This window comes from Pristis pectinata, chromosome 15 (assembly GCF_009764475.1).
Source record: "Pristis pectinata isolate sPriPec2 chromosome 15, sPriPec2.1.pri, whole genome shotgun sequence".
NCBI lineage: Eukaryota > Metazoa > Chordata > Chondrichthyes > Rhinopristiformes > Pristidae > Pristis > Pristis pectinata.
The window spans coordinates 40,669,409-40,813,587 of record NC_067419.1 but is presented as its reverse complement, the minus strand read 5'-3'; the positions used below and the strand labels follow the sequence as shown (position 1 = coordinate 40,813,587).

The following is a 144,179-nucleotide window of genomic DNA, read 5'->3' as shown; positions in this document are numbered from 1 at the left end:
TCTGACTTCCAGTGCTGTCTGTGTGTAGTTTGCATATTCTTTCTGTGACTCTGGATACTCTGGATTCCTTCCCTATCCCAAGGACATGCATGTCATTAGGTTAATTGGCCATTGTAAATTGTTACTGGTGCATAAGTGAGTTGTTGAATCTAGGGAATGTGGGGAGAATAAAATAGGATTAGTGTAGAAGTAATGTAAATGGCTGCATGTCCCAAGTGTACAGGTGAGTGGGAGAGTTGATCTGGGGAATGAGGGGAGAATACATTGTATACAGACGTATTTTCTAACTTGAAAGGCTAGGCTGTAATTTTTAAGGTCATTGCCCTGGACCAAGACTCCTCATTGTCGTAAGTCATTGTATCCTATAAGTGCCCCTTAATACATGAAAACATCTATTATATCAATCCTTAACCTTTTCAATTCCATGAAATCCAATCTTTGAGTAATCCCACCTCATTATTTAACCCTAACATTTAAGTTACTTTGTCACTTTTTCCACTGCTGACCCCTCAGTGAAGACTGGTGTGTGTTCTCCCAACTTCCCCTTCCTGAAGTCCATAATCATTTCCTGGTTTTGCTGCCGTTGAGTGTGAGGTTGTTGTTGCGACAGCACTCAACCAACCGATCTATCTCACTCCTGTACGCCTCCTCATTGCCACCTGAGACTCTGCCAACAATAGTGGTGTCATCGGCAAATTTATAGATGGCGTTTGAACTGTGCCTAGCCGCACAGTCAGGAGTGTAGAGAGATTAGAGCAGTGGGCTAAACACGCATCCTTGAGGTGCACCTGTGTTGATTGTCAGCGAAGAGGAGATGTTACTACTGATCCGCACTGACTGTGGTCTCCCAATAAGGAAGTTGAGGATCCAGTTGCAGAGGTAGGTACAGAGGCCCAGGTTTTGTACTGAGGGGATGATGCAGTTGAACATTGAGCTGTAACTGATAAACAGCAGCCTGATGTATGTTTTGCTGTTGTCTAGGTGCTCCAAAGCTGAGTGACGAAACAGAGAGCCAGTGAGATTGCGTCTGCTGTGGACCTGTTGTGGCAGTAGGCAAATTGCAGCAGCAAATTCAATCCATCTTTGGTAGATTTTGGTAGACTTGGATGCATGGTTTTCTAAAAACTACAGTAAATATTTATGGCCCCATCACAGAACCTCATGGGTCCCTATCGGTCACATTCTGCCAATTTGAATATCTGCCTATTATCTTCACTCTCCTTTCTGTTGCTCAACCAATTTCAGTGCCAGGTGAATGAATTGCCTTCAATTCCGTGAGCTTCAACTTTGGCTAAGTATCTGTGGGGGTCTTTCTCAAATGCTTTCTGAAAGTCCTTATAAATAACATTCATGGGCATTCTCCTGCCCAGTAGCAACTTTGTAAAAAAAAATTTTAAACAATTTCTTGTTTACTTAATAGATTATAGAGGACATTCAGAATCAGAATCAGGTTTATTATCACTGACATATGTCGTGAAATTTTTTGTTTTGCAGCAGCAGTACAGTTACAAAAATAGATAAGTAGTGCAAAAAAAAAGTAGTGTTCATGGACCGTTCAGAAATCTGATGGCGGAGGGGAAGAAGCTGTTCCTGAATCATTGAGTGTGGGTCTTCAGGCTCCTGTACCTCCTCCCCAATGGTACTAATGTGAAGAGGGCATGTTCCGGATGGTGAGGGTCCTTAATGATGGATGCTGCCTTCTTGAGGCACCGCCTCTTGAAGATGTCCTGGATGGCAGGAAGGGTTGTGCTCGTGATGGAGCTGGCTGAGTCTATCATGTTCATGCTGGCTCCTATCTGAGCAATCCCATCAATCATAATCCCCTCTCTTTATTTCCCCTGTAGCCTTGCTATGTATTTTCTCACATGCCCATCAACAGCCCTTTGATCCCTCTTGTCACTTAGCTACACAAAGCAGTAATTTACAATAGCCAATTAAACTGCCAGCACGTCTTTGAGAGACTGGAGGAAATGGGAATGCCCAGCAGAAACCTACACAGTCACTGGGAGAACACTTAAGCTCCACACAGGTCAGGATCAAACATGGAGTTGTGAGGCAGCAACACAAATTGCTGAGCTATCATGCCAACCGCTTCCTCTGGATGACCAACCCTTTAGCAATCCAATATAAGAACTATAAAAAAGTTTGACCCCGAGGCTAAGATGCCTTAAAACGTGTCCCTCATGAGGTCTGCACCCTTTTGTGCAAAATAACATGGTTTGGCTGATTTTCTTCCATTCCCTGTGCAGTGTAGAAATGTTATTCCTTTACTTGCAATTGAAATCAAGTGAGAAAGAATGTTACGTTCTTATGTTATTTTAAAATCCACTTTTCCATAACATTTTAATCTGTTGCTCTACTTATTCTAAATGCTGGCAGCTTTCAACACAACAATTGTAGGGCATGGGATTACCTATGCTGGTGCTACTCAGCAGCCAAAATACATCAGAAGAGTTACTTGTCAAAGGGAATGGGAAGGGTTTGGTTCTCCAGAGGTTAGCCATTACAACTAGGCTGACTGGATGTATAGTCATCTTTATCAGTTCCTTAGGATTCATTTACTTTCTTCTAGTACAACTGCTTAAGGATATTCCTGGAACCTACATCCATCAAATTTAAGCTGTGGCAAAAAAGCCTAACCAACGAAGTAAACTTTTCCACCAACTGCAAACAGTGAAGTGGCACAATTAACATTTCCTCTTTTATGCCCTACAGATAAATGGATGAACATAAAGAGCAATTATCCAAAACTGAATGATGTAGATACAGGTTTGCACTTAAAATCCATGAGAATGATGAGAGCTGCTTTAGTGCTGGTTGAATTTGATGGATTTGATGAAAGGCCTACTCCTGCACCTATTTTCTATGTTAATGTTCAGTGGACGAATAGACTGCCTGGTGTGGAATCAAACCATACAAGCTATGAAAATTCAAGTTCTCTTCCCGGCCTGTGCTGAGTTAGACAACCTTACCTGAGCTGACATTAGGGCTGCTTTGATTTGCTTTGGTGGCTCTGGATTAGGGAATGGAAAATTAGCAGGTAATCCTATTTATGATCATAGAACAAACTGCTGAAGGAACTCAGTGGGTCAAGCAGCATCTGTGGAGGCAAAAGGATGGTTGACATATCATTACATTGACCATCCTTTTGCCTCCACAGATGCTGCTCAACCTGCTGAGTTCCTCCAGCAGTTTGTTTTTTGCTCCATTTTATGCTTGTATCTCTATTTCTGATAATTATTCACTGATTCTGAAGAAAAGCATATGGATATAACATCATGAAGGAAGAGTCAGACATGGGCATAATGTCCTTCATGATTAAACGCTCCAGCTGATGTTAACTGTTTGTCCCTATGAAGACGCTTTAACCCTGGTGTGAGTTCTGTGGAACTGTAGTCAGTGTATTTAAATCTTAAGGGTGAACAGCTATTAAAATCTACTTACTTTATTTCCATTCTTAACTTGAATTTTCATACAGGCATTCATTTCTTGTCTGGAGAATACTGTAGGTGAGAACTGTGTAATATATTGTTAAAATAACTGTATTTTTAGTTCCTAAATTAAAATGTATCTTTTGCCCAATTAAATCTTCAACAGTCTCTCTTAAACTTGATTTCTTCTTCATCTTAACCAGTCCCTGAGGATAGAGGATAACTTGCTTCAATTCTGGTTTTGTGGATCCTGTAGTGGCTAATGAGGCCAATGTGGGAACTGCAGACTCTTCCACAGATGGGGCCAGAGGTGGTTGATGGTCAGGTGGGTGGGTAGTTAGTGAGGTGGTGTGCTCCCTCCACAGCTTGCATTGGGCTTCTGTGTGCTATGGATGCATGGCCTTGTGATTCATAGAGTTCCTCACAGCTGGATAGGGTAGTTGCCTCACAGGTGGATAGGGTAGTTAAGAAAGCTTATGGGATGTTAGCATTCATAAGTCGTGGGATCGAGTTTAAGAGCCGCGAGGTAATGATGCAGCTCTACAAAACTCTGGTTAGACTACACTTAGAGTACTATGTCCAGTTCTGGTTGCCTCATTATAGGAAGGATGTGGAAGCATTGGAAAGGGTGCAGAGGAGATTTACCAGGATGCCGCCTGGCTTTAGAGAGTATGCATTATGAGGAGAGACTAAGGGAGCTAGGGCTTTACTCTTTGGAGAGAAGGAGGATGAGAGGAGACATGATAGAGGTGTACAAAATATTAAGAGGAATAGATAGAGTAGACAGCCAGCGCCTCTTTCCCAAGGCACCAATGCTCAATACAGGAGGGCATGGCTTTAAGGTAATGTGTGAGAAGTTCAAGGGAGATATCAGAGGAAGGTTTTTTACCCAGAGGGTGGTTGGGGCGTGGATTGCGCTGCCTGGGACGGTGGTGGAGGCAGGTACATTGGTCAAATTCAAGACATTATACTAGATAAGCATATGGAGGAACTTAAAATAGAGGGATATGTGGGAGGAAGGGGTTAGATGGTCTTAGGCAAGATTTAAAGGTCAGCACAACATTGTGGGCCGAAAGGCCTGTATTGTGCTGTACTGTTCTATGATTCTACAGCACAGAAACGGACCCTTTGACGCACTGCATCCATGCCAACATCTTTACCCATCTATAATAATCCCACTTGCCCGCACTAGGTGTGTATCCTTCCATGCCTTGCCTATTTAATTGCCTGTCTAAATATCTCTTAAATATAGTGATTGTAACTGACTTCACCACCTCCTGGCAGTGAGTTCCAGATAGCAACCATTCTTTGTTTAAAAAAAACTTTCCCCTCAAATCCCCTTTAAAACTCCTTCCTCTCACCTTAATCCTATGCTTTTTTGTTTTTGAAACTCCTACCATGGGAAAAAGATTCTATCTACCCTATCTATGCCCCTTATAATTTTATATACCTCTGCCTCCTTCACTCCAGGGAAAACAAGCCCAGCCTATCCATTCTGTCTCCACAACTAAAGTCCCCAATCCAGGCAACATCCTAGTGAATCTCCTCTGCATGATCTCCAATGCAACCATATCCTTCCTAGAGTGTGGCGACCAGAATTGCACACAATACTGCAAGTGCGGTCTAGCCAGTGTTTTGTAAAGTTGCAACATAACGTCCCAACTTTTATATTCTGTGCCCTGACCTATGGAGGTAAGCATGCTAAATACCTTCTTCGTCACCCCATCTATCTATATTGCCACTTCCAGGGAACAATGGACTTGGACTCCAAGGTCGCTCTGTTCAGCAAAACAATCCTGAATACTCCTTCTCCACCTTAATCGATTTAGGGCCAGAGGTTCCCAGGAGTTAATGGGGATGTTGCACATTTTCAAGGAAGTTTTGAGCACAACCTTGAATCTTTTTCTTTGTCCACCTGGTAGTCTCCTCCCACAATAGAGCTCAGATTAGAGGGTTCCCTTTTTAGGAGTTGATGCCACAATGCATGGCTTTCTTCATCTTCACTAAAACCTTTGACTGCATCAATCAGGTATGATTCAAATTTGGTTGCCAACAGTAATTCATCTCCATTTTATGCTTGTTCTATGATGATATGCAAGCCATGATACTAACCAATAAGTCTCCAAACAGAACCAATTTCAGTGGAGACTACTGTCTGACAAGGCTATGTCATTGCCCCAACACTTCTCCCAATATTTCTCCCAGCAATGTTGCACCTCACCACTAACAAACTTCCCGTGTAACTGGAATAACCTTCAGAACTAATGGAAAACTCTTCAATTTACAATGACTATACTTCAGAACCAAGATCACCTGAATCTCAGTAGTTGAACTGCAGTATGAAGATGATGCTTGCGTTTGTCCAAGCTCAGAGACTGAGGTACAAGACTGAAGCATGCAAAAGCTTACAATCAACATCTGTAAGACCAAGGTCTTGATTTGTACTAATTTGGTAATGCACAAGACACAAAACAAGCATAATTTAGCACAGAAGTCTACTGTAACAACTACCATGGAGTATGAGAACAAGCCCAGCTTTAATAAGTCACTGGGGTTTTCAAAGATTATACAAGAGCATGACTTGAGAACTTGCATGTTCTACATAGTCAAGATCAGTATTTTTAAAAAATCTGCAGACATCATCAACTTGTTGAGATAGGAAGACATTAAATTGTTTTCTGGCAGCCTAGTTCAAGTGCAAGGCTTCCTTTCTATTTGAAATCCAGCACACAATGCTGGATAGTTATAATACTGTGAACACCATTTGATTTCCTGCTCCTCACCAAGGACTGTGGCACCAAGGCCAAGATCGGGTAATTCAACACAGATGAGATTCAAACTTGGAAGTTTATTTCTGTAATATAGAGTGACTAAATGTACATCTGACATTTGTTGTGATTTTAGATTGTTTCAGTGCCACAATACAAGTAAAAATATTTTTAAGTATTAAGAACTGGCCCAGCATACCTATGTTTTCTAGGCAGACTGATCTCATATCAAGGTGCAGTTCAAAACAATTATACATTACAGTGGCATAGGAAGGACTGAGAGCTGCCAAAATAAAGATTTTCATAATAAATCTGGCATAAAACTAACAAGTTTAAGCAAGGATGTAAATTTACTTCACATTTTTTAAACTAGAGCATTGTCCATGTGGAATAGACCAGAGGTTTTCAGTTACGTAGAAACACAGAAATTAGGAGCAGGAATAGGCCAATAAGCCCTTCGAGTCTATTCCACCATTCTATATATGATCATAGCTAACCAATTAGCTTTCTCTCTATATATCCCTTGATCTCTTTAGTTATTAGAACTATATGTAACTCCTTGAATGTGCTTAACTTTGCCTCAACTGCCTTTAGTGGTGGAGAATTCCACAGGTTCACCACTGGGTGAAGGAATTTTTATTCATTCTAAACAGCCTACTCCTTATCCCTAGGCTGTGGCACCTGGTGTTTTGGACTTCCCCATCATCAGGAACATCTTTCGAGGATCTAGTCTGTTGAGTTCATTAGGATTTTATAGGTTTCAGTGAGTTCCCCTTTCATTCTTCTCAGGTCCAGTAAAGACAAACCCAATCTTTCCAAACTCTCTTAATATATCAGTCATGTCATTCCGTTGAACTTCTGGCATCATTCTGGTGAACTTTTGCTGCACCTTCTTGATTACAAGAACATCCTTCCTCAAATAAGGTGACCAAAACTGCTCATAACATTGAAGGTGTGGTTTCATCAAGGCCCTGTAGGAAGACATCCCTGCTCCAATACTTAATTCCTCTCACTGTGAAGGCCAATATATCATTTGCCTTCTTAGCCATCTGCTACACCTGCATGCTTACTTTGATCGACTGGTGCACAGGACCCCAGAGTTTCACTGCACATACCCCTTCTCTAATTTTTCACCAATCAGATCATAATCTGCCTTTCTATTTTTGACACCAAGCTGCATAACTTCTCATGTATCCACATTATGATGCATCCACCTATATATGCCCACTCATTCAACCAGTCCAAATCACTCTTGAGCCTCTCTGCATCCTCCTCACAGCTCACATTCCCACCCACCTTTGAGTCATCTGAAAACTTGCCAATATTACGTTTAATTCTCTCAGCTAAATCATTAATATATTTTGTGAATAGCTGGTGTCCAAGTACTGGACCTTATGGTAACCTCCTAGTCATTGCTCGCCACTTTATTTCTACTCTTTGTTTCATGTCTGCCAACCATCCCTCTATCCATATCAGTACATTACCCCTAATCCCATGTGCTCTATCTTGCATGCTAATTTCTTATGTGGAGCTTTGTCGAAAGCCTGCTGGAAGTCCAAGTATACCACATCCTCTGGTTCTTCCCATGCACTCAACAAGTTAAACCCTCAAAAATTTACAGTAAGTCTGTCAAGCATGATTTCCCTTTCATAAATCCATGTTGACCTTGACCAACCTTCTCACTACTTTCCAAATGCTCTGATAATACATCTTTAAAAATGGACTATTTCCTCCACTACCAATGTCAGGCTAAAGGGTTTATCATTCTGTTTTCTAACTCTCACCTTTTTTAAGTAGTGGGGTTACATTAGAACTGATCCAGAGTATAAAGAATTTTGGAAAACCAACGCATCCACTATTTCTAGGGTCCTTGAGTACTCTGGAATGAAGACAAATAGGCTCTGGGAATTTATTGTTCATTTCCCTACTACAGTCATGGAGCCACAGAGTTATACAGCATGGAAACAGGTCCTTCAGCCCAACTTGTACATGTGACCAAGTTGTCTATATGACCTAGTCCCATTTGCCTGCATTTGGCTCAAATCCCTCTAAGCCTTTTCTATCCATGTACCTACCCAAATGTCTTTCGAATGCTGTAATTGTACTCGCCTCTACCACTTCTTCTGGCAGCTCATTTCATATATCCATCACCCTCTGTGTGGAAAAAGTTGCCCCTCAGGTCCTCCATAAATCTTACCCATTTCATCTTAAATCCATGCCCTCTAGTTTTAGATTCCCCAACCCTGGGGGAAAAAGACTGTGACCATTCACCTTATCTGTGCCCCTCATGATTTGATATACCTCTAGAAGGTCACTCCTCAACCTCCTACATTCCAGGGCAAAAAACCCCATCCTATCCAGTATCTCCTTATAACTTAACCCCTGTTGTCCTGGTATCATCCTTGCAGATATTTTCTGCATCTTTTCCAGCTTAATGACATCCTTCCTATAGCTCGGTGACCAGAACTACACACAATACTCCAGGGGTGGTCTGACCAATGTCTTGTACAGCTGTAACATGAGGTCCCATTCTTGTACTCAGTGCCCTGACCGATGAAGGCAAGCATACCAAACATGTTCTTCACCACCCTGTCTACCTGTGTTGCCACTTTCTGGGAACTAAGTGCTTGTACCCCTAGGTCTTTTTGCCCTACAACACTCTCCAGGACCCTACCATTTACTTTGTAAGTCCTGCCCCAGTTTAACTTCACAAAATGCAACACTTTGCACTTGGTCTGAGATAAATTCCATCTGCCAATAAGTTCCTGAAAGTGTGCTAATATTTACACATTTGCGACACAAAGGTTTGAAAATTCAAATAAAGCATTTATTATGGTGTAAATTAAAATCACTATAAGGAGACATAAATAGATTATTAGAACAGGAGAAGGGCTTTATGACTAAGAATAGAACTCAAGACAATCAAACCTGTTTTGATGTAATGAATTATGAAAGGGAGAGGCCATTCAATGTCATGTCAAACAAGGTAGCCTATCTAGCTTACAAAGTGTAGGTTTGTAAGACTGCAATTTTACTGGAGCAGGTAGAAACTTTGCAAAAGTTTTCCTCAGATGAAATAAATGTGATTGGGTTGAGTCCATGATTGTTTTATTACTCCATGTTATATTCTTAAAAACATGTTAAAAGGTTATTTCACTTCTGTGCTGACCAAACTGCAATTATCATCCATGGGGAGTGAATTGGAGGAACATCATTGACCAGTGAGTCCAGAATTTGAAATTCTCAGCCAGAATTCAGTCTCTAGAGCTTCAAATATTACCGACGTTTTCTTCAGTTTTTTTTGAAAGATAGTTGGTGTGCTATGATAGTTCAATCAATTGATTGCTTTCTTCTTCTCATGTATTCATTTACTTTTGCATCTTGGGATACTGGTTGTTTTCTTTCTGCTGCAGAGATTATGTTTGATACTGGGAGAAATGTAACATACTAGATTTGTGATAATTTATGCTGTCTGAAAAGAAATTGATGTTTCTAATTTTGCCATTCCTTAAAGAGCATGCACTATAAATCAGGATGTTAGTGTTGTCCTTAAATACCTTTCTTAATAAATACCATTTGTATAATCTGTTAAAATTATAATATGATAGAAGACCAGCTAAAAACTCAAGATATACTTAACATAATGCAGTATTTTAATTTTATATATAAAATATTCATCTTCCAGCTGACAAAATTGATATATCTAACCTACTGAACATTAAATAAGTATACTGTAATTTAGCACAGATTTGTCAGTGTTATATCTCAAAAAGTAAAGCACTGTGAAAAGATGCTCAGAGGGTACATGATGTGGTGCTGTTACTAATTTTCTTGTTAATAACTATCAGTCTACTTCAGGTGATTTGATGTGATTAAAAAATGTCTGTTAATTTTGCATATTTCATGCATAGATCAAGGCTTGACAGTGTAATGCTGGCCTATAAGATCAGGGGTGTATCAGAGACCCATCTGGCATGAGTCCCAGGGGATAGAAACTGCTTTTTTTATTCCTCATTGCTGCACCTGATGCCAAGACTGGAGTGTCAAGCTGGCTTTCCATTTGAAAGATGTAGACTATTAAAGTATTTTACTGGGACAATAGGTGGTTTCCTCAAGTAATGTTCTTAGCTTCTGACAATGGATCTTTACTGAAATCATCACTGATTAAAATGGGGGTTACCCAGAGAAATTTCAGAACCAAATCCACCATAGAATTTTGTGGAAATGTGTGGTTTCTGAAAGATCAATGGTCCCAAGTTTGTGATGCTGTTTCTTGCTCCTGCAAGCCAGAACATATCTTACTTATGGGATATTTAAACCATTTAAATTATCATTTAAACTATTTCAGAGAATACTGACAAGATTCATACAAAGGGACACTGGGATTGAGCAGAAAGTGCAGATGAGACTCAGTGACCAGCAGAAAATAGTTTCCTTCCTTTCATACAAAATTATTCTGCTGGTTTGGTTGGTATCAGATCAAAGATGTTAGGAAATTCAAAATTCCTCAAAGTAAAAATAAAATTACAAGATACAAAACCCACCACAACAGATATCCCACAATAGCAGACAGGTTGTGAGAAAAGCTTTTTATGTAATACAGCAGATTGCAATATGGCTACTCTGCAGGGAAGCAGGAACACGTGGCTCATGCAGAAAAAGGCATCTTAAAGGGATGTTCCAGTTAACTTGGCTCCTTGATGTGTTGTATACAGTGGATCAGCAGCATTAATATTTTAGTACATTGTTACCATGGACGTTTCCTGGAGTTTGACCAGTTTTGAAGTGACATTCGTTTCATTGTCATTGTGGATGAGCATTTGGACCTTATTACCCTTATGACGCGTATGACCATAACATTATTGTAGTAATGTATATAGTTGATGTGGTAACATATATAATTGAATGTATGTAGTTGATAGTTGTTCTCCTTCAAGCCAGCAGGGCTCATGGTAATTTTTGTACCACTTCTTGTGGCACTGTTTTGATCAGTGGCACATACATTTTGGCTGATCTCTACAATTACTGTGTTAGCAGATACGCATACCCACCAGGCTTGAATACAATAAAAAAACTTCCTAAAAGAAGGAACTTGGCTTCCACCTTTTTTCGTCTGCTATGATATAACATGTTGGCGATAAGGAGAATTGTTCCCAAAGTCAGGAAGGACCTAATAGAAACAGGGAGAGTGAAAGGAAGTTTAACAACTGTCTTCTGTAAAATACTGTAATAAGGTAAGGGAAATGGCCAGAACAATAGACTCAATTGCAGCTTTTGACTCTCAAGCCCAGACATGGGAGGAGTATCTTGGGCATATGAGAGACAATAAATCACAGAGAAAAGGGTAGGAGAATGGATCTGATGACATAGATGATTAGAATAAACAGAGCTCTATTCCAATTATTATGGTGGGAGCACATGCATATAGTTCAGTGAGAAACCTGCTGAGCCTAGGGAAACCTAGTAATTAAACATTTAAACAGTGGGTTTGTTGAAGAATTACTTTAACCCAAAGCCGAGTGAGATCACAGGGGTTTGAGTTTGATTCATGATTAAGAAACCCTAAACAAAACAGCGGCTGAACTGGTATCAAAGTGAGGAAGTTACCTCAAGATCGTGCTTATGACAACATATCCTCTCAGATACAATGGGATAGGTCATTGTGCGGAATCGATGATGAACTGGATTCAGAGGTGGTGGTTGTTATCAGAAGTGAATCTGACCTTCAAGAATGTACTGAAAAGTGCCCAAACTGAGAAACTGGCAAGTAAAACCATTCAGGACTTGTAGGTGAGTTGGCTATTCTGTGTAAAAGCGTGTGCAGGGGATACTAGAAAAACTCTGTTCCAAAGCAAACCAAACATCATTTTAAAAAGGTAAACAAAGGCTATTACTGCAGTGGAAGGAAACATATGCCATTTGAATGCTAATTCAGGCAAGAAAAGTACTATGTATGTGATTTAAAAGGCCACAACACCAGAGCTTGTAGGAATAAGCATAAAAAATCAAGCAAATTAAAGTGAAGGAAGGTACTCAAATTCTTCTGAAGTTTCCACCATAAAGGAAGCAAGACTATAACACAAGAGGCAGTATTCACAACGTTTAATTTAAAAAAAGGCCGATTTAACATTGGGATCATGAAATTGAATGATAGAGGTGACGTTTGGGCATGACACTGGGTGCACTGACGAACCTGGCTGAATATGTAGCTGGGTGGCCAGAAAGTACTGCACTTAAACTTAGAAGCACAGCCAATGCCGAAAGCCTACACAGATAAAAGTATTGAAGTTGTTGATGAGATACCAAAGACAGGTTAAAACAAACCAACTAATGGTTGTTGCTGGCTTTAGACCATACCTGCTGGAAAGAGGCTTGGTGAAAGAAATCCCCCTGGCTTGGATTGACATTCATCACATTAAGATGGAACATAGAATAGTGCAGTGAAGGAACAGGCCCTTCAGCCCACGATGTTCTGCCGAACTAACTAAGCTAATGACGCCTAATTAAACGAATCCCTCTGCCTGCACGTGGACCATATCTCTCCAGTTTCTGCATATTCATGTGCCTATCTAAGAACCTCTTAAATGCCCCTGTCATATCTGCCACCACCCCTAGCAGCCCATTACAGGCACCCACCGCTCAGTGTAAAAAAAACTTGCCCCACACATCTCCTTTGAACTTTTCCCCAGTTAGAAAAAGAAGTTGGACATCTCGGATGTCCTGGAGTGGAAAACCTCATCATGGTAGCAGATGCGGCGGAGGCGGCGAAATTGAGAAAAATGGATAGTGTCCTTGCAAGATACAGCGTGGGAGGTGCTGTAATTGAGGTTCTTTTCTAATCTGGGCTTCCCCCCGACTGCGGTCGAGAGAGCTCGCACCCGTATCTGTGCCATTTCCTGCACCTCTGCTCTCACCCCCACCCCTCCCAGACCCGACAGAGACAGGGTCCCCCTTGTCCTCACATTTCATCCCTCCGGCCTACGTACCCAACACATTATTCTCTGCCATCGCCAGCGGGACCCCACCACCAAGCATATCTTCCCCTCCCCATCCCTTTCTTCCTTTCGCAGGGACCGGTCTCTCTGTGACTCCCTAGTTCACTCCTTCCTCCCAACCCATCCTGCTCTCACCCTAGGAACTTTCCACTGCCCCCGCCATAGGTGCAGCACCTGCCCCTACACCACCTCCATCACCTCCATCCAGGGACCCAAACAGTCCTTTCAGGTGAGACAGAGATTCACCTGCACCTCCCTTAATATCATCTACTGCATTCGGTGCTCCAAGTGTGGCTTCCTCTACATCGGCAAAACCAAACGCAGACTAGGTGACCGTTTCGCAGAACACCTGCGCTCTGTCCATAACCACGATCTGCATCTCCCCGTTGCCAGTCACTTCAACTACCCCTCCCACACTTTCACTAATATGTCAGTCCTCGGCCTCCTCCACTGCTGGGAGAATTCCAAGCGCAAGCTGGAGGAACAGCACCTCATTTTCCGTCTTGGAACCTTGCAGCCTAACGGCATAAACATTGAATTCTCTCACTTTAAGTGATCCTCACACCCCTTCCCCACATCACCCCCCCCCCCACCCACCATGCTCCTTCCCTTTCCCAGCCTCTCTCTCTTTTTCTACTTCCTTCTCTCCTTACCTTTGACCCATCCCCCGGTGGATCTGCTCTCCCCTCCTCCCCTGCACCTGCCTGTCACTATCTCTTACCTGCATCTACCTATCACCACCCTGTGCCCACCCCGCCTCCCCTCTTTAGTCCACCTATCACTGCTCTGCTTTTCCCTCCTATATATTGGGCTTCCCCTTTTTCTATCTTCAGTCCTGAAGAAAGATCCTGACCCGAAACATTGACCGCCTGCTTTTCTCCACAGCTGCTGCCTGGCCTGCTGATTTCCTCCAGCATCATAGTGTTTTTCATCAAGCATGCCATACACCTTCTTTACCACCCTATCAACTTGTGCAGCCACTTTCAGCCTCTTGGACCTCAAGTACATCAATGCTGTTAAGGGTCCTGCCATTAACTGTGTACTTTCCCTTTAAGATAAGATATCTTTATTAGTCACATGTACATCAAAACACACAGTGAAATGCATCTTTTGCGTAGAGTGTTCTGGGGGCGGCCCGCAAGTGTCGCCACGCTTCTGGTGCCAACATAGCACGCCCACAACTTCCTAACCCGTACGTCTTTGGAATGTGGGAGGAAACCGGAGCACCCGGAGGAAACCCACGCAGACACGGGGAGAACGTACTACCTCCTTACAGACAGTGGCCGGAATTGAACCCTGGTCACTAGCGCTGTAATAGCGTTACACTAAAGTGCAACACCTCACACTTGCCCAGATTAAACTCCATCTGCCATTTCTTCACCTGCATCTGAAACTGACCTCTATCCCAGTCTATCCCCTGGCAAACTGCTACACTATCCACAGTGCCACCAATCTTTGCGTCATCTGCAAACTTACTAACCCACGTTTTCAACCAATTCATTTATATATCCATCACAAACAGCAGAGGTCCCAGAACAGATCCCTGCTGAACACCACTAGTCACTGATCTCCAGCCACATAAGACCCATCAACCACAGCCCTCTGTCTTCTATGGGCAATTCAGCCAATTCTGAATTTAAATGGCCAAGTCACCATGGATCCCATGCATCTTAATCAAGATAAGGCTGGAATAGTACAGGAGGTGCCCGGGGGACATGAAGAGGCTTTCAAAGACAAGCTGGAAATTTTGAAAGGGACCCCAAGCCAAAATTCACATTGAGTCTGAAGCTCCACCAGGATTCTTCAAGCCAAGTTTAATTCCTTATGCAACAATACCAAAACTGATGGCAGAATTTGACAGACTTCTCAGAGAGAAAGTAATTGAACTAGTTTAGTCCTCTGAATGGGCAGCATTTATTGTGTCAATGTTGAAGCATGATTGATCTGTCAGGGTTTGTGGAGATTACAAGATAGCTGTTGATTGAGTCAAGTTCCGGAACAGTATTCCATTCCTAGGATAGAGGGCTTATTTAAGACACCTTTATTAGTCACATGTACATCTTTTGCGTAGAGTGTTCTAGGGGGCAGCCCACAAGTGTCGCCACGCTTCCGATGCCAACATAGCATGCCCACAACTTCCTAACCCATACGTCTTTGGAATGTGGGAGGAAACCGGAGCACCTGGAGGAAACCCACGCAGCAACGGGGAGAACGTACAAACTCCTTACAGATGGTGGCCGGAATTGAACCCGGGTCAGACAGTTCACTAAGTTGGATATGATGTTAACAGATGGTGTTAAAGGAGCAGTCTAAGAAGTTTTTCAACTCAAAACACACAAGGGCTTGTTCGTGTATAAACAAGTACTCTTCAGCGTTTTACCTGCACCCACTATCTTTCTGGTAATCATGGAGGGTTTGCTGTATCTGTATTGCTGAGGCACCTCCATCTACCCGCCATCCTCTGAATGAAAAAATTTCCCCTCAGGTCCCTTTTAAATCTTTCCCCTCTTACCTTAAATCTATGCCCCCTAGTTTTAGGCTCCCCCATTGATGGGCAGAATGGCCTCCTTTTATGACATAAGGAAGTATAATACAATATGTACATATAAACAGAAGGTAAATCCATTACTAATGCTTCTGCTCCATCTAATGTAACTGAGCACCAAATACAATATCTGCTGACATGTTTAGCAATCTGACATCCTTGCATACCCTGAAATCTAACTATACACTCTTCTGGACTGTAAAAATATTGTATACTGGTTTGAAATGAGGACTATGCATTTATTCATAGGTTTTATTTTGAACCAGAAATAGGAATTCAAGTTTTAAAAATAGTTATAATGAGTTACTCCAACAGTAATAATTTTGATCTAATTGTGGGGATCAAGCTTACCCCATTCCCCTCACTTAACTTTCAACCTTAATAAAAGAAGGGTTGACAACCATTCTTTTGTTGCTTTGAGGAATTTTATTCAATTGGGTCGAAATAATAAGCTGTGACGTACCATTGAAATTATATTTTAGTGCATATTTTCCTGCAAACTTTATTATTTTGTAAATATTATTATTTAAGCTGTTCAGGGAAAATTATTCAGTCACACAACATTTCCAGTTTGACTACTGTTACTTGCTAGGATTACTTTTTTTGGAAAATAAAGAGTTAAATAGGGCACATGCCTTAATCAAGATCCTGGCTGGAGCATTGTACACCCTCCTCTGATTCCACAGTCTTGCACAATCATCACTTTTCATTTCCAGCTTTGCTGAATCCTTTCACTAGCTGGACGCATATCAATTATCTAGTTCTTTTAGTCTGCATGTAATCTCCGGTTCATATGATGCAAGTCCAGAAAATATTTTGAATATATAGGTGCACTTATTTATAATATCTAAAATAGCTTAAAGCACATATTATACAAATTACTTAAACAAATGTTCCAGTTTTATATGACATCTTACTTTTTTAATTTGGTTATTATTATGGTTTTAATTTGGTTCTATTAATACTGCACTGATTGTCATTTAGCAGTTACATTGTTTTTAAGACCACTTGTATAGTGAAATAGTTCCAGGCACTAGATTAAGTCAAAAAGGTAACTATTAAACCAGCACAGAAACCTTTTCTACTCTCACCGGATAATTCTTACAATGTGCAGTACACACCCACTACATAACTTACCTTCTGATCTGGTCGTGGAATGAAAACTGCAGCGCAAAAAGACCAGAGACAAAACGTATATTGCCATGGAAATGTAATCCACAAGAGGGTACTGAATCTAAATCTCAACTGTAGTGAGCCCACAAATTAAACCAACACCAGCTTGCAAGGAGTCAGGTTTCTCGCAGTAGTTAACACTTCGCTATCTGAACAGAAAGAGGTAACAATGTACATAGAAAGTACAGCACACTACAGGCCCTTCGGCCCACAATGTTGTGCTGACCTTTAAACTTTGCCTAAAACTATCTAATCCCTTCCTCCCACATATCCCCTATTTTAAATTCCTCCATATGCCTATCTAGTAATCTCTTGAATTTGACCAATGTACCTTCCTCCACCACCGCCCTAGGCAGTGCATTCCATGCCCCAACCACTCTCTGGGTAAAAAACCTTCCTCTGATATCTCCCTTGAACTTCCCACCCATTACTTTAAAGCCATGCCCTCTTGTATTGAGTATTGGTGTCCTGGGAAAGAGGTGCTGGCTGTCAACTCTATCTATTCCTCTTAATATTTTGTACACCTCTATCATGTCTCCTCTCATCCTCCTCCTCTCCAAAGAGTAAAGCCCTCGCTCCCTTAGTCTCTCCTCATAATGCATACTCTCTAAACCAGGCAGCATCCTGGTAAATCTCTTCTGCACCCTTTCCAACGCTTCCACATCCTTCCCATAATGAGGCGACCAGAACTGGACACAGTACTCCAAGTGTGGATGAAAATAGTGCAAATAAATCTAATGTTTCTGATTTTGTGGAGCAGTGATAACTGTCAACATTTGTCCTTATTCCACTGCATAGCTGACAGAATGATAGCATTTCCAAGTATGCTTTATCACATGCAAATGCGATGTTGATGTTCACCATTCATGGCAGGGGAGCAGGCTGCAACTGAGCATTCGACCCCTCGTGTTCAATGTGACAGAGGGAACTCGAGCTAAATAGGTACACTTACATTTCGCATTCAGCCAAAAGTTCTACGTCAGGTCGATGACAGTGAAGAGGTATTCTTCCCTTCATTTGAATGGGAGAGAACAGCTGCCACAGACTTAGGTAAGAATTCTGAGCTTGAAACAGACCTTTAAAATAGTTTATTTGTTTAAAAATACACATTTTCCAAGATTAAAGACCTTCAATGGCATGTTAATTTAGACTTTTTTTTAAAGTGTTTAATGGTATTTAAGTGTTTAAGTAACTTTAGTACTTTAAATATTTCTAAAGTTATTTTTATTTATTACTGACTTTTACTTACTGGTTTTTAAATATATCAAACATGCGGAATCTTTGTGAACAATTTAGGAGTTTGCGAGTTGTGACTGGGTCAGGGACATGACTAAACCAGGTGTCAAATTTTTTTCTCTGTCTCAGTCCTGGCGTGCAGAACCTTCCAAGCAATTTCTGCAAGTTCTTGTTGGGAAGATCATGAAAAATAATTTTCTTTTCCAGCTACCCGATGTGACTGCAGTACCTGCGTTAAAGTACTGAAAGGTTTAATCTATAAATCCTCTAATGGTGGTTACTTTGTATTATTATCGTTTTGTACAATGGAGAGATCAAACATTTGTTCAAGGCAAGAGAGATATGAACAAAACATCAGAATCTATCCTTGAACTTCTTTTTGTGAATAAGATTTATGTAAATGCACGGTAAGTAATATTGGTGAACTATGGACACAAGTCACCAGTTGATACTGTGGTACAGTAACAATAATGGAGATCTGGGTCAAAGGACGAGGGTAAGATTGTGAGCTTAATGTTCGAAGCTACAAGGATAGGAAATATAAAAATATGAGAAAGGGGGTATTATGGAAACTCTTCTACCATGAGGGAATGATGGTGAAGTTGAAGACAAATTCTATTTTAGAACTAAGTAATGCTAGAAGATCTATTATGCTATTGGTTATGTTCTGGGGGTTCTTATCCACAGATCACTGAAAGTTGCCTCACAGGTGGATAGGGTAGTTAAGAAAGCTTATGGGATGTTAGCTTTCATAAATTGTGGGATTGAGTTTAAGAGCCACGAGGTAATGATGCAGCTCTACAAAACTCTGGTTAGACCACACTTGGAGTACCGTGTCCAGTTCTGGTCGCCTCATTATAGGAAGGATGTGGAAGCGTTGGAAAGGGTGCAGAGGAGATTTACCAGGATGCTGCCTGGTTTGGAGAGTATGGATTATGAGGAGAGCTAAGGGAGCTAGGGCTTTACTGTTTGGAGAGAAGGAGGATGAGGGGAGACATGATAGAGGTGTACAAAATATTAAGAGGAATAGATAGTGGACAGCCAGCACCTCTTTCCCAGGGCACCAATGCTCAATACAAGAGGGCATGGCCTTAAAGTAATGAGTGGGAAATTCAAGTGAGATATCAGAGGGAGGTTTTTCACGCAGAGAGTGGTTGGTGCATGGAATGCGCTGCCTGGGGTAGTGGTGGAGGCAGATACATTGGTCAAGTTCAATAGATTGTTAGATAAGCATATGGAGGAATTTAATATAGGGAATATGTGGGAGGAAGGGGTTATTTAGTCTTAGGCATGGTTTAAAGGTCAGCACAACTTTGTGGGCTGAAGGGCCTGTATTGTGCTGTACTGTTCTATGGTTCTATGGTTATTTACTTTAGGCCATCACCATTAGAACAGCAAATTCCCAAGAAAGTTCTAAAACTATTGAGCGGTGATAATAGGGGAATCTGAATTATTCAAACATAGACTGTGATTGCAATTATGTAAATGGTAAAGAAACGGAAACGTTCCTTAAACGTGTACAAGATAACTTTTTCTGACACGTGTTTCCAGCTCAGCAAGAAGGAAGCACTGCTGAAACTGCTTTTGTGGGGAATGATGTACAGCATGTTACTGGGGAGAAGAGTTTGGGCACTGTGGTCATAACATGAAATGTAGAGACGAGTTATGAAAAATATACAGTCATGTTTGAAATATTTACCTTGAGGAAGGTTAACTTCAATGAGTTGAAAAGAGATCTTGCACAGGATGAATAATATCAAGAACTGCTGATTGAACAATGCAAGGTCTTCAAAGAGGATCAATAAAAAAAAGCATTGCCAAAAGGGAAAATGACATTCAAGCCTGGCCGAGGTTAAATTAGACAAAATAAAGAGACAACGCAAATTTAAGAATGTGGACATCACTCACAAGGCCAGCATTTTTTAACCATCCCTAATTGTCTCTGAAGATGGGCCGTCTTCTTGAACTGCTGCAGTGGGAAGGAAACTCATTACTCTTTTCCTGGGTAGGAACTTTTCCTTTTTAGGTGCCAGAATGATGAAAGATTATGTGTGATTTGGAGGATATCACTAACAAAATTAAAACCCTTGAAATCGAAGGGATTTTGAGCATGGATACAAGCTTTCTTGGGGTTGGCAGACAAGGGAGTTGTGCTGAACAGTTGATAAGCTTTCCAAGCTCCTGACTGAAGGATAAAATTTCTGAACAGAGACTTCAGGGATTAACAGAGCAGGGAGGGAAGAGAAGGACCACATGTACAGTTTGACCTACAGGTCAGGCAAAGGACAGGATAAAGGCGAATAAACATACTCACTCGTAAAACCGTTCATAAAGCAGTGAGAAGCAATTGACCAGCTGGACAATATCAACCTCTCAGGAGGCAGTAAGTGTGAATGACTAGTGTTAAATGTATGAAAGGCCAGTTGTCCACACATATGGGGTGCACAGCTGTATTTTCTATACAAGAACCATGACCACTTGTAACTCTGTGGATAAACCTGTGAGCTCTTCTCCCACATGCACATGAATAAACGGCTTGCACCTTGAGACCGGACCACGAAGCATTGGCACTGTTATTTAACATTGTCCGTTTCGTTCGACACTGATATTCTTATACTTCTAGCACAAGAGTGCAAAGGATCTTCAAAATACTGTTGAAGAGGCTATAGTTCAAAACCTAGCAGAGAAACAAAGTGAATACAGAAAATATAAAGGGAAATAGGTGGGGTAAAGAGTTAGCATGAGGATAGATAAGTGAACAAAATAAAATCAGTATGGAGTCCCCAGAATACTGAGTCTGTGGCACGCAAAACTTGGAGTTTTGGTGACTGTGTGATTTTAAGTGTTTGGGGTTGTAATTCTAAAGGCTGTGGCGGCTAGCTACACACCACGAAATGAAGACACAGAGTCGCTGGTTTTGAAATCAGAGGTCGAATGCAGACCCGGGGCGCAGTGCACCTCTAATAGCCGAAAACTTCCCGCACTACAGTTCCCGCGCTGACGTCACGCGCAGGTCACCTGACATTCCCGCGTGCGGGCTTTCCCAGCCCAACGCTGGGGAAGAAGGAGGGCCCCACGCCATCTTGGATCGGGGCCTCCGACGACGTCGCGATGTCGGGAGCTGGTTCGATGCCAGTGCGGTGAGTCGCTAACAAGGCTAGTTAAATCTCATAGTTAGCATTTAGCATTTATCAGAAACAGCAATAAAATTTTAAAAGTACTTGAATAGGTACTTAAAGAATCATTATCTGCAGGGCTATTGATCAAGTGCAGGAAGGTGGACATTGTATAGTAAATTTTCTATGATTTTTTGATTCTACTGAAAGGTGAAATAGGGTCAGATAGAAATGATGTACTTAAGAGTTAGGACCTACCTCAAAGTAGAAAAAGTTACCTGGTACAACTAGAATGGCTGGCAAGTTACTGACAAAAGCAGTAACTTTGGTCAGTAACCTGCTCTGGTCAAAGTTATCTAATCTTCCTTAAATATGGGAGTGATGCTTGAGGACGGAGAATTAATGTTTAAAAAAGGATACACCAACTATGGACCAGTCATTCAAAATGGCATGGTGGGGAAACTTTTAAAGACAACAATCTAAATAAAATTAATTAGTGACTGGAAAAGTTTGAGCTCATAAATAAATGTTAGCATTAATTTGTTAAAGCTTAATTGAGCAGCTTGATTGAGTTATTTGATGAAGTAAAGGAGCAGATTGATATTTTGTATATATACTGAAAATTATACAACAAAGTCTTACATAATGGATGTTGGTACGGGATTAAAGGAAGAGTGTCAACATGGATATAGAACTGGCTGATGACAAAGACAAGAGAGTAGTGGTGAACAGTTCTTTGTTAGTCTACAAGTAGACATCTTGCTCAATGGTTGGCATTTTTGAATGACCTGAGGATGCAGGAGTTAACTTGGAAAATGTCACAGAAGCAGGAAGTACAGTAGACTACCCGGCACTCTTAATTAAAACAGCTAAGGTGATCTCTTATCTGTTCCTCCCAGCGTGCAATGCCCCACAGCCAAGCTTCATTTTCCATGACAACTTATTATTTCTTCATGTATCTCTTACACTATGTTCCCTCCTGGCTTTACTCATCTCATTACATGGGTTGAAAATATTTTTTCAGTGTGGTTATGTCTTGACATATTAAGGAATTAATTTACGCGGCATTAAAAAGCAAGAACAGATAAAAGAGAAAGGACTGTAGATGCTGGAATCTAGATGAAAAACACGATGATGCTGGAGGAACTCAGCAGGCCGGGCAGCAGCTGTGGAGAAAGGGTCCTGACCGGAAATGCTGACCGCCTGCTTTTCTCCACGGATGCTGCCTGCCGTGCTGAGTTCCTCCAGCATTATCGTGTTTTTCATCAAGAACAAATAATAAATAGGAAATACATTGCTGGGTGAATATGGTTCATAACTATAGCTTATACACCCCACAACTTCACTGTGAAGGTGCATGGAGAATGGTGTTGAATATGGAGCCCAGAGTAAATGAAAATTAAGAAATTTAATATCCTATGCCACCACAAAACATTTCTCAGTCAGGTTTTTAAATATTTCAGTAAACAGAGCTATCAACATGCACACACAGTCCTGCAAATAGTAAATCAATGACTAATTAGTCTGATTTTGATGTTCATTGAGACACATACTTTGGCCTCCTGCCTGGTCTCAGAAAGCCCAAAGGCATCTTTTATCATCAGCCTGATCAGACAGAAGCTGCATTTGCTTAATGTCTCAACCATTGTTAATCCAAGCACTCCATCAATATTGGACTGAGGTGTTAGTCCAGAATGTTTCAAATTTTATAGTGGGTTTGAACTCAGACCCTTCTTACTCAAAAGGCAAGAACATTATAAAATGAACAGGGCTGGCAATAACTGCGGCATGTACAATTTTAACTGCATACAAATAACAGGGTAAAGACTAGGGATCATTGCCACTCAAGGTTATGGGAAACTAGTGGATTCAGAACCGAGAATCAAGGCATTTGCAGTGGCAGACTTAAAATAGGCTTCCTGCTTCTGTTTTGACCATTTCAATCAAATTGTAATTGTCAAGTACGCAAGTACAGAAAACCTGCCTACAGCTGCTGTAACTGGAAAGAGAACATTTATAACTAAACAAGATGCAAGCGAAAGTAACCAGGATCAAGACAAATCAGTGTTATCTTGGGGACCTTTACTGGGGAAAAGGAAGGAGAGGATTATTTTATTGCTACTTGGGAGTTTTTTTTTGAAAAGGTGAGTGTATTAAGGTACACAGAACTAGATGGAGTTAAAATACAAATTGGCCATGATCTAACTAACATTAACCTGTGGAGCTGAATAAGCTATTGTTCCTAGTTGATCCATCAAATACAGTGCATGGTGAAATTACATTCCAGGAAGTCAGATGGGGAGAAAACATCAGGAAATGTCAGAAGATTATGAAATCATAAAACCCAAGATTTACTCTAGTGTTTTAATCACTTTGCTAGTTGGTCAAAGCGCTGAGACATTTGGCAAATGTGACATTTTTTGAACAAATCCACAACTGATGTTCTCATTTACAAATTGTCAGATTTATCTTGAAAGACTTTTCCCAGAACTGACGTTATTTTAAATGGACCAAAATGTGGTTTATGCTCCTTCCTTCAACAAAAGTGTTTTTTTTCCAGATTGGTGGCATAACAGTTGAGAGTTGAAATACAGACAGAAAATGTCAGAAATGCTCCACAGTTCAGGCTGCAGCCGTGGGAAGGGGAACAGAGTTAACGTTTCAGGCTGCATTTTCTGTTTTTATTTTAGATTTCCAGCATTGCAGCTTTTTTGACTTTCACTGACTAGTTGAGGATTGAAAGCTGGCAACATGGGCTTAATCTTCTCGGTTTTCATCAACTTAGAGAGCACGTCACTAGGGCCCTGTGTTTTAACCATCGAGTTCTGTTGTTTTACATAACCAATTCCTTTTCTGCAGTATTCTTAACTACTGTACCATGTCTTCTTTCAATACATCCAAATTTTCTCTTCCAGCGTCACTTGTAAAATACTTAATTCTACCAAATATTCATCCCCGACAATGATTCCCCTCTTAACATTATCTGCTTATTCTTCTCATATTTCTTTTAAGCCCTTCCAATTTTTGAATTCAGTTCACCACTGTATTTTCTACTTTCCTGATTACCTTAAATAATAAGCATAATTTCAGCTGTATTAAGTTTCAGTTTAGTTTTGATCTGTCCAATGGATCCACAGAATTCTGTTGCAGAACTGGTACAAGTAACCACATGGACTACCTCTGCTTCTATTTCTTATGTTTTATTCAACTGAAGCTCTTCTGGTCGTGATTCAACTTTTGAGGCCCTGACACGAGTTCTAAGTCAGTTGCCCTTGGTGTTGTATCATTCTCCATTTATTACTCCTTTTGGAGCATAGCAGGGGAAATTAGATGCTGCTATCTGGGGGAGCAACCCTTGATTGAAATTCCCAGGATACATAGATCATCACAGTTTGGTGTTGGATTGCATCGAAGTCCCCGCTCCCATCCCCTCCCCACCCCACCCCCCCACCACCCCAATGGACCTCAAACTTTCAGTATCCCTGCCTCTGGTTCATTAACTTCCACTTCAAGTCCCTCAATGGAGGCACCATCTTCCACTCTATCCCCCTTGATCTATCCATGGATATTAATTCTTCTGACTTTCCAGTTTTGGTTTGGAATCCTTGTGCATTTACACACATTTCACTTAATCCTCACCCTTACTCTCTTTCCTTGCTTTCTTACTGATATTTTTTGTTATCCCCTGGCCTTTCTACAGTAGCAGTTTCTGCTCTCATTGTCTTAATTTGGTCTTCTCTTGGTATTTTCACTCCAATTATTTCAGCTACGCCTTCTCCTATTTGAGTAGTTTTATTGATTTTGCTGCTTCTCACTCTAAAGTCAAGATCTCCATCCCGTCAACTAATTTAACTACTGCACCTTTGCATCATTTAAGTCCACCCTCCCTACCCTCCAGTTTACGTTCATTAATGTCCTTCATTACATTATCTCTTCCCCAGAAGTCACTCCAGTGAACTGAATCCTTCACTCCGCTGTATGTATTCTTGTGCCCAATCTTTATCAAGTTAACCCGCTGCATTCATCTAACAGAAGCAATTTGGAGATTACTATCGCTGAGGAAAATCAACTAAAACTGTAGAAGCTGGAAATCCAAACCAAAGCATAACATGTTAGAAACACTCAGCAGGTCAGGCAGCACCTGTGGAAAGAGAAACAGAGTCAATGTTTCAAATACAAATAGTACAAGTTTCTGTGGATGTACAAATGGGAAGGGGGCAACTAAGGGAAACGTGGGGCCTCTAGAGAATGAGGCCAGTGAATTAATAACAGGAAACAAAGAAATGGCAAGGGCAGAGGTTCAGTGGGGAGGGGAGGGGAGAGGAGAAATCTTTTGCATCAGTCTTCACTGTGGAGGACATTTCTAATATCCCTAAGATATCAGACTGGCTAATTTCAAATAACATGGTAGAACTTACAAGAATCCCAAATACAAGGAGTTGGAATAAATGGGTCCCTTTCAGATTGGCATGAGGTAACTCGTGGAGTACCACAGGGATCAGTTCTTGGTTCACGATTGTTCACTACTTTAATGACAGAAACAGTAGTGTGTAAGGTTTCCAAATTTGCTGATGATATGAAAATAGGCAGAAAGGCATATTATGATAAGAATATTGTGGGTGTAAATGGGCAGCGTGGGCTCATTGGTCTGGAAGGGCCTGTTACTGTCCTGTATAAATAAAGTGTTTTTTTTTAAAAAGTTTTTTTTAATACTGTGACTCAAAAAATGAGTGGGCAAAAGACTAACAAGTGGAGTTTAATGTGTGAGGTCATGAACTTCAGTAAGAGAAATCAAGAGGCAATTATCTAAATGGAGAGAGACTACAAATGAGTGAAGTTCAGAGGGATCTAGGTGTCCTTGTGCATGAATCACAAAACGCTAGCAGGCAGCTGAAATAAGTTATTATTGTAGCAAACACCATTTTGGCCTTCACTGAGAAGAGGTTGGAGTTTAAAAATGAGGAGGTTTTGTTACAATGTACAGAGTGCTGGTGAGGCCTCACCTGGAATACTGTGTCCAATTTTGGTCTCTTTACCTTAAAAGATATAGTAACGTTGGAGGCAGTCCAAAGGAGATTCCCCAGGCTAATTCCTGGGATAAGAGGGTTGGCCTACCAAGAGAGACCAGATAGCTTGGACCTGCATTCCTTGACGAATAGGGACTTATTCAATCATACAAGATCTTAAATGGTTTTTTTTTACAGGGTAGATGCTGGGATACTTTCACCAGTTGAAGAGTCTCAAACCAGTGGACGTAAAACAAGGGACCAGTCACTTAAAACGGAGATAATTCTTCTCACAGATGGTGGTGAATCTCTGGAATTCTCTGGCCTGGCTGCTGGTGGAAGCTGGATCATTGAAGTATTTAAAGTGGAAGATCAAGGAATAGAGGAGAATGGAGAAATGGCACAGGAGTTGAGGTTAGCATAGATCAACCATGATCATACTTAATGGTGGGAGAGGCTTGAAGACCTACTCCTGCTCCTATTTTCTTGTGTTCTCATGATTGACGACCCTTTGTCAAAGGGTTTTCGACCTGAAATGTTCACTCTGTTTATCTTTCCACTGATGCCGCCTGACCTGCTAAGTGTTACCACCGCCAAGGCCTCTTCACCAATCTATTGCCTAACCTTCTAAATTCCTTAGATGTGCCTTAGTGCACACTTAAACCATTTTTGGCTACTCTTTCCTTTTCCAGAAGCTTTTCATCTGTTCTGTAGTATTCTTCACAGCAACATCAGGGATCTTTCTAATCCATGTGCCCCTCATCTCCTTGACCAGTTCTTCTACCTTCTGTCCAAAAATGTTCAAGGATCACCACCCTCTTGGTCACTCTCCATAAACATTATGTATATTGACAACCATTCCGGGAACTCAAGGATTACACGTTGGGGTTGGACAGAACACCAGAAAGCACTGGTGTAGACCTATTCAAAAAAAACTTGAGAGAAGATAGTTTAAAACAAAATCAGGCCATGTTTCCACAAAAGAGTTAACCTCTCCCATTTACGTGAATCCATTGCCCTTTTCCTCCAGTTTAAAAATTTGCAATGCATTTTCACTACTTCTTGTTTTTATTTTACAGAACTTTGGGTGGCTGGCCACAGTGTAATGGTTGCAGTGACATGGGGGACTTCTGTCTTATTTTCTGCTGACATAGAATGGATGGTTCATTGAGTATTGAGCAAGTCAATGGTTTTAACAGTCAGTGACAGGAACAGCTTTCTGCAATCAAACTGTATTATTAAACTAACTGATGCAGCATAAAGATTTTGCAGAAACAAATTGAATTCATGACTACAGATCTAAAAAGACTATTTTCATTTGCATTAATTACTATAGCACAGCAGATGTGGCTGATAGGTGATAAGGTATTAAATGGAAGAAGACACTTGGTCCTTGACTTGAAGTGCTCAGAGTTGTACAAATCCTCTGATCATAGGACCACATAGTTCCACTTAGAACATTAAATATATCAGCACTATTCAATACAAATAAGCACTGTAAAAGGGATATAAAGATTGTACAATTTATCCAGGATATGGAATTTGAATCTAATTAGTTAATAGTAATCAAGTTGAACAGCACATTCAATTGTAAAAATGTTTCTTTTATATTACTTCACACAAAAATAGATTTAAAACTACAGTACTGTACAAAAGCACCTTTTTTTAAAAAATTACTAGTATATTGTGTAAAAGCTTGGCAGTCAAATGTCAGTGGAAAAAAAATGTGAGCAGCTGACAAGAACTGGAAAAGCATTGCAGATGGTATCAAATCATTTACAGCATCTTAGCTTGTGTCTGTTAGAAGATTAAACTTAGAAAGTAGGGTTGCTAAACCACTCCCTTCAGATATTAGTTTTATTTCAGGGCACCAAAACAGTTTGTAATGTACAGCTGTAATGGGAAAGAACTGTATTCCAGCAGGCAAATCACAATGCGAGCACAATAGTGTCAAGTACCAAATATTTTCCAATAAACACTTAAAAAAAATTGTCAGATCAAAAATAATTTACATAATATTAATACTGACATGGATGGAAGGTGAATGACGACAGAAACCACGTAAAGAACTCATTATTTAGTACTGCAGTGTGCTGACACACAACACCCTTCAAGCTATCACAGAAAAAGGTCACACTCTGTAACAGAAGTGGACAATTTATTTTACACACAAGTACATAATTTCCCTTTACTCAGAAAGGCTGGTCACACATGACATGGAATGTTATGGTACTCACTTGCATATAGGTCTGTGCACAACTTTAGTACCTTTTTAAAAAGTGCACAAAATGCCAGCCTATTTCTCAAATATATGATGTTGAATATATATATTTTTTTAATTACATCAGCAACATTTTTAAACACAATCTGTACACACACCCTCCCTTCCCTCAAACACTTTTCATATCACTGCACCAGATTTAGGCTGATTAACTAAAAACAAACCCACTGGTCAGCTTCACTAAAAAAAAAGTGGTGGGGCAGCTACACAACTTTTTTTTCTCTACGCATATCTAATAACCCCAACGGTCAGCAAGATTTGTTTCCAAACAAGGCCCCTGATTGTTATTTAGTCCAGTCTGCACATGTAGATCTTTACATTCAATTATGCTCCAGACCTTTACCGATTGTGCTCTGGTAAGTAAACTGTCCAAATCGACATTTAATAGTCCTGCAGACGATGTGGCAATTTCATATTTGTCAAGACTCTCCGTTTTGCACTTTCACTACTGGTGGCTGAAGAAAATCTTTAAATGGAACTAATGCCTCTTTCAAAGCTGAGCAAACTTCAGAAGAAGTGCAAGTAATACATTCAACTAGTGTTGGATACAGAGCAATTACTTGCGACCAGGTGTTGGTATCAACTGTAATAAAAAAAACCAAAGTAAAACTCTGAACATGTATTGAAAATGAAGCACAAGAACTAAGAACCTTTGGGCTCAAATATAACAGAAAACCAACGAAACATTTCTCCAGACAAAACGTTTAGAACATATTCTTGTCATAAACAATATCCTCTTTCATCAGAGAGACAAGTAGACGTCACGGCGGCACCACCACCCCAGGCACTTCACTTGTTAGATCAGTCATACAGTATAAAAACAGTCCCATTATGTCTATGGCAACCATCAAGGACCCATTTCTACTAATCCCATTTACCAGTACTTGGTCCTTAGCCTTCTATGCTTTGGATGATTCAAGTACCCATACCTATACCTTGTATCTATACTTCTTAAATGTTGAGAGACTCTCTGCCTCCACCAACACGTCAGGCAGCGTGTTCCAGATTCCAACCAACTACCTGGCAGCAGTGTAGCCCACTCTCCTGTATGCTTTGAGATGCAGACTATCTGCAGCAGGCACCTCAAAGCACTGGATGATACCACCAATGCTACCTTTGCAAAATCCTACAAATCCACGGGCAGAAGAGGTAAACCAAAGTCAGTTTGCTCTCCCAGGCATTGTGACTCTGTTCACACTAAGGAGGAGGCTCCAGTGGGCTAGCTGCATCCTTCTCATGTCCTAACCCAGATTCCTGAAACAGGCACTTTATGCTAAACTCGATCAGAATAGGAAGTTGCCAGGTGAACAGAGGAAACATGCCAAAGACGTTGCCAAAGTCTCCTTGTAAATTCCCCACCAATTTATGGGATCCCCTAATCCATGCCCACTCAAATGCAGAAAGAACATTCAGGATGGCATGGAGAACCTCAAATCCTGTGGTTCGGGAGCATCCAAAGCCCAACATAAATGGTGCATCACCTCCCAAGCTACCCACATGGCTGCCCCACCCGTGCAGAATCTGCAGGTCCCAGACTGAAGCAGAAGCAAGTCATCCTTGACCCCCAGGAGGGAAGAATTCCATGGCAATACTGTGAGATGGCAGCTGTACAAATCTGGTTCCCATCACACCTTTGAAAGATCTATATGAAGTGTCACCTTGGAAGGGCATTGTTTGCAACGAAACTCCCAGCTACACCTAAAGAGTTTTTAAAGACACATGCTTCATAACATTTCATGGAATTTAGCTCTGGTCAAATAATCCCTGCAAAACTATATTAAAATGAACAATTTGATATAACATATTTGTTCATTTTTTTCCTTCTAATTTCAAGAGTATGGCCATTTCTATGAATCCAAATGATCAGTATTTTCCTTATACTGTCTCAAAGTTGTGTTATTTTTCAACTATAAATTGCACAGCATGCCAGATTGTATCCCAGCATGCTAAAACTATAATTAGGATGAATTAATGGTAAAATTCCTTACCAAATTCAAGCTTGTATGCAAGAAAAAAAAACAAGTTTTGGAAAAAAAAATTTCATCTTTTCAGACCAGTTAAAAAAATCTTTGACTTTTTAAAAAAAAAATTCACCTCAATGCTGAGGTTAGGAGCTATAGGCACTGCCGGAAAGGTTGGTAGCAGTAGATTCAATAGTAACTTTAAAAGGAAATGGGATATGTTCTTGAAAAAGAAACTGGTTTCAAAGCCAAGGGGAATAAGTAGGATTGGGACTCACTGGACAGTTCATACAGAGTGCAGGTATTGAATGGCCTCCTATTCTGCTTGATTCTGGGCAGCTACAAAATTTAATGAGCATATGATCTGAATAACTTTTATATGAATGCGTAGTGCTTAATAATCGTCCAGAATCTACTGGGAAATGCTGGTGGTTCCATGCCAAATTGCCACAATTCCCTCTATCAAGGCTAACCTCCATGAGCATCTGGAAGTTTGGGATTCCTATGCAAATGTGGAAGGTGTCCATTTGCTAGCTGAACTTCATTGATGATTTCCTGCTCTGTTCTGATGTCGGACTTTGCTTCAGGTCTAGTGAGAGCACAAGTGGAGCAGACACACTGCAGAATCTGCCCATTAAACCTGTGACAGGTTAGTACTGGTACAGGAACAACACACATTTATTTGAATAAAAGGCAAGATATCCTACATATTAAAACTCTTCTGCTCATTTCTCTTAGGAAAGGTCTCTCAGGGGTGTCAAATGCTAGTCACTCAGAAGAGTCTTTAAATCTCACCTTGGCTAATTTATGAACAGATTTCAATAAATCAACTATAAGTTATGATGTGACAGATTGCAAAAAAACCCTGCTGATTCATGAATAGGCTTCTGGGAATGAAACCAGATACTTGAGCCATGACTCAGAATACATTGCATGGCACTCTTAATGCCTGCGAAAGTACTCTCGCAGCAGGGATTGGCAATAAATATAGATCTTCTCCGCACTGTCTATAATTCTGAGAAAATACTTTAAATGATTACCATTTTCAGGCTTTGTTTTCTTAAGTGAATCCATAAGAGTACTGATTGCTTTCAAAACAAAAACTATTTCTGTCACTCGTTGCCTGCGTTTAAAAGAGAAAAACAGAAATTAGATACCCATTACAGGAGTACACTCTTGAATTATTTGAATAAATGTACTGTACAAATTTCAATACAAAAATATTCTTTTTCTGCTTTTCTGAACAGTAGCCACATGATGGCAGCATTTCTTCACTCTCTACAATAAAAGACTTAAAGGGCTTCAACAGATGTTATGCATACAATTCAGCTCAAACCATGAAATAATACTTGTACATATTAAAAGGTTCATCCTAGCTGAAATGACATCCTCAAGGACTGGAACAGACAAGGAAACTGCCCTTTCATCGTTCCACATTACAGGCAACCCCCAAGTTACAGCAGTTTAGATAATGGAAATTCATCCTTACAGAATTCACAAATCCCTGCCAAAGAAATCTGGGATATGGAATAAAAATTTGCTCTTTTGAAATTGATGTGAAGTAAATAAATAAATAAAATGTATTAGTTTCAACTCTCATTTCTCGACATGTGCAGATGAAACAGCTTTGTGCTACGGAAAATTGCAATACAGACTGTTTTCTGGGAACACAAACCCTCGTAACGTGAAGTGTCACCAATAATGTTTTTTTTAAAACCGAGGACATACAGAAATGGGTACACACTCTCAGTCTTGATGCAGAGTTTCAACCAGAAACATTGACGGGTCCTTTCCTCCCACAGATGCTGCTCGACCCACTGAACTCCTGCAGCAGATTGTTTGTTGATACAGAAATGGGTCACTTGGTTTAACCAGTTCACACCAGCATTTATTCTCCACCTTTGCCTCTTCCTACCCTTCCTCATCTAAATCATTAAGTGTGACCTTCTCTATTCTGTGCTTGCTTAGCCTCCCCTTACAAACTACATTTTCACTCTTAGGGTAAAGGACGTGCCTCTGAATTCCCTTTTGGATAGCTTGGTGACCCTCTGGTACTGACAACCTCCAGTTAGTCTTCCCCCACAAGTGGAAACATTCTCTCTGGATCTACTCGATCAAGAACTTTAGAATATCTTAAAGATCTGTATTAGGTTACCCCTACACCTTCTTTTCTCAAGAGAAGCTGTTCTTTCTTTCCTGATAATGCACACCCTTGCATTTCTGTGGTCATTCTTGCACATTTTCCCCATTGTCTTAATATAATGTTTATAATACGAGAACTAGAACTGCCTTTCTCCAGTGAGGTGTGACCAAGGTTTGATGACAGGTCCAACATTACTGCACTGTCATCAATGCCTTAGTGTTCCAATCTCCTTAGATTTGGCCTTACATATATAGTTGGCCAGGATGGATCTGCATCTACCCCTTTCAAAAATAATCCAATCCCACTGAAGAAATTTTTCACAGAAAGATTGGTGTCAGAATGCAAATGAACTAGGAAAATCCATTTTAACCTGTGTGAAGCCTAGTTCCCTCCACATTATTCCCCCAGGGATTCAGTGAAATGATTGGTATTTAGACATCAATCTGAGTACATTCTCATTTCATCTCTAATGTCACTTTCCTGACTCCGTATCCTGAGATTACCAAACATTTGCACTTTAAATTGAATTAATTTTGAAGAACACAGAAACATTGACTTTTCAGGGAAAGCAGAATCAGGCTTGGTTCATTATGTAACACATTTTACAGAAGAGGGAAAAACCATTTTCACCCTAAGTAACGTTGAACCATAGAACCATACAGCACAAAACAGGCCCTTCGGCCCACCATGTTGTGCCGTCCATCAGACCACCCTCACACTACCTAACCCCTTCCTCCTGCATATCCCTCCATCTCACATTCCTCCATATGCCTATCCAACAAGCTCTTGAACCTGTCCAAGGTATCTGCCTCCACCACCACCCCAGGCAGTGCATTCCATGCACCAACCACTCTCTGGGTGAAAAACCTCCCTCTGACATCTCCCCTGAACCTCCCACCCATAACCTTAAAGCCATGACCTCTCGTCTTGAGCAGTGGTGCCCTGGGAAGGAAGCGCTGACTGTCTACTCTATCTATTCCTCTCAATATTTTATATACCTCTATCATGTCTCCTCTCGTCCTCCTCCTTTCCAGTGAATAAAGCCCTAGCACCTTAAGCCTCTCCTCATATTCAATACTCTCCAATCCAGGTAGCATCCTGGTAAATCTCCTCTGCACCCTCTCCAATGCCTCCACATCCTTCCTATAATGAGGCAACCAGAACTGAACACAGTACTCTAAGTGTGGCCTAACTAGAGTTTTGTAAAGCTGCATCATCACCTCGCGGCTCTTAAACTCAATCCCGCGACTTATGAAAGCCAACATCCCATTGGCCTTCTTAACTGCTCTTTCCACCTGTGAGGCAACTTTCAATGAACTGTGAATATGAACCCCCAGATCCCTCTGCTCCTCCACACTGCCAAGTACCTTGCCATTCACCCAGTACTCTGCCCTGGAGTTTGTCCTTCCAAAGTGTACCACCTCACACTTCTCCAGATTGAACTCCATCTGCCACTTGTCAGCCCAGCTCTGCATCCTATCAATATCCCTCTGTAAGCTCCGACAGCCCTCCACACTATCCACAACACCGCCTATCTTAGTGCCATCCGCAAACTTACTAACCCAGCCCTCCACCCCCTCATCTAAGCCATCTATAAATATCACAAAAAGTAGAGGTCCCAGAACCAATCCCTGCGGGACACCACTAGTCACTGCCTTCCAATCCGAGGGCACTCCTTCCACCACAACCCTCTGCTTTCTACATGCAAGCCAATTCCTAATCCACACAGCCAAGCTTCCTTGGATCCCTTGGCCTCTGACCTTCTGAAGAAGCCTACCATGAGGAACCTTATCAAATGCCTTACTAAAATCCATGTAAACCACATCCACCGCACTGCCCTCATCAATCTTCCTGGTCACCTCCTCAAAGAACTCTATCAGGCTTGTGAGGCAAGATCTTCCCTTCACAAAGCCATGCTGGCTGTCCCTAATCAGTCCATGATTCTCAAGGTGTTCATAAATCCTATCCCTTAGAATCCTTTCTAACAGCTTACCCACCACAGACGTGAGACTCACCGGTCTATAATTCCCTGGCCTATCCCTATTACCTTTTTTGAACAAGGGGACAACATTCGCAACCCTCCAATCCTCCGGCACCACCCCCGTAGACAACGAGGACTCAAAGATCCTTACCAGCGGTTCAGCAATCTCCTCCCTAGCCTCTCGAAGCAGCCTGGGGAAAATCCCGTCAGGCCCCGGAGATTTATCTGTCTTAATATTATTTAACAACTTCAACACATCCTCTCTCTTGATATCAACAACCTCGAGAACATTACCCCTACCAGCACTCCCCTCCGCATCATCAAGACCCCTCTCCCTGGTGAATATCGAAGAGAAATACTCATTGAGAACTTCTCCCACTTCCCCCGCCTCCAGGCAAATTCTCCCACCTTTGTCCTTAATCGGACCTACCTTCACCCTAGCCATCCTCCTACCCTTCACGTACTCGAAAAAGGCCTTGGGATTTTCCTTAACCCTACTAGCCAAAGCCTTTTCATGTCCCCTTCTAGCTCTCCTCAGCCCTTTCTTAAGTTCCTTCCTCGCTACCCTATATTCCTCATGGGCCCTGTCTGAACCTTGCTGCTTATACCTCAGGTACGTTACCTTCTTCTCCCTAACAAGTCGTTCCACCTCTCTCGTCACCCACGGTTCCTTCACCCTGCCATTCCTTCTCTGCCTCACCAAAACATATTTATCCCTAACATCCTGCATAAGATCCCTGAACATCGACCACATCTCCATGGTACATTTTCCTTCAAAAAGGACATCCCAATTTACGCTCCCAAGTTCTCTCCTTATAGCCTCGTAGTTAGCCCTTCCCCAAATGAAAAACCTCTTGTCCTCTCTGCACCTGTCCCTGTCCATGACAATTTTAAAGGTTATGGAGCAATGGTCACTGTCCCCCAAATGCTCACCCACCAATAGATCCTTCACCTGTCCCGGTTCACTTCCTAAAACTAGATCTAACATGGCATTCCCTCTAGTCGGCCTGTCAACATACTGCGTCAGGAATCCCTCCTGGACACACTTAACAAATTCCGTCCCATCTAAACCTTTGGCACTAAGCAGGTTCCAGTCTATATTTGGGAAGTTGAAGTCTCCCACTATAACAACCCTGTTATTTCTGCTTCTCTCCAAACACTGCCTGCCAATCTGCTCCTCTATATCTCTACTGCTACTGGGGGGCCTATAGGATACTCCTAGTAGAGTAACTGCTCCTTTCTTGTTCCTTAATTCCACCCATACAGACTCTAGAGATGATCCTTCTACAACATCCATCTTTTCCACAGCCGTAACAGTGTCCCTGACCAGTATCGCCACCCCTCCACCTCTTCTCCCCCCTTCCCTATCCCTCTTAAAACACCGAAAACCAGGAATATTCAATATCCACTCCTCTCCTGACGTCAGCCACGTCTCAGTAATAGCCACGATATCATTGACAATTCCTCCACGTCCACAGACGCTGCTCGACCCACTGAGTTCCTCCAGCAGGAGGTTTGTTGCTCCAGATTCCAGCATCTGCAGTCTCTTGTGTCTGAGTTCAGCAAACTCTTGGTTACAAAGGCTGATCTTCTCTTGCACCTCTGCCTGAACTTTCTTCTTTTTAAACACGTTTGTTAAAAGATGTCCTGAATAGTAGTAAATACAATGTGAAGTTTCAGCGGTGTTCACTATGAGGAGAGGTCCACTGAATGCAGAGTGGGCCAGCTGCATAGATAAGCCTCCTATCATGTATTAGAGTCATACAGCACAGAAACAGGCCCTTCTGCCCAACTTGTCCATGCTGACCAAGTTGTCCCACTTACCTGCATTTGGTTGATTTCCCTCTAAACCTTTCCTATCCATTAACATGCATCTTTCTTCAAGTTTTACCAAGAAGGTTGATCCATTACAATAATGCAGTGCAGTACCATTCTCCTTTCAACAAAACAATATAGTTTTTCTACGAGATTGAAATAATTTCAATAATTCAAAATACGATTCTAACCTTGGGAGAGGACATCTACCACTCAACCTCTCATCTTCAATGTACCGATGTAACACATCTTGCGACCTCTTTAAGAGCACAGATAACGCCATTCGAGAAATGTAACCTTCCTGGGGAGTTGTCACCTTATTGCTGAAGGAAAACTGAAGCAATGTTTCAAAGCAGACTTTGGAAAACTCCTCTCTCATTCGAATGTCAATTTCGGCCTCTGGAAGTGAAGCAGTTACTCCTTTAGTATATGGTCACTTTACTTAAACCAAGCTCAAAGTCACTGCTCACTCGAGAATTCTGTTTATTGCTGTGCAAGTTATTTCTACTTCAATACGTCAGGAGCCCCACCAAACAAGGAGGTAACACCTTGTGAATATGATTTGCTTCTTTATCACAGACTCTTGCAGCAAAAGCTACAGCTATCTTATAACGATCTTCCTTTAATTTAGACTTTGGGAGTTAATGCTCAATGGGTACACTATCCTCACAACAAACAGTTTTCTGAGCTTTCATGAAATATTGAGTCCTATCATATCTGGCCAGCTACTTGCTTGTATTATTGCCAAGGGACCCAATGTCACAGAACACACACGGCTTATTGCAGCAGTCCGAGGAGTTACTAAACTGGCATTCCCCCGAATGATGGACGTGCCAGGCCATGGGGCTACTGATTGTGGTGGTGTACATTTCTGTTGCTGCTGGTCAGCAGTGCCTTGGAGATGCCCAGTTTTGAATTGGTGGATCGGCGAGTCTCTTCCATTCAGCTCGAGGGTGGTGCCACACAACAGCGAGCCTGAAACTTGCTGTTTCTGCCTCTGGGGCAGACCCCTCCATGTTATAATCATCTGCTGTTGCATTCTGATGTTTATTCACAAAACAGTGAGCCTCAGTTCGGGCCCATTCACTGCACACTAAGTGGGAGAATGCACTAATACACACTCTCATATATCCTCTGTAAGCCCAGCTCCCTTGCAGTGGTTACCAGTCCTCTGCCAGCAGCTCTGCTGTATCTTTCTGTTCATTAGAATTGGAAAAATTGCTGAATAGACTTGGTGACAATAAAGTTGGGGCTTTCTCTCCACAAAGACGACTTGCTTCACGACATCCAAAATGTCAACCTTTACTGATCCCTTTGACTTTCCCTGACCAACTTGCTGGTGTAAAGGTCAGGGAGCAGATGCTCCTATAAGGAAACATGCCCCCTACAGACACTCAACCAGGATTCAGCTGGCTGCTTATTTGAATGCTTCACAATCACATTCAAACTGGCCTCTGGCACCAGACTGTGTGCCAATAAAGCCTTGCAAACAAATATATTCTGCATCATTTCATTACGGCTACGAATGGTGACTTACAATTTTTAGATCTGGATGTCTGTTGTAACATGTCTAGAATGGAACTGGTTTACCACTTCATTAAGTACAAGGAGCTAACTCTTGTATGCAAACTTTAATTAAAACCTTCTGTAGGAATGTAGGATCTTTCTGAATGGATGAATTAAAACAAACCAACTGTTTTTCTTATTTCTATCTTGAGGAATATGGGAACCTACAGACAGGTTTTACACGTAGTCCAAACACTAGCTGCCTCACTGTCCAATGATTTCGGAGAGACATACATTTGGAGACACCAGAATTTTTCAAACATATTGCACCCATTTTAAGAAATAACTTTTATTTGATTAAAAAGAAAGGTCCAAAGTTAGTTTGCAAAGCAAAGCAAGATCAAAGGATAAGCAGAGACAGGTACTAGGGGAGGGGTGACCAACATATTAATACGCAGCAACAAACAATCTGCTGGAGGAACTCAGCGGGTTGAGCAGCATCTGCGGTGGGAAAGGAATTGTCAATGTTTCGGGCCAAGACCCTGACCTGCTGAGTTCCTCCAACAGATTGTTTGTTGATCCAGTATCTGCAGTCTCTTGCATCTCTGTTTGTCAATATTGTGGGTGCTGAGGATCTTACAGGTGAAGTTTTGGGAGGATTTTCACAGCTTAGACCCTTGATTGTCAAATACACGGTAGCCAACAGTGGAACGTGGAAGTGGGGCTATACATGACAATGCAGAGTTACTCAAACAAAGTGGGGCTAGAGGATATTACCAAATAAGTTAGCGATAATGTCTCAGAAGATGCAAGTTTTAAATTCTGAGGTACAGGAATCCTGAAAGAACTAAAGATCAAGGACAAGTGCAGCAGAGGTTTGGAAGAGTTGATGCCAGGGAGAAAGAAATAGTTTGTGAATCAAGCAGCAGTATGGACTAGCAGCAGCAGATAGTCTGAGACAGCTTCCGAGGCAAGTTGTTTGTCCTTGTAGTGGAGAATCTATTTGGTTCTTGAACCAAGTGGCACAACCTTAATCACTACAGCAACACTATATGACCACTCTGATCACTTTGCACTAAAATGGACTTTGTTTTTCTTTTATTCTAATTATGTTTTTCTTGTAAAAATTGTGTACAATTTATATTTATGTTTTTAATGTGAATGCTGCTTATCTGATGCTATGTGCCTGTGATGCTGCTGCAAGTAAGTTTTTCATTGCACCTGCGCGTACATGTACTCGTGCATATGACAATAAACTCGACTCTGACTTTTGAGTGTGGTGTTATTTCAGAGTGAAATGCTGCACACCTAAACTTGGTGTCTGAAATGTCAATAATGGGTATTTTCAGCTGCAAACTTTGAATGATTGTAAAATTATGGATCAAGGTTGTGGAATCTGAATCTCTTCCCCACAAATCCTTCAGTGAAAATATCTGCAGGTAAAACAGTCTTTTCATCAAGTCCTGTCTACACACCCATGGAGATTTTGTTGTTAAAATAACAAAACCCTTCCAGTACAATATACAAAAATGAAATGTTCATATAGAACAGCCTGTTATGTTGAGCAAAATTGAATAATTTAAAAAGGATAAGTTGGTCTCATAGGTTGGATTTTGCCCCTTCCTGGCTATTCATCAAGGAGCTAACTGATGATCTGAATATTAAAATAAAGATTTTTCTGTCATCACTTTCCCTAATTTTAAGATACTTGAGTCCTTTATTTACCAGAGATCATTTCCGTTTTCACAAATTATAATTTACTGTTTTAGTGTATTTTCCTGCAAGTGTTCCTCCAGCTTCTACACCGTTCCTTCCCAACTCATGAATACACTAACACTGCGGCATACCTGTAAATGAAGTTGACTGAGAATGGATTGAACCTTTGTTTAGCATCGTCATTATCTGGCCAACAAATTCCTTTGGAATGAAGTTTGCATATGGCAATATATCGGTGCTAATAAGCTGCACAACCTAAAAGGAATAAAAACAATAATAGGGGTATTATTGTACTGAAGTAACCGTCAATGTAATAGATGGTAATTGGACAGAAATGCTTTGTTCAGTTTAAGTACATGCATTGGAATCCACACCGATCATTTTTGATACATTATTTACTGAACATATAAAAAAACAATTAAACTCACCTCAACATCTACATTCTCATTTTTCTCAAATTCTTGAATAGAGAGATTATCCGGGGGTGAGCTATGAATGAAAATTACAGTTAGTGTGACAATCCAACGGTCATTTGGCAACTTCTGATTTAATGAGTTGTACTTCAGTGCAAATTGAACAAGTTGGAAACATCTGGGTGGACAAACTCTGAATTCTGGAAGTTATGTAGTGCGGAAACAAATGTAATACAACTGAATTATGTATGTACAATGTCAAATTTGCACTTTGCTATCATGTAATCTTGGCTACTGAAAATGCTTTACAACCAACTTATTTCTTATCCTGTAGTTACTGTCAGGAAGGCAAATGCATTAAATATTTAGAGTCATTGAGTTATACAGCACAGAAGACAGGCCCTTCGGCTCAAGTCACCCATGCTGACCAAGGTGCCTTCCTGAGCTTGCAGACTGCAAGGTCCTAGAGAAAATAAATGAAAAGGAGTGGAAAATTTATCTTTGTGCTGTTGGTTGACTATCAAAGAGCAAAAGACTTTCTTTTTTGATACACAACACAGACTCTTACTTCCAACTAAGCATGTTGACAAAAGATCAGATTAATGTTTCATCCAGAAGATGACACTTTATATAGAGCAGGACTCCCTGCGAGAAGCACCCGCACATTTAACAGGACCATGGCAGGACTTAAAACATGCAACATTCTGAGTAGGCAAGAGCCCAAACAAATGAGCCAGGCGGACATCGAACAACCCCAAGATCCAGCAAGTTCAGACAAGTGCTGTAATCACTGTTCAATATTTACTCTACTATGTTTAGAATAATCTCAAGGACACGAAAAGCACAATATTTGTGAAACAGAGCACAGCTTCAGTTAAAATTTTCTCCACACACCTTTTTGTAAACAAGAAGTCTTCAAATGTATTAGATAATTCTGGCCACATGGTATCAAATTTTCTTGAGGAAGCATGCTGCCTAGCAACTGGAAGTCCAATAGAAAGCACTTTAAGAAGAGAGGAAACAGCCATTTTCCATGTGGTTTCTGATGGGCAGGCATACTTCAGGCTGAGCGGTATTCTTAAGGTCTAGAGAAAGAAGAGCAGAGAGGGGTAAGTTCTGTGAGGAAATTTAATATAAACCCAACATATTCTTGCTTTACTACAATTTTAAGTTCATCAAAAATGCCTACAATAGGAAACAAAATATTTTTTCCAGATTGACAAGGCACTATTAGCAGGAATCATAAATTATGATGCAGGAGGAAGCAATTCAGTCCATTGTGTGTTGGCCTAAAGCAGTGTAATCCCACTTTCCAGAAGCAGGTTCATAGCCCTGAAGGCCACAGCTTTTTAGGTACACGTCCAAGGTTTCTGCCTCCATCATCCCTTCTGGCAGCGAGTTCCTGACCCCTACCACCTTCCCGTTGAAATTCTTTTTCCTTCATTTGCCTTCTAATCCTTCCAATTAACCCGTTAAAGGGAGATACGTGTGTCCTATTTATTCTATCCAGGTCCCTCATCATTTCTTGCACCACAATTAAGTCTTCCTTTAGCCTGCTTTGCTCCTAAAACAACCCTAGTTTATCCAATCTTTCCCCCCAGTTGCAATCCTTGGGTCTTGGCAGAAACTTTGTCAATCTTCTCTGCAACCTCTCTTGCCTGTAATGTAGTGACCAGAACGGGACACGTTACTAGTGTTACCCAACTAGTGGTAGCAATCTCTCTACTCTTATATGCTATGCCTTGCCTAATAAAGGAAAGCATCCCATACATCTTTGTACACATCTTATTGACCTGCCCTAATACCTTTAATGATCAGTGAACATCATCCCTCTGTTCCTCCACACCACTCAATGTCCTCCCATTGATTGTACATTCCCTTGTTGCCCGTCCCCAAAAGCAGTCTCCCACATTTCTCTGGATTAAATTCCATTTGCCACTTTCCTACCCAAATAACCAGACTTTGTACATCTTCCTGCAATTTGATGCTTTTCTCATGGTCAACATGACTAACCTTTGTACCATCTGCAAACTTCTTTATCATGATTACACCATGCCACTGTCTTATTACAATGGAAGAAAGTCTTCAGAATTCATTTCTAGATTCAGAGTTTTCATTACAATTTGAACCTACAGTTTTTGAGATCTAGAAAATTTCACAAAAGCCAAGAATCAAACCAGTTTACAGGAATTTAAATACACAAAGAAATGAAAACTGAAAGCTGATTACCTTGCCCATTTAAAAGGTTACCTAAAGTCTACGTCGACCAGTTAAAGTTAACCAGAAAATTTCCATTATAGAACATCCAAAGTTAATCCACAAAGCAATTATAAACTATCTTAATGTATTTCAACATAAATTACCTTAATGATCTTCTGAAGGACTTTTTCATTTACCACAGCTTTGTGACATGCTGTTTTCTGATATAAATCCACAACAACTTCTAGTGACTTTTCAGCAAAAGGTACGTAATTCAAAGCTACCCACTCTGCCTGCAAGAAAACAGAGTTTACCGTACTTAAAACTAAAAGTTGGCAAAAATACTAACAATCCTGCAATTCGGAGGGTGCTTTGCAGTGAAGAGAAATGGTTATCAGTTTAATTTTGCTGATTCGCATGCAGAAATCACTGAGGAGGTGGAGAGGTAAAGAACTAAGGAGAAAGAACCTCAAAAGCTTAAAGTTGCAGTATCGCTGTTCTTCAGACGTTTATACCTTCAAGTTTATACTACTTTAGTCTATGCCAAAATGCAAGTTCAACTCCAATGTGTTCCTGTGTTAATTTTTTTTTATATGCAGTATAAGATTTCTTTATTAGTCACATGTACATCGAAACATACAGTGAAATGAATCTTTTGCGTCAAGTGTTCTGGGGGCAGCCCGCAAGTGTCGCCACGCTTCCAGCGCCAACCATAGCAACTTCCTAACCTGTACGTCTTTTGGAACGTGGGAGGAAACCGGGGCACCCAGAGGAAACCCACGCAGTCACAGGGAGAACATACAAACTCCTTACAGATTGCGGCCGGAATTGAACCTGGATTGCTTGCGCTGTAATAGCGTTACACTAACTGCTACACTACCTTGCCTGCCCTCTTTTTAACTGTCACATTTATTAAAACTACTACACTGTAAGTTACTTGCGTACAATAAACCACTTGTATAACACTATTTCCTCTTGTGCTAGTGACTGAAGCACTGTATTGTTAATGATTCTTGGCATTCAGTCCAATGAACTGATAACTGTTCAAGTTGTCTGAAGCTCAGGGCTTAAAATCATTGATAAAAGCACTCATCTCCTGACAACCTTTGATGGCTTGACAGCATGCAGAGAACACATTTCTCTGTTGCTTTGAGACATGATAATCAATGACCATGATGAAAACAGCCAATTACAAGGGAGATTGCACACATTCCCAACAGTGAACACTACACTGGCAGCACAAATTTAACATATTGAAGCCTCTCAGCACAGCACCAATGATAAGCCTGCAGGGTATAAACTGGATAGCTGGCCCTTGACACACTCACTCCCTTTTGTTCTGATGTATGCCAGGTAGTGGCTGACATCTGGACCACACTTACACTATAACTGAAATGCCGGTACTAAGCAAAGGAGCATCACAAGAGTTAGTGTAGCGGTTAGCGTAACGCTGTTACAGCGCCAGTGACCTGGGTTCAATTCTGGCTGCTGTCTGTAAGGAGTTTGTACGTTCTCTCTGTGTCTACGTGGCTTTCCTCCGGGTGCTCTGGTTTCCTCCCACATTCCAAAGACGTACGGGTTAAGAAGTTGTGGGCGTGCTATGGTTGGCGCTGGAAGCATGGCGACACTTGCGGGCTGCCCCCAGAACACTCAATGCAAAAGATGTATTTCACTGTGTGTTTCGATGTACATGTGACTAATAAAGGCATCTTATCTTAAAGTCTATCCACAACAAAGGCATGTAGTCAATTGATTAGCACCACAAATATATAAAGGGGTTTTGATAGTGTTTAAGTCAGGATTCTCTGCTGTGACCTGCCTTTTGAAAGCTAAAGTTAAAAACAATCATTTCCATTTAGTGATGGATAATCAAATTAAATTATTAGTACGCAGTAATCATCAGGATAGCTTTTATGCAGGATTTAATATTTGTTTTGCCATCTGATTAAAAACAAAAGCTGACTCAACCATTGCTGTTGATCAGTTGTAGAAGATTCCCTCAGGAATGCGTGAGTGAACTCATTAACACCTGGAAGACTGCTGTGGTCTCGAGTTGCTGCCTAGCAGCCCGTTTTGAGCACGTCACCACGTTAAACTCAGTTTAAGACCCTGTTGCTTGAAGCCAGCCTCAACTACATGCAACCACGTCAACAGTGGTCTGTTGCCCATTCAGCTTTGTGGTACACAGGGAAGATCAGATGAGATGACTACAGCGAGGGATGGGCAGTCATTGTGCAACATACAGCTGCCAGCTTCATACAGACACCTTCTGGCAGTCCCACATTCATGAGACCAAGTGATCAGCAGTAGAGTTGGTCTAGAACGGATGACAGCACTCCTAATTGGATGCGTCAACACATTCAGCAACATATTCCTTTGCTCCAAGGGCGAAGCAGCAAGTTGCTGGCTTGAAGGAATCCAACCTTTGTCCTCAGGTACCTACACTACACTCTCCTGGCAAGAGACAGGACCAGGAAGCTAAATGCCAAGCACTCATGATGAAACACGATTACACTGGAGAGTTTTTTTTTGAAAGGTTCGCCTAACTCCAGTAACCTTTTTGTTTGCTTTTGATGACCAATATTCCCCCCAGTTGCCCTTTTCACCCAACTTGCCATTCTTCAGGTGTGTTCTTCTTCACCAATGAACCAGACAGCAAATACAATGCAACAGAAAGGCATCTTTCCCATTAGGGGGGGTTTCCCCACAGATCAACATCAGAAACATAATTCTATACAGGTGAAAAATAAATCAGGGGGACTAGAGGACAAGAATAAGAGTGCAGATGTAACGATACCTGAAAGCAAGTTAAAAGGCAAAGATCAAAGTTAATAATAATAACTGGTTTATCTAGAAATTCCAGAGTGATTAAATAGAGTCAGAATTGTTTGCAGAACCAAGAGTAAACATTTATATTGTCATTCAATCCCTTGTTTAAGTAACATTAACTGAATCCCCGTCTAAAGCCTGTTGACATTAGTTTAACCGTTTGGAGTATTGTGTGTAGTTCTGGTCTCTGCATTACAGGAAGGATGTGGAGGCTTTGGAGAGGGTGCAGAAGAGGTTCACCAGGATGTTGCCTGGATTAGAGAGTACTATGAGGAGAGAGGTTGGACAAACTTGGATTATTTTCTCTAGAGCATTAGAGGCTGAGGGGAGACCTGCCTGGAACGTGCTGCCGGGGGAAGTGGTGGAAACAGATACAACAGCAACATTTAAGAGGTATTTAGACAGACACATGAACAGGCAGGTAATGGAAGGAAACGGACCACGTGCAGGCAGATGTCCCTTTTTAACTTGGCATCATGGTCGGCAGGGGCACCCTGGGCCAAACGGCCTTCCTGTGCTGTACTGCTCCATGTTCTGTATTTACTCCCCTGTGAAGGGCTCCTTTCTCTAATCCTTATGGAATTCCTGCAGCTTCTCAGCCATCCAGCCTATTAACAGCAATTGAAGCTGAAAGAGTTAACGTTTAAAGGGAGACTAGTGGATTACCCAACCACTAATTTTCAGACATACTACAGCAAGGCCAGGTGCAACTAAAAAACTCCTTACTGTAAAACGATAAGTTTCAACCTGTGCATTTCAACATGCAGACACTTTATTCCATTCCAGTTATTAAGCTTAGGTCATCAAAGTCATAGAATTAACAGCATGACCTGATTTTAGACTAATGAAATGAATTTTAATTAGATCATCAGAAAAAGGACACTGCAGCTTTAAAAGTCAGAAAAACTAGGAAGCAACAATCTGTGTTAATGGTATACTGAAGTGCAGCTTGCCATGCGATTTTAGGGTAGTCTAACGCCAGTCTGAACAGGGTCAAGTCAAAAATAACCTACTGGAGGCTTGAAACTTACCGGAGCAAATAGCTGAATCTATTACATATCCGTCAGGTACAGACGCAGCATCAACAGAATAAAAGAAGATCATAATCAGTATCAACACTTAGAAAGGTAAACTTGTCATTTTGTCACATACTTGGTGACAAAAATGCAGGCTGTGCAAAAGTATTTTAGTTAACTTAATTTGGTAAGTTTATTTGAAATGAAATGGATGAGTTTAAGTTCTACTTTAACTATTTTCCAAAAAAACGTGAATAAATGGCCTTTCTGCATTTGAGGCTCTCTCAGCTTTCAAGGTGTAATGTGAACATTCAGATAATAAATTACCTCAATAAATAATTGTGACTAGGATTGAAAGTGAAAGAAAGACTAGAGGAAAGTGCTCTAAAGTTACAAGTCAAGCAAGAATACTTAATATCAGTAATCTTCCTTTAGTTCTGTCAGCACATGGGAAATAATCATCTTTGCACTTTGGCTTGAACATTTTAATTAGTGTTAAAAATGATTTTTTTTTATATTTAAACAGCAATAATTGTTCATTAAATGTTAAGTGACCAAGAGTGCAAAGAATGCTGCCTTTATTTTGTACAATTTAGATGAGGGTGCCCAATCTGTATTCTTGTCAAAACAATGTCATGAAGTTCTGAAAATCTGCTCACCAGGAAAATTAGCAAAAGTATTTTTCTAATGCTGTCAGATTTTGATGGTAACTTTTGAAGACTAGTGACGATTTAGAAAACTAAAATCATCTTACTTAGGCTAGAGCTCCCAAGTTTGGTAAAATTTTGACATTACTTCCCAAAATCAGACTGCAGTGTACAGAACCTTTTGTCGGACCTTCTGTCCAAAACTTGCATGCCCAAAAATGGACAGTCAGAGACTTTTGCCCAGGGCAAAAATGGCTAACACGAGGGGGCATAATCTTAAGGTGATTGGAGGAAGGTATAGGGGGATGTCAGAGGTAAAAATTTTTTTTTTTTTTTTTTTTTTTACACACACACGGAGCGGTGGGTTCGTGGAACGCAGAGGTTGTGGGGGCAGATACATTAGGGACATTTAAGAGACATGAATGATAGAAAAAATGGAGGACTATGTGGGAGGGAAGGGTTAGATAGATCTTAGAGCAGGATAAAATGTTGGCACAACATCATGGGCCAAAGGGCCTGTACTGTGCTGTAGTGTTCTATGTCCTATGTTCTAAAATATGACCAACAGATCCCCATTCTTCCTGTCCTCAAACCTGTTTCACTTTCACCTACTGCAGGGTATCAGCTGAAGTTTTACAGCTTGTCTGATAGTTCGGGGCTGATCTGCAATCACGGTCATTGCTTAATTACACACACTGGAAATGGTTTAATAACCTCACATAGAAACAAAATATGCTCTATTATTTATAGCTAAGAGTATTGCAGAAAGACTGGCTCAAATTCTACCCAAACTATACCAAATTGCAGTTTCAAATGCACAAGATGAAAACATTGTAGGAGGAAAGGAGGTCTAGGGATGTTGAATCCAAGTGCAACCCTAGCCAAATTTTCCTCATTTTAACATTAATTTTAATTTAATATTAAAATTAAGGTTAATTTTATTCATTAGCTTCCTCTAAGTTGAAATAAGCCAAAACAGCACAGACTAGCAGTCAACAGTGGGTAATTCCTGCAATGCACAACTTTATATGTGGCTAGACACTGCATATACTTAATTCACCAGAAGTTTAAAATTAAGCTGTTGGGTAAATGAGCTGTCTGAATTTTCTCTTTCCCTCTACCCATGTTATCCTTTAGAATTCCACTGTTCAGCTTCGAGCTAAAACACGTCAGGTTAAAAAAAAACAAACATAAAGAACTCTGTTGAAGTCCAAATGTTGCCAAGATCAATGCTTCACGTGAATAAATAAAACTAAACCTCAGGTTTACTCTGTTATAATTGCAACCGTATACTTGAGTACTGCGTCATTAGATTGTATTATAAAAAACAAGCATACCTGATTAAACTTTGCATTTGCTATATTTTTTGTTTCTAATTTTCCATATGTTGGTGCCTTGCAGGAGAATTCGACAAATGAGAGCAATTGGTCAAAGATTGCTGGGTACATGATCTGCATGTCTTCTGGTCCTATGCAAATAGCCTAAACAGAGGAAGGAACAAGTTGGGAAAATGTTAAAAATAAACCCATTATCTTGTATTTAATTTGTCATCTTCAAATTGTCTTTTCTTTTCATTTAATCCTTGAGCATCACCGTGAAGCTGGAAGTATTGTCCATACCTACTTGTTCCTGAGCAGATGGTGAAACACTTTGAATCAGTACCATTCACCTAGTATTCTCTTGCAGTGTTTTGCTACAACTGCCATGAAACTGTCTACTCCTGAACCAAGACATCAGTTAAGAGTCAACTTCACTTGTGTGTCTTGTGTCAAGCATAGGTCAGAATGGTGTTAGCCAGGGTATTAGGGAACCACATAGAGGGACACAAGAGGCTGCAGATGCTGCAATCTGGTTAAGAAGCCAGCTCCTGCTCCACCCCTTTCCTCCACCTTCTTATACTGGCCATCTCCCCTCTATCTTTCAAACCAAATGAAGGGTCTCAACCCGAAACGACAACTGTCCATTTCCCTCCATAGATGCTGCCTGACCTGCTGAGTTCCTGTAGCGTTTTGGGTGTTATAGTAACCCAGATAGTTATTTTTACAACAATGCAAACATTTCATGGTTATTTAAATAACTGATAATAAATTTTCTTTTAATAACTTATTTAATGTGGGACAGTGGGATTTGAACGCGTCATCGAGGACATCTTCAAGAGGCGGTACCTCAAGAAGGAATCATCCATCAATAAGTACCCTCATCACCCGGGACAGGCCCTCTTCACGTTACTACCATCAGGGAGGAAGTACAGGAGCCTGAAGACCCACACTCAGTGTTTCAGGAACAGTTTCTTCCCCTCCACCATGAGATTTCTGAATGGTTCATGAACACTACCTCGTTGTTCCTCTTCTGCACTATTTTTTTTATTTTTGTAACTTAGTCATTTCTGTCTTGCACTGTACTGCTGCTACAAAACAACAAATTTCATGACCTATGTCAGTAGTAATAAACCTGATTCTGATTGTCTCTGAAAAGTCCAGGCCTCTGTACGTTAGTTTAGTAAGTTAATATTATGCAATCATCCTCCAACAATATGGTGACAATGGATAGTTTATCATGCGTTGTTACCTTTTGAAGGACATCGAGAGCTACCAGTACTGCTTCTTGTAGACTAGTGAGTACCGCTTCAGTGTAGGATGGAAGAATGAAAGGCGAGGCGTCAGAACTGATAGGAACTGATACAGCGCCGTGCAGTATAACACCCAGTTTCTTTAGGTCCTCCATGCTGAAGCCCGACTTGATGTGCTGGTACAGAGCTGGGAAAATCTGCACCAGTGCTGTGAGGAAGGGCTGACTTGGAATGAAGAACAGCTTATCACAGGTGGCTGGAGGCTTGGTGCTCTCTGAACCTATTCTGTACCAGGTGTTCCATGCAGCCCACCAAAGGGCAGAGTCCTCAATCTCATCTCCGGCAGCATTCAGTTCACTTGCATTGTGTCGTCCCAGCCTTTCCCCCACTGAATCGCTTCGGTTCAAGACTCTGGGTGGCCCCGTTGGAATCAGAGGCCCCACAAAAGGCAGCATGTTAACTCCGGCAAGTCCTTCCGGCTTATCGCATTCCTTTACAGGGGTCACAATCTGTAAAATTTCCTGGCAACTCTTTAGTGCAGCCAAAGAAACTTCGCTGTTCTTGCTCAGAGCAGCAGACTGGATGTGATCCAACAATACATCCCACGCTTTGGAAAAGTCTCCTGTAGTAAATTAAAAGAATAAAGATCCATAATAGAGATTCCAAGACCTTCAACAGCCATCAACACTAGAAGCATCATATTTTAATAGCATGACTTTGAAGTGGTGAATGAGATTACCTAAAGACTGTAGTAAGTATCGCCTGGTGTTAAAGATTCTAGCCACCCCTGCCAATGTTAAAACCCAAGTCTCTGCCCACTGCTTCTCAGCGGTGTCTCTTGAGTGATGAATGAGGATATTTCCACCGCCAGATTCGATCTTCTCTTTGTCTGCTGTAGTGGATGATTCTCTTACCCGATCCAGCAGGGGAAATAAAACCTAGTTCAAGCCCAAAGTAAACATGATTTAGTACAAATGTCAATCAAATGTAATTAATGCAAAGACTTCAGTGCAATCCATACCTATAAACCTATGCACATATAAAAGGGTTATATTATTCATTAGAATCATAGAGTTAGCAGCACAGAAACAGGCCCTTCAGCCCAACTCGTTCATACCGACCAAGATGCTCATCGAAGCTAGTCCCATTTGCCTGCATTTGGCCCATATCCCTCTAAACCTTTCCCGTCCAAGTGCCTTTTAAACCTCTGACCATCTAAACTTTCAACCAGATGAGCTCATTTAAATGCACCTGATTTTCCTCGAACTGAAGAAAAATTTTCTTCAAAGCCATTTCCAACCGCACATTAATTGATTTATATTAGGGGCACATCTTACTGCATAGCTTGTAAGCCAAGTGATTTTTTTCAGTTCTTCTTTTTGAACCAACCAACCGTCACAGCGTGCCACGGCGAGGGGTATGGAGAGAGATCGGGCTGAGTTTGAAGAGAAGCAGGCACGTTGCTGCTGTTTGCAGGCGAGACAGAAATTGTGGCTGGATTTTTGGTTCGAAGTAATTTAAAGAATTGAAAAGCTTAGGGAGCAGAGTCATATTGTCGGGGCCATTGGGAAGTCTGACTCCCTAGACAGGCAATGATATCTGGGCAGAAGGAACAATGCCCCAGAGAAATCTAATAAAAAAAAACTTGGAATTTGACAGTCAATGAAATTTGGAAGCAGAATTTTTTAACTTTTGAGCTACACAATGAATATTTTATATTTTGCCTCAGATGACATTACAGTCCAAAATTTAGTATATGAAGATGCCACTGATTTGGAAATCAGTCTAAATTTTCATGTTGAACATTCATAAGAGCTTTTTATGGAATATTCATATAACACCAACTTAAAATCTGAGGGAATGGCATTAGCCTGAAATTCTGGAAACAGTGAGCAGATTGAGCTTGGAGACGGCAGAGACAGTGTGAGAGGCAACAAGAGGGGACTGAGCTGTGAGGTAGCGATGCCTTGCCAGAACTCTCTGCAAGAGCTCCAAGTATGCACCATCATAAGCACAAGAGTGCAGAGCCAGGGAGGGAAGCATTAGATCAGCAAGGAAGGAGGGAATATATGGAGTACTCCAAACTGAAGTAAAGTTGAAAGGGCGAACAGTCAAGTAGAAATCAAATTATGGGCGAGAGCAAAGGGAAAGCAATGATTAGATTAGTTTATTATCATGTACACCAAGGTACAATGAAGTTCCTTGTTCGCATGAAGCTCAGAGTGAACAGTATACATGGTAATAATAAATATGAGTGGTTGGAACATGGAATGTGCTGCCTGGGGTGGTGGTGGAGGCAGGTACATTGGTCAAATTCAAGAGATTGCTAGATAAGCATATGGAGGAATTTAAATTAGAGGGATATGTGGGAGGAAGGGGTTAGATAGTCTTAGGCAAGGTTTAAAGGTCGGCACAACATTGTGGGCCGAAGGGCCTGTATTGTGCTGTACTGTTCTCTGGTTCTATAACAATAAATACAAGGGTCAACGCAAAACAACAGAATGGTGCAATGATTGTAGTGCACTCTGAAGTAGTGCAAAAAGAAATGCTGAAGTGACAATAACAGAATAACAGAGAGGAAGAGTTAAGAGTCTGAGAATGTGGCAGCACCACCGGGAAGGGGGTGTGAAAGAGGTGATTGGTTCAGAAGTCTGGTAGCGGTAGGGAAGAAGCTGTTCTTAAGTCTGGACTTTCAAGTTCCTGTATCTTCTCCCAGAAGGTAGAAGAGATAAAAGGGAATGGCCAGGGTGGCAGGGCATCCTTGACGATATTGTTATCCTTCCTGACACAATGTACCGTGAAGGTGGACTAGATGGAAGGAAGTAACGAGCCTGTGACGGACTGGGTTCTGTTTTCCACCAATGAAACCCACAATGGAGAACTGCAATCTTGGGGCTGAGACCTGCAAAGAGTGAGGTTCAGATCTGAGATTGCTGCTCAGTTGGACACTTGCATAAAGGTGTCAGCTGGTTGTCTTGGATTGTGAAGTTATGCAGTATACGTAATGACTTTATTTTCCAGTACCTTCCACAACACGGTATGCCACGTCGCATGTTGGAGCAACGTTCCATGTGCACCCACTGTGGAAAACAAGGTCTGTCCTCCGCTCTTTCGGACAGCCGGCCGCGGATCCACACACAGCTCTCCCAGCTTGGAGTAAAGGCACAGCCAGAGGCAGTCAAACGGTGGAGCGGGATGGAACGGCCGATGTAAAGGAACCCCCTTTTCCTCAGCCTGTTTCTGCAGCATAGCTTCTTCCTTCTCGAGCTCTTTCTCAATCGTTTCACCTCGTTGGAAAAAGTAGTCTGAAATGTTCCACTGAAAGGAAAACATAAATATTAGAAAAATAAAAGGTCCTGCTTGATGGAGATTTTCCTAACCCTTACTTCCAAAACTTGAAGGAAATACTCCAGGCATGAAGAAGATTAAATAAATTATTAAGTAAGGATCAGTGCTCTTAGTAAATTAGTAATGTTCCCTCTTTAGGATGTTTAAGTATAGATTGCAACATGGAAATAAATAGCTTGAATTGATTGCTTGCTGTTAGTTTTTACAGAAGAACAATGCTGTGATTAAAAGTTAAGCTGAATTAGCAATATCCTTCAACAAAAAATACAGAAGAGAGCAGAATATAGAAAATGACATCAATGGAGCTGGAAGCTATCCAGTGCAGGTCAGTAGCAAGTATGAAATCTGACCAGATTAACAGCTACATGAAGTGAAAATAACTACTAAATTTGAAAACCTCAGCCAGTTTCAACATAAATTACTAAATATTAAACAGTACTCATTAAACTAGACATTTACCAGAGACCTCAATATTCTAAAGTACTTGAAAAGAATGAAAACAGTTCTGCATAAAAAGAAGTGGCAACTCTAAGGCTGTTACGAACCAGCAACAAACGAAACACACCGAGTCATGATTCGGTGTTAAAAACTATTTTATTAATCACTACTTATGATAATACGAAAAATAGAAGTAAAAATGTTAGTATGTTAGAAATTCAAAAATGTTAAACCTTGAACATTAACCCCAAAAACTAAACTCTTCGTGTGTGTGTATGTGGCAAAGTCCCAAACTCCAAGTCCAACGAATGGTTCTTAAAGTTCAGTTCCGCAAGCCATAAGGTGAAACATGAGCAAAGGCTTCTTCAACAATCACCGTTGTCTGAAGATAAGACGTAGATGTAGAGAACATAGAGAGAGTAATTATGAAGTCCAAATGTTCCACGATGGAACCCAAACGACACTTCAGTGTTTACTCGGTAGTGACTTCCTCACCCTGAAAAGTATCCGAATCGTGGTCGTCGACACAAATACCTGTTTCCTTCTACAGGTCAGCAACAAGGTGAACTCCACTGGATTACTTCCAATTTCCATACATGGATTTCAGTGGCAGACACAGTTATTGTTTCTCATCCATCGATAGAGAAAACTAGCAGGCTGGTGTCTCTCTCCCTTCTCTCTTTCTTCTGACCTCTTCAACAAACGTCATTACGTCCTTTATCTTCTGTTGACGTAAGCACGCCACACACACACACAATCTTAAAGGGACTTTCACCGAGTCCGTAACAAGGTTTACTAGCATCAGTAACAAGTTCTCATTTCTATGACTCCTGCTTTAAAGCTTAATTGCTTTAGAATTCATGGATGTGATGAGATTCGCTGCTGGGGATTGGAATAATTTATCACCTTCAGTCAAAATCAGGTAAAATTGATCCCAACCTTCCACCTAACCATAACAGATCCTCTCTCAGCACAAAAATGTTGATCTTTCCACAACACCAACCATTTTAACAAAGCCTGTGTGAACATTCAGCAGTGGTTTTACACTGTGGAAGTGTGCTGTGCATCCATTTAAAGGCGTAGATACCACACCTTGGCTGCAATAAACTATATTCAATACATTCGACCTTCAAAAACAAACATAGCCACAAAAATGTTCAATGATGCCACAAGGAATGAAGTATTAAGGTTCTTACCAACAGACCTATTGACGTCAAACTAATATTCAGCTCTTGATTCTGAAGCCCAAAACTGCCAGCTACATCCACGACAATCTGAAGGCAGGTGCTGGGCATTGTGGGAAGAAAGTCAGTCACCACTAACTGTAAACACTGAAATGCTGTGCGAATTAGAGATTCCCTGCAAAAAGAAAGAAAACTGTTCATTATTAAAAGGGTAATTTTATTCTGTCACTGGCAGGGAGAAAGAATTCTTTAGAAAATATTACATGGCGATAAAAGTAGAGATTACAACCTGCCGTTATTAAATTGGTAGCATAATTATGTCTCTCTAGAGACAGTGCACATGCTGTGGATTATAAAGCAATGCATCAGTCTCACACACTGCTACGGTTAGGCTTCAGAAGTAAAACATAAGTAATTGCAAAATCAACCAGTTTTTCAACAATATGTAGTTACACAGTGCTTTTAACTTAGTAAAACATTCCAAGGTGCTTCACAGAATAATAGGACAGGTGACCAAACTCTGGCTTCCTTTCAAAAATTAAAATTGTGTAACAGGATACCCGAAAAGAATATTAACAATGTGCTAAACTTGCATGGATATTTTTGGGGTTAGAATGGCAATCACATTATTTAGATTAGTAGATCTGCAGATTTTATCTGATGTATTCATAAAATTAAAAATTGCTAACAAGAACAAAAAAATGCGTTAGTTTCTACTGCACATGTAGTTTATAAGATAAGTCGTAAATAATAGCAACAGAAAAGGCCTGTGAACTGCCAGAGATAAAAATTACATTATCCCCGAGTGATGTACATACTTTAGTTGTACAACTTTGCTGAAAAGACAGTGATTCAAATACAGATTTGCAGTCTGGGAATAGCATGCAGGCCTCAGTCATGACATATGGAAGCAAAGTAACAATGGAAAAGGTTTTCTCACCCTTGGTCATTTCGGATTGCTCCTATGACGCCCAGCACCAGAGGCCAGCCAGGTCCCAGGCTGTCACCTTCATTTTGCAGGATTTGGAGTACGCATTCCAATTGCTTCTGTCGGATGTCAGACTGGGCAATATTGGACAACTCCTTCAGTGGATTCAGCAGCAGCAACTGCAGCCTCTGTCCAATTGAGAGGAAACAAAGTCAAATTGCCGTCAACAAATTGGACTTTGTCAAGGAACCCAGTTTCTCAAGCAAACTGGAGACAGAATCTATGGGCGCAGCCATCAAGTAACAAGCAGCCTGCAGTTAAGCTAATCTTCAATCACAAAACAAAGGCCAATTACCTGTGGTCCTCATACCCATCCCTTCTGCCAGTGAGAGTTTGTTCAGAGGGCATAGATGTCGCTGGTGCTGCCTTATACTGTCTGTCCCCGATTGCCCCTGAACTGACTCACTCACTCGGACATTTCAGAAGACAATTAAGAGTTAACCACATCTGTAGATCTGTGGTCATGGAGTCCAGATCAGGTAAAGGCAGTGGATTTACCTTCCTTGAAGGGCACTGGTAAAGCAGATGGATTTTTTTTTACAACAATATGGTCATTTCATAGGGACCATAATTTCTTTCCCCCAGATTTGTTTAAATTTAAATTCCCAACTGCTCTGGTGTGATTGAAACCTATGTCACTTAATTTTTAGTCCAAAATTCTGGTAACTTAATCACCGAGTGTCAAATAAAAGGAGAAAATGCTGGAAACACTCAGGAGGTTAAAGTTCCAATGATAGGTCTTTGACAGGAAACATTAACTGTTTCTCTTCCCATAGATGTTGCCTGACCTGCTGAGGCAATGTAACAAGACCATAAAAGTTGCAGTCTTGTAGCCACTGAGACAATGCAGCTATTAGGGTTGCACACAGCAATGACCCTCTGCAATCTACCCAGGGCATCTTGATCTCTAAGCCAGTAGCATGTTTCCCTAATGCATCCAGCACCAATTCAGTTGGTTGGAATGACACATCGGCGATGGGAATGGATTAGTTTCAAGGTTCATTTAAGGATCTGATTGGTACTCTTCCCTCTAAGAACAGGAACACAGCAAAGGCACCACAAGCATATGCTAGGTCCCCTTAAGGCTTGGGCAAAATGCATGCCTGATTGAATGGGTTGTAATAATCTCTTTTCTTTTGCACACTGAACCAACCTGATTCTCTGATAGTGGTGGATCATGTTTAAAAGACAGTCCAGCTTTAATTAATGCAGTGACGGCTTCCGCTCCCCACTCCCGCATCCTGGCATTTGGGTGCTGGCAGACCTGGGAAATATTAAGTTCAGATAATAAAGCAAAAAAGATTTTAGGAAATTATGTAGAAGCTTAAACACAAACTTATGTTGGTACAAGTTCTTCAGAGGAGCATCTCAATGGATCATCACAATTCGATTTCTTAAGTGCACCATCAGGAGGATTGGGCCATTCAATCCTTTATGCCTAGTATGCCATTCAACACCACTAACTCCGTATCCCTCAATTCCCTCACCACTAAAAATCTATTAATATCTGATTATCAAATTTCTCTTTGCATCACACATTATTCCCAATCCCAGCAGACTACTGCACCACAGACCTCTTCCACCACAGTTTAAAATATTAGTCACTAGCAAACTTCAAAATCCAAAAATCAAGTGGAGAAAGAATTTATTTTGAAATCTCCGTGTACTACAAGGATTCTCTAATACTAATTTAAACAATAACTATTGACAACTTAGCACCCTTATACCTTTGACATTTAAAAGATGATTGCTTTATAGTCACTAGTTCAATATTTCAAGCAAAGGCGCAAACAGAAATAATTTCACTCGTGGAACGATGCAGAATTCATTCGATGCATTCTCATACTAAGCTGTTTGAAGGCATTGTGTTTTAGGAGTACTTATGGAGGACCCTACATGTTCTTTAAAGAAATCATCCATGTGATCTGCTTAAATGACATTCTGACACAAGGCTATGATGTTTACTAATCAAAAGATTATTCAAAAATGTCTCCAATTAGACTGGATTTTAATATCAGCAGTCAGATATATACATTCAGTCTTTCCCTAGTAAGTGTCAAGATGTTTTCTGTGCAAAACAAAAATAAAGCAAAGCAAATAAAAAAAAGATATTTAGTGCATCAAATATTTTGAATCATAAAATTATTCAAATTAAGGAATTCAAATTGATCTTATTACCTGCTGTAGTACTTATTAATTTTGCAGTTTTTCACAACAATAACACACACTTGATGTTTTATTCAAGTTGAGTTAGGCAAGGGGAACATCACTTATGGATTAGTTGGGCCCTCTGGACTATGTTTACCCAGTATGTTCAATGTAATTCTGTACAGCTCAGCCACACAAGGTTCCCAGGTCTGTATACATTTGGTATTGAGTGGTGTGGCAGCAATTACATGAATTCCCAAACGCTGGGTAAAGGTGAAGAAAAATTGCAGCCAATCCCTGTCCCAAAAAACTATCGAGTGAAGCTTCAAAGATGAGCTGATCTGTGGAGATCAGTTCAGGAGAAGAAAGACTGATGATATCTGGCAGAGAACAGGAGAATTATCTTAAAGAGAAAGCCCAGGACCAAATTTTCACACAGCACACTTCTGGTTGCAAAGTGGTTCAAATTTTGCAGCCTCCGTACTCAACCAGAAATTTTCATAAATCAGCAGGATTTTTATTATCTTATTACTCCTCTTTAGGAAAGCAACTTGATGGTAATTTATTTCTATCAGGTTTAGAGCCAAGTTAGCTCATCTGTAGCACTCTCACTCCTGAGATCATAAGACTGTGGGTGTGCACGCCAATCCAGAATATAAGCATATAATCTAGGAAGGCATAATTGAAAGCTGTTTGGCATTGTTAAGGGGGATCATGCTGAAGAGAAGCTAAACACAACTGCTTCTTTCTGGTCGACATGAAAGATTACAAGGCGCTATATCTCTTGGTGTGATGACTAACATTTACTGCTCAACCATTACTACTTAAAGAGATTACCAGACAATGTACATACCTACTATTTATTAAATTTTATATGCATCCACTGGCGGTGGCAATTTCCTTAAGACAATCAAAAACAAATTCACTTCAAAAACAGTGGACCCTCACCATCCGGGACATGCCCTCTTCTCATTACTACTGTCAGGGAGGTGGCACAGGAGCCTGAAGACCCACATTCAACTATTCAGGAACAGCTTCTTCCTCTCCGTCATCAGATTTCTGAACGGTCCATGAACTCATGAACACTACCTCATTTTTTTTTTTACACACTATTTTGTAATTTATAGTAATTTTGCCTTTGCACTGTACTACTGCCGCAAAACAACACATTTCACGTCATATAAGACAGTGATAATAAACCTGATTCTGAAGCTGTGATGGCTTACTGAGGAAAAATGCATTATTTAAATGAAAGGTTCTAAGTTGACAATAACAAAAGTATTAAATCATGGTTCACTGTATATTTTGTTAACCTTGAGACTGGTACAACTTTGAATGCTCACTTTCATTGTAGTTACATTGAAGTATCAGAAAGATTCAGTCTTGAACAAATACAGAATTAAATCTTCCCCACAACAATATCACTGTAGGCTAAAGGGCTCCCTCAATCCTTGGCAAATTCAACAGCAGAACTTAACAGAGTAAATTGTCCAACAGCAGAAATTTGTACCACTTGAATGTAGGTAACATTTAAAAGACTGAATTGGAGACATCTGTTAGTTGACCAAAAAGGAACAAATGTCAGTGACAACAATAAGTGAAGTGTCTGGCATAGGACAAAACTGTCTCAAGGGTATGTAAATAGGGAAGGACTTACCTTCTGTAAAAGACAACAAGACGAAGCAACAGGAAGGAAAACAGAAAGGAAGGTGACGCAGGTTACAAAGAACACAGCAAGATCAACAATTCAGAAGCAACAAATCAGAGTATTTCACCTGGCAACGATGAGAAGGAAACTTACGTGGATCACTTTTTAATGAATGCCCCAATTTATAATTTGTCTGAACCACTTCCTTAACAAATACATTATCATTTTCTTTGAACTTCTGGATAGTAAAATTTCAACTATTTCAGAATAAAAATGAAAAACTAAAGAACTTCTCACATGCCTTTACACATTACATCTATCATCAACATTTGTGACCCAGACTTTTACTGGGTTTGGCTAACAGCTTAAGTAAAGCTGTTGGCATTTACCCACATAGGTGCCAGCAATTGTGTGACTCCTGCACAGATATTTAAGCCCTGGTATAACCGGACAAGCTCCACCAGTGATTTCCCCCCCTCTACTCGGAGTCCAAAGGTGGAACAGGAGTTTTCTGGGGGAAACGGACTCGGGTTTTGTGTCACGTTAGATCCAACACAGGATGCACAAACTTATTTATCTGAACAGAATTTGAACGGTTGTGAGGAGGTAAAAATATAGTTAGTCACTTCCTTTAAAACTGTGTTTGCTTTAATGCTTTTAATTATTGTGTGTGTTTTGGATGATTATGGATTCTCATTAACAAATTTTAAAAATGATGAAAAAAACTTTGATTGTTCTTCAATATTTCTGAATATCAGGGGCATTCAGAATCGTCAAGGTAGATAGCTGGGAGCCAGGGCTCTGCTATCTGTCCCTGTGACCAGTTCTGGCCAATGAGACCCATGTACACACAGGGCCTCACTGCTCACCTTTAGGACTCTCAGGTAGCAGGATTAGCTAGAGAGATCTAGAGCAAGTTCAGAATACTGGGGAATGGACCCATTCAATAAAGACTTTGCTCCTTAATAGAAACTAGTGTCACATTCATCTTTATCAAATTAAATTTTATGCTCACAATGATAATGTATCCAATAAAGAATATTTTCATTTTCCAATGATAACAACAGGAATTCCCATCTCAGATACACAGAAGCTGTTTGCAACACAATGCTCCCTCTCAATAATTCAAAAGGTAAATCTCAACTGGTGCCTCAGAAGGTCAAATCAAAGTATTGGATGGGACGGAATTTGCTTCCGCATCTCCCTTGCTGCCTTCCTGACAAGTTAGAGCTGAGTTGCAGGATAATCAGCCAAAGAACCACGTCTATTAGATTAGAAATACAAGATTTCAAATTCTCTTTAGTTGGTAGCCTTCATTTTATTACTCCGTTAAAAAATAATGCTGCTCAAATTCATTCCACCATATAATCCATATAGGTAAAGATTTGAAAATGGGTTAATTATTACATTGTAAATGAAGTGAATTACTTTTGATAAGTTTTCAGTAGGTTACAAGAAATATAGCTCACTTGACATGTGTTCCTCCCCACCTCCTGAAATAAGCTGGACCGGATACTCAAGAAACATGCTGCCATGCATCGTTAATATTAAAAAGTAAATATGTACAAAAGCAGAAGAAATCGTTGGTCAGAAAACAATTATTCACACACACAGCAACAACAGGGTCAGGAATAAATTCATACACACAGCAACAACTGAGTCAGGAATAAATACGCAAAGAAATGGAAGATTTACCTCCAGAAGATGCCCTGTTAGTGGTCTCCAGAGAATCTCAATTCGATGCATGTTCACCAGTCCTGTTTCTAACAACTTCGCCACCGCAAATAAGGAAGGCTCCTAATTCAAGAATAGAACAGTTATTAGCTCCATCAATAAAGCAACTCACCAGAATGATACAAGAGCTAAAACTGTGAATTACAAGGACAAGTTGCATCGACCTGACTCGTATCACCTGAATTTGGAAGATTATGAGGTAGATTAATGAAGCAGTTGAAAACTATCTAATGAGCTAATGGAGAGAAGTTGCTGGGCTGGATTGCTCATTGTTGTTTCATAAGGAATCGCTGGCTTCTGATGACTTCAACTTCTGCTTCTACACACTCCAACTCGGAAGCTGGAGATGCCTGCACATCTGACCTCCTGCTCCACTTGTGGGTTCGTCACCAAGGCAACTCTGAAACATCGTGAACTGAGGGGCAGGATGTGTCCTTCACATCTGTCCGATCACTTTTATGCCGGCAATCCCATGCACTTGTATGGGGCCACTTGACCTTTAAGATATATTTAGCTGCCTTTTGTCTGTCTTTATTTCACTAAATATATTTCACTAAATATTAAATGTGTTTTAAGTAAATTTGTTTTTATTTTTAATCATTTCAGTCCTTTTCAATCATCTTAAAAAGTCTCTCAAATTGAGACATTTACACCAATGAAAGATGGTTCTATTAAGAGAACTGTTTCTATTAAGAGACTTTTGGATAGGTACATGGAGCTTAGAAAAATAGAGGGCTATGGGTAAGCCTAGTAATTTCTAAGGTAGGGACATGTTCGGCACAACTGTGTGGGCCGAAGGGCCTGTATATGCTGTAGGTTTTCCGTGTTTCTAAGTGTCTGGCAGCAGCAAGCTGACTGCACGAGGGTCTCAGGTTCTATCACTGGAGGCCCGTAGTCACTTGAGGCTGCCATAGAATGAAAGCCTTCAGCGCAACCCATCTCTCTGCAAGACCTGTGTGGGAGGTGGTACAATCAGCGGGTGAGCGTGCACAATCTGGCCCATCTTTTCCTCTGAGGTCATTCAGTGCTGATGGCAGGAAGGACTTTTTCCACACAAAAAGAGAAATTTAGAATCCTGTCCCATGGGAAAGCAGTCAAGTCTGAACGGGGAGAGTAATTTAAAATTGCTATGCCTGTTGTCAAATAAAGCTTCAGAATCCAAATCAGATTTAGAATTCAGAATCAGATTTATTATCACTGACATATGTCGTGAAATTTGTTGTTTTGCAGCAGCAGTACAGTACAAAGACAAAATTACTGTAAGTTACAAAAATAAATAGTGCAAAAAAAGGAATAATGAGGTAGTGTTTATGGATTAACGGACCGTTCAGAAATCTGATGGCAGAGGAGAAGAAGCTGTTGCTTATAATTCAAGAATTTAAAAAAAAAATACCGAAGAAAATTTGATCACTATATTTGCATGAAGAATACAGACCAAATATGGGCACATATGGGATTGCTGTAGATGGGCGTAAAGGTCAGTATGGACATGGTAGGCCGAAGGGCCTGTTCCAACTCTGACTTTATGATTTTAATTTGATTGAAACAAATAACACATTAAAGTGGAATTTTTTTGATGGTTAAAAGAAAATTCTAAGTCGTTAAATCTAAAACTGCATTCTTTTGAAGTATAATTTTTCAGTCTCTAAAATTTTCTAGCATCACTTTCTGCCAGATAACAAAGCTATTACACTACTGAAAGTGATGCAATTCTCCTTCAGATTCACGTAACTACCTGGTAATGGAGGCAGGGAAGGAGAGACAAGTCGAAGTGTAAATACAATCAGTGAAACTTAGCAAAGTATAAAAATAATTTACATCAGTGTTTCAGAGCAAATTGAAAATAGATTCATGAGTCCAGAAAAAAAGTTCAATGTCTAGAAGTACAATTGTTCTTGTGTACGATTCCTTTTTGTGTTCACCATTCCTAATTTTTTGTAAACATAAACACTCCTTGCAAAAGATGTCTGAACGTGTTATGAAAACTCAACAATGGACTCATTTGATTGTTTTTACAGCAGCTGTCATGGTGTCTATATACCACAACGCCAAGTAATTTTTTTCATTTCTACCTTGTTGTTCCAAAATGCCATATCCATAGCTTCGGCTGATAAGGAGCACAAAGCATTTATCAAGTGATGAAGTGATACATCATCAAGGTACCTACAAAACAAGAATTAAAACATGTTATTAAACTGTCTTGAATGCTCTGTAAGAAAATAACTGGTTTTGATTATTAAAAGAAAATTCTCACTGAGAGCTCTCGAAAAGCCTTGAAAGTACGTTTGAAATCACAGGCAAATCAGTCATGACAGCGGTGGTCAAAACCTAAAGAATGTTACAACCATAAATTAGTTAGCTGGACAACAATACAATGTACGGGCATATGACAGGTCAACAGTTTTATAAAATGGTATGAAAGCCCAGCAGCAGAGTGCGACTCTGAAGATAGATATTTTCAAAATATCCTTTGAGAACATTAAATTCCAAATGGTACACAAGATTTCATTTGAAAATTAACAATTTCCTAAATTTATATATTTTACAAAATAGTTGAAAAATAGCTTTTGTTTACATCTGAAACCCACACAAGAGTTCTACTGCTACAGTGGGTTCTGAGAGAGATGAGGTGACCATGAATTTTAAAGCAAGTGGAACATGGTTACTTACAGTGCTGGGTCCTTCAACTGCTCTACCTGGTTTCAGAGCACCCCCACTTGCAGGTTTCAAGCCTAGAATCCATACAAGATGCTGGGAAAAAAAAACTTAATTTAGTTTGGCATTAGTTAAAATGTAAATCATTTAATACTAAATGCAAAGACAAAAGTGCATTCAAAAACTATAGACTCACACCAATGTTGATGGATATTTTGTGTTGTAGATCAGAACATTTTGACCAAAGCAATACTTCATATATTCCACAAATTTTACAGAAATATTTGGAAAAAAAATGTTAAGTTGAAATTCAAATTAATCATCAGCAGTTTGAAATGTAGGTAATATACCTGAAAGTGCTCAGTTCATTCTTTCCCATAATATGCACTAGATGCAACTGCACTTTTTAAACTGGGGAAGTGATAGTAGGGGAAGTGATGGACCTTAGTTCTCCACTTCCTCCTAAACTAACAACGCTTTGTTGAGCTGCATCTCTATTTCACTTTACCTTTCTTATCCTTCAATCTTCCCTTTTTAGCTTCTTTGCAATTGACACCTCTGGAATGAAGCCTCTATATCAGTCACCTCAAGCCTATTCTACCACATCAGTGAGGAAGATCACTGCCCCCATCTTCCAAGTCCTTCTAAATCACATCCATCACATGTATGGAACTGCTGAACTGTATATAAAAAAATCAACCTTAAGTTGCACATTTCCTTTCCCCTGTGAACAATGAATCTCAACATGTGGAACATTGGATACTTATTGATTATGAACTGCAATTCTAAGACCTAACAAAGTCTTACAGATAAATTAATGAATGTATATTTAATGACAGCAGACTAGTTTGTCCAAATCCAGTTTCCTGCTCTTGGACAGAACAGAGAGAAGATATCCATTTATTTACTGAATTTACTCTATGAATAGTCACTTTGAAGCACAGTGATTATGTTTATGTAGGCAAACATAGCAGCCAAATTTAGCTGTAGCACAATTCAACAAACAATGACCAGTTCATGCAACTGGTGTTAGTGGGGCGGAGCAAGGGAAGTCAATACTTAATCTTACCTAAAAGCACCAGTTTTTCCACTGGGAGGTGTGCCTCACACCCAGATCCATTTAACAAGCTTCCCGGCCACATTTAGTCTTGTGAACTTTATGCAAAATATTACAATATTATGGAAGCAAAGGTGGAATAATTCCTATGCATACTGGAATACCACCCCATTTATTATGGAACAAAAAAAAGTGCAGAGGATGTTTACTACACCTGTAGAGTAGCCAGAACGAGCTGCCATGAAGTTCCAAGTACTGATCCATGACAATGAGCTAAATTTAACAAAGTTCGCATGCACTGAATATTCTTCGCGGTCAACTTGGGAAGAAAAAGAAAAAAAGGTTTAACTTATGAATGACTAAAATACACCAAGTCAACGTAACTATATCTTCCAGTGGAGAAAAAGGAACCTCACCATAACTGTTCCTTGGGGTTGAGAAGTGAGTGGCTGACCAACAGCAACCACTTGCTGGTGTGATTCACTAGATGGGCTGATCATCTGCACACTTTGACCTTGAATGGAGTACGCTGGAAAGGCAAATACATAAAGAAAATGAGGCCCTGATGCATCTTCAAATGTCAAAGAATATTGCCGATCTAAAATTAGCCTAAATCGAAACTGGTCAAATAATCTGAGACACAAGCGACTGCAGATACTGGAATCTGGAAGAAAAATTAAACCGGTTAGCTATTTCAGGTAACCCGCTCTGTGTTCCCTTCCCAATCCCGCCACTCCACCCTGGGTCTCCCTCCTGTTGTTCACCTTTTCCATCCTCACCCTCCTGCATCTGGTTCCATCTGCCTATTACCCTTCCTTTATCTGGTTCCACTATCACCAACCAGCCTCTCTCACCCCTCCCACTCACTTCCATATATGGGCCATCTTCCCTTTACACACACAGTCCTGATGGAGGACCTCAACCCAAAACACTGACCATTCCTTTGCCTTCACAGATGCTGCTTGACTTGAGTTCTTTCAGCAGTTTATTTTTTTGCTTTAGTCAAATAATCTGACTTGTTGAGTATTTCAAATTACTGTTAACTTGGGACTTCTCTTAAAAAAAAACTTGGATTCTTAAAATTTTGACAATTGTCTCTTAACTTCTCCTAAGGATACAACTTCACACACAGGGATTGTTGTCTGCAATTGCACTGATGTGATCTGAACCTCAAGTTTGTGTCAGTTATTTAACAGCAAGAAACTAATTCAGTTCAGTCCCTGTTTGGCATTCCTCAAATGCACAGCTTCAACAAAGGTCCCTGGTAGAACACCAGATAATTTTTCTCATCCTAGCCCAGGTACAATGAGGTTACTGTGGCTTCTGTAATTCTTTCCCAATTAAAATGGTCACTTTGATATTCAGAAGACAAGCATAGGAGCCTCCCAGTTTGTAAGATATTGTGGTTCACAACCTAAACCAACTGACCCATCAGTGGAATCATTCCCAGCTATCTGAAGGAAGCTTATATTGTCTGGAACAGCAATTGATTTTTGTTTAAACAAGAGCAATATGCCAGTTTGATTTGACTTTTTGTTATAGCATTGCAGTTTTAATACCACTGAATCTAAAGTTCAGGCAAAGCCTTCTTTGATGCCATCACCCAATGTCACACACTGAAAAGCTTATGGAACTGGGAATATTGATAAAAAGTACATGAAAGTGCAACAAATTCCAGAGGAAAGTAGACCCCTACCTTTATTAAATATGCCACAAAACTCCTGAAAAGTTATTTTGCAATATTAATTGTGACCTTTAATTGGGTTTCCATCAAATGCTGATACAAGTTATTTGGTGTGGGTGTTGAGTCATGCTGTGTTCTAGTTCATTAAATCCTGCTGGTGGTCCATTACATTATCCATGAGGTCATTATCTATGTGTGAGAAGCAGCACTGTTCACCCACACGAGGCAACATAATGCAGTTTAAAATCAGTCCCAAGTATCACATTCAGCCTAAACATGGAAATTCAAGAGTGATTCATTGCTTGTGAAAGGAATACTGCACAGACTCAATCCAGTGATAATAGGATTTTAAATGGCTGAAAAAAGGCATAAACTTGCTGAGTGATAATTTTATGGGAATTTTATGGGAGGTATTGAAGCAGATTAAATAGGGTAGATATGGAGATACTGTTTTCCCTTGGTGAGGAAAGCCACATTAAAATGACATAATATTAAAATTTGACATCAGTCATCAAGGGACGATATTAGGAAGAACTTTTTCCACAAAAGGAATGCAGTAATTTCTTGATTTATAAACATCTGATTTACACATCTTTGCTATTATTGCCTGACTTGTGGGGCTGTGTGCCTTTGATTTACAAAGCAATTATTTTGCCACAATATTCAAAATGTATTAATATCTTTATTAGTCACATGTACATCAAAACACACAGTGAAATGCATTTTTGTGTCGAGTGTTCTGGGGTCAGCCCGCAAGTGTCGCCACACTTCTGGCGCCAACATAGCATGCCCACAACTTCCTAACCCATACATCTTTGGAACATGGGAGGAAACCAGAGCACCTGGAGGAAACCCATGCAGATACAGGGAGAACGTACAAACTCCTCACAGACAGTGGCCAGAATTTAACCCAGGTCGCTGGCACTGTAATAGCGTTACGCTAACTGCTACACGACCATGCCTGCCATGATTTTAAAAAAATATCATTTAATGAGAAGTTTTCCAAGAATGCATCCCTTTCATATATGGAAGATTGGGTGTAGTGGAAGTCTTTTCCCTGAAGAACTTATCCCAACTTACAAAAGGTGAAGGAGGCAAGGTCAACTGAAATTTCCCAGTTTAGGATAACAGATCTTTGATGGGTAAGGGCATTAGGATGTGAAATAGGTAAATGGATGCACATATTTGCAATGGCAAATGGAACAAACTCAAAGGCTGAGAAACCTACTCTTGCTCTCAAAATACAGTATTCTTACACATACTGTTTTCCTCACTGCTCAAGCAAATAAAAATCTGTACTGCCTTTACCACCAGTCCAGCAGGTATCAATCAACTACTTCCGCATAAACTAACAAGTTAATCAATACCTTCCGAGCTACAGTAACAATCAAAACAATAAGGGTGACTTAATTTATTGAAAATAAAAATGATCAGCGATCTTTCTCAGAGAAAACTATATCTTGATATTAACTAAAATACAAGTTCATTCCGTATAAAGTTGCCTGAAACAGGGTTTTTAATAAAATTACAGTAAAAATATGACCTCAGGCTTTAGTAACATGGTTAACCGTATAATTATAAACTAAAAGCACAAAATCCGGTTGATCGGAATGATATCTATTTCTTGAACATCTGAAATTTGCAATGTCAAAGCTACTCACTTTTATGAAAGCCACCAGAACTGTTCAGCACTGTCAGTGCATAATGTGGGGGCAGTGAGGCTTTGCAAATGGCTGTGATGAAAGCATCTCTTGGTGTAACGAGACTCAGTTTGCCACAGAGGGATGCCATAGTCATTTCTGCTTTCAAGATGTTTTCCGAGGCAGTTTCATCAGTACTGTAAAAACAGATAAGCCTTTATGAAGTAACTGTATCACTATACTTTATATTGTAGTGAACAATACCACATCGTTACAATGTACAAAGCACCATATAAAACTCAATTTTGCAAACACAGCATTCTGAATGCAGGAATCACTAAGATTCAACACAGTTAATATGTTACCCAGCAGTTCTTAATATTCTCTTTATTTGGTAGAGAGCAAAGTTTCAAGATGTCTGCTGACATACATCAATGAAGCCACTTGTTTTGAAACAGGCACTTAGTGGATGACTCAGTGTTGAAGACGTGCAATACAACAGCCTAACACCCTCACTTCAGCAGGTATAATATTTCAACTTATGTCACAACCCTTGTATGCTCAATCTTCCTTGCTTATATTTGGGTTATTTGCTTTCCATGTGAGTGTCTAGGGAATACTGGATTTTTGTTGCTTTTATCCTTTGGCATGTTTATCCCAAGGATGACGGTTACTAAGATAATTTCTGGAGGTTTGATACATATTGCCAATTAAATCCAGCCTGAGAGCATAACGTTGAATATTTTAATGAATTAATAATTTATTTACTCCTCAGAGGCTGAACACATTGTTCCAAATACTTAAGAATAAGGTTAGATATTACCTGAGACTTGGTATTTTGCCAACCTTCTTTCTGCTGAAAAGGCAGACTCTGTGTAGATCAATTTCTACCTTCAGAATTTACCTTGTGAATGAATGTGTCTCCTGGAATTTCAGATTCTGATGTTCTGGCTATCAACAAAAATCACAACATTTTTTGCAGTGCTTAAAATGTCAGAATCTATGAAATTCCAGGAGTCACTTTCACAAGATAAATTCCGAAGATAGAAACTCAATTGCTTAAAAATGTGATCTCTGATAGTGTATGGACAGTCTGGTCAGAAGGGAAACAGAGTGAGTGGAGATGAGTTTCTATTTTCTTACCGAGTTATTCGGCACTCAGTTCTCCAATCAGTGTGGTTAAAAAGTCCTGTACTTCTTGAATGGTGTGAGTTTACCCCCAATGTATTAAATGCTCAGATTCAGAAAATGTACGTGCTACTTCATGATGTGGTAGAGAATCACATAGTTCAAGAAGGTGTTTCGCGAGTTAACGTCAGGCAAGTAGGAACCGGAGACTTTAAATTGGCCTCAGTACCTTTCTTTGTTTATTTTGGCCAGTCCAGGACACAGTGCCTGTCCCTAAACTGAGCAGCTTGCTGGACCATTTCAGAGGTTAGTTAAAAAGTGAACCATATCACTATGGGTCTGGAATCAATTGGCTAGATGGGCAAGAATGACCTGGGAAAGGATGAAGTGATGAACCAGATGATTTTCATGAAAATCCAGCAGATTCATGGCCACCAAATACGGCACTGGCTTTTTGTTCCAGATTTAATTATTGAATTTTGATATCACCTAGTTTCCATAGTGGGATTCAAGCTCATATCTACTGTAGCATCACCTTGGGGGTGAGAAACAACAGCTATTAACTTTCAATGGAAGAGTACTAAGCTTGAGTTTGAGCCTTCTACTATATTACCAATACATCTAAACTCCTATGTGAAGAATAGCCACAGGCAAAGATTTTGCAATGCCCTGGAGCCATACTCAAGGATGAATTGCTTTCTTTAGATGACAGACAGAAAAAGCCTGAACTGTCTGGGTTCTAATTATTTGACGGTAGGGTCTATTGAGAAATGGTTCGTAAAGATGAAGCAAATTAAAGTGTGCTGAACTCAAGGAAAACACTGGGTGGTTCAAAGCTATCTCATATACTACCAGAACTGGAAATATCACTAACCATGGCCAGAGAAAAGGGAAAGTTGATCTACATCCAATACCCTAATCTAGCAGTAGTTTTTTAAAAAAATGTTAAAAGTGAACCAAACAAACAGCAAATTCACACTAATAGTGTAATGTTCACATTCTATTACCAATGCCAATTTTGGTCTTTCCTCCTCCCCCTCCCAAAGGTTACATAAGATCCAGAAACCCATCAAACGTTTTGCACAAATGGCCAATCTTCATGCATGGAACAGAAACAGATCACTTATTCTTGTTGGTATCAGACATGCAACTGCTCCAGCTCTTAGCCATTGCCTACGTGTACATGCACTCTAAGGTATTTATTTATTAGATATCTTTATTCGTCACATATACATCGAAACACACAGTGAAATATTTCTTCTGCGTAGTGTTCTGGGGGCAGCCTGCAAGTGTCGCCACACTTCCGGCGCATGTACATTGAAACACACAGTGAAATGCATCTTTTCACGTTACTGAGAATGTGCTGGGGGCAGCCCGCAAGTGTGGCCACTCTTCCAGCGCCAACATAGCATGCCCACAGCTCCTAACCTGTACATCTTTGGAATGTGGAAGGAAACCAGAGCACCCGGAGGTAAATGACACAGACACGGGGAGAATGTACAAACTCCTTACAATCAGCAGCGGAAATGAACCTGGGTCGCTGGCACTGTAATAGTGTTACGCTGATCGCTAGGTCACTGCATTAGAATATTTCAATGAATAGAATATTCTATTGAGAATGATTATAATCTGTCTGCTACAAACCCTAGAGAGCTCAGCAATCTGTTGGATTTAGGCATTGAGAGAACAGGCAAAGCTGATCTTTCAAAAATCTGATTCTGTTTCTAAATAATGCCTTGAACATTTTGAAGAGTTATAGGCAATTAAAACAAGAACTCGCTGTATATTGAGACAGCAAACGGCTATAAAATTCACTTCAGTTGAAGCAAATGCTAAGAGGGACCCATGCCATGATGACGCAATGCCTTAACTACCACCTCCAGAGGGTGTCATTGAGCCAAGGAACACTGCAGTACCAACAGACTTGCACTCAGTTGAAGGTAACACCAGCTGGAACTGAGCAGAACGTCTGTCCACAGCCTATTTACAGCCAAAATCACTTTTGTGACATTGCATTGTACCAACACAGCTATATTTTCCATATTTTTAAAAATTTAAAACCAGTACAAGCTGTCTCCAGTTACGCAAGGGATCTGTTCCTGAGAACTGACCATAAGCCAATTTCTCCGTAAGTCAATTTCTCCATAAGTCAAAAATGTCCATTTTCTAAAGCTACCCATATCATTTCACTTTACATAAACTTGCTATAATTCTCTCATTTCATCACCCTTACACTACTCATAATTAACCTAATGGGATGTATACAGCATCTTGTCATGAATGAATGAATGAAACATTATTACTATCATCTTGAAAAATGCTTTAAAAATGTATAGGAGAAATTGCATAAAGTCAGATTTCCATAAATAACCCAAGGAGCCCCTGTAATGGAGACCTTCTGAGCTTCTAATTTACCAAAATCTCTGGACTCTGGGCAGGTCCTGGCAGACCGGAAGACAATGAATGTCATGCCACTGTTTAAAAAAGGATGTAGGCAAAAGGCAGGTAACTATATAATGTCTATAGTGGGGAAAATGCTTGAAGCATAATTAAGGAAGAAACAGTGAGACAGCTGGATAGAGATGGTTCCATCAGACAGATGCAGCATGAATTCAGGAAGGGCAGGTCCTGTTTGGCAAACTTATTGGAGTTCTTTGAGGATATAATGAGTGCAGTGGATAGAGGGGAACAGGTGGATGCCGTATACTTGAATTTCCAGAAGGTGTTCGATAAGGTGCCGCATAAAAGACTTATCCATAAGATAAGAATGCATGAAGTTGGGAGTATTAGCATGGATAGAGGATTGGTTAAACATAGAAGGCAGAGAGTTGGGATAAATGGGCGTTTCTCTGGTTGGCAATCAGTGGTGAGCGGGGTGCCACAGGGGTCGGTGCTGGGCCCGCCACTTCACAATATACATTAATAATTTGGGAGAGCAGACCGAGTATAACATATCCAAGTTTGCTGATGACACTAAATTGAGTGGAAAAGCAAATTGTGCAGAGGATGCGGAGCGTCTGCAGAGAGATATGGATAGGTTAAGTGAATGGGCAAGGGTCTGGCAGATGGAGTACGATGTTGGTAAATGTGAGGTCATCCACTTTGGAAGGAAAAATAGATCAGATTATTATTTAAATGGTGATAGATTGCAGCATGCTGTTGTGCAGAGGAAATTGGGAGTGCTTGTGCATGAATTGCAAAAGGGTTGGTTTGCAGGTGCAACAGATTATCAAGAAGGCAATGGAATGTTGGCCTTCATTGCTAGAGGGATTGAATTTAAGAGCAGGGAGGTTATACTGCAACTGTACAGGGTACTGGTGAGGCCACAACTGGAGTAATGCCACGCAGTTCTGGTCTCCTTACTTGAGGAGATGTACTGGCTTTGGAGGCGGTGCAGAGGAGGTTCACCAGGTTGATTCCGGAGATGAGGGGTTTAGCCTATGAGGAGAGATTGAGTTGCCTGGGAATGTACTCACCGGAATTCAGAAGAATGAGAGGAGATCTTATAGAAACATGAAATTATGCAAGGGACAGATAAGACAGAGGCAGGAAGGTTGTTTCCACTGGTAGGTGACACTAGAACTAGGGGACATGGCCTCAAGATTTGGGGGAATAGATTTAGGATGGAGATGAGGATAAACTGCTTTTCCCCAGAGAGTAGTGAATCTGTGGAATTCTCTGCCCAGGCAAGCAGTGGAGGCTACCTCATTAAATACATTTAAGACACAGGTAGATTTTTTGCATTGCAGGGGAATTAAGGGTTATGGGCAAAAGGCAGGATGAGTCCACGGCCAGATCAGCCATGATCTTATTGAATTGGCGGAGCAGGCTCGACGGGCCAGATGGCCTACTCCTGCTCCCATTTCTTATGTTATGTCTAATTGGCATTGTTGGACTGTGGGTGGGGAGAACGAAAAAGGGATAAGTAAAAGCAAATAAAGTGTACAAATAGTATACGCACACATTCGTTCCTACTGAAAGCCATAAAAGAACTTGTATTTATATAAAACTTCTCAATTTTTGAACTTGTGCTTTTATGATGTCCATTTACAGTTTAATGCATGATACAGCAGCCAATTTAGCAATGTGATAATGATCACATAACCTGTAATTGATAAGAAATGTTGGAAGATCAGGATTGGCCAGGACACCAGGGGTGAACGTTCCAGCTTTTCTTCAATATTAATACCATCGGATCTTCTAAATCCATCTGATAGGGCCTTTTTAATAACTCTTTCAAGAGCCTACACTTGCGGTAGCACAGCCCTACCTGGTACTGTACCGTGTTCACGCCATCTGGAAAGACTTATTCAAACTAACTAACCATACTTCAATAGCTTTCAGCCTGTAGCACCCAGGTACCTTTGATACACACGATGAGCGTTCTGCCTCCACTACCCTTTCAGGCAGCAAGTCCCAAACATCCATAACCTGTGGAGTGAATTTTTTTTTTTCCCCTGTTGTCTTAAATCTATGTTGTATAGTCAGTAATATTTTCTACTCAGGCATACATACTTTGGACTAAAGAAGTGACTGCCATCAACTTTTAGAATTTCAAACTGAATGTGGGTAAACACCTGTCCAAACCCAACTCTGACTCAAGATCCTTTCATAACCATCCAGAATGAGCAACTTTTAATTTCATATGAAGATGCCAGGCAATTGGTTTAACAAATCAAAGCTCGATTCTAATCTAATCTCAAAACCTATGCAAAATTGGTTGGAAATCAAACCAGGCTGAAAATCAAACCAGGAAATCTTTAGTTTCTGATACACATTAAAGACAACTAAAAAATAGGGCTTTTTTTTTGGAAGGTGCTGAACTGAAATAAAAGTAAAACTGCATCATGCACATCAGACTTTACAACAATAGGCATCAAAGCAAAGTTATTCAAATATCAGGAACAATCTTAGAAAAACTAGCCAATAATATCAGTTGAAACTTTTCAGGAAATTTGCTACATGATTTAAGAAATAGAAGTGACCACTTGGCCATGTAAGGATATAATAAATGGCTTCTACCTCGACTCCACTTCCCCGCCAGTGCTTTTGCTCCGCCATTTTCCAAGGCCTCAAAAACAATCGCATTCTTGAAATGGAGACAAGAGACAGCAGATGCTGGAATCTGGAAACAAAATACGGGCTGCTGGAGGAATCTCAGCGGGTCAGGCAGCACCTGTGGAGTGAAATGGATGGTAGACGTTTCAGGTCACGACCCTGTACCTGGACTCAACCAGATGGTCTCGACACAAAACACTGGCCATCCATTTCCCTCTATAGATATGCCTGACCTGCTGAGTTCCTCCAAGCAGCTCATTTTTTGCTCTGCATTCTTGAAATACACAGCAATGTATGTATAAATAAACAATATAGAAGTTAAACAGCACCTATGGAGATAGAAACAGACTTTTTCATCAGCCCTTAACCTGAAATGACAATTCTCATTCTCTCTCCACAGATGCTGCCTGGACCTGCTGAGTATTCCAGTACTTCCAGCAATCCTTTGCATTGATCTACAATGAAATCTCACATCGTTGAGTTACGAAGATGTCAAGTTATAAGCAATTCACAATAGCCACTTTAAACACAATCATCCATTTCAGTTGCTTGCAGATAGAGATATTAAACAGCACGATGTGAAAGACGGTGACAACAGGTCACAATTTCTCATTTACTGAAAACCTGGACATTCCATATATTGGAACACACCGATTCAGTAAATGGCTCAGCAACTGTTCTGATGAAAGGTTTTTGACTTAAAATGTCAACTCTTTCTCCTTCCACTAATGCTTCCTGACCTATTGAGTGCAAAATTTTCTGCTTTTTAATTTAGGTTCCAGCATCTGCAGTTTTTAAATTTTCATTTAACGATTATAATTAAAAAAATAAAATTTCCATGATTCCTTCTAATGATGATTTAACCAATTAAATGAAATGATATTGATACTTGGAAGCTACACTGGCATCATAGCTACACAGAATGCATTTTTAATAGGATTTGGAAAGCTGACAGACGAGAAGCATATTATAATAATAGATTGTTCTCAACTTCCACAATTAGGTTCCTGGACATTACCATTAAGGATGAAATGTTAAGTTTTGGAATGGTGTAATTTAGGAAGTCATTCATACAATTCTGTTAAAAGTTCTATGCTTGGAAAAAGATTTTCATTAGCTATCCTGTCATGTGACATATTTTGATCTTGGAAATCACCTCATCTTGTTGTTTGGCAGCAAATAAGGTTTATGGAGAGTTGCCATGAATTCTGAAGATAGTTTCAGTTCAGTCTATTTGTAGTTAATACAGAGCCACGTAGGGATAAAAAGATTCATCAGTATTTACCTGGCATCCAGCAACAGTTGAAAGAGCTGCGAGAAGGCCACACCAGCAAGCACCAACCATCTCCTCCCACACGGCTCGAGAAACTGAAGAAAAAAAACATGAACAGGGTAAAAATTTAGATTGGGCAATATTTTCAGGAGATAAATTGTCCAGTTTTCAAGTAATTTAGAAATTAAAATATAGAATCACACAGAAGCAAATAAGAAATTATTTTCTTGGGGGCAATAGTCTTAATTTACATTGTACTCTTCAGTGCTGGTTTTGCGCTGGTTCTCTAGGTCAAGGAAGCAAAGTATTCAGATTATACTTACAAAAGATTGATAATAACACCAGCGCAAAAGAATGCCACATGTATCTTTAAATATTTAATGGCAATTTGTTTTGGTTTCCTTTTCTTCCTTAAAAAGATCTTAATTTCCAACTAGCGAATTTTCCTTGTACTAATTCCCTCTGATGACTCAACAAGATGGTCATTTGTCTTATATGAACCATGACTGCAAGTCATAGGGTTGTACGTCATAGAAATGGACATTTCGGCCCAACTCATGCTGTCAAAGATGCCTCCCTGAGCTAGTCCCATTTGCCTGCATTTGGCCCATATCCCTCTAAAACCTTTCCTCTCCATGAAGCTGTCTAACTGTCTTTCAGGTGTTGACCTTTTGATTTTAGGAGGTGTGAGTCGGCTGCAAGTGTTCACTCAACACGAATACACAACTTGAGAGATTACTCGTTGATGATCAGCGAGTGAACTGCTGGTTGAGTTTCCCCTGCGCATTAGCTTAAATCAACTAACTCAGCACAGACAGTGCTCTCAATGAAGACGATGGCAATCAACTCCTTCGTAACAGTTTCTTCACCTGCTATTGTTTTCTTTCCCTTCAAAAGTAAGCAAAATGGACTGCTGAGACGGGAAAAAACTGATGCCACACCACAACAACACGTGGAATTTGATAACAGCTGTGCGTGATAACAAACAGAAAGTGAATGAGGGAAGATGATAAGAGAGTTTGTTGCTGAATCACCCTCTGTGCTAGGGTTTCTTTTGCTGACTTACATCTGGGATGACAAGTTAAAGATTCCAAAGTATCACTAAACTCCCTGTACACACACACAAACCGTGAAATGTACTCAAAAGGTAAAATACCTTACATATTTGGCCAATTATACAGAATAGAGGTTTCCTGTTAGTATCTATTCCCTAAGACCCTATAAACGACAGCATTACAAATAAGGGGGGGGGGGGGGCCATTAATATAAAGAAGAAAGTATACTTTAGCTAAAAGTAAATGTTAAATATACAGTGTAACCAAAATAGGAATATTTCTACTGTAATAAAAGACAGATAAATATCAGAGAAACACAACTGCTAAATCCATAATACACAATCCAAAATGAATGTTATTCATCTCCCTCCAATATAATTATTCGTTAAGCAGACTTCTGCACTATCATGGAATGATAGAGGAGATGGAAATTCACTCATGTGCCAGCTATTTGGTAGAGCAGTCCAATTAATTTCAGTTCCCTGCTTTTGCCACACAGCCCTATAAATTTCAAGTATTTTCCAATTTTCCAGGCTATGATTCCTCATATTGCCTCCTAACCTTTTGCCAATCAGCATAAATGTACCCTCTGATTCCTAATACTTTTGCATTGTGAAGTTATTTTTAAAATTTCCTCTCCTGGAACTATTCATAATTTTAAACATTTCAGCTCATGATCTATCTGTAAATTGCACATAGAATACTCCAGGTACATCAAATAAATAACAAATGAGAATTCTGTTACGTCAATAATAGAGGTAAAACAATGTTGTTTTCTCAGAGGGAAAACAGTTTACAAAAGGTAATGTAAAGTTGACACAAATAAATTAGAGATTTGGCATTTAAGACCAAGATTATTAACCAGCCTCCTCGTCGGTCACCGATGGCTTTTCCTGCTGCTCTGAAGGTTGCAGCTGTGTCTCCGGTTTTGCAAACGTTGCTCTGGGAAACAACTTCATGCTCTAATTCTGCCTCGATCATGGCTGTAATACCTCGAACCAGGTCCAGGAGACAACTGAATGCTACAGACATGGCATAGCCATCAGGGAATGGTAGGTGCTCCACTTTGTCCAGTGATTCTAGGCTAAATTGTAAGTTCAATTAATTAAGGGAGCTGTTTTAAAAATCAGATATATTTTAGAGGCCATCAGGTACAATTCTACAGTATATGGGTATTGGTACAAGTCACAATGCTGATCAATTCTATAATCAAAAACATAGACATCGAACATTACAGCACAGTACAGGCCCTTCGGCCCACCATGTTGTGCCACCAATTTTATCCTGCTTTAAGATCTATCTAACCCTTCCCTCCCGTAAAGCCCCCTATTTTTCTATCATTCATGTGTCTATCTAAGAGTCTCTTAAATGTCCCTAATTTAGCTGCCCCCACAACCTTTGCAGGCAGTGTGTTCCACGTTTCCACCACTCTGTTAAAAAAATTTACCCCTGACATCCCCCTTATACCTTCCTCCAATCACCCTAAAATTATGTCCCCTCGTGTTAGCCGTTGTCGCACTGGGAAAAAGTCTCTGACTGTCCACTCGATCTAATTTGAAAACCAGCAACTTTCATACTTTTGGAAACAGATGTGAAGTAAAAGCATTATTGCCATTAACTTCATCATGATTATATGCTTATTGAGTTGGAATTTTAAAAAAAACAAGTATTTTCCATATTGATGCAATTTGGCTCAAAGGCCGTAGGCTAGGGTATTTTTGGTACACTTTTCCTTCCATCCTATCGAAGCAGCGACTCTTGCTGGGTTACAATTCAATGAATACTATGAACACAGCTCACTCCCATGAACACCTCACACTCCTGGATAACGAATGTGGGCAACTGAGCCCATACTGCCCTCAAATGACATCCACAAGAATATTATGATTTTGTGTAAATGCTCTAAATGAGAACAAGTGGGTTTGCAACAAAGTTTAAAATTATATTATTTCCACATAGCTTGAACATTTCTGCATTACAACATGCCAACATTAACATCCATTAACTGCTACAATGCAACATTATTTTCTTCACATCATAATATGCCAAAGGTCTAAGAAATACAGGTTCTCAAACACGGGAGATGCTTCAGGGGTACTTTAAGGGCTTGGACTGTTCATTTAAATTTCTCCCAGCAAAAGAGCCCAAAATCATTTCTTAAACAAATTTCTTTAAGAACAGAAGGTCATTGGCTTTCTACCAAACTGCATCAGACTTGCATTTGAATCAGTTTGGTGAAATCATTCAAATAAAATCATTGACAGTTATACAGAGCAACTGGACACTTTTAATGTAAATATAAAAATGTAAATAAGGTTTTGGATATTAATCCTTGCATATTAATTTCCTTCTTATTTTGTGGTTTTCCAATACAACCTAATATTCCCCAAGGACACATCCTCCTTGGATTTTCCACAATACCCATCCCATTCAGAAATGTCACCCAATAGATTGCTATCAAATCCGCCAGGGAATTGCTTGCTACTTTAAGTTTTTGCATGCTGTTGTGTGATTAAATTTGCACTCACTAGCCTGCTTTAGAAGAGCCTTGTACGGGGATGCTCAGAATTGGTATCCATGTGCCTCTGTATTCAAAAGCTGGTTGTGGGGTGAATCCCACTGTTGCACCCATCCCAGTGCCATTCTGTGCTGCAGTAGGACCACCAATTCCACTCGTGCCTGCACAGACAACAAGAATCAGCTTAAATTCATTGCAAAAGTAGAACTAGAACAAACTTACTCAGAAACAGACCAACATTCTTTGCACATTTATCTTACGTGCATTTTCATTCCATCATTCCCTAGAATACAAATGCCTGAGCCATTGTATAGGCTTTAATTTACTGCACCAAAATAATGCAAATTATTTAATTAACACAACAAAAGATGCTGGAAGTACTTAGTAAATCAGGCTGCATAAGTGGAGGAAGGATGTTTTAGAGCAATACAAAATTATCACTCTGAACCATTAACTGTTTTTCTCTCTGCGGTTGTTGAGTGCTTCCAGTGTTTCAGTTTAAATCTTCAAGCTGTGAGGCTCACTTTGTTTGTAGAAACTGCTTCTTTGAGGTGTGGATGAAATTGTTACAAGGATAATCCATAAATTAAGCATTAGGATAACAATCCAGGAAAGATTGGATCAGATGTTATAAGAGTTGACTGAGTTTATCATTAATTAAACGAAACGACACCTAAAATCAGTGTGTGAAACGGACCTCCAAACCAAACAGCAGTTCCTATCATTGCAAGCAGTTGTTTGTATACACATTCTGAAAGTTTCTGCACTCCAGAATATGCTTGTTAAGGGTGTAAGACTTCTAGAATATGGTGACATAGTGCCCATGTTACTGAACCATTAGACCAGAGACTTAGAAAAATGATATAGAGATGGGTTCAAATGTCACCAAGGGAGCTGGGGAATTTAAAGTTAAACAAATAAAGCTGGAGTAACAATCAGAATAGCTTCTTCCCCTCCACCCACAGATTTCTGAACAGTACATGAACACCACCTCAGTATTCATTTTTTTTTACACTATTTTGTAATTTATGGTAATTTTATATCTTTGCACTGTACTACTGCTGCAAAACAACTAATTTCACATTATGTAATACAGTGATAATAAATCTGATTCTAATGCTGATCATGAAACTACCAGATTGCCCTAAAATTCTAACTGGTTCACTCATGGCCTTTATAGAAGGAAATTTGTTGATTCAAACTAAAAATTAGAAAAAAGGTGGAAATACTCAGCAGATTAAGCAGCATCAATGGAGAGAGAAACAGTGTTAATACTTCAGGTCAATGACCTTTCATAACACAAGAGAAAGTCATCAATTTGACTCAGTTTTCCTCTGTGGAAGTGCCTTCACCACCAAGGCCTGTATTCCTTCAAGGGGGAAAGACCAACCATGTGCCAAAGAAATTAAGGACTGGTAATAAATGTTGACCTTGCCAGAGCCCCGAAATTCCATGAATGAATATTTTATTCTCAATGGTTCTGGAGGTGATTAACAGAGATTAACCATAACACACAAGATCTCACTCCCCAGAAATTCCTGGTACATTTTTTGAATTAAATTGCCACATTATCTTAAAGAGAACATACTTGGAAACCATCCTCTCATCTGCATAGATACTGGTCAGAGGAAGCCTTGTAAAACATTATATGCACAGTTTCCCCAAAAAACTCACCATCGTCACAGTAATCAATTTAAACTGTATCTTGGACAGAATCTAATTCTGTTGCAACAGTGAAGTTCTCTGTATGCAAGTACAGACTTGTGATGTGTTAACGAAAGTTATGTCTAAACAAGTCTGGAAATTTCTGAAAGACTGTGCTATGGAGTTCTACATCTATGTTTGATTGGCATATTTTTCAAAATGAGCAAAAATGAAATAGTTAGGACTCTCCCAGTGGATGTTTTTGGGTCTGAAAACTGTATTACAGTACTGTTAATGAGAACACTGTGAATAGGACTATTTTCTCATTTCTTTCCCGTTCACTCTGTGGCGCTTGCGAAACATGGCAGCTGGATAAGCAGCACATTGTGCTTGCCCTGGATGGGTTCCCACTGACAATCTTTTACGTTTCTCTCCCCCCTCCAACAGTGACTAACTGAATGCTCCGATTCAGTATTGCAGCACAACATGGTACAACATGGCAGTTAAATGTGTTTAATGTTTATCCATTACTCTCCTCTAGCATCAGTTGAATAAATTAATTCATGCAAATTAATCTTTACATATACCTCGTGTTCAAATAATAAGCACAGATTTACAGTGTTAAGACCTTGTCGTTTGACCAGTAATGGGTACAAATAGTTAAATCTGCATCAAATCCAATATTCATCATTGCAACAAATGAAAACACAAGAAAACAGAAGCAGGAGTAGGCCACCTGGCCTCTTAAGCCTTCTCCTTCATTCAATACGATCACGGCTAATCTACCAACTGTCCAACTATAACAGTTTAACTGAACTGGTGACACTGCAGATGAACCATTTCCTTCTTTCCATGATAATTCCAAAATTATTTTTGCAGTGGTCAACATTTGCATAAGGTTCTTTCAAAATATGCTGATGAATCATTTTGTCTCAAAACCTTTTATGACATTCCTGTTGCACAAATGTTCAGGGAATTCCAAGGTTAGTGCCACAAAATATATTTTATATTATATGCTATGTCTAAAGGCACAGAAAGGTTAGGTCAGCACCAAACATTTATTACACCTAGTTTCTAGTTGATGAAATATTTTGAACTGTAATGTCCAAAATTAACTTCAAAACTGGATCTCCATAAAGAGGACTAATTGTAGCCAAACATCTAAGAATATATTATTATATTATTTAAATGTCAAGCCAGGAACAAAACAGCAGAACTTCTATTCTAGAAAGCAGGAACATACGAAATAAGGAGCAAGAGTAGGCCACTATGCCCATCAAGCCTGCCCTGCAACGTCTAGATGTCTCAACATCTACCCTGTCAAGCCCCCTTAGGATCTTACATGTTTGAAATAGGTCGACCCTCATTCTTTTAAACTCTAAGGAATACAGACCCAAACTGTCCAGCCTCTCTAGACAGGACAAACCTCTCATCCCAGCAATTAGCCTGATGAATCTTCTCTGGACTATCTCCAAAGTTGCTATATTCCTTTTTTTTTTAAGGGGACCAAAATTGTGCACAGTATTCCAGGTGTGGCCTCACCAAAGCCCTGTACAACTGCACAAAATCTATTCTTTAACTCCAACGTCTTTGCAATAAAGGCCCACATGCTGTTTACCTTTTAACTACTTGTTGGAGCTGCTTGCTAACTTCTTGTGATTCATGCACTAGAACACTTTGTTCCCTCTGAACTTCACTCATACACAGTCTCTATTTGGATAATTATACACCTTTTGATTCTTCTTACCAAAATACATGGCCTCACACTTTTCTATATTAAACTTCATTTGCTAGTTTTTACCCAATCACTCAATCTATCTGTATCCCGTTGCACAATGTCCTCAATCACAGAATGCCCTTACATCATATCAATGGCAAACATTTGAAACCTTAAATTTTGTTCCTTCCTCCATGCCATTAATGTAAATAGTAAACAATCCAGGGCCAAGAACCAATCCATGGACTACTCCATCTCTTCAGCCTAATAAGAACCCACTTATTCCAACTTTGTTTTCCAAGTGACAGTCAGCTTTCAATCCATGCTGACATTTCTTCAGATTCGATGGAGTTTAAACTTATGCACCAGCCTCTTGCATGGCACCTTGTCAATTACCTTTTGGAAATCTGAATATACTACATCAACTGGTTCTCCTCTATCAACATTCTGTCACATCCTCAAAGGAGGAGCAAATTTGTTAAACGTGATTTATCTTTCATAAAACTACATTAACTAGGTTTGATTATATCCACCTTTCCTAAATGATTTATTATTTCCTTTTTGATTATCATCTCTAGAATCTTGCCAACAATAAATGTTAAACTAACTGGTCCATAGTTCCCCACCTTCTGTCTTCCCTCACTTTTGGAACAAGGGAGTCATACTGTTTTCTAATCTTCTGGTATCCTCCAGGAATTTAGTGAGTTTTTAAAAAAATTCAAACAATGGGTCCCTTATCTGTGCAGCCACTTCCTTTAAAACCCTAGCGTGCAGTCCGTTGGGTCCTGGCGACCTGTCTGCACTTAGCTCTGCGAATTTCTTTAATATTTTGTCACGTGATTGGGATTTTTACAAGTTCCCCTCTGTTATTTGAAATAAACCCATTTGTTGTCATAGGGATATTTGCAGTGTCCTCCACTGTGAAAATGGATGCAAAAAAATTGATTTAGTACATCTGCCATTTCTTTGTTTCCTGTTAATAATTCACCAGCCTCGTTCTCTAGAGGTCCCACACCTACTTTAGCCGCCTTCTTCCCATTTATACATCCACAGATACTCTGTTTGTTTTGATACTACACACAAGTTTTCTCTTAAAATAAATGCTCTCAAGATCAAACCAGGTCATTCAAACATCAAATATTCATAGCCACATCTTTACCCAAAGTGTGGTTACAATGTTGAACTTGCTTACACAGGGACTAGTTTGAATTGAGTGCAGACAGATGCATTGACGTGGAATCTGGACAAGTACAAGAGGTAAAATGGAAGAAAAAGATGTGTTGATAGGGTTAGATGCAGAAGAGGGATAGAAGACTTATACCAAGCTTGTAACTATATCATAAATACTTTGTAAAAGAGGTTTCAAATGAACCAAAGTGAAGTGGCACAGGAAAGCTCTCCGTACCTGTCTGTGCATTTGCGATTGGGTTGTTTCCAGTACTGGGAGTAATAAAGAGTGATTGTATAAAAGATCCCAATGCATTTACAATATCTCTAAACACCTTTGTTGAGTGTGGCTTCATATCATATGACTGGCAGAAAGACCTGTAAAAGCAAGCAGACACATTCCCGGAGTCAAATACCATGGGATATGGAGATATGTTGCTATTTATTGTACCAATACAGAAAAAATGCTCCAAAAATAATTTAGTGAAGTTGCATAGTTTTGAAGTCTCAATCAAATGGAGGAAATAAACAACTATATGGTATGCTACCAAAATTAATTCCATGACTTTGTTCTCTCCCATAATTTAGTCCTCTGGCTTCCATTTATTGTTTTGTGCTCTACAGCAGCCTAAGTAACACACCACACAATTCCAAAATCAGTTGGATATCTTTCAGATCAACAGGCTTTCCCACCTTCAAACTTATTCTAAATCAGTAAGACTAACAAATGAATTAACAATGGAGGTCAATATACAATGCTTCAAACTTTTACCAGTTTATTATTGCCTTTTATTATTTGCATAAAACCAAAGCATTGATCGAATGTCAACAAGGATAGTTTGGGGATTAAATATCTTCTCCAACAAGTTTAAAAGGAGCATAAACATTAGTTGTGCAGTCAAAAATATGCTTAAACCGTGCAAAGTTGTATTCTTTAAAAGAAACTTTATTTAAGCAAACTACTTAATCTTTAGGCAAGTAATCAAACTGTGAAACATCAAACAAGTCATTCAGAAAATGTACAGGAGGATTACCGAAGTAGTTGGGGCTGTATACAAAGCCTGTGAATGCATTCCACAGCAACTGCTCGAAGCCATTGGGGTTTATCACCATCTAAAAACTTCACCAGCAGAGACAAAAAATATCTCACATTCTGTTACCTGGCAAATACAGAAGGGCCAGATTAGCCACACAAATAGAGAAGCAAAGCATTACTATTCCAGCAAATAGCCTCGTGAACCTTTTATCTTTGATTATATATTCAAAAGAATTCCTTCATTCAAAGGGATGATAAATCTTTGGATTAATCTGCAAAATGCTATTGCGATGCAAGAGTTAGGGTATTATTCTGAAAAAAAAACACTTGAAGGCTTAGGAGACAGGTTGTCGTCACCACCAACTCACCACCCCACTTCTCCTCAATCCCAATGCATTGTCTATTAAACTCAAAATGGGGGATTAAAAATCATAACATTTTTGATGGTTTTATCACAGATCTATAAATGGCAACAAGGGATTTTTATAATGTAATGAACAACATTTTCTGGATCGCCAAGCAGCGTGGAGCTCAAGATTACATAAAAAGGATGCTATTTCTAAGCAATTCACAGTAATACTTAATCATATCTAGAACAAATCTATTTTTCAGATGAGCTTCCTTAGTTCACCAATGCAGATATTTAGTCTCCATGCAAGTGCCATTATTATTCTAGGAAGCCTCTACTTGTATCCCTGAGATTCAATGGAAAAATTGGTAAGATATATGAATAGAAACTACTTTCAACTAATTGATAAAAAGAGGATCAAGTTAAGATCATCACCAGAAAATCAAAAGAGAGCCAAGGGGAGATTACGTTTAAAAAAAAAGGCTTTCAGGACTTTGGCTGGGGATCCAATGACTTAGCTTTTCACTCACCAAACCCTCTCCACAATGTACAGGGGCATTGCAGGAGGGTAATGGAATATTCAATTTTCCTGAATATTGCAGCACCAATAATACTCAGTAAATTCAGCAACATTTGGAACAAAGCTACAGCTCTGATTGACATCAGATCTATCCACCTCTCCACTGAAGGAGGGCAGCTGTTGAAGTGTGCACTCTCTACAGTGTGCACTCTCTACAATGTGCACTGCAGCAACTCACCAAGTCGCCTTCAACACTATCCCCACTACATCTGCCATCTCGAAAGGTAAGGGCAACATCAAATGGAAAAGCCAACACCTGTAAGTCACACCATCCTAAGTTTGAAATACTGTTTATTACTGGGTCAAAAACCCAGAACATCCTACCTAACAGCTCTGCAAGAACACCTCCAGCAAAGACTGTAGTACTTTGAGAAGATGCCTTTCTCAAGGATCACTACGGACAGGCATTAAATGCAGACATTGCCAACAATGCAAACATCCCACAAACATACGAAAGGAGCAAAGAATGATCAAACGGAATCCACAGTAACTTTTAAAAGGATAAGTGCAGATTACATCTGCAGAAACACTTTCTGCCCCTTTGGCTTGAAATGTGAGCATTTCCCTATATTGTATTTAGCTAATCAGCTCCAAACCTTTCCAATGCAATCACAGACCAATCTCTTGGGAAATTTTACAATACTACACAAACCACTTGAACCCAAGTACACAGAAAATGTTGGCAATTTTAAATTACTAATACAGTGAACTTTGAATAGGAAATCAGAAGTAAACAACAACAGCAATGTGCTGCAATAATTGTCTTGTGTACATAGCTGGTCAATTTATAAACATACTGTACAAATGTTAACTGGTCACACATTAATTACACATGAATCACCCTATTTACGATTTTAATCTCATAGGACTTAGGCATCTTATAGGCATAGGATGGGCAATATGAATATGTGTTTAAACAAAACTGGCACAAGCCTTCCTGGAAAAAAATACTATGCCAAGACTTAAAATAAGTAGAAAATGTTTAATCTCTTACCAGAAGACCGTAGAAGTGCTTGATTAAAACAGACACCACTCGGAGAAGACGCATACAGATGGGAAAATATGGTTTCTCGACAGGAGTTGGGGAAGATGGAGTACTTGTACCCTGTCTGAATTTGATATTGGGAGAAAACAGCTTGATCACTAAGGGACACACCCTTTCCTTCAGAAGGAAACTGAACTCTTGGTGCTGTAGGGAAGGAAAAAAATTATTGAAATTATCATTAACAAATCAAAATCATGGCAACATTAATATAGTGACAAGAATTTTATTTAAAATGTTGCTGTATGCAGTACTCCCAGCTACAGAAAGAGAGAAACAAATGGACTGTCCCTGCAGACCTATTATCTCCCCCTCGTCCCTGGACACTATCCTGTACCCTGGTCCAATCCCTCCCCACCTAGTGACACATCACACGCTCTCCAACTCTTCCATAGCTTTAAGTACTCAGGCACACACAACCTCATTTTTACCATGGACGGCCAGTCCCTACAATCCCCTATCATGACTGCCTCATCGCCCTCTGCTTCTTTTTTGGCCAGAGGCAGAACCAGTCCCCTTCCACTAACACTCTCCTCCACCTGGCTGAACTTGTCCTCACCCTAAATAACTTCACTTTTGATTCCTCTCACTTTCTGCAGACCAAGGGTATAGCCATAGGCACCCACGTGGGCCCCAGCTTTGCTTGCCTCTTCGTTGGCTATGTTGAACAGTTTCTGTTCCAAGCCTACTATGGCCCCATTTCTCAACTCTCTCCGCTATATCGACGACTGCATTGGTGCCACCTCTTGCACCTGTGCGGAACTTGACAGTTTCATAAATATCACCAGCAATTTTCTCCCTGCTCTCCGGTTTACTTGGACTATCTCTGACACCTCTCTCTCCTTCCTCGATCGTTCCATCTCCATCTCAGAAAATTCCTTATCCACCGACATCTTCCACAAACCCATTGACGCCCACAGCTACCTTGATTACAACCCCTGTCACCCTGTCTCTGGCAAGGACATGATCCCTTTCTCTCTATTTCTCCACCTCTGTTCCCATGATGAGGCTTTCCACTCCAGGGCCCCACAACCCCGCTCACACCCACCCCCAGCCATGCCTCTTTTCTTCCCTTTCCTAGCCCCTCACTCTCTTTTCTACCCCCCTTTTATCCTCTCTACCTTTGACCCTCCCACAACCGCCCCCCACAACCCCGGTGGATCTGCGCTCCCCTCTTGCCCATCACCATCTCTTACCTGCATCTACCTATCACCACCCTGTGCCCACCCTGCCTCCCCTCTTTTGTCACTGCTCTGCTTTTCCTTCCTAAATATTGGGCTTTCCATTTTCCTATCTTCAGTCCTAAAGAAGGGTCCTGACCCGAAACGTTGACCGCCTGCTTTTCTTCATGGATGCTGCCTGGCCTGCTGAGTTCCTCCAGCATCATCGTGTTTTTCACTCCCTATTCCTATTGGAATTGCAGGCATGGAATAACCAGTAAACTGGAAGCTTTCCTTTCAGTAAAGAATTAACGAACTACACCCAAAGTCCTGAAGTTAAGCTGTGGACTATTGCATACTTCAGTGCAGTGTCAACAGAGTGCTCTGTTACCAAACAATGCCATCTTGAGATGTCAAACCGAGTCCATGCTTGTCTGCTCGGGTGGTTACAGAAGATACCAGTGCACTAAAGAGGAACAGGGGGTTCTCCCTGTGGCCTGGACAGCATTACTCCATCAACTACCACTACAGATTAGTCATTTATTTCATTGCTAGCTGTGTAAATTGACCTGTTTAAGTGGTGAATGCCACAATTGCTTATGTAATAACAGCAGTGAATACACCTGAAACGTAATCAATTGTCTTTACAGTACTTCCCGATGGAGCTATGCAAGCTGTCATTTTTTCTTTCAATGCACAACAATCAATTTCACAAAACTCCCACATCACTTCCAGAGGTATTAACTTATTTATTTTAAATATGACTGTAGTCAGTTCAAATGAGTTCCTATCCTGGACAAAAGAACCCCAGTTCCCTCAAAGTAGTCAAAAAGATGTTGGTTCATTACTTGCATCGCTGCTTATTGAAGAACTATGGAAATTACAAAAAACAAAATGGGAAGGTAGAATCTTGAAACGAGTGATGAAGAGCTTATGGAAACAGAAAAATATTTAGTACGAACAGAAAACAGGAAAAACAAGCCAGAAGGAAAATCTTGTTGAACTAAATACATAGAAACTAAATTTAAAAAGTAGAGAAATGTACTTCATGAAATTTATTAAAAGACAAAACTTATGGGACCTATTTTATAGGACATAAATCATGCCCAATTTGAACTGGTCCTAGCACTAGGGAAAGGGTTATACTGTGTCTGACTCGCTGACTAAAGACTTCATCCAAATTGTCACATCAGAGACCATGATACTGCATAAAAATTCAAAGACCAAGTAACGTGCTGTTCCTATGGGTGGGGGTGGAAATCAAGAACAAAGGATCACAACCTCAAAATTAAAGCTGGGTCAATTGGGAGTGGAATGAGGAAGCATTTTTGCAGTCAATGGATGGATGTAATCTGGAACACCCTCTCCCCAAACACTGGGGCAACTGATATTTTTCAAAATGGAGATGATGAGATTTTAATAAGGCAAGGTACAGTTTCCAGATAAGGGGTCAACCAGTCAGAACAAGGATGAAGAGAAGTTTCTTTACACAGAAAGCTTAAATCTTTTGAACCGTCTGTCTCAGGAGGATGGAGGTGCTCAGTCATCTAGCATGTTCAAAGCTGAGATCTATAGATTTTACACAATGAGGTTGTCAAAAAAAAAATCAGCTGGTAAAATGGAATACGGATAAAATCAGCCAAGACCTTATTAAATGATGAAGCAGGTTTGGGGAGCTCCACGGGCCTAGACATGTTTCTAATTTTTACATTCTTACAAGGGCCAGGGGGCAGAGATGGGCAAATTCGGAGACAGACTGCAGATGCTGGGATCTGGAGCAAAAGAAGGTAACCTACTGAAGGAACTTGGCACATCAGGCAGCATCTGTGGAATCAAAGGGATGGATGTTGAAACCCTACATCAGGACTGAGAGTGTAAAGGGGAGATAGCCATTACGAAGAGATGAGGGGGAAGGATGAGGTAGGAGCTGGCAAGCCTATCATTTGCCAGCTTCTGCCTTAGCCCTGCCTCTTACCTCTATTTTGAATTGATTTGACTTAGATACAAAGCACAGCGCTGCACTAACTTCAGTTAGGTTACGATAGGTTTTACAAGCTGCATCTTAGACACTTTACCTCCAAAAATACTCGTGGAAAGTCATTCAGGACAGACTCAAGCAACTCCAATCCAAATGTTCGGGTCATTTCCGTCATTCCCACCAACCAGTACGGAGCATCTGCATTTACCAACTGGCACAAGTCCTGGAAAATTAAATGAAGTAAATAAATTAGGCAGTTGATGTCAAAGGGGAGCTCTTGGAATAACTTAAAATCACATTAGCAGCAGACAATAATAGATTCATTCTGTAAGAACTAATGGATTCTTCTGTGTCTCGAATCTGGTCAACGCTGTCATCTTTATTCATGGGGTGCCCATGATATCAATAATCTCTAAATGGTGAATGCAAGTGATCTAATTAAGGTAACTGAATTGAAAGAGTTAGTGCTCTTTCAATTCAGTTACCACAAGCATGGTAGTGTAGCGGTTAGCGTAATGCTATTACAGCACCAGCGACCCGGGTTCAATTCCGGCCACTGTCTGTAAGGAGTTTGTACATTCTCTTCGTGTCTGCATGGGTCTCCTCCCACATTCCAAAGTAGTAAAGATTAGGAAGGAGCGGGCATGCTATGTTGGTGCCAGAAGCGTGGCGACACTTGAGGGCTGCCCCCAGAACATTCTAGGCAAAATATGCATTTCACTGTGTGTTTCGATGTACATGTGACTAAAAGATATCTTATCTAAATTTATATGCACCAAAATGAAGCATTATCAAATGCCTCCCAGTAAAATGTTTAAACACAAGAGGTTGATTCAACTTTTCACATTACGTTCAAGCAAATTTCCACAATGTGTTCCTGGTAAATTGCATGGAACCGCAGATATGTCATGTACATACATTTTAAAAAATGCTGAAATTAAATGCAATCTAATGCAATTGACTATTTTAACGGCCAAACCTCATTAATCTGACAACAACACATAAAACTCTGCAAGAAATAGCTTTACCTGAAAGAGCATGTATGCATCCTTTGCACAGGGCCTCAGTGTACTGATTGTTCTTCTGTTGCTGTTTCCTTGGACAACAGGAGGCTGACTGTCACTATCTGAAATAAACAGACAAAGTCAAAACTCTTCAGTAGGATGTGGGTTTTCAGTATTTATGCAATGCTGTTACCTCTCACCAGCTTATTTATTCATTTTGAGGATCTGAGCATTGTTGGCAAAGCAACTCTGCTCACTTTCTAATGCTTCATTCAATATTTCTTTCAGGGAGCAAGTTGTTAATTTTTGTATGAGCTGTTATGTTGGTAAAAGAAACAATTTATTGAAGATCAACAATTTGTTGCCAGGACTGGAGGGCTTACAAGGACAGACTGGATAGGCTGGGGCTGTTTTCTCTGGAGTGTAGGAGGCTGAGGGGTGACCCTACAGAGGTTTATAGATCATGAGGGGCACAGATAAGGTGAATGGTCACAGTCCTTTTCCCACGGTAGCGAAATCTAAAACTAGAGGGCGTAGGGTTAAAGTGAGACAGGAAAGATTTAAAGGGGAGATACAAAGGACTGCAGATGCTGGAACCTAGATGACAAACACTAACACTAGTTTACTAACACTCTTCGCCGCCTGGCTGAACTTGTCCTCACCCTTAACAACTTCACTTTTGACTCCTCTCACTTTTTACAGACCAAGGGCGTAGCTACGAGCACTTGCATGGGCCCCAGCTATGCCTACCTCTTCATCGACTATGTTGAACAGTCTCTGTTCCAAGCCTACCCAGGCCCCATTCCTCAACTCTTTCTCTGCTATATCGACGACTGTATTGGTGCCACCTCTTGTACTCGTGCAGAACGCGACAGTTTCATAAATTATGCCACCAATTTTCACCCTGCTCCCCAATTCACTTGGACTATCTGACACCTCTCTCTCCTTCCTCAATCTTTCCATCTCAGGAGATTGCTTATCCACTTACATCTTCTACAAACTCACTGACGCAGACAGCTACCTCGATTACAGCTCCTCCCACGCTGTCCCTTGCAAGGATGCTATCCCTTTTTCTTAATTTCTCCACCTCTGCCGCATCTGCTCCCATGAGATTTTCCACTCCAGGACATCCAAGATGTCCAACTTCTTTTCTAAACAGGGCTTGCCCCCGACTGTGGTCAAGAGAACCCATACCTGACCTTACCCGCACCTCCGCTCTCACCCCCACCCCTCCCAGACCCAAACAGCGGTAGGGACCCTTTGTCCTCACATTTCATCCCACCAGCCTACATATCCGACACATCATTTATCATAGTGTTTTTCAAGATTTAAAGGGGACCTGAGGGACAAGTTTTCACACAGTGGGTAAATGGAATGAGCTGCCAGAGGAAGTATAATTACAATGTTTAATAGACATTTAGACAGGTCGATGGAGAGGAAAGGTTTAAGAAGAAAATGGGCCAAATGCAAGGCAAATGGGACTAGCTTTGGTAGGCACCTGGGTGAGCATAGACAAGTTGGGCTGAAAGGCATGTTTCCCTGCTGTACAACTCTAAGATGGACAAGGATACAAGGCCTTCTCAATGAGATCTTTGGCTCAAATTAACATACAAAGCAGTGGGAAAAAAACACATTCTGGCAATAATATACTGGTTAAAAGCATCACGTTTTATTTTGCACAAGCACATGTACAAGAAAAGGCCTGATTTTGGTATAAAATCAAACTATTCTGAAACAAATGAGAGAACAATTTAATCAACAAAGTTCCCAAGCCTGGAACGGTCAGGCTGAGTGAACAGGGACTCAGCCGGGGATCCTGGTTTCCCAGTGATATGCAGCAGCAGGTGTGAAAGGTGCAGATATCAGGTGAGAATGTTAACGAGCTGGACAGATAGTTCCGTTGCCCAAATAGCTTCTGGATTCAGTTCAAAAGCTGGAAGTTTACAGTCAGTTCAGTGGGATGCTTTGCAATTACTGTAGTATCATAATAAAAGATAAAATAATAAAAGATGCAGAAACAAAAAAAGTCCAGGAAACACAAGTATACTCGCTAGCTGAGAAATGTAAAGCACCCAGTACGTGCTGCAGTGTTAGGTTTTAAAGACTGCCTATCAGTTACGAATAATCAAAGGAATCCTAGGTCAGAGACCTTTGACTGCCGCAGACACTGACAATGGGCAGAAAGATCCTCATAGAGCAAGTCTTTGAGCCAGCATGGAGTTCCATACAGTTAGTGTGTGTGGACACAGATCAGGAACAGGCAATTTTTAAACCTTTCCTTCCTGGGTTTGGCTGTGCAATTTCGTTATAAATAAAATCAAAGTAATCTTTTGAAAAGGAGAAAAAAGAAAAAAAATGTTAAGTTTCCTTATTAAAGAGACCTTAATAATTGAAACTAGGCTTTGATCTGGGCATTGATTTGGAAAATAAATGCATTTCATTTTCCTTCACAAACCTGCTTTCCCAAATGCAAGGCCTGACAGGAAGGCCATTTTCCTAAAACTGAACAACTACGTAACTAATTCAACTAAGTTATTTTCTCCACCTCACACAAAAAATAAGAGGTAAATAATCACTTGTCTTCATTTACTGCAAAGGCCTCTCAATGGGACACACCTGGGTTGATGGCATCACCCACTATGAAGGGGTTAATACAGCAAACAAAAGGCAACCAGCAATTAAAAAATAATTGGATACCTTCAGATTTCTGACAACCAAAACAATAACTAGTTAAAGTTTTCATGAAATGTTTTAATACTATCTCCTGAGATCTGTAATTTGTAAATGTCAAAAGCTAGGCTTTATAAAAGAACAGTATAGGGACATTATTAATGCTCAATTCTAAAAGTAGGGGATCCAAAAATCAAGGTGAGCACTATAATTATTTATATCGTCTGGGCAAGGTAACTTCCCAAAAGTTACTTCAATTATATGAGTGTACAAAACTTAACTAACTTTCATTTGCAATGTTTAGATTAAAGTTTGACTTCCACAAATCCCAAATATTGGAACATTTTTGTGAATAAACCTCACCGGAGTATCATGAATAATTAAATACAAGAAAAGCTGAAAATTATCTGATTAAGGTGATGCAATTTTAAAAAAGTGGAACTTAAGAGTCATTGTACAGCATGGAAACAGGCTCTTTAGCCCACTACATCTATGGCCACCATCAGGCCTATCTATACTAGTCCCACATGCCTGCATTAATTCCATATCTCTCTATGCCTTGCTCATTCAAGCACCTGCCCAGATGCCTCTTAAATGTTGTTACTGTTCTTTCCTCCACCACCTCTTCTGGCAGCTCATTCCAGATACCAATTACTCAGTGAAAAATTTACCCCTCAGATCTCCTTTAAACCTCCTCCCTCTCACCCTAAACCTCCTCCCTCTCACCCTAAACCTATGCCCTCCAGTTTTCTAGGCTATCTATGCCTCTCAGAATTTTATACACCTCTATCATATCACCTCTCAGCCAGCTTTGCTCCAGGGAAAATAGTCCCTGCCTTTCTCTGCAATCTCTCAACTCAAGCCCTCCAATCCAGTCAACATTCTTGTGAATCCTTTCTGCACCTTCTCTAGCTTAACTGTAGCATGGCAACCAGAACTGTACACAATACTCTTAAGTGTGGCCAAACCAATGTTTTGCACAACTATACACAATGCCCAGCTCTTGTACTCAATGCTGTATGCCATACTTCACCTCCGTCTACCTGTGTTGCCACTTTCAGAGAACGACGTACCTGTAGCCCAAGGTCTCTGTTCAACAACACTCCCCAGGGCTCTGTCATTTACTGTGTACGTCAAGCCCTGGTTTAACTTCCCAGAAATCAAGACTTCACACTTGCCTGAGTAAAATTCTATCTGCCATCTCCTTGCCCACTTTCCCAGTTGATCAATATTCTGTTGCAACTTTGGACAACCTTCTTTACTGTCCACTATACCACTAATTTTGGTGTCATCTTCAAACTTACAAATCATGCCATTTGGAATTGGTTTATTTTTGTCACTTGTACCAAGGTACATTGGAAAAACTTGTCTTGCAAGTACAAGGCAAAACAATACAGAATGCAGAGTGAAGTGTCACAGCTACAAAGAAAGTGCAGTGCAGGTAGATAATAAGGTGCAAGGTCATAACGAGGTAGATTGTGAGGCAAGAGTCCATCTTACCATACTAGGGAACCGATCAATAGTTTTATAACAGCGGGATAGAAGTTGTCCTTGAGCCTGGTGGTTCGTGCTTTCAGGCTTTTGTATCTTCTGCCAGATAGGAGGGGGGGAGAAGAAAGAACGTCCAGGGTGGGTGGGGTCTTTGATTACGCTGGCTGTTTTAATGAGGCAGCGAGAAGTATAGAACACAGAGGGGAGGCTGGTTTCCGTGATGAACTGAGCTGTGTCCACAACTCTCTGCAGTTTCTTGAGGTCCCCAGCAGAGCAGTTGCCATACCAAGCCGTGATGCATCCAGATAGGATGCGTTCTTTGATACATCGATAATAGTTGATAAGGGTCAAATGGGACAAGCCAAATTTCTTTAGTCTCCTGAGGAAGTAGAGGTGCTGGTGAGCTTTCTTGGCTGAGGCATCTACGTGGTTGAACCAGGACAGGCTATTGGTGAGGTTCACTCTTAGAAACTTGAAGCTCTCAACCTTCGACTTCAGCACCGTTGACGTAGACAGGTGCATGTGCATCGCCCCCACCCTGAAGTCAATGAACAGCTCTTGTTTTGCTGACATTGAGAGAGAAAGGTTGTTGTCATGACACCACGTCACTAAGCTCTCTCTCTCCTTCCTGTACTCCGACTCGTCATTATTTGAGATACGGCCCACTATGGTGGTTTCATCTGCAAACTTGTAGATGGAGTTGGAGCAGAAACTGGCTGCACAGTCACGAGTGTAGAGGGAGTAGAGGGCTGAGGATGCAGCCTTGTTGGGCGCCAGTACTGAGAATTGTGGCAGATGTGTTGTTGCCTGTCCTTGCTGATTGCAATCTATTGGTCAGGAAGTCAAGAATCCAGTTGCAGAAGGAGGTGCTGAGTCCCAGGTCTCGGAGTTTGGTGACGAGTTTGCTTGGAATTATAGTATTGAAGGTGGAGCCGTAGTCTAACCAGTAGTCTAACACAGGTATCTTTACTGTCCAGATGCTCCAGTGATGAGTGAGGAGATGGCATTCGCTGTAGACCTGTTTCGACGGTAGGAGGATTGCAGTGGGTCGAATTGCACCTACATTCTCTTCCAAATCCTTTATATGACGAACAACAGAGGATGCAGCAACGATCCCTGTGGCACACCCCTGGTCAACTCTGCACTACCACCCTCTGACTCCTATGATCAAGCCTATTTTGTATCCAATTGGCCAGTTCACCCTGGATCCCATGTGTTCTAACCTTCCAGACCAGCATACCTTGGGGGACCTTGTCAAAGGACTTGCTAAAGTCCATGTAGACGTCGTCTAACAAACTGCCCTTAATCCTCTTGGTCACCTCTTCAACAGTTCAATCAAATCTGTGAGAATGTCATGCTGACTATCCTTAAATCAGTCCCTACTTTTCCCAAATGTAGATAAATCCTGCCCAATAACTTTCCTACTGCTGACGCAAGGCTCACTGGCTTGCAGTTCCCTGGCTTATCCCTGCTGCCCTTTTAAAATAAAAGCATAACATCAGCTATTCTCAAGTCTTCAGGTAACTCACTTGCAGCTAACAAAATTACAAAAATTTATGCCAAGGCCCCAGCAATCTCCTCCCTTGCTTCCCATAACATCTTAGGATATACCTGGTCAGACCCCAAGTGTTTCAAGGCCTCCATCACCTCCTCCTTCATAGTGTTGATATGCTCCTGTTTATCACTGCCCCCTGCCTTGAACTCACGAGCTTCAATGTTCTTCTCCATGGCAAATGCAGACCAATATACATTTCCTATGGCTCCACAAATAGATTACCATGTTGATCATTCAGGGAACATACTCTCTCCTTAGCTACTTCTTAAGCCTTATCTAGCCAATGAGGCAGAACATTCTACTGGTATGGCATCAAAAGATTACACTTGACATGGGTTTTTCCCCCAAAATAGATAGAAAAATTCAAAATTCACTTACTGCCTTAAAAGTTTTAGTACCAAGATTCATCTATAGAATTTCATTTTGCATATTATAGAATTGTTCAACTTAATTTGGGTAGTGAGGCTAACATTTATTTTTCATGATAAGATTTCTTTACTAGTCACATGTACATCGAAAGACACAGTGAAATGCATCTTTTGCGTAGAGTGTTCTGGGGGCAGCCTGCAAGTGTCGCCACGCTTCCGGCACCAACATAGCATGCCCACAACTTCCTAACCTGTACGTCTTTGGAATGTGGGAGAAAACCGGAGCACCCGGAGGAAACCCACGCAGACACGGGGAGAACATACAAACTTCTTACAGACAGTGGCCAGATTTGAACCCGGGTCGCTGGCGCTGTAAAGCATTATGCTAACCACTAAGCTACCATGCCTATCTGTGCTATTTGCCCTTCATCAGCAATATCCTTGGAATTAAGCGGCCAATCTCTGTATCCACATAGGTACACATGAAATATGTAGCAATCCATTCAGTAATCACTCTTCAGCGTACAGAGTCCTGTCGGATCAAATGTCCATTCTCATATCTAAACAGAATACCATGTCTGGTGAGAAACCAATACTTGCAATGGGCAGTTATAATCCATAGATACATTAACCAACCTTTATGTTGCTCATCTTCCGCGTCCATTCTCTCAAAGACAACTGTAACCACTTGGCGCACTGTTGCTGCTGCTGTATTATTGGTGATATTGTCTTTGGTAAAATGCAGTCGAAAGCAGAGTACAATTGCCTGGAAGAAATTTAAAAAGGCAAATTTCACTGAGTTTTAATGAAAGTTAATCTACAAACATATAAAAGCTATTATAGTAGGTAATGACATTTCAGGCAGATAATCAAAAGGCCACTTTTAAATTTAAATACATGGCATTTCAAAATATTCATTATTTCACGAATTCCTTAATAAAATACCATCTAAAGTCATCATAGAGGGAATTGATTTGTAAATTTATTTAGAAGGAATTTATTTGAAAGTTTATATGGAGGGAATTGATTTGAAAATTTGAAAATTGTTTTGCCTCTATTAAATAAACATATTTCTATTGGTGAAAGCAAATGAAACATTAACTCTGCTCTTCCTTACATAGATGTTGCTTGATTTACTGAATATTTCCAGCATTCTATTTTTATTTCAAATTTCTACAAGTGAATGGACTTACTAAACTGCTCATGTTCAGAAGCAAATAGAAATTAATATATTAGGTTAAAGAAAAGCATTAAAGAATTAGCTGTGCCAACGGACTAATCAACTATAAATGCAATAAAAAGATAATAAAAGCTAGAAATGTGAAAAATAAGCAGAGAATGCAAGAAATAAGAGCCAATTTTTGAAAAAATCACCACGTATGGCTTTTCATTAGAATTTAAGTGTCACAGCACCGTTATTTTGGATAATGACATTCCTCACATGTACATCTTCATCATTTGCTATTAAAATTATTAATAACTAAAGAATAGATTCAGGAGATAGAGATGATGAATATCAAAATAATTATACAAATACTCCAAAGAAAACAAGTGGCTAAAGGTGGGTAATGAAAATGTAGACACTCTCTGCAAAAATACAACATATGCAAATAGCAGAACTAATTTTGCTCATTTAATTTAAATGTAATGACAGTCCAAACTGAACAACTTGGGGGCTTCAGTCAATATACTTAATGAGATCAATCTATCTGAAACCTTAGTATTTTCCTCTGACCGTATTTTAATAGTATATAATACATGCAACCAAAGTATAGCTAAAGGAGGTTTAGTTTGTATCTAGTTATGTTACACCCAAAATTGGGAGTCCTAGTGATAATATCGGGATCAGGAATTGGGTTAGTTCATTAGCACTAACATCTTTTACCTTGTGCATAATGGAGGAACAGTTAATAAATATATTAAGAAATTAATTGTACCCATAGTCTAATTTAGTTAAATTTTCCAAGATAGTATTTAGCCTAAACTTCACATAATCTGGTGGCAAAAATGTACTGTAAGCTTTGAAAGGGTAAGTGAAGAGAAATTTTGCCATATGTGGTTAAAGTGCTTATCTACTTCTGACGTTAGAACTTATTTTCTGAGAATACCCTCCTCTTTCAGAAGAAACTATTTTAAAAGAACATGGATTTGAATGTGGACTGAAAATATTGAACACGAATCTGGATAAAACCAAGAATGTGAGCATGCGGTAATTCGAAAATGATTTGGCTACCAATATCAGTATTCTCTGAGGCAAAACAGAGTCTCATGTCCTTGAGAATATTTACCTGGGCAGTGGAATGGCAAACTAGGAGCAGAAATTTTGCATATGTCAGAACTAACCAATGATGCGTCAAATTAGACGGCATTCAAAGCTGAAATAGCCCTTGTAGGCATCAGCTGCATTTCACTGTGCTGAGTTAACAACTTCACAGGTAAAGATCACGTGGAGCTATTTTCAGTTGTGAATGGACTGGCACTGTCACAAGCTCCACATACTTCAGCTGTAAACATAAGATCTTTGCCACCAATCAGATACAAAGACATACTACTGCACTTTTATATATTGCCTAAAAACTCACTATTTAATCATTGTTCCGCAGCAATTTTGACAAGAGATCAATCTTAAATAGTAGTATGACATCAATAAGCAGAAAAAGGGAGTACAAAAATATTGATTTTATGCTAACATGAAATGTGAAAGAATGCTATAATTTTTTTCTTTGAAACACATAAGGATGTACCAATTTATTTTTTAATAACCAGGAAAATGAGAAAACAAAGTGGCCATATTGGCAGGTAAAAAAAAAAGTTGACAGAAACACAACACCTTTCCTTTTGCAAAGGTGACCATGGCTCAATAAGTTCATATATGGAACAAGTTTCACATGCAAACTGGTTAGAATCTTTGTTCACAAATAATTTCTCATCCTTCCCCTTCAAAAGTGTCATTCCCTGTCTCAATACACACATATAGAAATTTGATCTCAAATTCATATATTGGAATTCTAAAAATATTAGGATCCAATGATATAATTTTCTTGCCCAAACTTTTCAAATTTAATGGAAAATTCATATCAACTAAAAAAAGGTTATAATAAAGTTAATCCCCCTTCCCCCCCAAGGGAAGACCCATGATTCAAGATGAAATACAATAAAGCATTATATCAAATAATTTTAAGATAATAGTTCATCACAATAATATTATGAATTATTAAGCACCCATCTTCTCTTGGTCCAGCTGAGATGCACGTGACAGTTCCTTCATCTTACCTTAGCAAGGGAATCATCGTGCACCACGGTATTTGTTGTCAATAGGACCAGGACCGTTTGAAGAAGCTTGAGTTCCTCCAGGCCGTTTTCCATCAACTGCCACAGCATGTTAATGATATTCCCAGCTGCAGCCTATCAAACATATACCCAACCAGATAGTGAACATCTATATTCAGTTTTATGGCAAAACAGCACAGCTAGAACGTAAAATAGATGAATAAAATATAAAGGCATTAAAAAGTTTTACAGCATCTTCTTAGTTGCAATTTTCATTTTTACCATTTTTTATTGTAAATCAATACATTATTTACAAGAAGTTATGATATCACTCAGAGTGAAAGTTCTGTTAAAACTAGAATAAAAATAAATACTGGAAATGCTCAGCAGATCAAGTTACAACTGGAGACTCTACAATAGTGCAATTCAGGAGAGAGTGTAGACGGTAACACAAGGTCTCATGTGAAAGGCTGAACAGCTGGGGGATTTTTGCACAAGAGGGCTGAAAAGTGACTTGACAGGTCACTAAGATAATTAATAGGTTCAGTAAGGTGGACACAGATATTGTTTGCAATTAGAAGGAGCAGGGCAGATGCATTTCAAAGAGAAGCTACAAGAGGGCATGTGAGGGAGAAAGGAAAGAAATAGTGATAGATTGAGATGCTGTAATATGCGTGAAAGCTAGCATGGAGCATGAGCATGGACCTGATGTATTGTCCATTTTATGTAACTTCTCAGTTTAGATTAAAGACTCCTTAAGACAATGATGGTTTTCTACTCACCACATAATCAATTGATCAAAAGAAAATTCTGCCTTTAATAATCATAAGTGTTATACAAGTGGATGTCCCAAAGTCTTGCCATAAAACGCTTCTGGCCATTAAGTGTAGTAACAGACAAAGCACTTTTTTGTGAGCATCAGATAATCTCTACAGTTGATTTTCTACATACCTCAGAAACTACTTCATGAGACATGAGCCTCTGAATTGCTGACAGGCATAACTGAGCAATCTTGGGTTCCTTGGTTCCACATCCCATGAGCAATGGCTGGACAACCTCAGAGCTGCTTTCCTTCAGGGCTGGTAATGGAATTGTTCAGAATGAATGTTACTTAAAGTAAGATGTGATTTATTTAATCTTTTTTATTAGCATTAATTTAGAGTTAGACTAACTACACAGATGCTACCACATTCATCAAAAGTACCAAATTAAAGATAGAATGTGTATTATCTTATTTTTGAAGCTGGCAAAACCAGCTCTCAGCTTTCTTTACAATTCCCCTTACTGCATATTCGCAGACACTTGGACAACCTGATGCCCATCCTCCACCAAAGCTGTGCTGATTCAGCTGCCAAGGGTGTAACAGCACATTGCAGGAATAATAGTTGCCGAGAATCATCTTCTCATTTTTAATCAGCACAATGTTCAGCCTTCAATCACTGCATGGCTCCAGCAATGCAAATGAATTAAGTGGCAGAAGAAAAGTTCTATACCACCATTCTACTGCAGCATGAATTAGCACTCTTAACAACCTCATATTTTAACACAATCCATTTCCCCCAGCTTTATACTTTAGTCCCAAACTACTAAAATGATGAGGCAGCTAATTATCCCAGATCTCTGTCAATATTGTTCATGAATAGATGTAAGGGCAGCTTAAATCCTAAATTTCAATATTTGAATAGCTAGGTTTTTATAGAGACATGGAACAAGGACGGGAAAGTGTGATTGAGTACTCATATGGAAGAAAGGCAAAAGCCAGAATGGACTTGTTGGCAGAACACCCCATGCCCTCTTGTATAATCCATTTCTCGCAGGAAATGATCTCACCATTTTCTAAAGCATTGCCAAGTTTTGTGGCTCAATTATAAATCTACATTGAATTATTTTATGGCAGTCTATCAGAAAGTTCTAAAACCTGTGGCATATAACCCCTGGCTGGCTGACAGTCACTTCCAAATATCAGTCTAGGAAATGACATAGAAATTTAAGGTTAAAGCTAATATCTTCAGAGCTCTGCACATTTCCTATAAATATTCTTACTACAAAACAACACCAGAGGTTAAGTAATCATCTAATTAAAACAAAAATGCTTTACGAAGTTTACACTTACCTGCCAAAATATCTGTATTTCGAGCTGCTATAGTTTTAACCTTCACGATTCCTGATTCAGCAGCCTAGTAAAATCAGACAAAACAGAAACTTGATAAAAATAGGTCGCTAATAATACAACCATTTCAGATTATCCATGTATTTTGTGTTACAATATTCCTACCGCTAGCTTTCAACACAATCCCAACCGGTTTATTGGCACCAAAGGGCTCCAACATCCCAGGGATTTAGAAGGTTAATGTTGGTGGGAAGATGCTCCTCCAAGTTTATCCCACCGAATATGCCAGTACTTGCTATGGTTGCACGACTACATTTTGTTGCTTGTGAAAAGAGGCATCAATGAAATAATTTGATGAGCACTTGGTGGGTCTATAAAAATTGAGACTATTTTTCAAATAAAGTTTCTGGTCTCTGCCTCTCAAGAATAGAAACTATTGCTAAAGGGAGCTAAATCATGCACTGAACCGACAAAATAATTAGGAAGCAGTGGCACCATTAGCACATACAAGTGTGGAGATGAGTAGTATTAATGAGCAGCATGGCATCTGTGCAGGATATTTCCAATTCAAAACAAATTCTGCCTTCAGTTAAAGATTTGTGTTTATTTCAACACAGATGTTTTATCCTATATAAGTGAAATACTATTAAGAAATCATGCTTGTGTCTAGTATCATTCGGTCTCACAAATTGAATCGAATTTAATAAGAGCACAAGAAAACAGGAGCAGGAGTAGGCCACTCCGCCCCTCAGGACTGCTCTGCCATTCAATATGCTCATGGCTGATCTATGATGGCCTCAACTCCTCTTCTGAGCCAGTTCCTGTAGCTTTCAAATATTCCTTGATCTTTCAAATATTTATCTCCACCTTAAATATATCTGATGATCTGGCCACCACCACTACCCTTGGGGTCAGAGAATTTCAGAGATTGACTACCATCAGAGATGAAATTTTTATGCACCTTAGTTTTAAATGACCAGCCCCTTATTTTGTTGCTATGTTCCCTTGTTCATGACTCTCCCTTTGGTAAAAACCATCTCAACATGTACCACGTCAAGCCTCCTTAGGATTTATACTTTTGAAATAAGCTCACCCCTCATTCTTCTAAACCCCAAGGAATACAGATCCAAACTGTGTGGCCTCTCTTGATAGGACTACCCTCTCAACCCAGACATTAGCCCAGTGAATCTCCTTTGGACTGCTTCCAATGCTACTATATCCTTTGTAGGCAAGGGGATCAAAACTGTGCACAATACTCCAGGCGTGGCCTCACTAATATCCTGTACAACTGCAACAAAACCTCCCTATTCTTAAACTCCAATCACTTCGCAGTAAAGACCAAAATGCTTTTGCTTTCTCAACTACCTGTTGGACCTGCCTGCTAACTTTTTTGATTCATGCACTAGAACATTCAGATTCCTCCGAGCTTCACTCATTTACAGTCTCTCTCCACTTTGATTTCTCTGAATGGAATGCATGACCTCACACTACTCCACATTGAACTCCATTTGCCAGGTTTTCATCAAACCATTCAACCTATTAAAAGACATCTGGATAGCAAGATGGACAGGAGAGGTTTAGAAGGATAGCAGTCAAACAGGCAAAGAGGACTAGCTTGGTGGGTACCATGGTTGGCATGAACAAGTTGAGCCAAAGGACCCGTTTCCATGCTGTACTACTCTATGACTATATCTATATCCCACTGCAGAATCACAATGTCCTCATCACAACATACCCACACATCCATTTTCATATCATGGTTGTTTTCCAATCTTATGATATCCTCTGGGAATTTAGCGAGTTTTGAATAAACAAAAGTTTTAAGATCAAGACCTTGAATCCAACACAAAGCTCAAGGTCTACCAGGTAGCAGTGATTCATCTTCTTGTATGCTTCTGAGACTTGGACTAATTAAAACAGGTTCCTCAAAGCACTGAAGAATAACCACCACCACCATCTCTGCAGAGCCCTCCAAATCTGCCAGCAGGATAAGTGACTCAGTTGGTCTATGGTCAGCACAGACATTGTGGGGCTAAAGGGCCTGTTCCTGTGCTGTACTGTTCTATGTTCAGTGCCAATGCCAGCAGCCTCCAACTGTCATCCTCAGCGCCAATAACATCAAGTCATTTCTCATGGGTGGGTCATACTATTTGTCTGCCTGATACCAGGCTCCCGAAACAAGCATTCTACTCCAAGCTCCTTTATGGCAACAGATTCCCAGGGGGTCCAGAGGAAACACCTTAAGGATATTCTCAAAGCCCAGTTGAAAAATAAGCAACATCCTCACCAACTCATGGGAATTCTTGGCCCATGACTTTGCAAAATGGAGGAGGAGAATCCCAGATGATGCAAAGAACTTCACGTTTCTGTCAGTAGCACGTGGAAGCCCATATTAAAAAAAACAGAAGGACTGCATCACCACACGCCCACTCGTACTGTCGAGCACCCCCTGCTCCATCTATGGCAGTGCCTGTGGACCCCACACTGGCCTCATCAGCCAGTTCGGGATCCACCAACTTGGAGTGGAAACAAGCTAACTTTGACCCTGACAGACAACTGCATTGCATTTAAGATGTGCGGTTATCTGGCCATTCATAATAGTGAACCTTCACTAAAGCTGCTAATCTAAACTTAATGACAACTCAATTTACTCAATTTAGTACAATTTTACATATTTTAATTACTTGGCAATATCTGAGCATTTTATGTAGGTTCTATTATTTATTGAGACACAAGAGACTGCAGATATTGGAATCTGGAACAACAATCTGCTGGAAGAACTCAGCGGGTCGAGCAACATCTGTGGGAGGAAAGGAATGATGAGGTCCTGATGCAGGGTTTCGACTCAATGTCAACAATTCCTTTCCTCCGAGAGATGCTGCTTGACCTGCTGAGTTCCTCCAGCAGATTGTTCGTTGCTCCATTTATTGAAATTGTTCCCTGAAATTTATGTAGAAATATTATTATTGCTCTCACAAGAAAGACTGGGTCCTGAGTCATCATTCAGGTGCACTAAAGGGATAAGCAAGGATTGTGCAGTTTTTTTTAAACTCATTGCTCCTGTTTTGTTGCGTTTAACCCAATCTTTTTAAAATGTTTAAAAAATGTTCAACTTCTACAGCACACAGAAAAGCTACCTTCTTACTGAAATCTAATATTTGATAAATTTATTTCCTATTCTGTCAATTCATGTTAAATTACCCAAATATTTACCTGTGAGACATCGTAGATAGTAAAACCCCACTTGGGGCAAGAGGTCAGAAAATTGTGTGTTAATCATAAGTTGGCTTTCCACCAACCCTAAACTTGGGAGTAATCATACACTGGGTACCAAGGTCCAAGAGAGGAAGGAGCAAGTTTTTCCAATTATACTTCATTCCCAGATCAGGCAACCAGCAGAATATTTTCTAACTAATAAACAGGTGGAAGGTCCTCTGCCATTACCAAGGGGAAATTAACATTGTTTGCACAAAACAAACTGAAGTTTTGTTTTGCAAAGGCTAGGGATTAATTTCAGGACGAAGCCAAGAAATATACACTTGTTTCCTTTATTTATTCATTTTTGTGTACATTTTATTTAAATTCTTGCTAATCTTCCAATTCCTGGAGTGAATATTGTTTGGTCTTTAAAACATTTTTTCTGATGTTGCTTAAATGTTAAAATGTGAAGCAAAACTTCAAACACAAACATATTGGACAAGAATATAAAAAATTACTTGTAAACAGAAGATGCTGGACTCCTTGGTCAAAGAATTGGAATTGATGCTAATGTCAATTTTAAACGTTTTTCCACCCATATAGCACTATATATATTTCATTGTGGGAATATCTTTAACAGAAGCGTAGTGGTTCAAGTGGCAATTGCCACTATCTTCTCAAGGACAAGGCAGGACAGGCAATAAATACTGGTTTTGCCAGTGATGCCCATATCCTAAAAAACAAACAAAAATATCAGATTATGCTGTGCTGTACTGTATGAAGCACAATATCACTATATAACCCCACTGCCTATTTAAAAGAGAAGTTTCAATAAATAGCTCTTGTCAAGAACTTTGAAAACCTTTCTGCCTCTCCCTAGAAACATTTCATGGCTCCAATCAGGCAGACGTCAGTGATGATGTAAGTAACCAATGACTCTGTACAGAACAGTTCTAATCCAGGGAACCCCACAGAAACAGAATCAGAAACAGACTTGCAAATGTAACCAGTGCATTCAAATACAGTACAGGCATCTGGGCACTTGAGCCATTCATTCCTTAATTTTGTCTTGCAAACTGTTTTGGAAAATCTTTAAACAATAAACCCATTTCAGAAAGCTATTTTAAATAATTATGACAATAACAACTCTGTGAGCTGAATATAGGAGGATATTGTATCAAATCATGTAACAATAAACAAAAAAATGCACACTTCCATAGAGTCAGAGTGACAGGGGGATGGGAACTGGAGTGTTAGGTCAGATGATGGACCAGTTGTTGTAAAGGTAGATGCATTATGCTGAGAGACCATGAGGAAGGATAGACAGTGGATAGGTCATAAATGCAGTCAGTTGGATGGGTTGAAATGTCTTTACTTTAATGCGGAAAGTATTAAGAATTAGGGTGATGAACTCAGAGCATGGATCAGTACGTGGAATTATGATGTTGTGGTCATTACAAAGACTTGGCTGTCACAAGGGCAGGATTGGCTGCTTGATGTTCTTGGGTTTCAAAAGGAATAGGGAAGGAGGTAAAGTTGGGGGGGGGGGGCGGTGGTGAGAGAGAGTGGCACTGCTAATCAGGGAGAGTATCACAGCTGCAGAAAGGGAGGACGTCATGGATGGAATGTCAACCAACTCAGTGTGGGTGGAAGTTAGAAACAGGAAGGGAGCGATCACTCTACTGGGAGTATTCTATAGGCCCCCCAACAGCCACCAGGACACCAAGGAGCAGATAAGTAGGCAGAATTTGGAAAGGTGCAAAAATAACAGGGTTGTTGTCATGGGAGACTTCAAATTCCCTAATACTGATTGGCACCTCCTTAGTACAAAAGGTTTAGATGGGGCAGAATTTGTTAGGCCTGTCCAGGAAGGATTCCTGACAGTACATGGAGAGGCCATACTGGATCTAGTACTAGGCAATGAACCTAGTCAGGTGACAGACCTCTTGGTGGGTGAGTATTTCAGAGATCATAACCACAACTCCCTGACCTTTTACATAGCCATGGAGAGGGATAGGAGCAGACGATATGGGAAAGTTTTTAATTGGGGGAGGGCTAATTACGACGGTATTAGGCAGGATCTTGGGAGCGCAAATTGGGAACAGGTTCTCAGGGAAATGCACAGCAGAAATGTGGAGGCTGTTTAAGGAACACTTGCATGGGGTTCTGGATAGGTTTGTCCCACTGAGATGGGGAAAGGATGGTAGGGTAAAGGAACGATGGTTGACAAAAGGGGTGAAGCATTTAGTTGAGGAAGGAGAAAGCATATTTATGCTTCAGGAAGCAAAAATCAGGCAGGGCTTGAGAATTATAATGTAGCTAGCAAGGAGCTTAAGAAGGGACTTAGGGGAGCTAGAAGGGGACATGAGAAAGCCTTGGCGAGTTGAATTAAGGAAAACCCCAAAGCATTCTACACGTAAGCGAGGAACAGGAGGATGACTAGAGCAAGGGTAGGGCCACTCAGGGATAAAGGGGAAAACGTGCCCGGAAGCGGAGGAGGTAGGGGACGTCCTTAACGAATACATTGTTTCAGTTTTCACCAGGGAGAGGGAGTTTGACAAATGTGAGGTCAGCGCAGAACAGGCTAATGTGCTGGAGCATGTTGAGGTTAAGAAAGAGGTAGTGTTGCAGCTTCTGAAAAACATTAAGATCAAGATATTTATCAGTCGCATATACAGCGAAACACAGCGAAATACATCTTTTTGTGTTACTGAGAATGTGCTGGGGGCAGCCCACAAGTGTTGCCACTCTTCCGGCACCAACATAGCATGCCCACAGCTCCTAACCCGTACGTCTTTGGAACGTGGGAGGAAACCGGAGCACCCGGAGGAAACCCACGCAGACATGGAGAGAACAAACTCCTTACAGACAATGGCGGGAATTGAACCCAGGTTGCTGGCATCGTAACAGTGTTATGCTAACTGCTACACTACCGAGCTGCCATTAGGATAGATAAGTCCCCAGGCCCGTATGGGATATACCGCAGGTTACTACGGGAGGTGAGGGAAAAGATTGCTGGTGTGTTGACGATTATACTTGCACACTCCCTGGCCACAGGAATGGCACCAGATTAGAGGATGGTTAATGTTGTTCCCTTGTTCAAGAAAGGTAAAAGGGATAATCCTGGGAATTATAGATGAGTGAGCCTTACATCAGTGGTGGGCAAGCTATTGGAGAGGATTCTTAGAGACATGATTTATAAGCATTTGGAGAAGCATTGTCTTATAAGGGATAGTCAGCATGGCTTTGAGAGGAGCAGGTTGTGCTTCACGAGCCTAATTGAGTTTTTCGAGGCAGTGACAAAATAGATGAAGGTAGAGCAGTGGATGTGGTGTACATAGACTTCAGTAAAGTGTTTGACACGGTTCCCCATGGTAGGCTCAGCCAGAAAGTCATGAGGCATGTGGTCCATATAGACTTGGCTGCATGGATTCGGACTTGGCTTGCCCACAGAAGGCAGAGGGTGGTAGTACATGGAGAGTATTCTGCCTGGAGGTTGGTGACTAGTGGTGTTCTGCAGGGATCTGATCTGGGACCCCTGCTCTTCATGATTTTTACAAACAACTTGGATGAGAAAGTGGAGGGATGGGTTAGTGAGTTTGTGGATGACACAAAGGTTGGAGGGGTTGTGGATAGTGTAGAAGGTTGTCGGGATATAGGCAGGATGCAGAGTTGGGCGGAGAAGTAGCAAACTGAGTTCAATCTGGAAAAGTGTGCAGTGATACACTTTGGAAGAACGAACATGAAGGCGGAGTACAAGGTTAATGGCAGGATTCTGAGCAGTGTGCAGGAAGAAGGGATCTTGGGGTCCAAGTCCATAGATCCCTCAAAGTTGCCACACATGTTGATAGGGTGGTTAAGGCGGCATATGCTGTGCTGGCCTTCATTAGTCGAGGGACTGAGTTCAAGAGCCATGAAGTAACGTTGCAGGTCTACAAAACTCTGGTTAAACCACACTTGGAGTACTGTGTTCAGTTCTGGTCACCTCATTATAGGAAGGATGTGGAAGTTTTAGTGAGGGTGCAGAGGAGATTTACCAGGATACTGCCTGGATTAGGAAAGGTTGAGCGAGTTAGAGCTTTTTTCTTTGGAGCAATGCAGGATAAGAGGCAACTTGATAGAGGTGTATAAGATTATGAGGGGCATAGATAGAGTGGACAGCCAGCACCTTTTCCCCAGGGTGACAATAGCCAATACCAGAGGACATCCATTTAAAGTCAGAGGAGGAAAGTTCAGGGGATACGTCAGAGGTAGGTTCTTTACACAGAGTAGTGGATGCCTGGAACGCACTGCTGGGCATGGCTGTAGAGGCTGATACAATGGGGACCTTTAAAAGGCTCTTAGATTGGCACATGGAAGTAAGAAAAATGGAGGGTTATGGGCTGTGCCAGAGGGAAGGGTTAGATTGATCACGGAGGTGATGTTTATATAGTTTGGCACAACATCACGGGCCAAAGGGCCTGTACTGTCCTATGTTCTATGGCTTGATTTCTAATTCGACTCCAAAGGAGAATGTAATTTGCTATTTTACCTATGGTCTGAAAATTTAATTACCAAACTTCCAAATACTACTTTTTGTAATATTTATACAGACAACATGAGCCTAGTACAGATTTGCAAAATAATAATTTGAATAATCAGCTTTATTTTCTTCCCATAGGGAAGCAAGACCAATAGAAAGGTGGCAGGAATGTTAAAATAACTCGTTACTCCATACAACAGCTGGTTCTAGAGTGTTTGGGATGAAGGCAAAGAACTTGTTGGAAAATGTCCTTATCCATACAACTGAAATGCCACGGAAATTATACAGTGGTGGCAGAGCAGAATACAGGAAGCCATTGAGCCTATTCTGCAATGACACAGTGGCAGTGCAGTTGCTGCCTCATAGCACCAGACACTTGGGTTCAATCCTGACCATGGGTGCTGTTTGTGTGGAGTTTGCACATTCTCCCTCTGACCGGGTGGGTTTCCTCTGATAGTTCTTCAAAAAGGGTTAACCAAAAATGTTGCTAGCTTTCTTCCATTTTGTTTTTGCTTCAGCAGTATTTTGTTGATTTTTTTTTAAAACTTCAAAAATGGTTAATTTAACATAAAGTGGGGAAGAATTTGAAATAAGATTTCTGTGGTGTTTTAAGATGATATCCCAGTGTTTTTGCTTATACAAAAGCAGTTTTTTTGTTTTGCAGTGACTCATGCATTTGGTTAAAGAAATAATGAAAGCCAAATTAAGCCAGATTAATTATGTGGAAAAGTGAACAAATCTCAAGCAATATTTTCTTTGAATGCCATTTTGTATTGTTCCATGTGAGTATTAGATATAGAAGAGCAGGGCCTTCTTTTTTAAAATATCCATGCATGTCATGTGGGCAATGATCACAAAGTCAGCTTTTATTGACCACCCCTAATTTGACATGTGATGTTCTAATGGCATTGATAAAGAAATATAGTATTTGGGCAGTCCAACTACTTGTACAATTCAACTGCAATTCAGGTATCCATCTGCAGGACATTACTTCTTCAGAATGGTTTTGACTAACAGCAACTTTTCTGAGTCACAGTTGTGGTGGCATCACCATGCTTTCACATGAAAGCTATTTTTAGTAGAAAACGCCTCTAAAATAAATGAACACCATGAATATGCTGACTTTAACAAACATCTAACACTATTCAACAGCTGAGGAAGAATTCAACTTACAATCTTCACCTTTACAGTCTGCTTTTTTAAAAAATAAATCTTACCCAAAAATTTGCAAAAAGAAATACTCTATGTGCATGCCCAGGATTACTATTCTGGTGTCCGATCAAGATAGACTTTCTATCTGCTAATCAGCAGATGCACAAGGTTGGCTAAGCAGTAGAAACTATAGAAGCTTGAGAGACAAACCCCTGATATATTTTCTGCTGCTTGTTCTGACAGGATCAACCTATTTATAGGGTACTAACCAAAACAAGGTTATATGACAAGTGGGAAGATTCCCAACTTACAGAGAAAAGTTTCGCCCTTTACGTTCTACGCCTGGGCTACTATCAACTATGCTGTGCGCCATCTGGATCAGACAGTAGAATGCCAATTTTGTCACATGGAGTTGAGTAAGTTCCAAACTTAAAGTCAGCAGAAGTATCACCTTCAGTAATTTAAATCCCAGAAACCCCACTTAACCTCTCCTCTGTAAAGGTGATAGGCAGAAGTTGGTCACTTGACAACTGACAAGTGCTAATTTGAGACTCCCCATGCTTAGTACTAGGTACACAGTGTTCCTCAAACAATTGCACAAGGCATCATCATGCGTGCCAATGCACTGTAACCATGCCATTTGAGGTGGCTGCTCTGCAGCTCCTGTGGCTAAGGTTCAAATGTCCCTGTATATTACCCCTTAGTGCAGGTAAGAATACAATGGAAGTTGTAGGGCTAAGGGGAAATAAAAAAGGGCAGAAATGGGACTGATAGGATTCCTTTACTGGCAGCCAGCATGGACTCAATGGACCAAAGGGCTTCCTTCTGTGTTGCAATGAGCAGGCAATAAATCACAAACAGTTAAACCAGTTCCACCAGCTGGAAAAAAAACTTTAGCAGCAAATGCGTGCCTCCATGCAACGATATAATGGTTGCCAGCAAAGCCATTTGCATTATCTAATCATCAATGGTCTCCAGTAGCCTTGGAGAGTCCCAGGTTAATATTTAGGGCTCAGGATCCATCCTTACTGTATGTGCTTGGAGACCAAATGTCAAGCTATTGTTGACTTATCCACTCAAAAACATAAGTGAACAAGTCTCAAATTAAATATTAGAGACAGTCCAGCAACCTGTCCCCAAGGAACCTCTCCCCCACCCTGATAATAAAGGCCATCAGCAAGACCTTAGAAAATGTGGATCACTTTCCATATCTTGGGAACAATTTCTCAAATGAGCCTTTCAACCAAGGGCTCATGTTGCTTCTCAAATGAACATAACAGATCCTATAGCATAGTTCTATGCAGAACAATGGAGATGTTCAGTGTCCTGAGGAGTTTTTAAACTTCAATCATGTTCACAAAAATTACCTAAGATATCTTTATCAGTCACATGTACATTGAAACACAGTGAAATGCATCTTTTGCGTAGAGTGTTCTGTGGGCAGCCCGCAAGTATCGCCACGATTCTGGCGGCAACATAGCATGCCCACAACTTCCTAACCCATACGTCTTTGGAATGTGGGAGGAAACTGGAGCACCCGGAGGAAACCCACGCAGACACAGGGAGAACATACAAACTCCTTACAGACAGCAGCCGGAATTGAACCCGGGTTGCTGGCGCTGTAAAGCGTTACGCTAACCGCTACATTACTACCTGTCCAACTTTCTGCTTGCAGATTTTAAGGAGTTAAAAGTCAACTCAAATAAATAGAGTCCCTCCTTTCAAAAAAAGGAACATTTCCAAATTACACACTCGTCAATGCAATGTTTATCATTTAGAACCTCTTACAGATCAAGTGTTGCAAACGCAACCCCACAACAAATGTCTGAATCCCAAGGATTGGAATGACTAAACAATCTTCAAAGGAAGTCAGCAGCTCTCCTCCTCCTCCCTTCAATGAAATGTTCAAAATGTAAACGTTGTAGCGATTCACCGTTTGGGCAAGCGAACCGGCTTGGCAGTCGGGTCGCACAGCGTCGGAGCGGCGAGGCCCAAGATGGCGGCGGGCCTTCGTCTTCCCCGAGTGACGGGAAGAACCCACGTGCGAGAAAGACTTGATGACGTAGCATATACGTCATTGCCAGTTGCATTGGGCGGGAACAGTCTCCCTTAAAAGGCCTGCGCAAGGCGGGAAAATAAACCAGTTCTGTTCTGAAACTCTACGACTCGCATCTTGTGTTCATTCCGCGGTAGCCACCGCTACATTGGTGACCCCGACGGTCCAAACGGATTTTGGACCCACACAATGGATGGCAACACAGCATCCAACGCAGTGGCACTCAAGCTGCCCACCTTTTGGACGCTTTGTCCCAGCATCTGGTTTCACCAGGCCGAAGCGCAATTCCACCTTCGGCGGATCACCTCCAACTGCACAAAGTACTACCACGTGGTCAGCTCTCTGGACCAGGAGACAGCCGCCCAGGCCAGTGACTTCATCCAGTCCCCTCCAGAGGAACATAAGTACCCGCCTTTCAAAGACCTTCTGATTCGGACTTTCGGCCTCTCCCATCGTGAGCGCGCCACCCACCTCCTTCATCTTGATGACCTGGGGGACAGATCCCCATCCGCGCTAATGAATGAGATGCTGGCATTGGCCGAGGGGCACAAGCCCTGCCTAATGTTCGAACAGGCCTTCCTCGAATGACTACAAGATGACATTCACCTGCTTTTGGCCGACGCTGATTTCAGCAACCCTCATGAGGTGGCTGCCCAGGCAGACGTCCTGTGGAAGGTCAAACTCGAGCGCGGTTCGTCCCTCGGCCAAATTGCCAGGACCGCGAGCCAACACCCGCCTGAACCCAGTCCCAGCAACCGGGGGACCACACCCCAGAAACACAGACAACGACACTGCCAACCAACTGTGTTTCTACCATCAGAGGTGCGGCGCGGAGGCCCGTTGATGCTGCCCATCCTGCAGGTCAGGGAAACGCCAGCGCCAGCCGCCACTAACAGCTACAGCAGCTGGCCACCGACAAAGCCTCCTATTCGTTCGGGACAAGCAATCCGGGTGGTGTTTCCTCGTCGATACTGGAGCAGAGGTCAGTACTTTGCCCCTGACTGGCCGCGACACTCGTAACAGGCAACAAGGTCCGGTACTCAATGCCGCAAATGGCACAACAATACGGACTTTCGGTACCCGTACACTTCAGTTACAATTCAGCGGCAGCCGTTTCACCTGGACCTTCACCCTTGCCACCATCACCCAACCACTCCTAGGAGCCGATTTCCTTCGGGCCCACAACCTGTTAGTCGACCTGCGAGGGAAACGGCTAGTCCACTCCACAACCTTCCAGACCTACCCCCTGGGAGAAACCAGCCTACCAGCCCCGTGCTTGGACTCCATTTTCCTGTCCGGCAACGAGTTCACCAAGCTCCTAGCCGAATTCCCATCAGTTTTGGCACCTCAGTTTACTAATTCTATGCCCAAACACGGGGTCCAACACCACATCATTACGACAGGGCCACCACTTCATGCCCGAGCTCAACGCCTACCTCCAGACAAGCTCCACCTGGCGAAGGAAGAGTTCCGTTGCATGGAGGAGCTGGGGATTGTTCGCAGGTCAGACAGCCCCTGGGCCTCCCCCCTGCACACGGTCCCCAAAGCCACCAGCGGGTGGACGCCCTGCGGCGACTACCGCAGGCTGAATGACGCCACCACCCTAGACCGCTATCTCATCCCTCACATTCAGGACTTCGCAGCGAACCTACATGGGGCCCGCATCTTTTCCAAAGTGGACCTTGTTCGGGGATACCACCAAATCCCGGTCCATCCGGATGACGTCCCCAAAACTGCAATTATCACCCCATTCGGCCTTTTCGAATTCCTCCAAATGCCATTCGGCCTTAAGAACGCCACGCAGACCTTCCAGCGGCTGATGGACGCGGTAGGCCAAGACCTGGACTTCGTGTTCATTTACTTAGATGACATACTAATCACCAGCCGTGACGGCCAAGAACACCTTTCCCACCTCCGCCAGCTGTATTCCCGTCTCCGTGATTTCGGCCTCACAATCAACCCGGCCAAGTGCCAATTCGGGTTTGACTCTATTTCCTCGGCCACAGAATCACCAGCGACGAAGCAACACCCCTACCTGCCAAGGTGGACTCTATCCGCCATTTTGCCCGCCCCAGCACGGTCAAAGGCCTACAGGAATTCCTGGGGATGATCAACTTTTACCATTGGTTCATCCCTGCAGCAGCCCGTATCCTGCACCCTTTGTTTGTGCTGATGGCCGGTAAGGGCAAGGACATCGCCTAGAACGACGAGGCTGCGGCTGCCTTCATTAAGGCCAAGGACGCCCTAGCAAACGCCACGATGCTTGTACACCCTAGGACAGACATCCCAACCGCCCTCACGGTGGACGCATCCAACACCGCGGTTGGTGGGGTACTGGAACAACTAATCGAAGGCAGTTGGCAACCCTTAGCATTTTTCAGCAGGCACCTTCCACCACCCGAACTGAAATACAGCGCTTTTGATCAGGAACTTCTAGCGCTGTACCTGGTGGCCTGGCATTTCCGGTACTTTTTGGAAGACAGGCCTTTCACCGCCTTCACCGACCATAAGCCTTTGTCCTTCACCTTCTCCAAAGCCTCTGATCCCTGGTCAGCTCATCAGCAGAGACATTTGTCCTATATTTCCGAATTCACAACGGATGTCCAACGTGTCTCTGGGAAGGACAATGTCGTTGCTGACGCACTTTCCAGACCAACCATCCACAGCTTGTCCCTGGGTATCGACTACAAGGCCCTGGCTGCCGTACAGCAAGCCGACGACAAACTACCCAGCTACAAAACCGCAAATTCGGGCCTGCAGCTCCAAGATTTCTTGGTTGGTCCTGGTCAGCAGACCCTCCTTTGCAACATCGCAGCAGGTCAACCCCGCCTTATAGTTCCAGCAGCCTGGTGGAAACGCGTTTTCGATTCGATACATGGGTTAGCGCACCCGTCCATCAGATCCACTGTCCGGCTGGTCGCCAGCAAGTTCATCTGGCATGGCCTGCGCAAACAGGTCAGAGAGTGGGCCAGGAATTGTCAGCACTGCCAGACATCGAAAATCCAACGACACACCGAGGTTCTGCCACAGCAATTCGAGCCTACCAGGAGAAGGTTCGACCACATCCACGTCGACCTCGTAGGCCCTCTGCCGGTTTCAAGAGGGGCTCGGTACCTCCTTACCATCGTGGACCGGTTCACGAGGTGGCCAGAGGCAACCCCTCTATCTGACATCACGACTGATTCCTGTGCCCAGGCGCTGCTCACAACTTGGATCTCACGTTTTGGTGTTCCAGCTCACATCACTTCAGACAGAGGCACACAATTTACCTCCAGCCTCTGGTCTGCATTAGCGAACATGCTGGGGACGCAGCTGCACACCACCATGGCCTACCACCCTCAATCAAACGGGTTAGTGGAACGTTTTCACCGCCATCTGAAATCAGCCTTGATGGCCCGCCTGAAGGGTCCTAACTGGGTTGACGAACTGCCTTGGGTCCTGCTCGGCATATGCACTGCCCCCAAAGAAGACCTCCGCGCTTCGTCAGCTGAGCTTGTGTACGGGGCGCCCCTAGTTGTCCCAGGGGATTTCATACCTGCCCTTCGAGACCAAGGGGAACAACCCCCAGCAGTCTACAAAGACTGCGTGAGAAGCTCGGCAATTTGGCCCCGATCCCCACCTCGCGGCATGGTCAAGCCCCATCCTGTCAGCCCAAAGAACTACAAGACTGTAAGTTTGTTTTCGTTCGCAGGGGCACACCTCAGGCGCCATTGCAACGACCATATGAGGGACCGTTCCGAGTCATCAGGAATAATGGATCCACCTTTATTTTGGACGTTGGGGGCAGAGAACAGGTGTTCACGACGGACTGCCTCAAACCGGCCCATTTAGATCTGCAACAACCGGTCAAGGTTTCAACGCCGTGACGCAGAGGCCGACCCCCTAAGCGGCGGCTGGCACAGCCCACGGACCTTGGGGACTGTATCGCCGGTTCTGGGGGGGGGGGGGGGGGGGGGGGGAGGGAGGGGGGGGGTGGGGGTTGTGTAGCAACTCACCGTCTGGGCAAGCGAACCGGCTTGGCAGTCAGGTCGCACGGCGTCGGAGCGGCGAGGCCCAAGATGGCGTCGGGCCTTCGTCTTCCCCGAGCAACGGGGAGAACCCACATGCGGGAAAGACTTGATGACGTAGCATATACGTCATTGCCAGTTGCATTGGGCGGGAACAGTCTCTCTTAAAAGGCCCGCGCAAGGCAGGAAAATAAACCAGTTCTGTTCTGAAACTCTACGACTCGCGTCTTGTGTTCATTCCGCGGTAGCCACCGCTACACTGTCAGCTTTTGTTCCAAAGGGTTAACATCAATAACACACGTGGACAATCTATTTCCTGTTTTATAATAATGCTTACTGAAATAAAACGTGAATGTGACTACAATTATCAAATTGTACAGCAAGATAAAGCAAACCTTGATTTCATAAAGAAGGGATATGGCCTATATATGTAACATTCTGTTCCAACAGTCCTTGCATGAAACAGTATTGGACACTATAAACTGAGTTCTCATTCTTCAAAATGGATCCTGACACAAGCCAGACAATTGGGAAAGTTTCGCTCTCATAACTTACTGATACATTCAGAAACAATCCAAATGCAGTGATGCCTAGCAGATGCTTGGTGAGCTAAATTTATCTCGGTTCAGACTCTGACCTTAGAATGTGCTATTCACCATCAAGGCAGCTGCAGAAATCAGATGACCTGCACTCATGTTGAAGAAAGTACCATTTTCTGAAAGCAAGAGGACGAACAGGAGGATGCCACTTAACCCCCGAGAAATAGGAGAGAAATGAAAGGACCGTATGTGTGTGCGTGCATGCACGTGTTCATTCTGTCTACAGCAACATAGCCCAGTTTCCAGTCATCTTGGATCTCCTTACCATTGGGCCAAGACCTTGTTCTGTCAAGTCCCTAGCGTACCTGGTTATAATGCCAATCCTACATTTAAGAGAAATCGGATGTCAGAGTCATACAGCACAAAAACGGGCCCTTTGGCCCATTATGTCCATGCTAACCTTTTGCCCATCTACACTAATCCCATTTGCCTGCATTACTTTCATACCTTCTATGCCTTGTATTCCAGTGCCCATTGAAATGTCTCTTAAACGTAGGGATCATATCTGATTCCACCACCTCCTCTGCAGCGAGTTCCAGATATGAACATGTTTAAAAAAAACTTTTCCCTCAAATACCCTTTCAGACTCCTTCCTCTCACCTTTAGTTTTTGATATCCGCATTTTATATACCTTTATCAGGACACCCCTCAGCCTCCTTTGCTCCAGGGAAGATAAACCTCACACATCCAATCTCTCCCAATAACTAAACTCCTCCAATCTGAGCAATGTCCTGGTGAATCTCCTCAGCACACTCTCCAGAGCAAGTACATCCTTCCGATAGTGTGGTGAACAGAACTGCAGATGTTGTTTATTTCTTTCAGTTAAGTTTGGGACAAGAATGTCAGGAACCCTCTCAGATCACCCCAATAGCCATAGATCTGAACATTGCACCACTTTCATAGTTTCTCTGATGATGACATCACTGCCCCAAAGCAGGACAAAACAAGCAGGATAAGGTGCAAAGCACAGCTTCTCCTTGAAAGGAAAATTGTAAGAGAAACACCATCTTTATGGGTTGGGTTTTGTCTTTACCTTGCAGAAAAGCAGAGGAAATATCCCTTGTGCCCTGGCCAATATTTTTCCCTCAATCAATTTCACTAAAACATATTATCAGAGCATTATCCCGTTGCTGTTTGCACAGGATTACTGTGCACAAATTGGCTACTGTTTTTCTCACATTGCAACAATTACATGCAAAAGGTACTTCAATAGTTCCCGAGTGCTGTGAGATGACACCACAGAAGCCATTATAGCAGGCCAAGTGTCTGTCTGTCTTGTGCTCAGTAGGTAAAATTTAAGAACAGATGATTGTCAATTACAGTTCGTAAGCTTTATACTCATGCACTTCCAACTGACTTCAAGAAACTCGCAAGATACAGAAATGCATGGATGTCCTTCACTGGAACTCATGCAGCAAATGCAAGTTTGCTGCAATCACAGTGAGCAAACTTTTGGCTCTCAAATAACAACTGTTGTACCATCATAAACCTCAAACAATTTTTTTTATACAGACAAAGTAGCAACTGAAGATCTCAAAAGCACCATCAAAAGTAGTTACTGACCGAGACATGCCAATCATTACCAGCTTGCCTCAGTTAATAACACACGAGGTTCTAGGTCAGAAGGCAATGGGCTTGGGTGCCCAAAACCAGGCTGACACATCAGTGCAAAAAAGAGAAGGGAGAATTATCCACAATACTATCTATGCTGTATGACATTAAGCAGAAGTTCTAACTGCCTGAATTCAAGTAGTTTAAGATCCCATGGTGCTACATGAACAACAGAGTGCTGTCCTTTCCTCAGTTTATTTATGGTGGCACTGGCTGTTCAACTGTTTCATGATCATTTGGATGTCTTTGCTGGCAGCAAATGGCCGCTGTGTTTATTGCACCACAATCACAGCATTTCACAAAGTAATGCATTGAAAGTACTATTGAATCAGAAGTAAATTCATGCATTATACTGCAATTTCTTTCAGTAACTGGGTTATGAGGTAAAGATGGATCTCATTCAATTATGAAAGCTGGTAAAACACAAGTTAAAGGAGATTTTAGATATTAGTTATTGCAAAACCTGCATTCTATGGAATAGAATTCTATTGTATTCTATGTTCTTCTATGATGCAAATAATTCAAGAGTTTGTGTTTGAAAGACAAGAACTTCATGAAGCCTGCCTTGCAATAGGCAGGATCAAATAATCCATTGGTTTCAAGACAGCAGCCAATGACCACTATCCATTGAATAGATAATGACAAGCCAGAATTTCTTATTCTGTGAGGATCTAACTTACTTGAGTTGAGCAATTACAATAACTTAATGTAATAGCTGACAGTATAACTACTGAAATCATCTCACTCTAAATTATGAACTTAATTCCACTACCCAATCTCCCTCACTCACTCTGAGCCAAAGCCTGAAATTTGTGCCCATCAGGACTCCAGAGAACAGATGAATTCATCTTGAATTATGTCATCTAGCCTACGTGTCAATCTCTGTCTTTACCTCTCGCTGCCTTGGCGAAGCAGCAAGCATAATCAAAGACCCCACCCACCCAGGTCATTCTCTCTTCTCTCCTCTTCCATCAGGTAGAAGATACAAGAGCCTAAGGGCACGTACCACACCAGGCTCAAGGACAGCTTCTATCCTACTGTGATAAGACTATTTAACAGTTCCCTTAAAACAATGAGATAGACTCTGACCTCATGATAAACCTTGTTGTGACTTTGCACCTTGTTGCACTGCACTCTCTGTAGCTGTGACACTTTACTCTGTACTGTTATTGTTTTTACCTGTACTACCTCAATGCACTCTGTACTAACTCAATGTAACTGCACTATGTAATGAATTGACCTGTACGATCGGTATGTGAGACAAGTTTTTCACTGTACCTCAGTACAAATGACAATAACAAACCAATGCCAATCTTACATGAGTCTTTGTTCAATTTCATTAGGTCACTGACTTACAATTAAATTGCCCCTCATAAAGTACAGCTGGTGATTCTACATGTCTTACTGCACACACCCTACCTCTCATTGCACCATCTTCATCCCCTTTATTACGAATCCAGGAATTGGTTGATTTAGAGAACCAGTCTGTTGTCCTTAAGGAGATGCCATTCTGTCTGATGTTTCACAATTAACATGGAGATTTTACGGGAGAGGTTTGGGGTTAATCACTATTTAGAAGGGCTGACGAATGGGCTTCATTCATCTAAAGATTTTTGGGAATTAATCCAGGCTTGGTGAAGCCAAGGTTGCTACTTTTCAACCCTTTTCACCATTTCTTTCAGTCCACAACCTGTTTTTAAAAGTTCATTATAGAGCCCCCTTGGATCCTCAGAGCATGCTGAGATGTTAAGTGTGGCCAATTTTTATATATGAAGGTCATAAAATGAGCTGTACGGAACAGAAACCTGACCCCCTTTAACAAAGGTTTAACTATGTCCTTGCTGCAGGTTTAGCCACACACACATGTCAACTGAATTCTGTTGATACAAAGAATGACATGCATATTTGAGTACCAGTGCATGCAGCTGTGAAAAAGAAAATGCAGACTTGCTGCTTGCTCCTAGGATACAAATTTATGTAAAATGCAACATATGGGTAATGTCAATTACGGAAAGATATCCATTTCTACCTGAGCAAACAAAACTTGCCATTTCCAATCCTCGTAGATCTGACAAGAAAAATAATATCCAGTACAAATTTAAAATCTCAAATTGATTTGAAAATAATATCCAGTATGTCAGCAGATAAAAGGATTGCCATCACATGGATTAACTTTGATTTTGATAGATTACTGGACAATAAGTCCAACATTATTCAACTTAAGCACACATTATTGTCCCACTTTCTCTTTCCAATCATGCTCTATGTGATTTCCTCGTACTTGTCAGACAGCCCCGCCTTCAGTGTTGCATGCGATATTTCACTCTCAAAATGTGGTTTATTTCACTTTCTCAAAATGTGGTTACACCCCAGCAGACATTTCATGCTAGAAATGAGGAAATGAAACAATTATCTCATAATGAGCTCAACATCACAACCAGGATTGCTGTTTTCTGTCCTTGAGTGCCACTTTCCAGGGATAACATTGAGGCACAATGAGTATTTCTGTAAATGGCATTAAACCCACTGTAATCTGTGCATACTCTACAAAGATTGGCTTTCCAAAGTAATAAGTAAAAAACAATAGCTTTTCATTGCCTCTGGTCCTAGTTTGGGGTGTGGGTGGGTGTGCATGGGTGTGCATGTATATATAAACAGTGTCGACATTTCAGTCCAGAACCCTTCATCAGAACTGTTATATTGAAATTCGAGATGTTTGTAAATATTTCTTGAAGATGGCTGCCCAACAACTTAAAGTACTAATAGCCAGCAGTAGCTGGTGCCGATGCAGGGATGAGCGAGGGTGCCTCAATCACTAAGCTTACTATTGACAATGTTTTCTGGGATTCCTATTTTAGATGAATCACTTATGGCTTGTATGCACGAAGTCTGAAGTGGTGCTGTCACCAGCAAATGCTGGAATATCTGATCCCAGAATCAGATTTACGTGTGGAGATTAAGCGATAGATGATTATCAGAGAGAAGAACAGTAGTTCACCAAACCTATCATCGAAAGTCAAACGATGCATGTTATCACATTGTCTTTGCATTTGATAATAGCTTGGGTAGAAAAGGAAGCGAAACAGAAACAAGATATTCCTCCCCTCTCCCTCCCCCCCTCCCCCCCCCGCAAAGATTCAGAAATGGTGAAAACTTGCCTACATTTACATTTCCTTCAGTAGACTATAAAATGGTTTTGAATATAGATCATTTTTTTACAGCACACTGTCTATTTGGACTACTGAAACACTTGCTCGTGTTTCCTTTCCTGATGTTTCTCCTCCCTTTTGTAGCCCTTCCTCAATGGCCGGAGGAAAGTCTTGCAAATTAATGACAAATGGTTCAAGAATCTGAAGAAACAGCTCCGGCAAATTTCTATTGGCAATAAGTACTCCTGCACGCAGTTCCTAATCCACATGGAGATCTTTTCATAATAAATACATTTGTAGCATCTGTTGAAAAGTTTATCATGATTGTATATAATACTCAATAAAAGTTTAGGGTTAGTGTGGGAGCATTGTACTATGAAACTTTACTCATTGCTCAATCTGCTATTAAAAATACTTGAAGGAAAGTAAAAGGCCATGATGGCTTTTTTCCTCCTCCTACCAATCTGACATCTCGCACATAGGCAAAATAGGCAAAAGTGAAATACATCCTAATTAGAAAAAAACCCAGCATTTTTTGACTATTTTTCATTCAGTTTTAATGCCAAGCACTCACTTTAGGAGCAACATCAACTGCCAATTATATAGCACCTTGTAAAACATTGGAGATATTTCACAGGATGATGATCAAAGTTTAATACCAAGCCACATATGAAGACATTGGCACAGATAACAGAAGCTTGGTCAGAGGTAGGCTTTAAAGACCAACTTAAAAGGAGGAAAGAGAGTTAGATAGAAGAGGGAATTCCAGTTCTGGGTAGTTGGCAATATCTGCACTGGCAATTCACACTGGGCTTGGGGCTTGTTGATGGAAGGCAGGGCTGTCAATTGACCAATGATAAATTATGGGCTGCACAAAAAAAAGTGGGCAGCTGAGATTTTAGAAGGCTGGAGGAGGCTGCAAGGAAAGGTGAAGTCATGCAGAATTTCAAAACAGAATGGGTAAAAAAAAGAACAGTCTACTATGATATGGAGTACCCCCACAGGTGGATCCTTCTGTCATTTCTACCTCAGGCAAATTTTGGAAGTCCAGTGCAGACAATCAATAAGAATTTGATTGAGGGATCGGACACTTTACCGAGAAAGATCATTGCAACCTACCAATGAATCCTTGGACTATTAGAATCTCATTTAGAATGTTAGTTCATGCCCTAACACATACTGGAATTTGTTTTAATAAAACAGCAATTAAACATATCTACTGCATAAAACTTGGCGATGAAGAGATTTTATTTAATAGGCAAATTTCAAAACCTTTGAGAATGTATGCATTTCACCATTTACCAAAGAGAAAATCAGCACCCAGAAATGAATATAAATAAAAATGGCTAAACAGTGGAACAGTGTAGGAATGCAAAGTCCCCATCAGACAACTGCTGATACATTGGACTGAATAAACTGTTTTTTTCTTTAGTGCCTGATGAACAGCAATATACAGTAAACAGTGAAATTGGGCAGCACATCCAGTCATCATGAGAGCATTCATTTTTACTTTGTGCGTAAATTTATTGCATGAACTACACTGACAGTTCATCTGCTCTTATTCCAGTGTTGTGGGATCAGTATGTGATCGCACTTACTGAATAAAGGACAAACAAGCTTATCACATGATTAATGGCAGTTTAGTCAAAAAAGCCAATTGTGCAGGAAGGGCTCCACAATAATGCCTGTGAGGTTTCACACTCAGCAGTAAAGGAAGTGTACAATTAGAGTTTCCAGCTAACTGATAATCATCCATCCACCATGAACAAAATACAAACCATTACACTGATTAAACTTATAAAATATCTTAATGATGCCCATCATTTAAACTAAATGTTTTCTCCAAAATAATTGATCCAAAATCTTAATAAGTAGCTGTAAGCTGTTACAGATTCAGTTATGCTTTTCTCCAGCAATTTCACATACTCACATAACTTCAAATCATTCAAAGCAAACAGAGTCAGCAATTGAGACAGTTCACATAATTTTGCTCCAACTTCTATTTGGATCACAACTGATTTGAGCTGTGCTTCAGCTGAAAACATTCAGACCTGATTCAGAAAGTTGAGGGTTCAAGTCCGGCTTTAGAGGCTTGAGCACAAAACTCAGGCTAACACTTCAATGCAGTATTGAGAGACAGTGGGTCAAAGGTTAGTGTGGGAGAAATAGGTTTCAATTCATGGGCCACTGATAATGGGGAAAGAGGGAATTGTTCTGATGAGGCTTCATGTCAAATCAGGCTACAGAGCTATAGATAAAGCTTCAAACCAAGTAGTGTGTCTGTGTGCATGTGTGTTGGGAGGGCAGGGGACAGGAAATATTTAGGAAGTTAGAGGGAAAGGGCAGGCCAGGGTAAAGTGTAGTAAAATGAGGAATCATAATCAGAGTCTGCCAGGAAAGGATAGAGAATATACACTTACAAACAAGTACACCAATTAGAGTCAGACAAAAAAATGTTAAAGACAACACTATAGGCTCTTCAACTGAATGTACATAGCATTGGTAACAAGAAAGGCAACTTAAGGCCACAAAAAGAAATAAATGGCCAACATCTAATAGCCAATTCAGAGACATGGCTGTGAAGTGACCAAGGTTGGGAATTAAATAATGGGTAACATTTAAAGAATTATTACAGTGTACACTTCAAATATATTTCTTTGAAGATATAAATAACAACAATAAAAGTGGTACAGCTATAGCTATCAACAAAAGTTCAAGATAGTATCTGATCACATTGCCCCAAAAAAAAGCAAGAGAGTTGGGAAAATGAATTCAGCAAAGGAAGATCAAGGCATTTGTTAGAAAAATAAGAATAGTTCAGCAAAACAAAAAGATTTCATATATAAAGTTAAAAAGCACAAGTCAATGTGGGCCCCTTATAGACTGAGGCAGCAGAAGTTATATTGGGGATTAATGGCAGAGACATTAAACAAATATATTTTCTACCTTCACAGAAGACGCAGATAACCTTCCAGAAAAGATAAGAAGCTACAGGTTTACGGTCGACAAGGAGCTCAAAGAAACTGGCATACAAGTAGTAGTGCTGGAGACATTAATGAAACTTAAAGGCTATAAATCCCCAATATCCAATACCTGCATCCTGGGATTTTGAAAGTGGCGGCTATGGAGAGAGTTGATATATTTGTTGTCATTTTCCAAAATTTATAACAGCCAATTAACTTACCAATCAGAACATCTTTGGGATATAGAAGGAAATCAAGAGCACCTGGGACATTGGAGCTGAGTGACAGCAAGACTATATGACGTCCATTAGTCAATGTACTTCCACGGAGGGAATGGATGTGGGGATCAAGTGTTTAATATCCAAATTTGCTGATGAGACAGAGTGAGGCAGCAGTATGGGATGTGAAAAGGGTGCAGAGGCTTCAGAGGGGATAAAGACCAGTTAAGTGAATAGGTAAGGATATGACAGATGGAATATAATGTGGAAAAAAGTGAGGTCATCTATTTTGGTAAAAAAAAATAGAAAGGCAGAGTATTATTTTTAGAATGATGAGGGACTGAAAAGTGCTGATGTGCAAATGGACCCAGGTGTCCCTGAACATCACTTAATATTAACATGCAATTACAAACAAAAATGGGAAGGCAATTGGTCTGCTGGCTGTTATTACAAAAGGAGACATCTTAATCCTATTGCATGGGGCCCTGGGTAAGGTGGCATCAGGAATATTGTATACAGCTCTAGTCGCCCTATCCCAGTAAAAACAACGCAATGGAGGGAATGCAGCAAAGGTACACCAGATTGATTCAAGGGATAACGTTCATTGTTCGCGGAGAAATTAAGTAGACAATGCCTACGTATGCTCGAGTCAGGAAGAATGATCTCATTGAAATGTACAAAATGTTTTAAAGAGCTCACAAGGATGGTAATTCCCCTGGCTGGGAGTCTAGAACCTGGGATCAGTCTCAAAATAAGGGGTTAGCCATTCAAAACGTTTGAGAAGCAATTTCTTCATCCAATCTATACTGAAGCTTTGGAATTACTCAGGAAGGTGGTGGAGATTCAGTATATTTAGGACAGAGATTGACAAATTTTTAGATATAAAGGAAAATGGGTGATTATGAGGTTAGTGCAGGAAAGTGATGCATATGTAAAAGATCAGACTTAATCTTGAGTGGCAGAGAAAGCACAAGGGGTCAATTGGCCTACTCTTGCTTCTATTTGTTCTCCTGATGTTGTGCTCTCAGGTGGACAAAACAATCCCATGCACAATTTCAAAGGAGGAAATGAGCTGCAATGTTCCTAGCTAATGCTTATCTTGATGAAACTTATTATCTGATCATTATCACACTGCTGTTTGTGGAACCTGCTCTGCATACATTGAATGTCACAATTCCTACCCTTGCAGCAACTGCACTTCAAAGATATTTCATTGGCTATATTTTGAAAGGTGATACTCAAAGATAACATCCATGTTTTTCCAAACCTATAATGGTTTGAGTTTAAAACCAGGATATCAATAGTATTCACAGCAAAAACTGCTGTTAAGCTTGTTTTGAGGCATTTTAATATGCTTTTGCATCGTTCAAAAATAGTCTGCTGTAAAATGTCTAACACTAGCAATCTTCCAATATTTAAGCCTTCAAGCTTCCAGTGGGAAAAAAAGCTCGAATAATTTTGTGAAATCTGAAAAATGTGGTTTAGCACACAAATTCTCCTGGGTACAGTCACCTAATTTTTCAATAATCTCATCACTTTCTCAGGTCTAGTCAGGCCATCCACATCTATTCTCCAGGACTATATGTGATGCTGCTGCCACGGTAACATGAACCAGATCTAGTGGCTTTCACCTTAGCTCTCACCTTTTATTATACTCTGAATGTTTAAGTTGCTGTGCCATAGGTTTCATAGAAGTCTTCCCCTCCAAATTTCTGCCATTCTCCCTACTTCATCAACCCAAAACTACCCCCTTTGCACTCACTGAAAACTTCAAATGGAGTCATTCGCACATCTATCATTTTGATCAGTGTTAGTTCTGCCTTCAGCTCTGTAGCACAAGCTGTAGGATTCACTGTGTCCTTCTCACACATCTTCAAAACTATCTCGCTTTTTAGTTATCTCTTCTATTATTGCCTCAAGTGACTCAGAGTCCAATTTTGCTTGGTAATGGCCTTATTACTATGTTAAAGGTATTAAAGGTTTTAAAAACAAACTTGAAGACTGGGGAATAGGGCCTGGTCATACACCACTACTCAGCCAAATGCAATTCATCATTACGAGCTGAACCAGAACATTGACAAACTATTCACAGGAGGTTAAGTCACACTAAATCCTATTTTCATCCAACTGCTGTAATCAGCTGCAACATTGGCTGATTTTTCTTTCCTGCACTCAAGAAGAAAATGTAGTGTTCAGACCCGCTGTCATCACAGACAGGATACTTCCGGAACTAAATATTGGTCACTGGGGTAACTCCATAATTACAGTTTTTTGAAGAAAATAAACCATAACTTGAAGGTTTTATGAGAGTCAATGTTTGATTTGGCAGATTGCTGGGGGAAAACACAATGTTTTGCTGGCAAATTAAATGCTTTGAACTTTACAATGCATTAATTAAAAAAGAATACATTCACCCATCAAATAGATATCAATGCAAACAAAGGATGGAGACCTGCCTTTTTCCTACTGCAGCAGTCTGGAATGGCTGCAGGTTGAGGAGAGCAACCTCCTCCTCACAGCATTCCTACCTAGAGTGCTGTCTTCCTGGGTTTTCATTAGTCACAAGCATAACATCTGTTTTCCTTTAAAAACATACAGCTCCAAGGAGTCACTCTCACCACATCCTTGTACAGGCTTAAAACTCAACTAAGTGACCACAATCAGAGAAGCTTCCTTTGAGATTGTTGCCGCACTTAATCTCCAGGAGTGTGTCTATGAAAGTCTGTTCCTGATAGAAATAAATTTAAAAAGTCCACTCCTTGGTTATCCTTATACCAATTAGGCCAGTGGCTAACCCAATATTTTTCATTAGTACCAAGATTTGTTGCCATACTTGATTCATTCTTTCAAAAACGTATGTGGAATGAGCTTCCAGAGGAAGTGGTTGAGGCAGGTACAATAACAAGTTTTAAAAGACAGTTGTACAAGGATAGGAAACATTTAGAAGGTTATGGGCCAAATGCTGGCAAATAGGACTAGCTTGGGATGAGGCATCTTGGTCGACATGGACCAGTTGGGCCGAACGGCCTGTTTCTGTGCTGTATAACTCTATGAATCTAAAAATGAAAAAAAAAACACCAAGAAAAAGCACTTCTTCAGCCACTTTGGATTGAGGATGACCTGCTTCCACTTTGGTTCTGAGATGAAGGATGTCAACGTGGGTTCCACAGACGTCCAAAGGCGAGGCAGGGAATGCCTGCGAGGTGGTGTGTTCCTTCGGCCATTTACGCTGCCGTGTGCTCCCAACAGATGGACTCACAGTTTATCTTGAACACTCCTTCACTTTGAGCAGTCTTAGGTCAGGGATTCCCACGAGTCAAGTGGGGATGTTGCATCTTTCCAAGGAAGCCTTAAATACATCCTTGAAACTTTTCCCCTGACTGCCTGGTAACCTTTTTCCTCGACTGAGCTTGGAAGAGAGTGCCAATTTCAGGAGTTTGGTGCTAGATATGCAATGGACAGAGACTGCCCAACAGAATCAACTGACGGTCCTCAATGCTAGAAACGTTGGCCTATGAGCTAACACTGACCTTGGTTTGTTTATCTTCAAGTGCATTCTGAGGATTTTGCAGCGGCAACTTTGGTGGTATCATTCCAATGTCTTCCGAGGGAGAGCCAGATCTCAGAAGCCCACAGGAGGACAGGGATCACTGCTGTTTGGTATTGTACCACATTTTCTTCATTCAACCATGGTCTGTCCTGGTGCATTGAAGGTGATAATGAACCCTGCTTCAACCACACTTCAGGCAAGCCTGTGGTCCTTGAAAATGTGCAAGATAATTTGGATAATTCCACATATTTTCTCATGCTTCCTGGGGACTAAGCAATGTAGTTACCTGCCTAATTGCTGGAAACACAGGGTTAGGATTACTCGTTTAAATAGTTTTGGAGAAAGAAGGGCATGTTTACATTGGGACTTACTCAGAAGGAGAGAAATGAAATATCTGGTAATGTAAACAGAAACCAACATATTTTCCCTGGGCACCAAGAGACTCTAAGCACAGACATCCAGCTCAGCTGCTGCTTGCATATGGTTGAAGGTTTTGGCTTTCTGCCCACGTAAAGATTACATTTCAAGAGCAAGTTAACAAGCATTAAAGAAACATTCTCTATCTCAATAAGGATTCACAAGAATGTTGGATTTTTTTTGGTCCTGATGAACTACCCAAAGGAAGAGATAGGTTTAATTTCATTGATAATAAATTGGTGAGCAACTCCACTCTCTCTATGAAGGCACAGATAGCCATCCAACTTTCAAGATTTTCTACCTTCTCCCTCTCACCTGGACTCACCCAAGACCTGCCTGCGTGTACTCTTTCCCCCCTCCCCTGACCTTTTTCTTCTGGCTTCTGCCCTCTTCCTTTCCGGTCCTGATGGTCTCAACCCAAAACATTGACTGTTTATGTCCCTCCATAGTTGCTGACTGACCTGCTGAGTTCCTCCAGCACTTTTTGTGTGTGTTGCCTCAGATTCCAGCATCTGCAGAATCTTGTGTGTCTCTGAAGGAGGATTTTCCTTAGTTGCTAACCTGGAGGGTAACATCCTTACAGTTCAGAAAAATACTTCTACAATCTTATAAAGAAATATGCAGTCACAGGATCAACTTACATCCCTTCCTGAAAATAGCTGAGAGCCAACAGTTGGGGACTGGAAGCACCACCTCATTATGTAGCAACTGCAGATAATCCACATCAACATTCTGAGGATGACTTACTTCTGAATTAGCAGCTCCTAATTAAAGCAGACTACATAAAAGGGCAGACAGGTGGCAGATATGGTTTAATACAGAGAAATGCAAGCTGGTACATTTTTGTAATTAAAATGAGAAGTAATAAGGAATAAAGGATGCTGTTGTTAAAGGGGTGCAGGAGCAGAGGGACCTGTGTGTGTGGGTGCACAAGTCATTGAAACTGGCAGCAGAGAGACTGCAGATGCTGGAATCTGGAGTCGACATCCTGGATTGAAAGATAGAGGGGAGGTAACCAGTGTAACTGGCAAGGCAGGTTGAAGAAGTGGTTAATTAGGCGTACACACGTCAGTAGGTATTTAAAAAGTCAGACAGCATCTGGAAACAAAAAGATAGTCAATGTTTCAGGACTATGCTGCTGTCTGACCTGTTCTGCATTTCCAGTATTTTCTGTTTTTACTTGCATTAAGGAAAGAAAATCTGCCACCTTTACCCAATCTGGTCTATTTGTGACTCCAGACCCACAGTGCTGTTGACTCCCTGATGTCCCCTGGAATGGCCTCAGAAGCCATTCAGTTCAAGGGCAATGAGGGATGGGCAAGAAATGCCAGCCTTGCCACAGATCCCAACTATGAACAAGTAATAAAAGCACAACAGTTTTATAGCCTCCTTCGTGACCTCTGGTCAAAACAAAGTGCACACAGCAAACAAAGCACTAAATTAAAGCTCGGGCACTGCTGAAACATCAGAAATGCTGAAATCATGAAGATACCAACAGTTCAGTCACAATGATTCCTTAATTTTGATTGTTATTTCATGATCCAAAGATTGTCAATGAAATGCTTGCCATATAAACTACAGATTAATTGAGAGATGGACTCTGGCCACTCATTTACATCTTATATTTATGCAATGTCTCTACTAGAATCACTGAATTGCTGCAGGAAAGATAGAGGTCATTTAACCCATCCTTTCAGTGCCAGCCTCTGGAAGACCAATCTGGCTTCATAGGAGCATGATCAAATGAAACACTGTCAATCAATACTGTGGTCATCCCAACGGGAACAATGAAGACACCAGCCCTTTACTGCCTTATATCATACAAATTGCCTTTCATAAATCCTGTGTGCTGGGCAGCTTGCTAGACCTTCAGACATTTTAATAACAACCCTTGCATATTTTACTAATAATGAAAAAGATGAAATATTCTGTTCTGCAGGTTGTAATGTGCTAATATCACATTACTCTGACACTGAATATTAATAAAGTGAAACTCCAGCCATGTAATTCTTCCTTCTCAAGAATACAACTCAGCCAATCATCTAAAGCGTGTCAGTGTTTGTTCCACTGATGAACATCTTCAAAATAATAAATTATTCCAATTATATCAAGTGCCATTTCAAACCTTCTGAACTACTTATGAATCAAGCAATCGTGCAACTGACACGTTATTGGTTTGTAGTATGCACCCTTCAACAACTAGCTGGGTAGAGAGGTCCTGAGGGAAGCTGAACAAGTAACTTGAATAGAATACAACCACTTGGAAATGTAGCAGATTTCCTTTGTATTGATTCTGAGAAAGTCTGGATAGCAGAGGATGCTTCACAGCTCAGACACATTCACAAACACTGAAAGGAGCAATTCACAGTGGTGATGTAATTGTTTTGACTTTCACACAGCTTGGAGCAAAGGTGGCAGGAGCCACACTAGGGTGAGGGGAATGACTTTACTGTGGGGTGAGAGTGAAACTCCAATGTGTCTTAGATCCAAAGGCACGAGAGACAGGAGATGCTGTAATCTGGAATGAAAAAAAATTGGAGGGCCCTCAGATTACATCTAGATCCACCTAGGGCACAGAAAAGACCATCTTAGATCCATCTGTGTGACAGCATGTTATGGATACAGCAGTCACACAAACTGAAGATGTTGGAACCTGGAGCAGCAAACAGTCTGCTGAAACACCCCAGCACGCAGGATTTATGAAAGGCAATTGGTATGATATATGCAGTAAAGAGCTGGTGTTTTCATTGTTCCTATTGGAATGACCACAGTACTGACTGACAGTGTTTCTTCTGATTGTGCTCCCGTGAAGCCAGATTGGTCTTCCAGAGGACAGTACTGAAAGGACGATTCCTCACATCCACCCACCTGACCCGCACCCCACAGATGCTGCTCAAACCTTCTGGCAGAGTTTGCTGCTCATGGACACGGCACAGCCTTGTACACCCACTCCCCTCCCCAATGAAAGGTTTACAGTGTGCAGCCGGTCACTGGTGGAGGGAGCCCTCCCTCTGATGCAGGGGGGGGGAGGGAGGAGGAGGGGGGGAAGGGGAGGGAGGAGGAGGGGGGGAAGGGGAGGGAGGAGGAGGGGGGGAAGGGGAGGGAGGAGGAGGGGGGGAAGGGGAGGGAGGAGGAGGGGGGAAGGGGAGGGAGGAGGAGGGGGGGAAGGGGAGGGAGGAGGAGGGGGGGAAGGGGAGGGAGGAGGAGGGGGGAAGGGGAGGGAGGAGGAGGGGGGGGGAAGGGGAGGGAGGAGGAGGGGAGGGGGGAAGGGGAGGGGAGGAGGAGGGGGGAAGGGGAGGGAGGAGGAGGGGGGAAGGGGAGGGAGGAGGAGGGGGGAAGGGGAGGGAGGAGGAGGGGGGGAAGGGGAGGGAGGAGGAGGGGGGGGAAGGGGAGGGAGGAGGAGGGGGGGAAGGGGAGGGAGGAGGAGGGGGGGAAGGGGAGGGAGGAGGAGGGGGGGAAGGGGAGGAGGAGGGGGGGAAGGGCGGAGGAGGAGGGGGGAGGGAGGGAGGAGGAGGAGGGGAGGGAGGAGGAGGGGGAGGGAGGAGGAGGGGGGAGGGAGGAGGAGGAGGGGGGGAAGGGGAGGGAGGAGGAGGGGGGGAAGGGGAGGGAGGAGGGGGGGAAGGGGAGGGAGGAGGAGGGGGGGAAGGGAGGGAGGAGGGGGGAGGAGGGGGGGGAGGAGGGGGGGGAGGAGGGGGGGAAAGGGGGGGGGAAAGGGGGGGGGAAAGGGGGGGGGAAAGGGGGGGGAAAGGGGGGGAAGGGGGGGGGGGAAGGGAGGGGGGGAAGGGAGGGGGGGAAGGGAGGGGGGGAAGGGAGGGGGGGAAGGGAGGGGGGAAGGGAGGGGGGAAGGGGGGGAAGGGGGGGTGAGGAGGGGTGAGGAGGGGTGAGGAGGGGTGAGGGGGGGGGTGAGGAGGGGGGGTGAGGGGGAGGGTGAGGAGGGGGGGTGAGGGGGGGGGGTGAGGGGGGGGTGTGAGGGGGGGGGTGAGGGGGGGGGTGAGGGGGGGGGTGAGGGGGGGGTGAGGGGGGGGTGAGGGGGGGGTGAGGGGGGGTGAGGGGGGGAGGGGGGGGGGAGGGGGGGGAGGGGGGGGGGGGAGGGGGGGGGGGGGGGGGAGGGGGGGGAGGGGGGGGAGGGGGGGAGGGGGGGGAGGGGGGGAGGGGGGAGGGTGGGGAGGGGGGGAGGGGGGGAGGGGGGCGAGGGGGGGGGAGGAGGAGGGGGAAGGAGGAGGGGGGGGGGAGGAGGAGGGGGAGGAGGGGAGGAGGAGGAGGGGGGAGGAGGGGAGGAGGAGGAGGGGGGGAGGAGGGGAGGAGGGGAGGGGGGGGGAGGGGGGGAGGGGGGGGGGAGGGGGGGAGGGGGGGAGGGAGGGGGAGGAGGGGGGAGGGAGGGAGGAGGGGGGGAGGAGGAGGAGGGGGGAGGGGGGGAGGAGGAGGAGGGGGGGAGGGGGGGAGGAGGAGGAGGGGGGGAGGGGGGGAGGAGGAGGAGGGGGGGAGGGGGGGAGGAGGAGGAGGGGGGGAGGGGGGGAGGAGGAGGAGGGGGGGGGGAGGGGGGGAGGAGGAGGAGGGGGGGGGAGGGGAGGAGGAGGAGGGGGGGGGAGGGGAGGAGGAGGAGGAGGGGGGGGGGGGGGGAGGAGGAGGAGGAGGGGGGGGGAGGGGGGGAGGAGGAGGAGGAGGGAGGGAGGGGGGGAGGAGGAGGGAGGGAGGGGGGAGGGAGGGAGGGAGGGGGGAGGGGGAGGAGGGAGGGAGGGGGGAGGGGGAGGAGGAGGGAGGGGGGGAGGGGAGGAGGGAGGGAGGGAGGGGAGGGAGGGGAGGAGGAGGGAGGGAGGGGGGAGGAGGGAGGAGGAGGAGGAGGGAGGGAGGGGAGGAGGAGGGAGGAGGAGGGAGGGAGGAGGGAGGAGGGAGGAGGAGGGAGGGAGGGAGGAGGAGGGAGGAGGAGGGAGGGAGGAGGAGGGAGGGAGGAGGAGGAGGGAGGAGGAGGGAGGAGAGGAGGAGGAGGAGGGAGGGACGGAGGGAGGGAGGGAGAGGAGGAGGAGGAGGATGGAGAGAGGAGGAGGAGCGGGGGAGGGAGGGAGGAGGAGGAGGGAGGGAGGGAGGGAGGAGAGAGGGAGGGAGGGGAGGAGGGGGGAGGGAGGGAGGGGAGGAGGAGGGAGGGAGGGGAGGAGGAGGGAGGGAGGGAGGGGAGGAGGAGGGAGGGAGGGGAGGAGGAGGGAGGGAGGGAGGGCAGGAGGAGGAGGAGGGAGGGGAGGAGGAGGAGGGAGGGAGGGGGGAGGAGGAGGGAGGAGGGAGGAGGGGAGGGAGGGGAGGAGGGAGGAGGGAGGGAGGGGAGGAGGGAGGAGGGAGGGAGGGAGGGGAGGAGGAGGGAGGGAGGGGGAGGAGGAGGAGGGAGGGAGGGAGGGAGGAGGGAGGAGGGAGGAGGGAGGGAGGGAGGAGGAGGGAGGGAGGGGGGGAGGAGGAGGGAGGGAGGGGGTGAGGAGGAGGGAGGGAGGGAGGGAGGAGGAGGGAGGGAGGGGGAGGAGGAGGGTGGGAGGGAGAGGAGGCGGAGGGAGGGAGGGGAGGAGGAGGAGGGAGGGAGGGGAGGAGGAGGGAGGGGAGGAGGAGGGAGGGAGGGAGGGGAGGAGGAGGGAGGGAGGGGAGGAGGAGGGAGGGAGGGAGGGAGGGGGGGAGGGAGGGAGGGGAGGAGGAGGGAGGGAGGGGGAGGAGGAGGGAGGGAGGGGGGAGGAGGAGGGAGGGGGGAGGAGGAGGGAGGGAGGGGGAGGAGGAGGGAGGAGGGGGGGGAGGAGGAGGGAGGGAGGGGGGAGGAGGAGGGAGGGAGGGGGGAGGAGGAGGGAGGGAGGGGGGAGGAGGAGGGAGGGAGGGGGGAGGAGGAGGAGGGAGGGGGAGGAGGAGGGAGGGAGGGGGAGGAGGAGGGAGGAGGGGGGGAGGAGGAGGGAGGGAGGGGGGGGGAGGAGGGAGGGGGGGGGAGGAGGGAGGGAGGGAGGGGGGGAGGAGGGAGGGAGGGAGGGGGGGAGGAGGAGGGAGGGAGGGGTGGAGGAGGAGGAAGGGAGGGGAGGAGGAGGAAGGGAGGGGGGGAGGAGGAGGGAGGGGGGGAGGAGGAGGAGGGAGGGGGGGAGGAGGAGGAGGGAGGGGGGAGGAGGAGGAGGGAGGGAGGGGGAGGAGGAGGGAGGGGGGGAGGAGGAGGGAGGGAGGGAGGGGGAGGAGGGAGGGAGGGAGGGGGAGGAGGGAGGGAGGGAGGGGGGGAGGAGGAGGGAGGGAGGGGGGGGAGGAGGAGGAGGGGGGGGAGGAGGAGGAGGGAGGGGGGGAGGAGGAGGGAGAGGGGGGGAGGAGGAGGGAGAGGGGGGGGAGGAGGAGGGAGAGGGGGGAGGAGGGAAGGGACGGGGGGGAGGAGGAGGGAAGGGGGGGGAGGAGGAGGGACGGGGGGGGGAGGAGGGAGAGGGGGGGAGGAGGAGGGAGGGGGGAGGAGGAGGGAGGGGGGAGGAGGAGGGAGGGGGGAGGAGGAGGGAGGGGGGAGGAGGAGGGAGGGGGAGGAGGAGGGAGGGGGGAGGAGGAGGGAGGGAGGGAGGGGGGAGGAGGAGGGAGGGAGGGAGGGGGGAGGAGGGAGGGAGGGAGGGAGGGAGGGGGGAGGGAGGGGGGGAGGGAGGGAGGGGGGGGAGGGAGGGAGGGGGGGGGAGGGAGGGAGGGGGGGGGAGGAGGGAGGGGGGGGGAGGAGGAGGGAGGGGGGGGAGGAGGAGGGAGGGAGGGGGGGGAGGAGGAGGAGGGAGGGGGGGGAGGAGGAGGGGGGGGGAGGAGGAGGGAGGGAGGGGGGGAGGAGGAGGGAGGGAGGGGGGAGGAGGAGGGAGGGAGGGGGGGAGGAGGAGGGAGGGAGGGGGGGCGGAGGAGGGAGGGAGGGGGGGAGGAGGAGGGAGGGAGGGGGGGAGGGAGGGAGGGGGGGAGGGAGGGAGGGAGGGGGGGAGGAGGGAGGGAGGGGGGGAGGAGGAGGGAGGGAGGGAGGGGAGGAGGAGGGAGGGAGGGGGGGGAGGAGGAGGGAGGGAGGGGGAGGAGGAGGGAGGGAGGGGGAGGAGGAGGGAGGGAGGGGAGGAGGAGGAGGGAGGGAGGGGGAGGAGGAGGGAGGGGGAGGAGGAGGGAGGGGGAGGAGGAGGGAGGGAGGGAGAGGAGGAGGGAGGGGGGGAGGAGGGAGGGAGGGGGAGGAGGAGGGAGGGATGGAGGGGGAGGAGGAGGGAGGGAGGGAGGGGGAGGAGGGAGGGAGGGAGGGGGAGGAGGGAGGGAGGGAGGGGGAGGAGGGAGGGAGGGAGGGGGAGGAGGGAGGGAGGGAGGGGGAGGAGGAGGGAGGGAGGGGGAGGAGGAGGGAGGGAGGGAGGGGGAGGAGGAGGAGGAGGGAGGGAGGGGAGGAGGAGGGAGGGAGGGGGAGGAGGAGGGAGGGAGGGGAGGAGGAGGGAGGGAGGGAGGGAGGGAGGGGAGGAGGAGGGAGGGAGGGAGGGGAGGAGGAGGGAGGGAGGGAGGGAGGGGGGAGGGAGGGCGGGGGGGAGGAGGGAGGGAGGGAGGGGGAGGAGGAGGGAGGGAGGGAGGGGGAGGAGGGAGGGAGGGAGGGGAGGAGGGAGGGAGGGAGGGGGAGGAGGGAGGGAGGGGGAGGAGGGAGGGAGGGAGGGGGAGGAGGGAGGGAGGGAGGGAGGGGGAGGAGGGAGGGAGGGAGGGGGGGAGGAGGGAGGGAGGGGGGGGAGGAGGGAGGGAGGGGGAGGAGGAGGGAGGGAGGGAGGAGGGAGGGAGGGAGGGAGGGGGGGGAGGAGGAGGGAGGGGGGGAGGAGGAGGAGGGAGGGAGGGGGGGAGGAGGAGGGAGGGGGGGAGGAGGAGGGAGGGAGGGGGGGAGGAGGAGGGAGGGAGGGGGGGGAGGGAGGGAGGGAGGGGGGGAGGAGGAGGGAGGGAGGGAGGGGGGGAGGAGGAGGGAGGGAGGGAGGGAGGGAGGGAGGGAGGGAGGGAGGGAGGGAGGGAGGAGGGAGGGAGGGAGGGAGGGAGGGGGGGGGGAGGAGATCCCTTACTCCTCCTCCGACCCCCCCCCCCGCCCGCGCAGAGCTCCCCCTCCCCCTCCCCTCCCCTCCCCAGTCAGTGCAGGGACCTGCCTCCCTCTCTGCTGCCCCCCCGCCCCCTCACCTCTTTGACGGGGGGGAACTTCTTGCGACACTCCAGCGACAGGCTCCGCAGGTCGCTCTGCATGTTCTCCAGCAGCTTCTTCACCGCCTCGGGCGACGAGGTGGACATCTTCCCCCCGGCCTGAGTGCAGCGGCGGCGGCCGCGGTGGTCCTGCCCCTCCGCCCCCGGTCCCAGGCCGACTCCCACCTCCAGGCCGCGGCACGCAGCCCCCGCCCTCACACCCACCAACCCCCGCGGCGCGCAGCCGCCCCCCGGCCTGCCCGCCCGCCCGCCCTCACACCCACCAACCCCCGCGCCTCCGACACGTCACCCGCGCTTCCGTAAACACAGGCCGAGGCGGTAGTGACGTCCACCGCCGAGCGGGGGGTGGGTGGGCCCGGCAGGGCGATAGTTCGCCTGCAGCGCCCTCTGGTGAGGCGGAGGTGGTAGGGCTGGAGCCCGCCCGCCGCGCCACCTGTCGGCCGGAGGTCGTTACGGCGCCAACCTGCTGGTTCTCTGGGGTTGACTGAATGCCCAGCAAGTCGTGCAGCATCTGCAGGGAGAGGGAGACATTGGACATGGTGAGGCCGCACCTGGAGTATTGTGTTCAGTTTTGGTCATCCTGCTGAAGGAAAGGCGTTATTAAACTGGAGAGGGTGCAGAAAAGATTTACAAGGATGTTTCCAGGACTTGAGGGACTGAATTGCAGGGAGAGGTCGGACAGGCTAGGACTTTATTCCTTGGAGCGCAGGAGTCTGCGAGGTGTATAAAATCATGAGGGGCAGAGATAAGGTGAATGCACACAGTTTATTTCCCGGGGCTGGGGAATCAAGAACTAGACAACATAGGTTTAAGAGAAGATTTCTTTATTAGTCGCATGTACATCGAAACACACAGTGAAATGCACCTTTTGCGTCGAGTGTTCTGGGGGCAGCCCGCAAGTGTCGCCACGCTTCCGGCGCCAACATAGCGTGCCCACAACTTCCTAACCCGTACGCCTTTGGGATGTGGGAGGAAACCGGAGCACCCGGAGGAAACCCACGCAGACACGGGGAGAACGTACAAACTCCTTACAGACAGCGGCCGGAATTGAACCCGGGTCACTGGCGCTGTAATAGCGTTACGGCAACCGCTACACTGAGAAGGGGAAGATTTAATAGGAAGTTGAGGGACAACTTTTTTTACGCAAAGGGTGGCTTCCATGTGGAATCACATGGAAGTGGTTGAGGCAGGTATAGTAACAACTTTTAAAAGACAGTTGGACAGGTACATGGATTGGGAAGGTTTAGAAGGTTATGGGCCAAATGCTGGTAAATGGGGCTACCTTGGATAGGGCATCTTGGTCGGCATGGACCAGTTGGGCCGAAGGGCCTGTTTCAGTGCTGTATGACAAGAGGTTGCAGATGCTGGATTCTGGAGCAACACACAAAGTGCCGGAGGAACTCAGCGGGTCAGGCAGCATCTGTGGAGGAAAATGGACAGTCGACGTTTGGGGTCGAGAACCTTCATCTCGGCTGAGAGTCCAAAGAGTCCAGATGAAAGGTCTCGACCCGAAATGTCGACTGTCCGTTTTCCTCCACAGATGCTGCTTGACCCGCTGAGCTCCTCCAGCGCTTTGTGCATTGTTTGTGGAGAGAGAAACAGTTCATGTTACGGGTGATTAATCAAAACTTCCTATGGACCAGAACCTTGGCATTAACTGTTTTCTGCTGCAGCTCAAGAACACAACCCGACAGCTGGAAATTAGTTGGATTGTTTGGAGCATCTTTGATGAAACAAGATGATAAGAGTGCAGATGACACCAAAGCGGTTGGTATAGTGAACAGTGAAAAAGGTTGTCTAAGGTGGCAGCAGGATATAGATCAACTGGGTATTGGTATTGGTTTATTATTGTCACTTGTACCGAGGTACAGTGAAAAACTTGTCTTGCATCCCGATCGTACAGGTCAGTTCATTGCACAGTGCAGTTACATTGAGTCAGTACAGAGTGCATTGAGGTAGTACAGGTAAAAACAATAACAGTACAGAGTAAACTGTCACAGCTACAGAGAAAGTGCAGTGCAATAAGGTGCAAGGTCACAACAAGGTAGATCATGAGGTCAGAGTCCATCTTATCGTATAAGGGAACCGTTCAATAGTCTTATCACAGTGGGATAGAAGCTGTCCTTAAGTCTGGTGGTATGTGCCCTCAGGCTCCTGTACCCTCTACCCGATGGAAGAGAGAATGACCCGGGTGGGTGGGGTCTTTGGTTATGATTACATGTATTCTATTTACCCTATGATCTTCATGCAAATTAGGAATTTTATTGCACCCTGCTGTATATGGCAATAAACTAATCTAATCTAACTTGCACCCTGTTTCATCAGAGAGACAAGCACACAACCTTATGGAGACAGCCCCAGTCTAAGCAATGGCACCTTTCAGATGACATTGACATTTTAGAAGACATCCTCAAAGATGCCTGACAGGTACAGGATACTATAATTGTGACCACCTTCAAGAAAGGTCTGTCTTGGCAAGAGAGTACCAGGTGGACAGAGGACGTATTCCGAGGATGCCCTTGAAATGATGCAATGTTCCCGTCAACCTCTGGGAATTCCTGGCCCGTGACCTGCGTAAATGGCGGACGCAGCACCTCACCTCCCACTGGGCCTGTCCAGGGACCTCCTGTGGCAGAATCTGTGGGCCCCACCAGCCACCTCAAAACCGGGGTGGAATCAAATCATCCTCGATCCCAAGAAACCGTTGAAGACAAATTGGCACTGAACACAACTCTCTTGTTGAAACCTCCTTCTGTCTGACTGGTGCCAATCGTGCAGGAGGTGCTGCTCCCAGAAGGTAACGTCTATCATCACAGACCCCCACCATCCGGGCCGTGCCATCTTCTCATTGCTACCGTCAGGCAGGAGGTACGGGAGCCTGAAGTCCCACACCACCAGGTTCAGGAACAGCTACTTCCCTTTAACCATTCGGTTCTTGAACCAACCGGCACAGCCCGAATCACTACAGTTTAGCAACACTATGACCACCTTGGACTACAATGGACTTAGTTTTATTTTGTTTTAGTTATGTTCTTCCTTGTAAAAATTGTGTATAATTTATGTTTAATTTGTGTTTTTCTTGTGAATGCTGCTTATCCGATGCTATGTGCCTGTGATGCTGCTGCAAGTAAGTTTTTCATTGCACCTGTGCATACACATACTTGTGCACATGACAATAAACTTGACTTTGAGTAATTGAAACACATTTCACATGTTTGATGTCACTGCCCAGGCCAACTGCTTGCATAGATATGATGGAAAATTCCCACATTCAAAGCAACCAATCACATTCAGGTTTTAGGTTACACTCCTTATCACGGTGCATGATAACATTGCACTTCGGGAAAAATTATAAGCCCAAAATCACTGTGATTATGTTAAGAGGAGCTGTGGCAGAGATGAGATCTTTCATATTGATTGATTGCGTTAATCGAAATACTTAAAATATTAGTGGTGGGAGATCCATCTCGCTGCCTTGGTAAAACAGCCAGCATAATCAAAGACTTCACCCATCTGGGACATTCTCTATTCTCCCCCCTCCCATCGGGCAGAAGATACAAAAGCCTGAAAGCACGAACCACCAGGCTCAAGGGCAGCTTCTATCCCTCTGTTATAAAACTGATTATAAGAATGGTTCCCTAGTACAATAAGGTGGACTCTTGACCTTATAGAATCAGAACCAGAATCAGGTTTATTATCACTAACAGATGTCATGAAATTTGTTGTTTCTGGGCAGCAGTGCAGTGCAAGACATAAAGACATAAAAGTTACTATAAGTTACAAAAATAAATAAATAGTGCAAAAGAAGAACAACGAGGTGGTGTTCATGGGTTCATGGACTGTTCAGAAATCTGATGGCGGAGGGGAAGAAGCTGTTCCTGAAATGTTGAGTGTGGGTCTTCAGGCTCCTGTACCTCCTCCTTGTGAAGAGGGCATGTCCTGGGTGGTGAGGGTCCTTAACGATGGATGCTGCCTTCTTGAGGCACTGCCTTTTGAAGATGTCCTCCATGGTGGGGAGGGTTGTGTCTGTGATGGAGCTGCCTGAGTCTACAACCCTCTGCAGCCTCTTTCGATCCTGCACATTGGAGCCTCCATACCAGGCTGTGATGCAACCAGTCAGAAGGCTCTCCACTGTATGAAAAACATGATGATGCTGGAGGAACACAGCAGGCCAGGCAGCATCCGTGGAGAAAAGCAGGCGGTCAATGTTTCGGGGCAGGACCCTTCTTCAGGACTGAAGATAGGAAAAGGGGAAGCCCAATATATGGGGGGGGGGGGCGGTGGGGGGGAAGCAGAGCAGTGATAGGTGGACAAAAGAGGGGAGGTGGGGTGGGCACAAGGTGGTGATAGGCAGGTGTGGGGGAGGAGGGGAGAGCAGATCAACTGGGGGATGGGTCAAAGGTAAGGAGAGAAAAAAAGGGGTAGAAAAAAGAGAGGCCAGAAAAGGGAAGAAAAGAAGAGGCATGGTTGGTGGTGGGGGGGGGGGGGGGGGGGTGAAGGGGTGTGGGGACGACTTAAAGTGGGAGAATTCAATGTTCACGCCATTAGGCTGCAAAATTCCAAGACGGAAAGTGAGCTGCTTTCCGTCCTCATGGTGTTTTTCATCTAGATTCCAGCATCTGCAGTCCTTTGTTTCACTGCTCTCCGCCGTACATCTGTAGAAATTTGCAAGAGTCTTTGGTGACATACCAAATCTCCTCAAACTCCTAATGAAGTAGAGCCGCTGGCGTGCCTCCTTCGTGATTGCATCAATGTGTTGGGCCCAGGATAGATCCTCTGAGATTTTGGCGCCCAGGAACTTGAAGCTGCTCACCCTTTCCACCGCTGACCCCTCAATGAGGACTGGTGTGTGTTCCCCCGACCTCCCCTTCCTGAAGTCCACAATCAATCCCTCGGTCTTGCTGACGTTGAGCGCGAGGTTGTTGTTGTGACACCACTCAACCAGCCGATCTACCTCACTCCTGTACGCCTCCTCATCACCATCTGAGATTCTGCCAACAACAGTGGTGCCATCGGTGAATTTATAGATGGTGTTTGAGCTGTGCCTAGCCACACAGTATAGCGAGAGTAGAGCAGTGGGCTAAGCACACATCATTGAGGTGTGCCTGTGTTGACTGTCAGTGAGGAGATGTTACTACAAATCGGCACTGAGTGTGGTCTCCTGATAAGAAAGTCGAGGATCCAGTTGCAGAGGGAGGTACAGAGGCCCAGATTTTGAAGCGTTGATAGTACTGAGGGGATGATGGTGTTGAACGCCGAGCTGTAACTGATAAACAGCAGCCTGACGTATGTTTTGCTGTTGTCAAGGTGCTCCAAAGCTGAATGGAGAGCCAGTGAGATTGCGTCTGCTGTAGACCTGTTGTGGCGGTAGGCAAATTGCAGCAGGTCCAGGTCCTTGCTCGGGCAGGAGTTAATTCTAACCATGACCAACCTCTCAAAGCACTTCATCACAGTAGATGTGAGTGCTACCGGGCGATAGTTGTTGAGGCAGTTCACCCTGCTCCTCTTGGGCACTGGTATGATTGCTGCCCTTTTGAAGCAGGTGGGAACCTCTGACTGCAGCACTAAGAGGTTGAAGATGTCCTTGAACACTCCAGCCAGTTGGTCAGCACAGGTTATCATTACCCTGCTAGGTACACCATCGGGGCCTGATGGCTTGCGAGGGTTCACTCTCTCGAAGGATGTTCTGACGTCGGCCTCCGAGATGGAGATCACAGGGTTGCCAGATGCTGTGGGGATTCGCACAGGTGTAGTGTTGTGTTGAGCTCATCAGGGAGTGAAGCATCACTGTCATTATGCTGTTAGGTTTCGCCTTATAGGAAGTAATGGCATTCAAACCCTGCTACAGCTTTCGTGCATCTGAATGTGTCTCCAACATCGCACTGAATTGCCTTTTTGCTCTCACGATGGCCTTCTGCAGGTCGTACCTTGACTTCTTGTAGAGTTCTGGATTGCTAATCTTTAACACCTCAGATCTAGCCCTCAGCAGACTACGAATCTCGAATCTCCTGGTTCATCCAGGGCTTCTGTTTTGGGAAAACTCAGTATGTTTACCTCGTTATGGCCTTGCACCTTATTGTCTACCTGCACCGCACTTTCTCTGTAGCTGTGACACTTTACTCTGCATTCTGTATTGTTTTGCCTTGTACTACCTCAATGCACTGTGCAATGCATTGATCTGTATGAACGGTACGCAAGACAAGTTGAAACCAATTCCAATTCCATCAATTCCAAACAAATTGGCCTGTGCGGTGGATAGCTGCGAATTAAGTGAAATAACAGAGGAAAGCACTAAGGGGTGGGTTGGAATAGGGCTGCTGTGACTAAAATTTTAAAGAGAAGAGTCACTGCCCAAATGCCGGCACGTAACTACAGGCTTTGATCATTAGAACCAAATGCAGCTGTTAAATTAAATCGTGGAAAGATAAGGGAAGAAAAGGATCCTAAAACAAGTAAAGCCTTGTGGTTTGCTCTTCACTATTTTTCAATATATTTTCCATATTTCCCTATGACGCAGGAGGCCATTCACCCAGCTAGTTT

At 42.5% G+C, this 144,179-nt stretch overlaps 1 protein-coding gene across 1 annotated transcript; it reads right to left on the bottom strand.

The window, feature by feature from the left end:
- Positions 1 to 27,334: 27,334 nt before the first annotated feature.
- On the bottom strand, positions 27,335 to 137,825 carry mon2 (MON2 homolog, regulator of endosome-to-Golgi trafficking). The gene is given in 38 exon segments (XM_052030315.1): positions 27,335 to 29,134; positions 31,553 to 31,635; positions 36,643 to 36,850; positions 39,805 to 39,928; positions 40,102 to 40,162; positions 40,981 to 41,171; positions 42,450 to 42,578; positions 46,146 to 46,163; positions 48,115 to 48,258; positions 49,346 to 49,968; positions 50,086 to 50,284; positions 52,371 to 52,664; positions 54,329 to 54,491; positions 55,257 to 55,432; positions 56,458 to 56,568; positions 60,796 to 60,897; positions 62,907 to 62,997; positions 63,089 to 63,162; positions 63,505 to 63,585; positions 64,761 to 64,865; positions 64,963 to 65,075; positions 67,892 to 68,067; positions 75,342 to 75,358; positions 75,360 to 75,424; positions 77,247 to 77,322; positions 77,324 to 77,468; positions 78,913 to 79,063; positions 83,669 to 83,808; positions 84,465 to 84,571; positions 84,573 to 84,590; positions 86,390 to 86,584; positions 89,673 to 89,798; positions 90,604 to 90,701; positions 97,300 to 97,429; positions 99,937 to 100,068; positions 100,885 to 101,012; positions 102,047 to 102,110; positions 137,619 to 137,825. Coding segments are annotated over 38 exon segments (5,130 nt in total). The 5' UTR covers positions 137,727 to 137,825; the 3' UTR covers positions 27,335 to 28,970.
- Positions 137,826 to 144,179: the final 6,354 nt, after the last annotated feature.